We start from the raw sequence: 144,179 nt of genomic DNA, 5'->3' as shown, positions 1-144,179 counted from the left end.
ATATCTTGATTTAATCTGCAGCTTGTACAGCTGGTGAGAAGGTTTTGGATCTTTTCCCTTAGCCATTGTGCCCCTGGGTTTCAATTACGGTTTTATTTCCACCTCTACATGTGGGTCGTTCACTAGGGTTTAGCTCCAGAGGCTGTCCTAGAGGTCTTGAGTTTGTCCCTGTGAGGGCCAGATGTGGACGTGGTGCAGATGCTTGGGTCACAGGTGTTCTGGCAGCACCATGTATTCAGGGGGGTTGGCGGCTAGGGTAGTAGTAAATACAGTGCTCTAGAAGGGTATGACAACCAGTATTAGCCAATACACTCCCGTATTCTTGCCTGGAGAACTCCTTCTCTGACAGAGAAGCCTGCCTGGCCGGTCAGTTTACAGGGTTTCAAAGAGTTGGACAGGGCTGAAGCTGCCAACCCTGAGCGCATAAATACAAGACTTATTTTCTCTTTTTCGGTCTATAGCAGCTCTGCCCCAGTGAGAGTTGAGGATGAAGGTGGTGCAGCTGCTTGGCTTGTGGGGATCCAAGGGTTCGGGGACCCAGACTGCTTCCATGGCAGGAGTTATGGCCCTATCAGTCTTTTTTCTCAAGTCTCTTGTAGCTGGCGATCAGAAGGCTGCTTTGGCCAGTCTTTCTCCATAGCTCTGCTCACTCAGGCACTTAGAGAGATCCCTTGCTTGGGGTCCTTCTCTGTTGTTCAGCTCATCACGATCATCGAGGGCTTCTCTGCCTGGGGGCATAAAGGGGCACTCTGGGTGGGGTACTACTCTGTAGTTCAGAGTGGCAGGCATTTGATGGGACAGCCTCTCTATTATTCAGCTGCTGATGCTGGTGTGTGGAGAGAGAGAAGCTATGGTGATAGCTTCACCCCCTACGTGTGACTCAGCAGTATCGACTTGCTTCCATGGCTGCCTGGCTTTCCTCCACAGGCATTTCCCACTGTGTTCTCCTCCCTCACATCCCCTCAATCTGTCTCTCCGCAGACAACAGCAGCCCTTGCACTGGGATTGCTCCACAATCCCTAAACTCCAGCTCCCAGCCACTGCCCCTGTGTGGCTCCGGCAAGGACTGTCTGATTCACATTCCACTTAGACTGCCACAGATAGCTGTTTCACTCTCAGCCTTAAATGTTTCTCCTTTGACTTAGACAGTTGCCTGCTGTGGGCACTGGACCCCTGCTTCAGTTCCCCCACCCACCGAGGGCAGGTCCAGTCCTACTAACACTCCTGTTTCCCCACCTAGTTCCTTTGTCCTACCAAGTTTTGTGTGGTTCTATATACTCTTTTCCACTGGTCATGTCCTCCAGTCTGCTCTCAGCTGGTGTTCTGCAAGCACGTCTGTGTCTGAAGGGGTATTCCTGATGTATCCGTGGAGAGAGATGTACTCCACGCCCACCTACTCTTTCTGTCCTCTGAACCTTTGTGTTTTTAAGCCCTCCAGAATTCCCTATTGATGTAGGGAAATGTGTGTTCGGATACCTAGATGTGAAATATTCAATAATCAATATATCATGAGCAAAATATACAGCTAGATTTTCAAACGTGAGATGCAGATTTAATATTTCTTATAGAAAAATCTGCATCCATACTTTCACATGAGATATACAGAAAATTAAAAGATTTCATGAAGGAAAATCATTTAGGTTTACATATGCACAAAGCATGGCATCCAAAGCCAGTGCTCTTGAACAACCCAGAGAAATCTGGTGGAGAGGGATGTGAGTGGGGTTTTAGGATGTGTGGGACACATGTATACTTATGCCTCATTAATGTTGACATATGGTAAAAATACATTTATACAAATATACAAATATAATAATCATCCGCAAGTTAAAACAAATAAAAATTTTAAATTATTAACAAAATAAGGAGAAAAAAAAAGTACAAGGAACTCTGATCTGTGCTCTGTAGTGACCTAAATGGCAAGGCAATCCAAAAATGAAGGGATCTATATGCATATAATTGATTCAATTTGATGTACAGCAGAAGCTAATACAACATTGTAAAGCAACTTTACTCCAATAAAAATTGTTTTAAAAATGTTACAATTGAACTGTACCTCCAGCAATGAATAAATACATGGATCCCCCATTTGCAATATACATGTCCTTGAGGGCATTATGCTAATTAAAATATATCAGTTAGAGGATGGCAAAAGCTTTATCACCCCTTAATATTGTTAGTTAAAATACCTGAGTTATAGAAACAGAGAACAGAATGTGGTTATCAGGGTCTAGTGGAAATGGATGGTGATTGTCCAAGTTACCAACTTTTAGTCATAGGTTGAATAATATCACCAAGGAAGATCCTTCATTAGTGGCTGGATGGACATGGAGCTGCAGCCCTTAGCTCAAGAAAACATTAGTGAATTTAGAAGTGCAGCTCCATCAACAATAGGCCTCTCAGCAGAATGTAGTAAGTCTTATGGACTCTGAGGGAGAAGGTGAGGGTAAGAACAGCATTGAAACATGTATATTATCATATGTGAAACGGAACACCGTTCCATGTTCGATGCATGAGACAAATGCTCAGGGCTGGGGCAATGGGATGGCCCAGAGGGATGGGGTGGGGAGGGAGGTGGGAGGGGGGTCCAGGAAGGGGAACACATGTAAACCCATGGCTGATTCATGTCAATGTATGGCAAAAACTACTACAATATTGTAAAGTAATTAGCCCCCAACTAAAATAAATAAATTTATTTTAAAAAAAAGTTCATTGAAATATTTGCCCAGGGCCTTCCAGATTCGCTGGCCTTCAGTTGAGTGGCAAGCAGCAGAGCTTGGGGACAGGTTACAGACTGTGTCTTTAAGAGGGTCAGAGCCCTCTCTAGAGCCACTCACTGGCCTGGCCCAGGGTAGAGAGCAACAGCCAATCTCTCCCATCCCTACATATATGACCAAATGGTTGAGAATATTCATGGGTCACAGTCTCTGGGACAAGCCCCACATTTGGGTCGACTTAGGAGACTGAGGGCCAGCTCTGTGCTGTGCAACTGACTCCCTCATTTAAGATGGCTGGGCAAGGTAGGGGGACCTTGTTAAGAGGAGGGCACAGAGAACTGAGAATTACCACTTCAGCTGGGACTGGGCACCAGTGGGAGGACTAAGAATGGGTGCTGGATGAATGCTCCCAGATTGGATAATCAGGGACCCCCCTCCTCCTAACCAGGACCCTGGAGGGTGAAAGTCAACCTTGGAACTTTTTCTTTCAACCTAGGGAATAACAATTATTTTGCTAGAGGTTTACATGATCACAGCTAATTCAATGTGACCTTACTTCAAAAACTGAGGATCTGACAGCCAAAAGTTTGCAGCAGCTAATCAGACCTTCCCTTTCTTTCCTATACGTGGGCTTAGCTTAAAGCTTTTTCAAGATTTTTAAGGGCATAAGCAACCCATTTCCCTGCATGACCCTGCAATGAAACTCTACTTTAAACTCCAATGTTCTGATATTGTTTGGCCTAACTATGTTGGGTACATGAGTTTTTGTTAATAGTAGCACCTTATCTCTCAACTCTTTGGACTATCTGAGAGAATGCCTCATTCCAAAATCTCATTCAGTCATCAAAGTATGTGAAATTCATCATTCTCCTGTAGAAAGCAAATTAACAAACACTGATGGCTACCCCAAATCCCAGGTGAATTTGAGACAAAATAACTGTGACTAATGTTGTCATAATGCCCATGGGGTCAGTAATACCATTGACATATCTCATCCTCTGTCATCCCATCCTCCTCCAGCCTTTGATCTTTCCAAGCATCAGGTACTCCTCTAATGAGTCAGTTCTTCACATCAGGTGGCCAAATTATTGGAGCTTCAGCTTCACCAGCACTTCTTCTAATGAATATTCAGGACTGAATTTTCTAGGGTTGGCAGGTTTAATCTTTTTGCTGTCCAAGGGATTCTCAAGAGTCTTCTGCAACACCACAGTTCAAAAACATCAATTCTTTGGGACTCAGCTTTACTTATTTTCCACCTCTCTCATCCACACAAGACTAGTGCAAAAACCATAAATTTGACTATATGGACATTGTCAATAAAGTAAAGGATCAGCTTTTTAATATTCCATCTAGAAGTTTCATAGCTTTTGTTCCAAAGAGCAAGTATCTTTTAATTTTATAGCTGCTGTCACCATTTGCAGTGAATCTGTAGCCCAAGAAAATAAATTGTGTCATGGATTCCACTGCTTTCCCATCTATTTGCGGTGAAATAATGGGACCTAATCCAGTGATCTTAGCTTTCTGAATGTTGAGTTATAAGTCAGATTTTTCACTCTCTTCTTTCACTCTCAACTAGAGCATCATTAGTTCCTGTTCACTATCTGCCAAAGGTTGGTGTGACCTGCATATCTGAGGTTACTGATATTTCTCCCTGCAATCTTGATTGCATCTTGTGCTTCATCCAGTCCTACATTTTACAAGATGTACTCTGCATATAAGTTAAATAAGCAAGATGACTATATTCAGCCTTGAAAAACTTCATTTTCCATTTGGAACTGATCTGTTGTTCCATATCCAGTTCTAACTGTTGCTTCTTAACCTGCATACAGATTTCTCAAAAGGGAGGTAAGGTGGTCTGTATTCCCATCTCTTTAAGAATTTGCAACACTTTGTTGTGATACACATAGTCAATGGCTTTAGCCTAGTCAAGTTTGTTAGCATTCATATATAAAATATATCTTTTGTCTTTGCAAAACATTTAGTTTTCTTAACATGTGTATGAGTTTATGTTTTAATACTTATTCCATAATAGAAATGTTTTCTTTCAAAAATTATGTCTTTATCGAGAGTATTTCTAAATTGGTAAGAAAATTTGAAATTTGTTTTCATCTGTATTACTCCTGAACAACCCATTTTTCTTATGCAGCTGCTTTCTGGGTTGGGGAGACCCGGTCATTGGTAAGAACTCTGGGAGATAGGTGAATATACAGTATTGACTGGTGGAAAGAAGAAAATCAATATAACAAATAAATTGTATTCTCTCATAGTTTGTATGCTGGGGACTTAACTTTGTGCTTTCTGTGTCAAAGAAAGCACAATATGAGCAAAATATGAGCAAATTTTCATTTCTTTCTTATCTACTTTGGAAATGGGACTTCTAAATAAGTAGTTGGCTTATAACCATTTGCACTGGTTCTTTATAAGAAAAGGAGGTCAATCACACAAAACACAGAGACATTACTATGTGAAGACAAAGTCAGAAAATGGCCTATCACAATCCAGAAGAAAGCATATCTGCTGACCTTTGATTATTGACTTGATCCAGAATAGTTTGGGAAAACATTTAAGCTCCCTGGTAAGGGGCACCTGCTTAGGGGAACCCTAGCAAAGCAATACACCCACATCCTCTTGAAAAAGAGGCTTTCAATTTCAAATGAGGCCTCCTTTTCTTACCTAGGTTCTCAGGGAAAGGAAACTGGTAAAAAAAAAAAAACTCTTACCCATCAACTGATGATCCTCAGAGACTCCAAATGCTCTCTAAGAGTTTTCATTGTTTCTTCAGAAATTCAGCTCTGTTAGAACATATTGCTATTTCATGGGTAAAGTTGACCAAGGAAATGTTAGAATGAGCAGAATTTGCAAGAAGTGGTAGAAGAAAATAAGCATATCAGAAAGGCAGCCTGACCTCATAAAAAAGATAGAAAGGTTTCTTTCTAAATCCCTAGGAGGCAAACAGTAGTGAAAAAGGCATCGCTGCCTATTTCTTTAGTGATGTCACAAAGTTATGATGTCCTGGCAACTGTGCCTCCCAAAACCTCCCTCAAGGAATACAGAAGGCTTAAGTAGCCATGGGAAAGCCTTGAGGATTAGAAGTCCTTCCAAAACTTTGGAGCCACCTGGGCCTTTCCTCTAGACAGCTTGTTAGGTGTGTTGGTGTCACCTCCATGGCAGAATTTGTAGCCTATGGCCACCACTCTTATCACCAGTCCTCTGGATTTCTGAGGACACCAACAGAACAACATTCCAGCTTGCAAACTACATGTCTGGACAGGAATGAACAGGAAAATGAACAGGAATGCAATCCAGTTCAAAAAGAAGGGCTCCAACTCATGGCTATGTCCATGGTCCTCAACCCCATCAAGGGCTGTGATGAGAAGCAAAACCACAGCTCCAGGCAAGATCACCATTAACTCCTACAGCTAGGCCAGGGACATATCACAAATACTGATAAAGAATGCAGACTTTAATGCAGTCCTCTGCCAACTCAAAAAATTATGCCAAAATCATGTCTCAACTTTCAATCTTAGCCAAGCCTAAAAGACAATCTCTGGACTGCAGCACATGAGGCCAAAGTCACTCTCAACTGAGCATACTTGGAGTAAAAGTACCAGGTATAGAACACTGTGGAAAGGAAATCCACCCAGAGTGAAGTCATAAAGCCTTTTGAGAGAAGTTACTCATCTCCCAGATGACCCAGTCGATGTGATTCAAACCACTAATAATATTCAGCTTATCCACAAGGCCGTGCAGGGTCCCTCTATGGAACTTTATTATGAAGTTCCAGTTCATGCCTGTCTGCAGTCTCTTTCCACAAATGTTTTCATTCAATCAGCAGACATTTCAATTGTCCAGCAGACATGAACAATTGTCAGACACTCAGATAAGATGAAGAAGATTGCAAGGATGGAGAATCTTTCGAGGGCAAGGGGCAGAGAATGATACAGGTTGATGAGAAGAAGGTGAATTTGAAGAGGAGAATGAAACAGAGATTTCAAAACTATGATCTGGATTTTGAGGTTGTGGGAGCTGCTCTACACATGGGTGCAGGCCTTGGGGACGTATTTCAAAATATAATAAACAATATGGTCTCTGGCTTCGGTAAGCTTTTACAGTCTTAATGCTTCTGAATACTAGACTAGAACAAGCTGCAGTGCAACCACTCAGAATTCATGAGATATTATTTCAGGTGTGGGGCTTCTGAAGAAGACTTGCTCTATCAGAGTTGTTCAAACAATCATATTTAACAGAGCTGGAGCCAGCTTTCACCAATATATAGAGGTTCTCCGAAGCATATTTCAACTACAAGATCATATAAACACATATCTGGGATTTCACTTTCTTTCTCTTTGAGTATTTCTCTACTTGTACAAAAGGAAGACAGTGGTAACTTGAAATCACATTTCTGTATTAGGACTTTTCTCTCATTTTTCCAAGTGTACCAATTGTGCTGAATGACTTCATGTCACTAAATATGGCCTATTTTATAGTAACTCCCAAGATGCTGCAGTCAGGGTACAGGTTTGACCAGAATCCAGGGATACCCATGGTGATGGTATTTCTCTGGGCCAAGTGACCCTTCCTTCTCTGATGATTTTTCTGCCTCAGTTGAACATAAGCCCCATGGTATTTCTCATTTCCAGAGTTTAGTTCCAGCTCTAGGTCCGCTGGCACCTCTTGTCCCTTCAGAACGGGTTGGTTACTAGGGACCCCTGGACTTGCTTGTTCCTGGCTCTGCTCCTCTGGCTTCTCCTGCTTCTGTGAGGACACCTGCCCTGGCTCTACATGCGCCACCACCTCCACCTTCCCCATGATGTCTTCCACCAGCAGTCAAACCTCCTGCCAGATCCCCACCACCTCTCTCTCCTCCATGGCTTTGCCTTCTTCCACCGCCTTCACCCTGAAGAGGGTGGCCTCTTTGACTGGCAAGCCACCTGGTGCCTGCAACATCCACGTGGCCCCCAGCATGAGAGCAGGCTCCAGGGCCCCTGGCCCCAGAAGTCCAGGGCTCACAATTAAGAAGACCCAGTGTCCTGGGTTGCTCCTGCCTTACTCTGGCAGCGTCTCACTCTCCATGTGGCCCTGACTGTAGCTCTAAGCTGGGGAAGCCGTGAAAAGGATGGACATGCCAGCCTAGCCAGCTGCCTGCAGAGCTGGCCAACAGGCTGCCATCACATTTTGCCAAGAGCTAGCTCTTTCTAGTGTGTGCTCTGAGACTGAAGAATGTTGTTGGGAAGGCCTGGGGCACAGTGCACATGCACTGGCAGTGATCGCCTTGGCACACAAGCCCCCTAGGCTGATGGATCTGTGAGTCATGTCCAGGCTGCTGGGCCCAAATCTCTAACAATTGCAGAGATGGCAGCCTCCAGGGACATGTCCCTAGTGCAGAAGGAGTCGCCCCTGGCCTCCAGGAGCTCCAGCAATGGCAGATGGCAGCCTCTGATCCACTGTGCACATGCCTCCAGGTACCTTGCCTATCTTCCGTCTGGCACTACCTGGGTGCCCGCTGACATTGACTTGGCCTCCAGAAATTCGAACAATGGGCTCCTGCTCACATATCCATAAAGCACGACTCCCCTGCCCCACAGTACCATCAACCACTGGGTGCTCCCTCAAAGTCTCCAATGAAAGGCAGGAGGGAAATCTGGCTAGACAGTTTCTTCCAGTGGATAAAAGGATGCTGTCTAGATGACTGTGGGGTGGGTACAGCCAAACCCACCCCGGGTTTGCTACAGTTGAACTCCTTTGCTTAGGTGCTCCAGAGCCATAGAGTACAGAGTTCTCTGTGTCTCTCTGTCTCTGCTTCTGGCATGCACTGTTTCCCTGCCCATCTTTCTGTGTATGTTAGTAGGAGCTTGTGTTTGTGTGTCTCTGTCCCTCTAACTGGTGTTGTTGCCCTCTGCCACTCTCTGGACACTAGAGCTAAGAAAGGACATTTAACCTTGGCATGACTCAAAGTCCTCTCCCCTGTGTGAGTTGCACCCATGGGAGATCAGTCTTTGTCAGTCCATACATACAGAGATGCTTTCTGAAATGTGAGAGGCAAAAATGGGTGATCTCTGCTGAATCACAGAAGGGGATAGGCATCCCTCCCTTCCTCGCATGATAGACATGAACACTGCACAGGACTAAGGTGGCTTGGTCACACTTTGGGTAGATGGAAAAACAGGGCATGCTCTTGCTGGCATGAGGGAACTTCCTGAACCTTGTTTAAACATACCAGCCAGTGAAGTGTTTTAAGAGCTGTTAAAGGCCATGACTCAACCAGTGCCAGAGGCATTGAAGTATGCCTATTTACCCTATACAAGCCTTTTCAAAGTAGCTCTGTTCTTGCCCAGCCACCAAGTGAGAACATATCACAGCCTACCCTGTCTCCCCAGCCCTTTGGGGTCTGGAGCAGTGAGAAGATCAACCTAAGCTATTCTTTGCATATAATGATAATGAAACATTCTGCAAAGAGTTTAAAGAATGATGTTTAATAGCATTGAATTCAATAATTATTGAATTATTGAATTCAATAATAGCATTGAAACATGTATATTATCATATGTGAAACAGAACATCATTCCAGGTTCAATGCATGAGACAAATGCTCAGGGCTGGGGCAATGGGATGACCCAGAGGGATGGGATGGGGAGGGAGGTGGGAGGGGGGTTCAGGATGGGGAACACATGTAAACCCATGGCTGATTCATGTCAATGTATGGCGAAAACCACTACAGTATTGTAAAGTAATTAGCCCCCCCAACTAAAATAAATAAATTTATTTTTTAAAAAAATGATGTTTCAAACTGGCAAACTCTGCAGGTAGCAGCTGCGTATGCTACAGTGCCCGTCAGTCTCTGAAAGCTTACAAACAATGGCAAGGTGTGCTCATGCCTGGTCATGTTAGGGAAGAATGCTCCTACACTTGAGAAGGACAGAAAGGTCTTTGTAGCTGGGTGTCCAATGGTCTGTAGATTACCCCCCACTTTTAAGCCTGGGAATGGACCCCATTCAGTTTCTCAAATCCTTAGCATTCTCCCTGACCTCCCCCAGGTGCTTTCTTCCTGCTTCTCCTTTCTGCCAGGGATCCAGGGGACAGAAACACATTTCCTCTTACAGCTTGCTCCCTTGGTGAGATTCCTGGACTCATTTCCCTGGCATCAGTGTTCCTGCTGCCCCAAGGTCTGTATACCTTACACAAGGTTCTTTCACTTTTTCAGTGTCCATTTTTCCATCACCTGGCAAGGCCAGTGATGACAGCTAACCCCACAGGTGTGCCAAAGCATACACACAACCCTGAAAGTATCCTTGCACATATAAAGAATAGGTCTAATATGCCAGGATAACAAATTTGGTATGGACCCTTCATTTTTTGTCCTGGTCATTTTCTTTCACTCATTCATTGGTGAAGTCAATGTCCTTGGCTACCTCTATGATTTAACCTGGAAGGTTACACGATCTTGAGATTTGATGGTGAGGACTACCAGCATAGAAGTGGTCAGGGTTGTAAGTGCTCCCCATGGAGAACTGAATGATGTGCTCCTGTGTTCTGTATTCTCCCATCATGGACAAGTTCACATTGACAATCATGTTGTCATGTTTCCATTCCTGAGCTTTCCTTCCAGGAACCACTCAGAAAAGGCCAGGGACTTAGCACTGAGCTGAATTGCAGCACCTCTATCTTGGTATGCATCTCTCAAGATCATTCTTTGTCAATGCTGTGCCCTCATTGCAGTCCCAACACCCCCAGGGCTGCAACCTTCTATGTGAGGTTCCCCTGATCTTCCTAACTGTATTTTTCTGTTTGCAACTGTTTTCCTTTTCCCCAAAGTGTTATCTCCCTGTACCAGGAAAAGCAAATAAATGCCTCGTCTTCCAAGAGGTCAAAGAGAATGTTACAGGCCAAACACTCTGATACAATTTTATAAAGGAGATGCACATAGATCCCAACACTCCTACCAAAGCAAGGCACTGAATGCGAGGCTAGAATGTTAAGGGGCCTTCCTTCCCGTTGGCTCTGCTCTTTACTACTACCCACACACACGGAGCCCCCACACAGATGGCACCCTGGGAAGCCGACTCACTCTGGGCCCACAGCTCATGCCTCTCGAGGGCTTGATCACCAGCAGGCATCACTGACTTACTAAATGCCAAGTCTCTCATTCTGCAGCCCTCATTAGGTTGTGGTAGCTTTGCCTACAGCTCAGGTATCCCTGGTAGTCTACACAGCATATGCCCCATGTATCCCAGATTACGGTTGGGCTGGGTACATCCAAAACACTCATTTAGACTCCAGTTTCCCTGTGAGTCACGTGGTGTGAATCTCCTTCAGGACGCCCATTACAAAATCAGAAATTCTGCTCCAATGAGTTAGACAGAACCCTCCCTCAGGTGTAGACCCACACCGTTGTCTCTCTGCCCTCCACAGACAGGGATAAGAACACAGAGAAAGGAATGAATTCACGTCAGAACTTTTGGCACAAGCAATTGTGCATTTTTGGAAGGACTGCTATTCCCTAATTCCTGGAGCCTTAAAACAGCCGGCTCTGAACTTCTTTTCTCTTTCCTAGGGTCCATGCGTGCAAACAGCATGTCTGTCTTGCTTCATCACTGTTCCTCACTCATAGGCACACACCAGCAGAGGGACACAAACACACCTCTCACACATGTGCTTTCCTCACCTTTCTGCACTGCCAGGTAGGCTGGAAGTGCCAAGATGGATTTCAAGTTTGCACACTGTCTCTTCTAGGATGCCTTGTGTTTTACACTGAGCACCTACCTTAGCAAGTCATTTGCCTCACATGGTGCCAGTATGTGCCACACTTGAGGAAGGAGTGTGCTGGCTGACAGGCTAATAATCCTAGGCAGCACTAGCCCAGGCCCTTACACTGTCTCCTTCCCACATGTGTGGAACTAGTCTCTAGGGCAGCAGGCTCTCTGTACCTCCTCCTCCCAGTCTCTGCCCTTTTCTGAAGAACCTTGGCCTCTTCACAATCCTGGGCCCTGCCCTAGTCACGTCCACCATTTCCACATGGCAGCCAATGCCCTTACACACTGAGGGGTCCACCGACAGTGGTTTTGAAACCCGTCAGCACTTGACTTTCTCTGGTTGACAATTCAAACCCTCCACCCCCTCTCACTGATACAAACACAGACAACAACACAGCAGAAATTGTGAGCTTATTTATGTCTCCTGATGTAATTGCAGATTTGTGAACCCACTATCTGGAGTAGCCACTGGCCATCCTTTCCTCATTCCTGTCTTGCACAGGGGCACCACAGAGTTGTGTGAAACTAGTCTCCCCTGGTCTGATTGTCTCATTCTTCCTCTTCTGGTTGTTCCACATCTCATGTTCTTTCACATTCATCTCTGTGTTTGCAGTGGGCCAGACAATGCATACACACAAAAAGCAAGTGACATAATACACACGTGCAAGGCACAGGGACACAAACGTGAACAGGGAATTCATGCATCCATACCTGAAAAACCAGTGGTTTATATGAAATATAGAGATTTCTTAAATCTCCATTCTGATCTTCAAACGTGAATTACAGAGAAATCCAGCATCCATGATCCAGCATCCAGTAAACCAAGAGTTTAAGTCCCTAGAGCTTGGTATAAAAATTACAGAGAATTCCATATTTAAGGGTAGAAAATCATTGTCTTTTTATATGTATGAGAAATACAAAGAATTCCATACAGTGATGCCCATATTTTCCTTTGTGAAATAGATAATTCCAATGCCATATTCATTCTCTGTATCTTAAGTAAACCAGTGCCAATGTTTTCATGTGTGAAATATAGAGAATTCCATGTTTTATGTAAGAAAATCTCCACCCCAATTTTCATACATGAAATATAGAGAATTCCGTATTTCATGTAAGAAAATCTGCATCCAGATTTTCATGGAGTGAAAAAAAATTCAATATTTCATGAAGTAAAAATAGCATTGAGATTTGCATACATAAAATGTAGAGAATTTCCTTTTTAATTGTGTAAAAAAAAAAACCCTGATTTTCATATGTGAAATATAAAGAATTCCATATTTTCTATAGTTAAATAGGTGTGCAGATTTTGATATGTGAATTATACAGAACTGCAGATTGCTTCTGGGGAAATGGCACCCAGTTTTTCTTATGTGACATATAAGATGGTCAATACTTTCTATAGGAAAATTTGAGATTTTCATATGTGATAAATACAGTATTTCATATTTCATGTAAAAAATGGGTGGCCAGATGTCGTGTGATATATAGAGAATTCCACATTTCAAGTGGGAAAACTGGCACCCGTATATTCATATATGAAATATAGAGAGCTCAATAATTTCCTTACAAATATCTGACTTGAGATTTCTTTATAAGAAAATCTTATAGGTCATGTATGAAAATCTGTTCACAGATTTCTCTGTCTGAAATGTAGATATTTCATGGTACATGTAGGAAAATTTGTTCTCAGATTTCTATAATGTCAAATACAGAAAATTACATATTTATGTCAGAAAATCTTAATTAAGATTTTCATATATGAAATACACAGAATCCCATATATTGATATAGCAGAAAAAGCTTTTCTCCAAATATGATGTTCACACTTGAAACACAAAATTCCATATATCATATTTGAGAATCTATGCCTACAAAGCCTGTGCTAATATGCTTACTGTCAAGTATAGTGAATTTGATATTTAATGAAAGAAAACTAATGTCCATATGTTCAAATATTAAACAGAGAATTCCATATATTGTGTAGGACAATGTGCAACAGACATTCTCAAGTGTAATATGAAGACTTTAATATTTCATTCAAGATTTTCATATATGGAATATTGTGAATCCCATATTTATGCATGAAAATTTGTGCCTAGATTTTCATTTGTGAAATATAGAGAATGACGTATTTAATGTGGAACAAACAGCACATATATTTTCATATGTGAAATAGAGTATTCTATACTTAAATCAAGGAAATCTGTGCTCAGATTTTCTTTCTTATCTGAAATATAAAGTGTACCAAATTTCATGTAACATAATCTCTGTCTAGACTTTCATTTGTGAAATTTTCATATTTCATATTTCAGGAATGAAAATTTGCTCCTGGAATTTCATGTTTGAACTGTAGAGAATTAAATACTTCTCATAAAATTCAATTGAGTAGCTCATTTATGAAATATAAATTTCCGTACTTCAAGGAGGAAACTGTGTGCTCAAATTTTCCTATGTGAATAACAGAGAATTCTATATTCATGGTGGAAAATATGTATACAGATATTCACATGTGAAACATACAGTAATCCACATATCATGACCAAAAGTATACAGCTAGATAATTAAATGTGATACAGACTTCATACTTCATGTGGAAAAACCTGAACTTGTATTTTCATATGTGAAATATAGAAAATTGAATATCTTATGCAAGAAAATCATCATTCAGGTTTGCACATGAATGACACAGAGCAACCAAAGGTAGTGCTCTGGAATAACCCAAAGGAATAGGGTGGGAAGGGAGGTGTAGGAGAGCTTAAGGATCTGTAGGACACATATACGTATATACTCATTAACACTGATGTATGGTAAAAACCATCATAATGCTGCATAGTAAACATCATCTGATTAAAATAAATAAATTAGTTTAAATTATTAACAAAATGAGAAGAAAGAAATGAACAAGGACCTCTACACAGTGCTCTGTGTTGGCCTAAATGGGAAGGCAATCCAAGAGGGAAGGGATCTATGTATGTATATAGCTGATTCATTTTGATGTACAGCAGAAACTGATACAAGATTGTAAAGCAACTATACTCCAATAAAAATTGTTTAAAAATATTACAATTCAACCTAGAAAGACAAAAAGTTTATCATCACATGGTATGCTTAGTTAAAATACCTGAGTTATAGAAACAGACAGTAGAATACAGATATCAGGGCTAGTGGAAATGGGCCATAATGGTCCACATTACCAACTTTTATCATTGCTTGAATAATCACACCAAGGAAGATACTGTAATAGAGACAGGATGGATATGGAGCTGAAGCCCTTAGCTCAAGACCATTAGTGAAGTTAGAAGACCAGCCCCACCAACAGTCATATACACACACACCTTTAAAAATCCTCCTGAAATCCCCAAAAGCTTTCACCAAAGCCCACTTTCAGGAAAGGTGAGGGAGGCATGTGATTAACTGTTGCAAATTTCTTGCTGTCAGATCCTCTGTACTTGAAGTATATGCAACAGCATCTTTTGCCCAGGGCATTCCAGGCCCTCTGATCTTGGACTGGGTAGCAAGCTGTGGAATATGCAGATAAGCTAAAGGCTGTGTCTTGCAGAGGCCGAGAGCTCTTGCTAGAGCCACTCACTGGCCTGACCCAGAGTTCAGAGCAATAGCCAAACTACCTCTCCTATCCCCACCTCAGTGACCTAAAGCTTGTGGCAGTCTGCACAGGTCACTCTATGTGACCCAGATCCCACTTGGGGAGACTGAAATTACTGAGTGCCAGTTGTGTGCTGGACATCTGGCTCCCTCACTGAAGGTGGTTGTATAGGAGATGAGGACCTTGGTAAGACGAGGGCACAGAGAACTGAGAGCTGCCTCCTCAGAAGGGACTGGGTACTGGTGGGAGCACCAAGACTGGGTGCTGGATGAATGTTCCCTGACAGGAAATGAGGGACCCCTTCTTTCTAACCAGGGCCTTAGAAGGTGAAAGTCAATACTGGAACCTTTCCTTTCAGCATGGGGGATAATATATTTTTGCTAAAAGTTTACAGGAACACAGTTACATCACATGACCTTAATTCAAGTACAGAGGATCTGACAGAAGTAAATTTGCAACAGCTAATCAAATACCTCCCTCACCTTTCCTAAAAAGTGGAATTTGCTGAAAGCTTTGGGGAATTTCAGGATTTTTAAATATGTAAGCCACCCATCTCCTTGCATGGCCCTGCAATAACTCTCTCTCTCTGCTTTAAGCCCCAGTGTTCTGATATTGCCTGGCCTAACTATGCTGCGTACATGGATGCTCATTAACAGTATCACCTTATCTCTGATTTCTGTGGAGGTTAAGAGAGTATCTGTGAGAAGGTCTCTTTCCAAAACCACTTACAGTCAAAAAGTATGTAAAGCTTACCATTTTTCTGTAGAAAGCAATGAGCAAACACTGGTGGCTACTCCAATTACCAGGTTAACTTAGGACAAAATAACTACAAAAAATGTTGTGATGAGGTCTCGTTTGAGAACTATTTTTTATTTTGTAAATTTTGTAATTAACTATGCTTGCTAGGATCAGTTCAGGCTCTCAGTCATATCTGAATCTTTGCCACTCCATGGACTTCAGCACATCACACTTCCCTGTCCTTTTCAATCTCGATGAGCAAGCTCCAATCCATGTCCATTTAGTCAGTGATGCCATCCAACTATCTTGTATGCTGTAATCTCCTTCTCTTTCTGCCTTCAATCTTTCCCCACATCAGGTCTTTTGCAATGAAATGGTTCTTCACATCAGGTGGCCAAAGCATTGTAGCTTCATCTTCAGCATTAGTCCTCCCAATGAATATTAAGGACTGATTTCCTTTAGGATTGATTGGTTTGATATCCTTGCAGTCCAAAGGACTCTTAAGAACCTAGTGCAATACCACAACTGAAAAACATCAGTTCCTTGACACTCAGCTTTCTTACTGGTCCAACTCTCACACCCATCCACAACTACTACAAAAACCATAGCTTTGATTATACAGACCTTTATCAGTAAAGTAATGGGCCTGCTTGTTAAAATGCTGTTTTGGTGTGTAATAGCTTCTTCCAAAAAGCAAGCATGTTTCAATTTCATCGCTGCAGTCAAAAGCAGTGATTTTGGAGCCCCTCCAAAATAAAGTCGGTCACTTTTTCTCTGTCCTTGTCTATCTGCCATGTAGTGATAGGTGCGAATGCCATGGTCTTAGTTTTATGCACGTTGAGTTTTAAGTCAACTTTTTCACTCTCCTCCTTCACTTTCAACCAGAGGCTCTTTAGTTCCTCTTCACTCTCTGCCATAAGGATGGTGTCATCTGCATATCGAGGTTATTTATATCTCTCCCTGCAATCTTCATTCCAGTTTGTGCTTCATCCAGTCCCACATTTTTCACAATGTATTCTGCATATAAGTTAAGTAAATATGACAATATTCAATGTTGGCATAGCTACCCTTTTCCTTTTCTAATTTGGACCAGTCCATTGTTCCATACTCAGTTCAATATATTGTTTAATAATCTGCATTCAGAAGTCTCAGGAGGCAGGGCAGGTAAAGTGGTCTGGTATTCCCATCTATTTAAGAATTTTCCAGATGGTTGTGATCCACACAGCAATGTCTTCAGCACAATCAGTAATCTGCTGGATCTGGATGAAGCACAGCTGGAGTCAAGATTGCAGAGAGAAATATCAATAACCTTCAGACACGCAGATTAACACTACCCTTATAGCAAAAAGTGAAGAAGAACTAAAGAGCCTCTTGATGAAAGTGAAAGAGGAGAGTGAAAAAGTTGGCTTAAAGCTCAACATTCAGAAAACTAAGATCATGGTATCCAGTCCCATCACTTCATGGCAAATAGATGGAGAAACAGTGGAAATAGTGGCTGATTTCATTCTTTTGGGCTTCAAAATCACTGCAGATGGTGATTGCAGCCATGAAATTAAAAGACACGTACTCCTTGGAAGGAAAGTTATGGCCAACCTAGAGAGCATATTAAAAAGCAGAGACATTACTTTGCCAACAAAGGTCCGTCTAGTCAAGGCTATGGTTTTTCCAGTGGTCATGTATGGATGTGATAGTTGGATTATAAAGAAAGCCGAGCGCCGAAGAATTGATGCTTTGAACTGTGGTGTTGGAGAGGACTCTTGAGAGTCCCTTCGAAGGCAAGGAGATCCAACCAGTCCATCCTAAAGGAGATCAGTCCTGGGTGTTCATTGGAAGGACTGATGTTGAGGCTGAAACTCCAATCCTTTGGCCACCTGATGCAAAGAGCTGACTCACTGGAAAAGACCCTGATGCTGGAAAAGATTGAGGGCATGAGAAGAAGGGGGTGACAGAGGATGAGATGGTTGGATGGCATCACTGACTCAATGGATATGAGTTTGGGTAAACTATGGGAGCTGGTGATGGACAGGGAGGCCTAGCATGCTGCGGATCATGGAGTCGCGTAGAGTCAGACACGACTGACAGGCTGAATTGTACTGATGTACAAAATATATTTTTGTCTTTGCAAAGTGTTAGTAGCTTGCTTATCATGTGCATTACTTTTTTTTCCCACATAACTTCTTTCTGGGTTGAGATGAATTAGCGGGTTGAAATCTGTGACACAGATGAATATACTTCAATACCAAGCAAAAAGATGCAAATCAATATTATGAATATGCTGTATTCTCTCAAAATTTGTATGTTGAAGACTTAAATTGATTTGTATTTAGTCAAAATATGAGTAAATTGTCATTTCTTTCTGACTCCATCTGGAAATAGAACTTCTTAAGTTTAGTAGAAGGAAAGAAATCTTAAAAATTAGGGAAGAAATAAATGCAAAAGAAACAAAAGAGACCATAGCAAAACCCAACAAAGCTAAAAGCTGGTTCTTTGAGAACATAAATAAAACTGACAAACCATTAGCCAGACTCATCAAGAACAAAAGGAGAAGAATCAAATCAACAAAATTAGAAATGAAAATGGAAAAATCACAACAGACAACACAGAAATACAAAGGATCATAAGAGACTACTATCAGCAACTATATGCCAATAAAATGGACAACTTGGAAGAAATGGAAAAATACTTAGAAAACTATAACTTTCCAAAACTGAACCAGAAAGAAATAGAAAATCTTAACATACCTATCACAAGCACAGGAATCAAAAGTGTAATCAGAAATCTTCCAGCAAACAAAAGCCCTGGACCAGACAGCTTCACAGCTGAATTCTACCAAAAATTTAGAGCAGAGCTAACAATGGCAACCCATTCCAGTACTCTTGCCTGGAAAATCCCATGGACAGAGGAGCTGGTAAGGTGCAGTCCATGGGGTCGCTAGGAGTCAGACACGACTGAGCGACTTCACTTTCACTTTTCACTTTCATGCATTGGAGAAGGAAATGGCAACCCACTCCAGTATTCTTGCCTGGAGAATCCCAGGGACGGTGGAGCCTGGTGGGCTGCGGTCTATGTGGTCGCACAGGGTCGGACACGACTGAAGCGAGTTAGCAGCAGCAGCAACACCTATCCTACTCAAACTCTTCCAGAAAATTGCAGAGGAAGGTAAACTTCCAAACTCATTCTATGAGGCCACCATCACCCTAATATCAAAACCAGACAAAGATGCCACAAAAAAAAGAAAACTACAGGCCAATATCACTGACGAACATAGATTCAAAAATCCTTAACAAAACTCTAGTAACCAGAATCCAACAACATATTAAAAAGATCATACATAATGACCAAGTGGGCTTTATCCCAGGGATGCAAGGATTCTTTAATATCTGCAAATCAATCAATGTAATACACCACGTTAACAAATTGAAATATAAAAACCACATGAGTATCTCAATAGATGTAGAAAAAGCTTTTGACAAAATCCAACATCCATATGATAAAAAACCCTCCAGAAAGCAGGAATAGAAGGAACATACTTCAACATAATAAAAGCTATATATGACAAACCCACAGCAAACATTATACTCAATGGTGAAAAGTTGAAAGCATTTCCCCTAAAGTCAGGAAGAAGACAAGAGTGCCCACTCTCACCGCTACTATTCAACATAGTTTTGGAAGTTTTGGCCACAGCAATCAGAGCAGGAAAAGAAATAAAAGGAATCCAGATTGGAAAAGAAGAAGTAAAACTCTCAGTGTTTGTAGATGACATGATCCTCTACATAGAAAACCCTAAAGACTCCACCAGGAAATTACTAGAGCTAATCAATGACTATAATAAAGTTGGAGATATAAAATTAACACACAGAAATTGCTTGCATTCCTATACACTAACAATGAGAAAACACATATTCACCATTGCAACGAAAAGAATAAAATACATAGGAATATATCTACCTAAAGAAACAAAAGACCTATATATAGAAAACTATAAAACACTGATGAAACAAATCAAAGAGGACACAAACAGATTGAGAATTATGCCATGTTCATGGATTGGAAGAATCAATATAGTAAAAATGAGTATACTACCCAAAGCAATCTATAGATTCAGTGTAACCTCTATCAAGCTACCAACACTAGTTTTCAGACAAGTAGAACAAATAATTTCACAATTTGTAAGAAATACAAAAAAACCTCGAATAGCCAAAGCAATCTTGAGAAAGAAGAATGGAACTGGAGGAATCAACCTGCCTGACTTCAGGCTATACTACAAAGCTACAGTCAAGACAATATGATACTGGCACAAAGACAGAAACATAGATCGATGAAACAAAATAGAAAGCCCAGAGATAAATACAAGCACCTATGGACACCTTATCTTTGATAAAGGAGGAAAAAATATACAATAGAGAAAAGACAATCTCTTTAACAAGTGGTGCTGGGAAAACTGGTCAACCACTTGTAAAAGAATAAAACTAGAACACTTTCTAACACCATACACAAAAATAAACTCAAAATGGATTAAAGATCTAAACGTAAGACCAGAAACTATAAAACTCCTAGAGGAAAACATAGGCAAAACACTCTCCGACATAAATCTCAGTAGGATCCTCTATGATCCACCTCCCAGAGTAATGGAAATAAAAGCAAAAATAAACAAATGGGACCTAATTAAACTTAAAAGCTTTTGCACAATGAAGGAAACTAATCAAAGTGACAAGACAGCCTTCAGAATGGGAGAAAATAATAGCAAACAAAGCAACTGACAAATAATTAATCTCAAAAATATACAAGCAACTCCTGAAGCTCAATACCAGAAAAATAAGCGATCCAATTAAAAAATGGGCCAAAGAACTAAACAGACATTTCTCCAAAGAAGACATACAGATGGTTAACAAACACATGAAAAGATGTTCAACATCACTTACTATCAGAGAAATGCAAATCAAAACCACAATGAGGTACCATCTCATGCCAGTCAGGATGGTGTCTACTCAGAAATCTACAAACAATAAATGCTGGAGAGGGTTTGGGGAAAAGGAAACCCTCCTATACTGTTGGTAGGAATGCAAACTAGTACAGCCACTATGGAGAACAGTGTGGAGATTCCTTAAAAAACTGGAATCAACTGCCGTATGATACAGCAATCCCACTGCTGGTCATACACACCGAGGAAAACAGTATTTAAAGAGACACGTGTATCCCAATGTTCACTGAAGCACTATTTATAATAGCCAGGACATGGAAGCAACCTAGATGTCCATCAGCAGATGAATGGATAAGAAAGCTGTGGTACCTATACACAATGGAATATTACTCAGCCATTAAAAAGAATACATTTGAATCACTTCTAATAAGGTGGATGAAACTGGAGCCTATTATACAGAATGAAGTAAGCCTGAAAGAAAAACACCAATACAGTATACTAACACGTATATATGGAATTTAGAAAGATGGTAATGATAATCCTATATGCGAGACAGCAAAAGAGACACAGATGTGTATAACAGTCTTTTGGACTCTTCTCTTGGGACAAGGCAAGGGTGGGATGACATGAGAGAATAGCACTGAAGCATTATCATATGTGAAACAGATCACCAGTCCAGGTTCAATGCATGAGACAGGGTGCTCACTGCTGGTGCACTGGGATGACCCAGAGGGATTGGATGGGGAGGCATGTAGGAGGGGGGTTCAGGATGGGGAACACATGTACATCCAGGGGGAATTCATGTCAGTGTATGGCAAAACCACTACAATATTGTAAAGTAATTAGCCTCCAATTAAAATAAATAAATAGGTAGTTAATACAATTGCTTATCTATAAGAAAATGGGATCAGTTTCAGAAAACATAAAGACATTACTATGTGAAGAAAAAGACAGAAGATTGACAGTCACAATCCAGAAGAAAAAAAAAAAAATCTGCTGACCATTTGATTACTGACTTGATCCCCAGAAGTTTGAGGGAAAAATGTGTTTAAGTATGGTATGGTACACCTTGATATAGCAAGAGAAATACCCACAAACTCTTGAAAAGAGGCTTTCAATTTCAAATGAGACCTCCTTTTCCTACCTATGTACTCAGGGAAAGGAAACTAGTAAAGAATTCTCTTACCCATTATCCTTACAGATTTCTAATGCTCCCTAATAATTTTCAAGTTTCTTTGGAGACTCAACTGGGCTAGAATTTATTTCTATTTTATGGGTGAATTTGACCTAGGGTAAATTAGAATGGGCATAATTTACAGGAAGTGGTAGAAAAAATAAGCGTATCAGGAAGGCATTCTGATCTCGTCAGAAAGATACAGTCCACTCCGTTTATCCTTACCACAGATCTCTTTCTAAATCCCTAGGAGACAAAGGGTAGTGACCAAGGAATTGCTGCCTATTTCTTCAGTGAAGTCACAAAATTTTGATGTCATTGCAACCTTGGCTCCCTAAGCTCCCTATAAAGACATTAGGCTGCAGTGGCCATGGGGAAGTTTAGAGGATCTCAAGGCCTCCCAAACCATTGGAACCACCTGGGCCTTTCCTTCAGACAGTTTGCCAGACATGTTGGTGTCATCTTCTCTATGGCAGAACTTGTAGTCTATCACCACCGCACTTATAACCAGTCCTCTGGATTTCTGAGAATCCCAAGAGATCACTATTCCAGCTTGCAAACTACATGTCTGGGGAAAAAAAAAAAAAACAGGAATACAATCCACTCCAAACTTGACAGGCTCCAACCCATGTAGATATGTATGATCCTCAACCCCAACAAGGGCTGTGACAAGCAGAAAAACCAGTTTCATGCAACCTTACTGTTAACACCGACAGCTATGTCAGGGACATGTCACAAGTACTGATAAAGACTGAAGACTTTAAGTCCTCTACCAACTCTAGAAATTGTGCCCAAAAACATCTTTGACCTTCCATCTTAGCCAAACCTAAAAGACAGACTCTCTACTACAGCACATCAGGCAAAAGCATGCTAAACTGAGAACAGTTGGATGTAAGAGTACCAGGTACAGGATATTTTGGAGGTAAGAGTACCTCCAGATTGAAGTCATATAAAAGTGTTTTGTTCTGCTTGAGAAAGAAAATTTCCATCTTCCAGATGACCCAGGAGATAGGATTCAGATCTCTAATAACATTCAACTTAGCCCTAACATAGTGCACCGTCCCTCTATGGAATTTAATCAGGAAATTCCAGTGCAGGTCTATCTGCAGCCTCTAATTTTCATTCCTCTATTGTTTTCATTAAATCAGCAGACAGTTAAAAAAAAAAACGGCAAGTCACTTGTGGAAAACAATGAAGACTGCAACAAAAGTGAATCTTTCCAGGGTTAGTGACAGAGAATACTACAGGTTGGTGATAAGATGGGAGAAGATGGAGAAGAGAATGAAGGGGAGACTTCAAAGCTAGGATCTGGCTTTTTCAGGTGGTGGAAGCTGCTCCAGACCTGGCTGCAGGCCTTGGGGACATATTTCAAAATATAATAAACAATGTTGTCTTTGGCATCAGTAAACTTTAACAATCTTAATCCCTCAGCACACTAGATTAGGCCACCTGAAGTGATACCACTTAGAAATTCAGGATTGAGGATGGGGGCTGGTACTTGCAGTAGACTTGCTCTATCAGAATCGTTAAAACACTTGCCATATTTAATAGAGATGGAGCCAGTATTCACCTGTGCATAGATGGTTTTCTTAAGCATATTATGAGATCATATAACTACATATCTGGGGTTTCACCTTCTTTCTCTTTGAACGCTTCTCCATTTACACAGAAGGAGATAGAAGTCACATTTGAGGTCACATTTTTATATTAGGATTTTTTTTTTTTTTGAGAGTGGGAACTTATCCCCAGATAATTTTTTTTAATAAATTTATTTATTTTAGTTGGGGGCTAATTACTTTACAATATTGTAATAGTTTTTGCCATACATTGACATGAATCAGCCATGGGTTTACATGTGTTCCCCTTCCTGGACCCCCCACCCACCTCCCTCCCCATCCCATCCCTCTGGGTCATCCCATTGCCCCGGCCCTGAGCCCTTGTCTCATGCATCGAACAAGGAATGGTGTTCTGTTTCACATATGATAATATACATGTTTCAATGCTATTCCCCCAGAACGTCCCACCCTCACCTTCTCCCTCAGAGTCCATAAAATTGTTCTATGCATCTGTGTCTCTTATTCTGTCTCGCATGTAGGGTTATCATTACCATCTTTCAAATTCCATATATATGCATTAGTATACTGTATTGTTGTTTTTCTTTCTGGCTTACTTCACTCTGTATTAGGATTTTTCTCTCACTTTTCCAAATATATCAGTTGTGCTAAATGATTTCCTGCCACTAAATATGTCCCACTTTATACTAACTAGTCTTGTCATACCAGAGGCTTTCAAGAAAACGTAAGTGAGATAAAATGCAAAAGCACACACAAGCCAAGCTTCTAAGAAGTGTTGGAAAAAAAGAAACACCATGGGAAAATAGGCCATGAGTTGGCTGACTGACAAGGTAGTGCAGGGGAACTCTGATGAAATATTAGCAACCCTTGTAATTTGTTCATTTGTCATAGATATGAGTAAGTCCCTATTCCTCCCAGCTAGTTCTCATTAAGTTTCTCTCCTCACTGCATATACTGCCTACAGGTGATAATCCTGCTTGATTTCAAATCTAAATTATACATTTTAACTTCTTCCTTTGTCTCATGACAGGGTTACTGATGACTTCATTGGCCATCCCCTTTTGTTTTACTATAGTAATCTGTAGTCTAGCCTTTTGTTTCTGATACCTTCAAATATGTCACTGTTGTAGCCATCCTTTCATCCTCCTAACATCATCCCCATCTTCGGGGCATCCACATTCCTCCCTCTATACTTCTTATGTGTTCCTCATGGAGACAATTTTAACCACCCTCATGAACTTTTATTACTCTTATTAAAGTATGAAATAGGTAAACATGCTAAAAATCAGAGAAAGCTTCACTAATACCCAATAACTCCTTCAGAAAAGGGACATTCACACTTCCTGATACATTCTGCAGAAAGGACTAGTAGCTTGCTGGGAAAGAGTATAAGAGAGATTCACATTCTTTCTATGCAAACAATTGTGGAATACAATGGAATACTTAACCTCTCTGACTTGTGACAAAAATATGAACAACAGCTTGACAAAGATAGGAAGTAGAACCACATATCTTTCCGAGAGAAGTTTTTCCTTCTCTGATTTTACAACAGACCTCTTCAAATCATAAATTAGCCTGCTTCTAGAGAAGGAAGAGATATATGTGGATCTCAAGTTTGGAATTTCCTCTCAATTATAGAGAATTCCAATGTGCTCCATAGTGCTCTAGACAAGGGAAAAGTTAAGTTAGAGAATATTATTCTCAAATAGGAAAAGGAATATCCAGATGGACCAGACTCCTTAGGACAAGATAAATTAGAAATCCTTATTTCAGAAAATGGAAAGAGGTTCCAAAACACGAGTGGAGAAAAAGAAAAACAACACGTTACATAAGAAGTTTTGTTTTTTGTTTTTTGTTTTTTTTGATGGAAAAGAGAGAGCCAGTAATCTATAAAAAAGGTGCTGTGATACTTTACAAAAAGGCTTAGTCCATCAGTGAGAACCACATGAAGTCCTATCAGTAAAGAAAGAACATTTTTGTATCTGATGCTAACTTAGACGTGTTTGTGTGCTCCGTTGAGTCCAACTCTTTGCAACTGTATGGAGTGTATTCCACCAAGCTCCTCTGTCCATGGGATTTTCCAAACAAGAAAAAACTGGCATGTGTCCCCCTTTCCTATTCCATTAAGTTAGATGTATAGAGTTGAAGGGGGGAAAAAAAGAAAAATCAAAACAAAACATGTATTTTCTTGTATTTCTTTCAAGAAAAAAGCAAATCATATAAGCTCTTTGCTCCAGAAAGTCTTTCTGAAATTCCAAACCTGCATTTGTGAATGAGGCCATTTATAATACCATGGACTGGGATAAGCCAAGGCATATAAGTGACAAATTAAAACAAACAAACAAAAAACTCTAGAAATCTGGCCTTACTCACAATGCCATTAGGCCCACTTTATCTCTAAATCAGTCAGTTCAGTTGCCCAGTCGTGTCTAACTCTGTGACCCCATGAACCACAGCATGCCAGGCCTCCCTGTCCATCAACAACGCCTAGAGTTTACCCAAACTCATGTCCATTGAGTGAGTGATGCCATCCAATCATCTCATCCTCTGTCGTCCCCTTTTCCTTCTGCCCTCAATCTTTCCCAGCAACAGGGTCTTTTCAAATGAGTCAGCTCTTCCCATCAGGTGGCCAAAGGATTGGAGTTTCAGGTTCAACATCAGTCCTTCCAATGAACACCCAGGACTGATTTCCTTTAGGATGGACTGGTTGGATCTCCTTGCAGCCCAAGGGACTCTCAAGAATCTTCTCCAACACCACAGTTCAAAAGCATCAATTCTTCTGCTCTCTTTATAGTCCAACTCTCACATCCATACATGACTACTGGAAAAACCATAACCTTGACTAGATGGACCTTTGTTTACAAAGTAATGTCTCTGCTTTTTAATACGCTGTCTAGGTTGGTCATAACTTTCCTTCCAAGGAGTAAGCGTCTTTTAATTTCATGGCTGCAGTCATCATCTGCAGTGATTTTGGAGCCCCCAAAATAAAGCTTGCCACTGTTTCCCAATCTATTTCCCATGAAGTGATGGGAACGGATGCCATGATCTTAGTTTTCTGAATGTTGAGCTTTAAGCCAACTTTTTCACTCTCCTCTTTCACTTTCATCAGGAGGCTCTTTAGTTCTTCTTCACTTTCTGCCATAAGGGAGCTGTCATCTGCATATCTGAGGTTATTGCTATTTCTGCTGGCAATCTTGATTCCAACGTGTGCTTCATCCAGCCCATCATTTCTCATGATGTACTCTGCATATAAGTTAAATAAGCAGGGTGACAATAGACAGCCTTGACGTACTCCTTTTCCTATTTGGAAACAGTCTGTTGTTCCATGTCCAGTTCTAACTGTTGCTTCCTAACCTGCATATAGATTTCTCAAGAGGCAGGTCAGGTTGTCTGGTATTCCCATCTCTTTCAGAATTTTCCAGTTTGTTGTGATCTACATAGTCAAAGGCTTTGGCATAGTCAATAAAGCAGAGATAGATGTTTTTCTGGAACTCTCTTGCTTTTTCGATGATCCAGCGGGTGTTGGCAATTTGATCTCTGGTTCCCCTGCCTTTTCTAAATCCAGCTTGAACATCTGGAAGTTCACGTTCACGTACGGTTGAAGCCTGTCTTGGAGAATTTGGAGCATTTCTTTACTAGCGTGTGAGATGAGCGCAACTGTGCAGTAGTTTGAGCATTCTTTGGCATCGCCTTTCTTTGGGAATCGGTAATGGGTTCTTTTCCCCACAAATCCAGAAGAACACAACTGGGATCTGCCCTAGGTCTGGGTTGGAAGAATTAAGAAGCTCCCAGTATGGGCTGACACCTGGGACTGTCAAGAATGGATCAATACTGGGCTGGGCTCCAGTACAATTACATAACAAGAGAAACTGAGAGGCAGAGCTCTCAAGGTTTTTCCTTTTCCCTTTTGAAGGGCCCAAGTACCAGGTCAGGTGTTCTGGTCACCGTGATTGACACTGTTGGCAGCATTATAAACAAGGACTCTTTTACATTTTGTTTCCCCAGCCCTAGTGTAATCGTTTCCCATTTATCTTAAACTTGCCTCACCTATCATCATTGTGGACAGAGTCCAACTCCAGATAGATCCCTCTGACTGCCTGTTGATGGTTTGATTCCGCTGAAATATCTGGAGGGCATCTAGTCCAGCACCTCTCCAAGGTAATGTCTCACTCATCAGGGATCCTCCACAGACCCAGTAATTAGTGATAGCTAGTTCTTTGTCTACTTCCTCAGCTTGGTGAATAAGAGACTATTTTCAAGAGCAGGCGTTTCTAGTTTGTCTTTTACAGAAGCCTGGAGTTGGTCATAGAGTCCCTCCTGGCTTGGAGTCCAATCCTTTGGATCTAATTTTAGGGGTCAGAGGGTCAGCTGTGTTTGCCAAGGGAGTTAACCAGGAGTAGGTCTCTTCAGTTCAGCCTCGAGAATTTGTTGAGTCCCAGTCCCAGCATACTACTTCTCCCATGGTGCCAGAATACTACAAGTCATCTTCAGATTGTAATCGGCTGCTGCTAAGTCGAGTCAGTCGTGTCTGACTCTGTGCGACCCAATAGATGGCAGCCTACTAGCCTCCACCGTCCCTGGAATTCTCCAGGCAAGAACAAGGGAGTGGATTGCCATTTCCTTCTCCAAGGCATGAAAGTGAAAAGTAAAAGTGAAGTCGCTCAGTCATGTCCGACTCTTCAAGACCCCATGGACTGCAGCCCACCAGGCTTCTCCGTCCATGGGATTCTCCAGGCAAAAGTACTGGAGTGGGTTGCCATTGCCTTCTCTGAGGTAATCTGTCTATATGATAACAATACCAAACATGTTCCCCCTGCACCAGGAACATTTAGAAACAGATTAGTAGCATGCAAGTGACTGGTGGGCATAGTAGGTGAATGTGCAGGAAGCCTTATGCCTATACAATGTTATACATTGCAAAATTATACAATCAGAACAGTCCCCCTGATTTCTAGATGGAGTGGATATTTTACATCTGAACATAGCTACAAGGAAAATATATATATATTTTTCTTTTCTTCATATCTAATGTTTATAGTAAGAGGAGACCACACACACAAAAAAATGAGTATGAGGAAATAAACAAAGCAGAATAAGCTTTTAGATGATAATCCACTCTGGGGGAGACACAAAGTAGAGTACTATTTTGACTAAGATAAATAGAGGGAGTCCCAGTCCAATTAACAGCCAATACATCCATAGTTCACTGGTGCTGCTGGTTTCTTAAGCTTCAGCCACAGATTGACTGACCAGCTTCTGGTGTGGCCAGAGCAGGACTTTGGAATCATTGTCTCCATCTCTGCAAGGTCAGCTGAAGTTCAGGAGTGCCTCCAAATTGGTGGCTGCTTCCCAATTTCCTGAGCTATGGGTTGGGCCGCCAGGACTGACACTGAAGTGATGGATCCAAGCCTTTTCCTGTCACCTTGAGATCAGGTGGAGTGGTTAAAATTACAGAATAGGATCCTCTCCACATTGATTTCAAGGGTTCCATCTTCCAGTCTTGTACACATACTTGGTCCTCGTGTTTGTGGTGGTGTACTGTTATGCCTAACTATATGGGTATCATATCCACAACCGATTTGTGTATTTGTGTGTTGTGGGAGATGGTGTGCCCAAATTCTTGCAGCTAGTTATGTAAATTCAAGTCTCCCAATTCTCTGGTGTCCCCTCTTAAGCTGACCAATGGAAGCAGCCATTCATACATGATTTCAAATGAGGGGAACCCTATCCCTGCCCTGGATGAACATCTCACCTTCAAGAAGGCCATGGGTAATATGTATACCATTGTAAACTGGTCTCCTGACCTTGCTTGGCCAGGGTTTGTGTGAGGTTTCTGTTTACACATTCTGCTTCCCCTGAGTTTGGAGGCATTAGGCAGTATGCAATTTCCACCAGAACATCAAAGCCCTTGCCACCTGTTGTGCTGTCTCAGCTACAACTGCTGGTCTATTGTCCGACCCTATGATCAGAGACATTCCATACCTGGGGATGATGTCTCTCAGGCGTGCCTTAGTCACTTCTCTTGCTTTTCTAAGCCCCTGGCAAGCATTATTTCATAGACAATTCATACACCAGTGGGAGACAGAATAACAGAGTCCAGGGAGGTGAGCAATGAGATTGTAATGCCCTAGGCAAGGTCTCTAAGGTGTTTTGTATCTCTTCATGTGGTTTCTTACTCCATGAATGTTGGGGTCCCAACGGGGCTTTCTTTCTTTAAGGCCTCCTGTGCTTAGTCCTCCATATCTATTGGCCTCGAAGCGTTTCCGAGCCTCTGTCACAATTTGTTGGTGCTCCTTGGTGGTGAACAGGGCGAAAAGAAGCTGTTGACAGTCCACCCAAGTAGGGCAATAACTCTGGATAATGGATTCTAGGAGATCAGTCAACACTTGAGATTTTTCAGAGGGTGAGGGGGCATGATGTTCTCAGTTGAGTTGATCAGTCATGGAAAACCACTGGTAGGAGAGAACAGTTCCCCCCTCTTGTAGAGTCCTACTGGGGGCTATACACTACTGTCTGAGTCTCTTTTAGAGGCATTTGAAATGCGTGTACAGGTGCCCCTTGAGCCAACCAGAGAAGCCTTCTCATTGGCTCTTGTGTGGCTGGCTGTGTGGGCACAACAGCTTCAGAAGCATCAGGAGGAGGAGGTGAGATGGAGGCGGTAGACTGTCTGGTAAATGCAGACCTGCTGCTCTTAATGAGGGAACCACGGGATGCAAGGTGGGGGCATCAAAGGCATGTCTCCAGGCTCACCTTGGAGGATAAGTGGTTCCTTTTACTGACATGAAAAGTTCGTGGGTTTTTTTTTTTTTTTTTTTTTTTTTCTGATTGAGCCACAAGAAATTTCCATTGTCCCTGACTGGTCATGCAGATCCGAACCCAGGGAGGCCTTAGGTGGGCGATTTTTATCCATTGTTCAACACATGGAAATTGGTCAGGGTGGCCAGCGTCACCAGTCACAACTCTATATACTGCTGGGACAATGAGCACATTTAAGGCTCTGAACACCAACTAACCACAAAGGAGGGCCATTCTAGTGTGCAAAGGGTGAACAGCTTTCCAGGACTCAATTTTATGCCATAATTCCCAGTGAATCCTTTCTTAAAATTCTTAACCATACATACTAAGATAGTGGGTTTTAATGTCAAGTTCCCCATTATGAAAGAGTTCCTTCCCTGAGATGATGCCACACAAATGGAAACACTGATATTCATCCTCCTAGCTGCAGCACTTGCAGAGATTTAGGCACCTCTTAGCCTTGGCAGGTCAGTATAAACCCCTAATGTAGACCAGACTCACAGGGAGAGATTAGATCCCCCAGAGACTGCTGCTGCCCTAAGCTGTATGAGGTCGGTCACCATGGAACCACAGGTTGGGATTCACTCAGGCTTTGTCGTTTGAAGACAGTGGTGTACAGACTGTCATTCACCTCAGTCACTCTCACACACACCAGAATTGTCAGACCACCCAAAAGAACAAAACCTTTTCTGAGTGATTCTCTGGTCACTGGGAGGTGATAAGGCTCTCCTTGCATTGTGTGCCAAGTCCTGACTCAGGGGGATGTGCCCTAGGCAATCAGCTGTCTGACACTGTCCTGGAACCAACTTCTGCTCTCCTTAAGAGTCCATACAGGAAGTGGAATGGGCTGGCACAGCTCAAGCGACCGTTGGGATCCAGTAAACAGTGGAGAGGCATTTATCTGTCACCAGGCCAGCTGCTGCGACTTCCTCTGGTTCCCTGACAATGGAGGTACATGGTGCCCACACGTTTGTCAGCTTCCCAGCCAAATATGCGCCAGAATCTGGTATAGAAAGCGTAGTGACAAAAGAGACAAGTGGAACTTCGAGATGCAGAACAACAGGGTTTATTCAGCACCTGTGCGAGCTCGGTGGAGTCACTCCCAGAGACTGAGTGACAGGGAATTGTTCTTTCATACAGGACAGATTTCTGGGTCTTCAGGACTTTCCCACTTACGCAGCTCAGATCCCACCTCCTCAGGCAGCTTAGGTTTCAGCCAATGTGATGGGCAAGCAAAATCACAGAGGTGGAGGTGGTGGTGCTGCTGCTGCTAAGTCACTTCAGTTGTGTCCGACTCTGTGCAATCCCAAAGACGGCAGCCCACCAAGCTCCCCCATCCCTGAGATTCTCCAGGCAAGAACACTGGAGTGGGTTGCCATTTCTTTCTCCAATGCGTGAAAGTGAAAAGTGAAAGTGAGGTAGCTCAGTCGTGTCCAACTCTTCACTACCCCATGGACTGCAGCCTACCAGGCTCCTCCATCCACGGGATTTTCCATGCAAGAGTACTGGAGTGGGTTGCCACTGCCTTCTCCAGTGGAGGTGATGAGTGGTGAGCAAACCCTGCTTAAGGAAGATAACAGAAGCAGAAGGCAGAAAGTTGTTATTCTTGATGGGAACTGGTATTCTAGTTGCACATTTCGCCATCACTACCTATATGATATGGTGTTTTTAATATTTTCTGTCATCCCCATCCCATTTTTACTGTCCATTCTTCCATAACTGGCCAGGAAAGTTCCGAGGGCTCATACACACATTTGTGGTGACCCGAAAGGAAAGTTGAAAAATGATAGGTTTACTTGTCTAGGATAATGGATTTTGGTAAGCACTCTTCTTATAGTTTCATTATTTTATTTCATTCCCTTGTTGATCAAGCCAACCCACACTTCTACCTCTATGACTTAACCTGGAAGGTTAAAAACTCTTAGGATTTGCTCATGAAGATGAATGAACTGTTCAAGAGGTGGGCGGGGTTTGAAGTGTTTGCCCTGAGCAGATAAGTAACGTGCACATGTGTTCTGTATTCTCTTATCGTCTTAGGCAGGTTCAAAGTGACAATCACATTGGCATAATTCCATTCATTGAGCTGTCTTTCCAGGAACCACACAAAAATGGCCAGGGACTTTGTCTCAGCTGAATTGGAGCACCAGTTTCTCAGTATGCACCTCCCAAGATCATTCCTTGTCAATGTCACACGCTCATCATAGGTCCAGCATGTCCTCAGGCCTGTGATCTTCTGAGCGAGGTGCCCCTGCTCTTTCTGTGTAGCTTTATGCTTGTAACTGTTTTCCTTTCCCTCAAAGAGTTATATTCTTGTAACAAGAGAAGGCCAAATAGACACCATGTCCTCTAAAACACCAAAGAGAACATGACAGGTCTGTGTCTGATACAATGTCATGAAGAACGTGCACATGGATACCTAGGGTCTCTGTCAAAACAAGGCCTTGAACGTGAGGACAACATGGAACACAGATCCCTGAGAATGACAGCACCCTGGGAAGACAGCCTGATCTGGGCACACGGTTCATGTCTCCCTTGTGAAGAAAGCATTATTCCTCTCACAAATGCATCAAGAGAGCTTGATTCCACCCCAGGCACCACTGACTTGCTAAATGCAAGTCTCTCTTTTTGCTCCCTTAACTAAGCTGTGGTAGATCTGCCTACAACTCAGGCTCTCTTTTAGTCTATACAGCTCACAGTTGGGCTGGGAGATATCTAAGATGCTCACTTAGAATCCAGTGTCCCTGTGAGAGTTCCATGTTGCAGATCTCCTTTAGACATGACAACAGCAAAGATTCTGCTCTGGGGAGACTGTCAGAACCCCTCCCTCAGGTGCAGACCCACACCTTTGTCCCTAAGCCTTCCATAGCTTAGAACAAGACCTCAGATAAAGGAAGGAATTCATGTCAGGACCTTTGTCACAAGAAATGGGGCATCTTTGGAAGGACTGCTATGCTCTAGACTTTGGAGCCTGAAAACCAGTAGTCTCTGAACTGTCCCCAGGTCCCTGCATACAAACAGCCCATCACACTTGCTTCATACCTGTTTCCTCCTTCACATGGCAGACACTGGCAAACGGGCACACACATACTCCCCATACCTGCTCTTTCCTCAACTTTTTGCACTGCCAGGAAGGCTGAAACTACCCAGATGGATTCCACACTCATACCATGTCTCTCCTAGGAAGCCTGGTGTTTCACTGAGAGTTTACCTTGACATGTCATTTGTCTCACATGGTGCCAATATCGGTGTGGGAATGTACTGGCTGACAGGCTGATCCTAGGCAGCACTAACCCATGACCTTCTCAAGCTTGGGACCTTTCCTTTCAGCATAGGGAATAATATTTGTTTAGACAGAGTTTCACAGGAACACAGCTACCTCATTGTGACCTTACTTCAAGAACAGAGGATCTTCTACGAAGAAGTGTGCCACACCTAATCACGCTTCTCCCTCATCTTTTCTATAAGTGGGCTTTGTTGAAAGATTTTGGGGCGTTCAGGATTTTTAAAGGCATAAGTCACCCATCTCCTTGCATGACCCTGCAATAAAACTGTCTGCTTTAAATTCCAGTGTTCTGATATTGCTTGGGCTAACTATGTTGGGTACATGGGAATTTGGTAACGGTAGCAATTTATCTCTCAATTCTGTGGATGGGAACAGACTATCTGAGAGAATGTCTCATTCCAAAATGGCATTCAGTCTTAAAATTACGTTAAGTTTATCATTCTTCTGTAAAAGCAAATTAGCAAACACTGATGGCTACCCCAACTGGGGTATTTAAGGTGAATTTAAGAAAAAAAAAAAAACTGTGATAAATGTCATCATCCAATCTTATTTGAGGACTACATATTATTTTGAAAATTTTGTAATGAACAGCATTTGCTAGGATCAGTTTAGTCGCTCAGTCCTGTCTGAATATGTGACCCCACTGGCTGCACGCCTGGTTTTCCTGTCCTTCTCGATCTCCTGAAACTTGCTCAAATTCATTACCATTGACTCAGCATTGTCATCCAACTATCTCATCATCTGTTGTCGCCTTCTCCTCCTTTGATCTTTCCCACCATCAGAGACTTTTCTAATGAGTCGGCTCTTCACATCAGGTGGCCAAAGTACTAGAGCTTGAGCTTCAGCATAAGTCCTCACAAGGTATATTCAGGACTGATTTAAGATTTACTGGCTTGATCTCCCTGCTGTCCAAGGAACTCTCAAGAGTCTTCTGAAACATCACAGTTCAAAATCATTAATTCTTCCATACTCATCTTCTGTTATGGTTCAATGCTCACATCCATGCATGATTACTGCAAAACTTTAGCTTTGTCTAAACAGCCATTTGTCAGTAAGGTAATTCATCTGCTTTTTAATATGCTGTCCAGGTGTGTCATAGTTTTTCTTCAAAGAGCAGACATCTTTTAATTTCATGGCTGAAGTCACCATTTGCAATGATTTTTGAGTCCCAAGAAAATAAAGTCTGTCACTGTTTCCATTGTTTATCCATCTATTTGTCATGAGGTGATGGGAACAAATGCCATGGTTTTCATTTTTTGAAACTCTCCTCTTTCAATTTGAATCAGATGCTCTTTCAACCAGTTACTCTTCACTTTCTGCCAAAAGGTTGCTGTCATCTGCATACCTGAGGTTACTGACATTTCCCCTTGTAATCTTGATTCCAGCTTGTGATTCATCCAGCCCTGCTTTTCACATGATTTACTCTTCATGTAAGTTAAATAAGTAAGATGACCGTATTCAGCCTTGAAGTATTCCTTTTCCAATTTGGAACCAGTCTGTTGCTCCGTATCTGTTACTGTTGCTTCTAAACCTGCATATAGATTTCGCAGGATGTGGGTAAGGCATTCTGGTATTTCCATCTATTGAAGAATTGTCCACAGTTTGTTGTGATCCACAGAGTCAAAGGCTTTAGAGCAGTCAACAGTTAGTTAGGGTACATATTTAAAATATATCCCTTTGAGAGGATAACGGGAAGGGAGTTTAGGGGTCTCCAAATGGAAGAAATAGGCTTCAAGTCTCAGACATTTTTCACCTCTCTCTTAAGAGGCAGGAGGAAAGAAACTGTAAGTGTCAGATTTTTTTTCCCTTCTCTATCTGCAACTAAAAGGTTTCTTTTAAAATTCTGTGTTGCCATGATGACACCAGGTTCCACCTGAACTTAACTTTCCTCAAACCTTGGGCTAACCAATGCATTTTTCCTATGGAAATGTTTTCCTGAAGCTATGTTAATGAACTGTGTATTTATGCTAGACTGTGTTTCCTTATGTTGGTTCCCTCTAAGACTCAGAACCAATGATGCCTCAACAAAGCAGTATGTTTTACTCATACAGTTGTTCTCCTAATCTATGTTAATGAGACTATATATTTGCTGGGAAACCAGCCTTTCTTCAAGATTCATGTCAATAGATTTATGGCTCAGGGTGACTCATCATGTGCCAGTTCAATTCAGTTGCTCATCGTTTCTAACTCTTTGCAACCATGGATTGCAGCATGCAAGATTCACGTCCTTTCTATGGAAAGAACTGTGGAATACAATGGAATCTTTAACTTCTTTCACCAATGACATAAAAACTGACATGACAGCATGGTAAAGAAGGAAGAAGAGCCATGTTCCCTTGGGTGAGAAGTTTGTGGTTCTGTGATTCTATGGCAGCCTTGTTCAATGCATAAATATCCTGCTCCTAGATAAGGAATGGATATAGGTAGGTCTCAAGATTATATATAATTTCCTCTCAGTTCTACAGACTTCCAATGCACTCCTTACTGCTCGAGACGAGGGAAATGTTAAGTTAGAGGTTCCAGTCAGTTGCTCATTCATGTACAACTCTTTGCTACCCCCCGGACTGAAGCACGACAGGCTTTCCTGTCCATCACCAAAGCCCAGAGCTAAAATCATGTTAATTGAGTCAGTGTTTCCATCCAACCATTTCACCCTCTGTCATCTCCTTCTTCTCCTGCCTTCAATCTTTCCCAGCATGAAGATCTTTTCCAAAGAGTCAGTTCTTTGCATCAGGTAGCCAAAGTACTGGAGTTTTACCTCTGGAATCAGTCCTTCCAATGAAGATTCAGGGCTGATTTCCTTTAGGATTGAGTGGTTGGATCTCCTTGCTGTCCAAGTGAATCTCAAGAGTCTTCTCCAACACGTTTGGAGAAGTGATCACAATACAGTTCAAAAGCATCAATTCTTCAGTGCTCAGCTTCATAGTCCAACTGTCACATCCATCCACGACTACTAGAAAAGCCAGAGCTTTGACTAGACAGATATTTGCTTGCAAAGTAACGTCTCTGCTTTTTAGCATGCTCTCTAGGTTGGTCATAGTTTTTCTTCCAAAGAGCAAGCATCTTTTAATTTCATGGCTGCAGTCATAATCTGCAGTCATTTTTGAACAGCCCTCCCCCAACAACAACAAAAAAATAAGCCAACTGTTTCTATCATTTTCCAATCTATTTGCCATGAAGTGATGGAACCAGATGCCACGATCTTAGTTTTCTAAATGTTGAGCTTTAAGCCAACTTTTTCACTCTCTTCTTTCACTTTCATCATGAGGCTCTTTAGTTCTTCTTCACTTTCTGCCATAAGGGTGTTGTCATCTGCATATCTGAAGTTATTGATACTTCTCCTGGCAATCTTGATTTCAGCTGTGCTTCATCAATCTCAGCATTTTGCATGAAGTACTCTGCATATAAATTAAATAGTAGGGTGACATTATACAGGCTTGACGTACAGATAAGGTGGTCTGGTATACCCATCTGTTTAAAATTTTCCACAGTTTGCTGTGATCCATACAGTCAAATCATCGACTTGATGGACATGAGTTTGGGTAAACTCCGGGAACTGGTGATGGACAGGGAGGCCTGGTGTGCTGCAATTCATGGGGTCACAGTCGGACATGACTGAGCACTGAACTGAACTGAACTGATACAGTCAAAGGCTTTGGCATAGCCAATAGTGCAGAAGTAGATATTTTTCTGGAACTTTCTTGCTTTTCTGATGATCTAAAGGATGTTGACAATTTGATATCTAGTTCTTCTGCCTTTTCTAAATCCAGCTTGAAGTTCTGGAAGTTGACCATTCACGTACTGTTGGAGCCTGGCTTGGAGAATTTTGAGCATTACTTTGCTAGCATGTGAGATGAATGCGATTGTGTGGTAGTTTGGTAATCGTATTTCTTTGGGATTAGAATGAAAGCTGACCTTTTCCAGTCCTGTGGTCACTGCTTAGTTTTCTAAATTTCCTGGGATATTGAGTGCAGCACTTTTACAGTATCACCTTTTAGGATTTGAAATAGCTCTACTGGAATCCCATCACCTGCACTAGCTTTTGTTCATAGTGATGCTTCCTAAGGCCCACTTGACTTCACATTCCAGGATGTCTGGCTCTAGGTGAGTGATCACACCATCGTGGTTATCTGGGTCATGAAGATCTTTTTTGTATAGTTCTACGTATTCTTTCCACTGCTTCTTAGTATCTTCTACTGCTTCTGTTAGGTCCATACCTTATGTCCTTTATTGTGCCCATCTTTGCATAAAAATTCCCTTGTTATCTCTAATTTCTTCAAGAGATCCCTAGTCTTTCCCCTTCTATTGTTTTCCTCTATTTCTTTGCACTGATCATTGAGGAAGGCCTTCTTATGTTTTCTTGCTATTCTTTGAAACTCTGCATTCAGTTGGGTATATCTTTCCTTTTCTCCTTTGCCTTTAGTTTCTCTTCTTTTCTCAGCTATCTGTAAGCCCTCCTTAGACAAGCATTTTGCCTTTTTGCATTTATTTTTCTTGCAGATGGTCTCAAACACTGCCTCCTGTACAATGTCATGAACCTCCATCTATAGTTCAGGTACTCTGTCTATCAGATCTAATTTCTTGAATCTATTTGTCACTTGCACCACATACTTATAGGGATTTGATTTATGTCATACCTGAATAGTCTAGTAGTTTTCCCTGCTTTCTTCAATTTAAGTCTGAATTTTGCAATAAGGAGCTCATGTTCTGAGGCACAGTCATCTCTCTGTCTTGTTTTTGCTGGCTCTATAGAGCTTTTCCATCTTTGGCCATAAAGAATATAGTCAATCTGACTTCAGTATTGAGCAGAATCGATACTAACTCTATATTATTCCCAAACAGAAAAAAAAAAGAGAGAAAGACATCTCAAAGGAACAACTCCCTAAGCCTAAAATAAGATAGAAATCCTTATTTCAAAAGAGAGGAAAGAAGTTCCAAAACTTTAATGGAGTGAGGAAGAACACTTTCCCTATAGGAAGAAGCTTTTTTTCTGAAGGAAAAGAAAGAGCTAGTAGTCTTTAGGAAAGCCGTAGAGGTAATTTTGAAAAAGCCATAGCCCTTCAGGGTGAATCACATGAAGTCCTTTGAGAAAAGAGTTGGATGTGTGTCTCTGTGTGCTCGGCAGTGTTTGACTTTCAAACCCCATGGAGATTAGTCAACCAGGGTCTTTGGTCCATGGTATTTTCCAGGCAAGAAAACTGATCTGAGTTGCCATTTCCTACTCCAGTAAGTTATTTAGATTTGTAGAGTTGAAGAAAAGGTTTATCCATGTATTTTCTTGCATCTCTTTCAAGATGAAGCAAACTGTATAAGCCCTTTGCTACAGAGATCTGAAATTCCAAAGTTGCACTTGTGAATTTGGCATGTTTGTGCGGACTGGGTTGGGTCAAAGGCATAGAAACAATAAATTAAAGAAAAAGGTTAAACTCTACAAATCTGGCCTTCCTCAAAATTCAGTGATGCCCATTTTGTTTCTAAACCATATGACAACAGAAGAGCCATTCTTTAAACCCATTTGATACCTAGGACAGGAGGAATAGGTAGAAAGATGGGAGTAGGGTTAAGAAAAAAGAAACATAAATCTCTGTGTCAGACCTAGTCAACTGTCTACCTTTTCACTTTTTTCTTTCTAGATCTCATCTCCCAGAACTTTCTAGTAACTGTAATGATGCTGCACAATTTGTGTTGCCTTGGTGTTGGGAGTAGCACATGAACTGGGGCACTGATTTTCCCCAAGAAAAAGTCAACAGGTCCAGTATTTATGTTTAAGAGACTCTGGAGATCAGTATTGAAAAGTCCAAAATGGACACAGAATGCATATTCATGCAGCACCAACTGTAGATTAGCATTATGTTATCCCTCCTGGACATGGTTTCCAACAAGATCAATAAGTATTAGGCACAGTGGTAGCCTTTGTACCTACATTTAAAGAAGGAAGTATGGTTGTCGATGGGATTTAGAGAGGCTGGGTGTTTATCTAGAAGCTTCAATGACCATGAGGAAGTCATGCAGGGGTTGACTGGTGTTAAATTCAGGTTATCTACAGCTGAAGAAAATAAATATGTTTTGTAGCATGCTCCTAGAACAATGTGGAACCATGACTGCTGATGCCATTTCCAGGATGGCTATAACATGTTACCTCACATCGTCCTACTGCCTATTCCGTCTTTTATCCTATCCATACAAGAAATGCTTACAGAAGAGAAAATACCACTAATTTGCTGCCCTGATGCTAGAACCAGTGCATGCCCTGGAGTAGGAAAGAAGCTGAACATCAATCTCTTCCATTCGTCCTACTAATTCCAGGCAAGGAGAATATACAGCATTCCAAGGGCCTAAAGCAGCTAGAGACCTCAAAAGTCTGTTTATTCAACTCTTTACAGAAGAGACATCAGAACTCCTCCGCTTAAAATTTTCACCCCACATTCACTGTCCATTCTTCCATCACTGGGCCAGGAACATTCTGACAGCACACACACACACACCCCAACACACACACAGAAGCGTGTGTGCATGCACACACACCCCTGAATGGAAACCTGCAGAACTCTGGCAGCAACACACACACACACCTGAACGGAAACCCGCAGAACTCTGATAGCATGCACACACACACACACACACACACACACACACACACACATCCCTAAATGGAAACCTGCAGAACTCTGACAATATGCATACACACACACACATCTGAATGGAAACCTGCAGAACTCTGGCAGCAACACACACACACACCTGAATGGAAACCTGCAGAACTCTGATAGCAACACACACACACACACCCCTAAATGGAAACTTGCAGAACTCTGACAGCACACGCGCGTGCGCACACACACACACACACACACACCCCTGAATGGAAACCTGCAGAACTCTGACAGTACGCATACACACACACACACACAAACACACACATACACACACACCCCTGAATGGAAACCTGCAGAACTCTAAGTCCAGTAAAATGGATTTTGGTAAGTATCCCTCTTTTATTTTTAATTCTAGTTATTTTCTTCCACTCCTTTGTTGATCAAGTCAATATGCACTTCTATCCCTACGGCTTATCCTGGAAGATTACCGAGTCTTGAGGTTTCTTCGTGAATGGGACTAATCTGCAAAGAGGTGGTCAGGGTTTGAAGTGATTGCCATGGACAGCTGAATGATCCACATCTGTGTTCTGTGGTCTCCCATTCCCTTGGACAGGTTCACAGTGCAAATCACATTAGAATGATTTCCTGTCTGTGTGCTTTCCTTCCAGGAATCACACAGAAATGGCCAGGGGTTTTTGTTTCAGTCTCTTTGTCCCAACCCTTTCTCAGCCTGCACCTCCCAAGATCATTCCTTGTCAATTTTACCACCTCAGTTGCCAGCCCAGCACCTCCTCTGGCCTGTGAATATCCCAGCCAGGGGCTGCTGCTCTTTCTAACTCTGTAGCTTTTTGTTTCCAACTATTTTCCTTTTTCCCCAAGAGTTATCTCCTGTAGCAGGAAAAGGCCAAATAGATGCCAGATCCTGCAAAAGTCCAAAGACAACATGAGATGCCTGTGTCTGAAGAAGGCCTTCAGACATGTCTGAATAAGACCTTCAGACAACGTTGTGAAGAAGATGGACATGGATCCAAAGAGTCTCTGATGAAATAAGACACTGAACTTTAGGTCAGAAAGCTAAGGTGACCTCCCGTCCCACTGGCTCTACAGTTTACTACTATCCAGACACATACACAGAGGCCCCAAACAAATGGCACCCTGGGAAACCTGCCCACCCAGGTACCACAGCCCTGCCTCCCTTGTGCAGAAAGCAGCATTTCTCTCCCAAATGCACCAACTGGGCAGGATACCACTCCAGACCTCACTGATTTATACATACCAAGCCTCTTTTCTACTGCCTTGCAAGGCTGTGGTAAACCTGCTCTTCTCCAGGGGGTCTTCCCCAACCCAAGGATCGAACTCAGGTCTCCAGCTTTGCAGGTGGGTTCTTTACCATCTGAACCATGAGGGAAGCTCCACATACACACCACACCTGCACTTTCCTCATGTTTCTGCATTGCCCAGCAGGCTGGAAGTGACCAGGCAGATGCCACACATACTACATCTCTTCTCGGATGCCTGGTGTTTCATACTAAGAGACTACCTTGGCATATGATTTGTCTCACATGGTGCCAATATGTATCACTCAGGGAAGGAGTATGCTGGCTGATAGGCTGATCCAAGGCAGCACTGGCCTATGACCTTCCCTGGTCTCCCTCTCACACTTTTGGAACAAGTCTCCAGTGCAGCAGCTCTCTTTCTGTGCCTCCACCTTTCAGTCTCTGCCTTCTTCCAAAGGACTTTGGCCTTTTAACAATCTTAGGTCCTGCCCTAGCCATGTCCACCATCTTCACAGAGCAACTAGTGCCACACAGACTGAGGGGTCCACTGGTAGTGGTTTTTAAAGCCCCACACCACTTGATTTAGTCTGGGTGACTCCTGAAACCCTCCACTCCCATTATCCATACAAACACACACAAAAACACAGCAGAAACAGTGAGCTTGTTTATGTGTCTTGATGTAATTTCAGATTTGTGGACCCACTGCCTAGAGTTGTCTCTGGCCATTTTTCCCTCATCCCTATACTGAACAGGGGCACCACAAGGATACATCAATCAGTCTCCCCCAATATGTGGCTGCTGGTACCTCCTCTTCTGATTGCTCCGTGTCTCATGTTCTGTCACCTTCATCCCTGTATCGGTATTGGGCTAGACACAGGCACATCCACAGAAATACACATAAACACAGGTGACACAAGCACACCTCTGTACATACACATGTGCAAGGCAAAGGAAACAAACAGATAAAGGGAACACGGGTGTTACAGGAGCTAAAGATGCCTGTATCCAGTGATATGGGAGATGGCTTCAGAAGGCACACTGCCCTGACTTTATGGGAAACCTGTCCATTTCCTCCGCCAGCTCTTTAGTATTATCACCAGCCAGCCTTGAGCCTTATCCAGTTTTGTTGGTGTAGTGGTGGTGACAGACCAAGTGGTATATGTGGAAATTCACAGAAGCCCCCATAGACAGCACAGAAGTACAATAGGACATGGGACAGACCCGTTAGAACTGGTGGGTTTTTCCAGAAGGAGGGGCAGGAGTGAAGGGCCCATGCAATCTCAAATTCAATGAGCAGCAGGAGGTCTGGGGGTGGTAGGATCCAGGGAAGGATGATTCTGATAATGGTGCTTGATTCACCCTGGCTTTATCAGAATCACCTAGGACTCTCATGCTGTAACCACAGCTACTTGGAGTGAGACATGGACACATGACGTCCCCAAGCCTCCAGGCTCAGCCTGTCACATGCTACCTGCATGACCCTAATCCAGGCTCTGCATTCAGTCTGCAAGAAGCTGAGCTTCCCCATTTCATCATATCACTGATGAACATAGACGCAAAAATCCTCAAAAAATTCTAGCAAACAGAATCTAAGAACATATCAACAAGATCATATGTAATAACCAAGTGGATTTTATCTCAGGGATGCAAGGATACATCAGTATTTGCAAAGCATCAGTGTGATATATTTTATTAACAAATTGAAAGATTAAAAAAATGATTATCTCAATTGATGCAAAGAAAGCCTTTAATAAAATTCAGCATTCATTATGATGAAAACTCTCCAGAAACCAGGCATAGAAGGAACACACCTCAACATAAAAAGCCATATATTACAAACCCACAACAAACAGTATCCTCAAAGGTGAAAAATTGAAACCATTTCCTCTAAAATCAAGAACAAGACAAGGATGCCCACCCTCACAACTACTATTCAATATAGTGCTGGAAGTCCTAGCTAGCCACAACAATCAGAGAAGAAAAAGAAAGAAAAGGAATCCAGACTGGCAAAGAAGTAAAACTCTCACCGTCTGAAAATGGCATGATACTGTACATAGAAAACCCTAAGAAAACCAGAAGAAAATTACTAGAGCTAATCAATGAATATAGTGAAGTTGCAGGATACAAAACTAATACTCAGAAATCCCTTGCATTCCAATACACAACAATGAGAAAACAGAAAGAGAAATTAATGAAACAATCCCCTTCACCATTGCAACAAAAGAATAAAATCCTTAGGGATAAATTTACCAAAATAAATAAGTTTACCTAAAGATCTATACATAGAAAACTAGAAAACACTGATGAAACAAATCAGAGATGACACAAATAGATGGAAAAATATACCATGTTTGTGGACTGAAAGTATCAATATAGTGAAAATGAATACACTACGCAAAGTAAATTGTAGATTCAATGCAATCACTGTCAAGTTAACAATGGCGTTTTCCAAGAATTAGAACAAATGAATTTACAATTTGTATGGAAACACATACATACACATACACACACATACACACACACACACACACACACACCTCGAATAGCCAAAGCAATCTTGAGAAAGAAGAATGGAAATGGAGGAATCAATCTGCCTAACTTCAGATTATACCACAAAACTAGTCTTCCAGAGAGAATGGTACTGGCAGGAAGACAGAAATATAGATTGATGAACAAAATAGACAGCCCAGAGATAAATCCATGTACCTATGGACAACTTATCTCTCACAAAGGAGGCAAAAACATACAATGGAGAAAAGACAATCTCTTTAAAAATTGGTGCTGGGAAAACTGGTCAACAACCTGTAAAAGAATGAAACTAGAACACTTTCTAATACCACACACAAAAATAAACTCAAAATGGATTAAAGATCTAAATGTAAGACCCAAAACTATAAAACTCCTAGAGGAAAACATAGGCAAAACACTCTCCGACATAAATCACAGCAGGATTCTCTATGACCCACCTCCCAGAATATTGGAAATAAAAGCAAAAATAAGCAAATGGGACCTAATTAAATTTAAAAGCTTTTGCACAACAAAGGAAACTATAAGCAAGGTGAAAAGACAGCCTTCAGAATGGGAGAAAATAATAGTAAGTGAAGCAACAGACAAACAATTAATCTCAAAAATTTCAAGCAACTCTTGAAGCTCCATTCCAGAAAAATAAATGACCCAATCAGAAAATGGGCCCAAGAACTAAACAGACATTTCTCCAAAGAAGACATACAGATGGCTAACAAACACATGAAAAAATGCTCAACATCACTCATTATTACAGAAATGCAAATCAAAACCACAACGAGGTACCATTTCACGCCAGTCAGAGTGGCTGCTATCCAAAAGTCTACAGCAATAAATGCTCCAGAGGTTATGGAGAAAAGGGAACCCTCTTACACTGTTGGTGGGAATGCAAACTAGTATAGCCACTAGGGAGAACAGTGTGGATATTCCTTAAAAAACTGGAAATAGAACCGCCATATGATCCAGCAATCTCACTGCTGGGCATACACACTGAGGAAACCAGGATTGAAAGAGACATGTGTACCCCAATGTTCATCGCAGCACTGTTTACAATAGCCAGGACATGGAAGCAACCTAGATGTCCATCAGCAGACGAATGGATAAGGAAGCTGTGGTACATATACACGCTGGAATATTACTCAGTCATTAAAAAAAAAATACATTCGAATCAGTCCTATTGAGATGGATGAAACTGGACCCCATTATACAGAGTGAAGTAAGCCAGAAAGAAAAACACCAATACAGTATACTAACGCATATACATGGAATTTGAAAGATGGTAACGATAACCCTATATGCAAGACAGAAAAAGAGACACAGATGCATAGAACAGTCTTATGCACTCTGTGGGAGAAGGTGAGGGTGGGGCGATCTGAGAGAGTAGCATTGAAACATGTATATTATCATATGTGAAACAGAACATCAGTCCAGGTTCGATGTATGAGACAAGTGCTCAGGGCTGGTGCAATGGGATGATCTAGAGGGATGGGATGGGGAGGGAGGTGGAAGGGGGGTTCAGGATGGGGAACACATGTAAACCCATGGCTGATTCATGTCAATGTATGGTGAAAACCAATACAATATTGTAAAGTAATTAGCCTCAAACTAAAATAAAAAAAAAAGAAAGAAAGAAAACACTTTCTAACACCATACACAAAAACTCAAAAGGATTAAAGATCTAAATGTTAAAGACCAGAAACTATAAAACTGTTGAAGTAAAACATAGGCAGGACACTCTGACACAAATCACAGCAAGATCCTCTATGACCCACCTCTCACAGTAACGGATATAAAAACAAAAATAAAAACAAACGGGACCTAATTAAAATGAAATCTTTTGCACAACAAAGGAAACTGATAGCAAGGTGAAAAGGCAGTCTTCAGAAAGGGAGAATTTAATAGCAAATGAAACAAGTGACAAAGAATGAATCTCCAAAATATACAAGCAGTTCAATACCAGTAAAAATAAACAACTCAGTGGAAACAGTGGCTGACTTTATTTTTCTGGGCTCCAAAATCACAGCAGATGATGACTGTAGCCATGAAATTAAAAGACACTTACTCCTTGGAAGGAAAGTTATGACCAACCCAGACAGATATTAAAACGCAGAGACATCACTTTGCCAACAAATGTCTGTCTAGTCAAGGCTATGCTTTTTCCAGCAGTCATGTATGGATGTGACAGTTGGACTATAAAGAAAGCTGAGTGCTGAAGAATTGATACTTTTGAACTGTGGTGTTGGAGAAGACTCTTGAGAGTCCCTTGGACAGCAAGGAGATCCAACCAGTCCATCCTAAAGGAGATCAGTCCTGGGTGTTCATTAGAAGGACTGATGTTGAAACTGAAATTCCAGTCCTTTGGCCACCTGATGCAAAGAGCTGACTCATTTGAAAAGACCCTGATGCTAGGAAAGATTGAGGGCAGGAGGAGAAGGGGATGACAGAGGATGAGATGGTTGGATGGCATCGCTGACTCAAATGTGGGTTTGGGTGGACTCCAGGAGTTGGTGATGGAAAACGAGGCCTGGCATGCTGCAGTTCATGAGGTTGCAAGGAGTCGGACACAACTGAGAGACTGAACTGAACTGAATCAAAAAGTGAGCCAAAGAACTAAACAATCATTTCTTCAAAGAAGACATACCAGTGGTAAACAAACACACAAAAGATGCTCAATATCACTCATTGTCAGAGAAATACAAATCAAAATCACAATGAGGTACCATCTCACACTGGTCAGAATGGCTGGCATCCAAAAGTCTACAAACAATAAATGCTGGACAGAGTGTGGAGAAAAAGGAATCCTCTTATATAGTTGGTGGGAATGCAAACTAGTACAGCCACTATTAAGAACAGTGTGGAAATTCCTTAAAAAACTGGAAAGAGAATTCCAATACGATCCAGCAATCACACTGCTGAGCATACAAACGAGGAAATCAGAACTGAAAGATACATACTGCCCAATGTTCACTGCAGCACTGTCTACAATAGCAGGACATGGAAGCAACCTAGATGTCCACTGGCAGATGACTGGATAAGGAAGCTGTCGTGTATCTGCATAATGGAGTATTATTACCCAACTATAAAAAAGGACACATTTGAGTCAGTTCTAATGAATATGTTAACACATACATACAGAATTTAGAAAGACAGTGACAATGACCCTATATGCAAGACAAGAAAAGAGACACAGATGTGAATAACAGACTTTTGGACTGTGAGGAAAAAGGCGAGGGTGGGATGATTTGAGAGAATGTAACAGAAACATGTATATTACCATATGTCAAATAGATGGCCAGTGCAAATTCGATCCATGAAGCAGGGCACTCAAACCTGGTGGTCTGGGACAACCCAGAGGGATGCAGTGGGGAGGCAGGAGGAGGTTCCAGAACAGGGCGAAACAGGTACATCCATGGCTGATTCATGTCAATGTGTGGCAAAAATCACAATAATACTGTAAATTAACATCCAATAAAAATGAATAAATTAAAAAAAAAAGTATTGCCACAGGTTGTTGTGATCCACTGAGTCAAAGGCTTTAGCATAGTCATTAGATTGCTAGGATACATATATAAAACATATCTTTGGTCTCTGCAACTTTTTTTTTTAATTTTTGAGTTGAAGGATAATCGCTTTACAGAATTTTGTTCTTTTCTGTCAAACCTCAACATGAATCAGCCATAGGGATACATATGTCCCATGAAAGTTTGCTTATTAGGTGCATTACATTGTAGTATAATACTTACTCAATTATAGAGATATTTTCTTTCCTTATATCTTTGCAGAGAGGATTTCCAGATTGCTAAGATTTTTAGAATTCTGTTTCCATCTGTATTACTTCAGAGGAATCCATTTTTCTTACGCAGCTGCTTTCTGGGTTTGGGAGACCTGGTTAGGGGGATGAACACCAGGAGACGGATAAATATACAGCAGTAACAAGTGGAAAGAAGAAAATCAATATTCTGAATAAATTGTCTCAAAATTTGTATGTTGAAGACCTAAATCACTGTTCAGTTCAGTCGCTCAATAGTGTCTGACTCTTGGCAACCCCATGAAACGCAGCACATCAGGCCTCCCTGTCCATCATCAACTCCTGGAGTTTACCCAAACCCATGTGCATTGAGTGAGTGATGCCATCCAACCATATCATCCTCTGTCATCCCCTTCTCCTCCTGCCCTCAATCTTTCCCAGCATCAGGGTCTTTTCAAATGAGTCAGCCCTTTGCATCAGGTGGCCAAAGGATTGGGTTTTCAGCTTCAACATCAGTCCTTCTAATGAACACCCAGGACTGATCTCCTTTAGGATGGACTGGTTGGATCTCCTTGCCGTCCAAGGGACTCTCAAGAGTCTTCTCCAACACTACAGTTCAAAAGCATCAATTCTTCAGCGGTCAGCTTTCTTTATAGTCCAAGTCTCACACCCATACATGACTAATGGAAAAACCACAGCCTTGACTAGATGGACCTTTGTTGACAAAGTAATGTCTCTGCTTTTTAATATGCTGTCTAGGTTGGTCATAACATTCCTTCCAAGGAGTAACCGTCTTTTAATTTTATGGCTGCAATTACCATCTGCTGTGATTTCGGAGCTCCCCAAAATAAAGTCACCCACTGTTTCCACTGTTTCCGCATTTATTTGCCATGAAGTAATGAGACCGGATGCCATGATCTTAGTCTTCTGAATGTTGAGCTTTAAGCCAAATTTTTCACTCTCCTCTTTCACTTTCATCAAAAGGTTCTTTATTTCTTCTTCACTTTCTGTTCCTTCTGGGTGGTGTCATCTGCATATCTGAGGTTATTGATATTTCGCCTGGCAATTTTGATTCCAGCTTGTGCTTCTTCCAGCCCAGCGTTTCTCATGATGTACTCTGCATATAGGCTAAATAAGCAGGGAGACAATATACAGCCGTGACGTACTCCTTTTCCTACTTGGAACCAGTCTGTTGCTCCATGTCCAGTTCTAACTGTTGCTTCCTGACCTGCATACATACCCAAGATGGACAGGTCACGGTGGAGAGGTCTGTCAGAATGTGGTCCACTGGAGAAGGGAATGACAAACCACTTCAGTATTCTTGCCTTGAGAATCCCATGAACAGTATGAAAAAGTAAAAAGATAGGACACTGAGAAATGAAGGCCCCAGGTTGGTAGGTGTCCAATACGCTACTGGAGATCAGTGGAGAAATAACTACAGAAAGAAGGGATGGAGCCAAAGCAAAAACAACACCCAGTTGTGGATGTAACTGGTGATAGAAGCAAGGTCAAATGCTGTAAAGGGCAATATTATATAGGAACCTTGAATGTTAGGTCCATGAATCAAGGCAAATTGGAAGTGGTCAAACAGGAGATGGCAAGAGTGAACATCAATATTCTAGGAATCAGCGAACTAAAATGGGCTGGAATCGGTGAATTTAATTCAGATGACCATTATATCTACTACTGTGGGCAGGAATCCCTTAGAAGAAATGGAGTAGCCATCATAGTCAACAAAAGAGTTCAAAATGCAGTACTTTGATGCAATTTCAAAAATGACAGAATGATCTCTGTTGGTTTCCAAGACAAACCATTCAATATCATGGTAATTCAAGTCTCTTCCCCAATGAGCAATGCTAAAGAAGCTAAAGTTGAATGGTTCTATGACGACCTACAAGACCTTCTAGAACTAACACCCCCAAAAGATGTCCTTTTCATTATAGGGGACTAGACTGCAAAAGTAGGAAGTCAAGAAACACTTGGAGTAACAGGCAAATTTGTCCTTGGAGTACAGAATGAAGCAGGGCAAAGGCTAATAGAGTTTTGCCAAGAGAACGCACTGATCATAGCAAACTGCCTATTCAGAGGCTTTATTTCCAAATAAGGCCAGAAAGAAATGAAAATTGCTCCCAGTTTGACAATATAAAATACAGTTAGGTCTTCAACAAACAAATTTTGAGAGAATACAAGTTATTCATAATGTTGATTTTCTTCTTTACACATGGTATTGTTGTATAGCCATCTATCTCCAGCGTTTACCCCACTAGCCAGGTTTCCTCAATCCAGAAAGCAGCTGCAAAAGACAAATTAGTTGTTTGGGAGTAATACAGATAAAAACAAAATTGAAAATTTCTTACCAATCTAGAAATTCTCTCCACAAAGACATAAGGGGAAAAAAAAGATTTCTCTTACTGAATAAGTATTAAAAAATAATATGGTACACATGATAAGGAAACTACTAAAAGATTGCAAAGACAAAAGTTATATTTTATATATGTATCCTAGCAAACTATTGACATTTATCAATCTCCTATGGGCACATTGTACCCCCTTCATTTCCTCATGGGGATTTCACCCCCCTACTCTTGCTCCTGAGGCTCCTGCATCATCCTACTATGAGGACCCCATGTGCCCTTTTTCTCCTCCTGGTGACAACACAACTACTCCTCTTCTTCTTGGTAACCCCATGTCCCATCCTCCTCCACATGAGGCCCCTGCAACAACTTTCTACGGGGACCCCACGCCTCCTCTTCCTCCTCCTCCTGGGCACGCCACACCTCCCTCCACTGCTGTATCACTATGGAGATAGACAGGAAAAAGCCATTCCCTGGAGGTGAGGAAGCTAAACCTGGAGCGCACCCAGATTGAATGTGGACTGAATGTGGACTGAACACGGACTGAACTTGGACTGAACATGGACTCAACCTGGATGTACATAGACTGAACATGGACTGAACCATGACTGAATGTGGACTGAAGATGGATTGAACCTAGATGAACATGGACTGGGCCTGGACTGAAGATGGACTGAACCCAGGCTGAACCTGGGCTGACCCTGGAATGAACATGGACTGAAGATGGACTGAACCCCGACTGAACAAGGACTGAACATGGACAGAACATGGACTGGACCCGGACTGAATGTGGACTGAACAAAGACCTAACATTGACTGATCCCAGACTGAACCTGAACTGAATGTGGACTGAACCAAGGCTGTAAACCAAGGCTGAACCCTGACCCTAAACCAAGACTGAACCATGACTAAAGCAGGACTGAGACAGGTCAAGTCAAATCACTGGGTAACTGGATACCCCATATCTACAAACAGAGGCAAAGTGTTAAAAATATAAACAGGTGGACAACAAATTTCACCAACGAGGTGAAGCATTTGAACATACATGATGTCACTGACAGAAAATGATGAGAAGTAAATAAGCAGAAAGACACTCGCACTCATAGGTTGGGAAGCTCGACATTCTTAAGGTATCAGCAATGTGGGGTGGATCTACACACACAACGCAGCCCCAATCTGAACTTCACCTGAACTTTCCTGTAGAGGCCTATGACCTGGTTCTCAATGTTAAATGGAGATGAGAATATCAGGACAGCCTGAGGTTACAGAAGTCTGAGAATCTCAGAGCTGCTTTAAAAGAACAGGATTAGTCATACGCCACCTGCTTTCCAGACATTCATCCATAAAGTGCTGCAGAGTGAGATTTCAAGCACAGATTCACAGAGTCAGGAAACGGATACACACACACAAGGCTGACTGATTTCCAACAGTGTAATTCACATTGCAGCTCAGTGAGAAAGAAGGAGAGATTTCAAAAAAGCTGGATATCTTACACCACTCAAAAAAATTTATGAGAAATGGATCAGAATTCAACAGACAAAAGCAAAACCAGGAACCTTTTAGGAGGAAAACAGAAGACAACCCTTACAATCTGGGAGAGGTACACATTTTGTAGACCAAATGCAAGAAATAAGAACCATTAAAGAATGAAAGTGAAAGAATGAAAAAAAAAACAACCAGATTTTTGTGTTCAAAAGACATGTTAAATGACAAAATGGGACAAAAACTGAGAAGAAATATGTGAAAATACATGTCTCACAAAGGAACTGCATGCAGATTCTACATAAAGAGTCCTAATGTTTTTGTTGACTCTCTCAGTCATGTACAACTCTTTGCAACCCCTGCACTGTAGCCCATCAGGCTCCTCTATCCATGGGATTCTCCATGAACATCTTCCAGTGGTGTCCATCTGGGTGTGTCATCAAAACACATTCAGTGACAAAGTTAAGCAATTCACCATGAGGGACCTGAGAGACCCTAGTGACTAACAGCACTGGAGAGTGGGGGGATGGGGAATTGTGGGGTTGAGTGGGAGACTATTACAACTAGGTTTGACCCTCCAAGCTCTGGCCCTCTTTACATACCCAGCTCCTCAGTTTAGTGGTGTTTCAGATAGGACTTTGAGAGCCTCAGTCCCCAACCCCCAGGCCAGTGACTGGTACTGGTTTGCAGACTCTTAGCAATGTGGTCACACAGCAGGAGGTGAATGAGACAAGTCTCATACCTGTTTACAGCCACTCCCAGTACATTTAGACTTTCCAGGTGGCGCTACTGGTAAAGATCCTGACTGCCAATGCAGGAGACACTGGGTTGGGAAGACCCCTGAGAAAAGGAAATGGCAACCCACTCCAGTATTCTTGCCTGGAAAATCCCAAGGACAGAAGAGCCTGGTGGGCTATGGTCCATAGAGTCCCAAAGATTTAGACATGACTGAATTGAATTAGCATGAACCTGTGAATCTTAATCATCCCGAAACTACCACATACCCCTCAAACTTTTCTATGGAAAAACTGTCTACACAAAACCAGTCCCTGGTGCCAGAAAGGTTGCAGACCATTGTCCTCTCACTGAAGTTTTGTGGGTCAGTGGGATGATGCAGAGGGGAGACTCAGGGATGGATCCTATGTTCCTGCGGGGCCAGGTAAGCCTCCTTTGGTATGTTTCTGGACAGTCCCCCAAGCTGTCTCCAGGTCTACCTCTCACCCTCCTTGACGTTTGGTTTGTGGGAAATCTCTTGAATCCATAAGAATGTGTCAGACACCCACCAATCATGTGGAGCAAGACACGTTCCCTCTGGACTGACATCCACCCCTCACTCTGCCCTTTGTGGCTGGTTCCATGGCTGGGAAATCAGCAGACTAAGTGATGGTGCAAGTCTATTCTCCTGCTAGACATAGTGGTGTTGATGGTATGCAGGCTGTGCAGGTATGCTAAGTTGCTTCAGTTGGGTCTGAATCTTTGTGACCCCATGGACTGTAGTCCACCAGGCTCCTCTGCCCATGGAATTCTCCAGGCAAGAATAATGGAGTGAGTTGTCATTTCCTTCTTAATCTGGATCCTCCGCAAGCAGTCCCGGAGCATCATCTGGGTACTGGACTTGCTGAGCTAGCACAGGAAGAGCTCATCCACCTTCTTCTTCAGGACTGGCTACACGACATTGCCAGCATCATTTCCAGGGCTCAGGCCATCCTTCCCAAGGGACAGCCCTGTCAGGGTTCACAAGGGGCTCATAGCGTATAGTTACAAAATGGCCCACTGTGGTGACCTGACAAACAAGGGAGGAAGTCACAGTGGCCACATTGACCTGGTGGGCATCGTGTTTTTCCTTAGCAATATCCTGCTTTTCCATGCTGGTGACAGTTTCTCAAGACTACGTGACCACCCAACCATGAGACCCCTTTGACTACATGATCAGACGACCCCAGCTGCGGACTAAAGATAAACTTAAGCCCCTTCCCTTTGGGGCACAATTTCCCATTGATAGGGTCTGACAAGGGCTGGCTGTAGAGGGCAAGCACTGGTTTCTCTTTAAAGCCAGTTACTTCCTTTCTCTCTTCCTATATTAAATCTTTCTCTGCCTGAATGCCTGGCTTAATCTCTTTTTCTCCATGCTTGCCTTACATTTCTGGTGCCGAAACCCAAAACCCGGGACAGTATTCCTGCAGCTAGGAAAGCTGCTCCCCCGAGTCCACCTCTGGAGGTTCCTTCCCTTGGACCTCGCTGAGAAACTGGGATGAGCCCCCAGGACAGGATTCTCCACTTGCCTTGCTAGATTGACATACACATGCCAGCTCCAATTTCATCAGCTGCAGGGGTGAGTGAATTCCTGCTCTCTCGGATCCTCTTACTCTCACCCAGGTTTTGAAGCCCTAGCACTAGGTGGAGGATCCCCACGGCCCTTGGACCCTTTGCTTCATGCCCTAGTCTCACTCTGAAATAAGGGACTCCTGTTTCAAGGTCGATCCTTGTCACTGGCTGAGAAGGCCGTGAGCGCAGGGACACCTTTTCTCTCTTGGACCTTTGTCCTCAATTTTCATTCACCCTTGTTTGCCCTCCCTCCCTATTCAACTATAATGGGAAATTCTCAGTCCTAATCTACAAAATATATACCCCCTTAGGCTGACTCCTCCAAAAATCTAAGCTCCTTGGGTTTTCAAGGAGAAATAAGGACAAAGAGACTCCCTTATTACTCTAATATTGTATGGCCACAATATTGACTGGGTAATAGGTCCCAGAGGCCAGAAAACGGAAGTCTTGATTTTGGTACTTTATGGGACATCGATAACTTCTGTTGCAGCAACAGCAAGTGGTCAGAGATCCCTTACGTTCAGGTTTTCTTTGTTCTCTGTTCTCTATTCTCTCTCTGTAATCCCTATTCTTCTTCTCAAGTACGTTTAGCTCATTTTGGGCCACATTCCCCTAATACTATACCTCCTGATCCCTGTTCGGATTTTTTCTCCTCTTCTTTTGATCTTTCCGACCATAGTTCACCTCCAATCCTCATGTAGCAGAGCCAGTTCCACAACTTCCACCTTACATTCCGCCCCCCAACCCCCGCCCCCCGGTCCTCTTCCATCCAGGTGCAGGCCACTGCTGCTTCTGACCGTCCCCATTGCCTCTGGGCTTCAGCTCCACCTCTACTACAAGTCTCTTGTCTCTATCCTGACCTCTCTAAATCCCCTCCTTATATCCAGATACAAAAGGCTAGAAAGAAACAGAACCCTGAATCCCTCCCTTCCTTCCATCCCTTAGGAGAGGTGGCTGGTACAGAAGGCATTGTTTAGGTACACCTCCCATTCTCCCTTTGATTTATCTCAAATTGAAAAGCATCTTGGCTCCTTTTCCTCTAACTCTGACACTTCTTTAAAAGAATTTAAATACCTTACTCAGTCTTATGACTTGACCTGGCATGATATTTACATTATACTCTCCTCTACTCTTCTCCCAGAAGAAAAAGAACAAGTCTGGCAAGCCTCTCAGGCTCATGCTGAGAAAATACATCAAACTGATGACACTAAGCCTGTAAGGTCAGCTGCTGTTAAATATTCTCTCTTAGCCACTACCCTACATAGCTCCAAACTTCAATCCTCCAAAAAAGAAAAGAAATCATCTAGGCCCTGTTCAAAGTGTGGTAAAGAAGGGCACTGGGCCTCCTCATAAAGCTCAGAGCCCCTCCAGGTCCAGGTCCTAATTGTGGCATAAATGGACGTTGAAAGGTAGACTGCTCTATACCCCATCCAGGGATCTAGACATCTCCGCCCGGTCCCAGGCAGGAGCCCTCAGTTCCACCTTCATGTAGCCTCCTCATACTTCCTGCTAAAGACTAAAGTTGCCCAGGGCCCCAGGCCCCAACTCTCATCATCTCTACTGAACCCAGGGTAACTCTCATCCTGGCAGTGGCAGGTAAGCTGATCTCTTCTTATCAACACAGGGGCCACCTATACTGCCATGCCTGCTTATTCTGGAAAAAAAGTCTCTCAGATCTCTGTTGTGGGGGTTGACGATTTAGTGTCTACACATATTACTGAACCTCTGCCTTGCACACTTCAAAATACCCCATTCTCTCATTCTTTCTTCATACTCCCAAAATGTGTCACTTCAACCTTTGCAAGGTATCTGTTCTCCAAATTTATAGCTTTTACTATTCCAAACCCTTCTCCTGACTTGGCCTGGCTACTGCTTCTCGAACCTAGTTATTCCCTCACCTCCCACCATACTCCTGTTTATATTTGTCTAAAAGACCCAACAAAGTTTCCCAATCAACCTCAATACCCTATTTCCCAAATATATCAACAGAGGTTAAAACACATCACTTCTAAGCTGCTGTGTCAGCGTCTCTTGCACCCTACTCACTGTCCTTATAACACACCTATCCTACCTTTTAAAAAAAGCCAAATGGCTCCTACTGTCCGGTTCAAGACTTGAGACTTATTAATGCTTCTGTTGTCCCCATTCACCAAGTAGTCCCAAATTCCTATACTCTTTTCCCCCTTATTTCTCCTTCAACTACCTATTTCACCCCACTGGACTTCAAAGATGCATTTTTCACTATATCTTTATACCGAGGTTCTCAAGATCTTTTCACTTTTATTTGGACAGATCCAGACAGTCATCGCACCCAACAATCCACTGTCCTTCCCCAAGGATTTTGTGATAGTCCTCATTTCTCTGGCCAAGCCCTGGCCTCAGTCTCAATCTCCCTCAATCTTGCCCCAGGCTCTATCCTTCAATACATAGATCATCTTCTCCTCTGTAGCCCCTCACTCATAAGCTATCAGTGACATACAATACAATTCAACTTCCTAGCCAATCAGGGCTATCAGGTATCTCCTAATAAGGCCCAACTTTCCCTTCCTGAGTTCACCTATCTTGGCATTCTCCTGGCACCAACAGAAAGACATAACTACAGACAGAAAGTCCCTTACAGCTGCCTTATCACTCAATACACATCAAAAAGGGAAATTCTGTCCTTTCTGGCTAGGCTGTATATCTACACCTCTGGAACCCCAATTTAGCCCTCCTAGCATAACCCCTATACCAAGCTACCCAGGGGGGATCTTTTGGAGCCTCTTGAGCCTAAGTCCAATGTCTGTTCAACTTTTAATGGTCTAAAACAAGCTGTTCTCTCGGCCCCAGCTTTAACATCGCCTGATCTCTCTTACCCTTTTATACTCTATACTACTGAAAGACATAAAATTGCTCTAGGAGTCTTAGGACAGATGCAGGGTCCTTTCTTTGCCCTCACTGCCAGTCTGTCAAAACAACTGGATATCACCCACCATACAGGGATGGCCACTCGGCATGTGTGCTCTGGCCACAGCTACACTTCTCACTCAAGAAAGCAAGAGAGCCCATGGTCATTTGCTTACCACATGACCTTAAGAACTTACTCTCACACAAGGTCACAGCCCTTCTATCATTTTCTCGTATGCAACTAATTCATGTCACTCTCCTAGAATCTCCCGAGTTTCTGGTCTACTCTCACCATCGCCACTCTCATCCCTAATTCTTCTGAGCCTCCAATTCACATTAGAACACTTGATAACTCATTTATCCGATATCTCCTCAAGTCCTTTAAATAATCCTGATCTTACTTAGAATATCTCTATTGCTCCTAACAACCAAACCCTCCATACTGCACTAGTCCACAACCAAAAGAGCAATTCAATTAATTCCCTATTGATAAGGTTAGGAATAGCTGTGGGGATTGAAACAGGGAGTGCAGGACTCACAACCTCTTTAAATTACTATCAGAACCTCACGAGGATCTTACTGAGGGCCTAGTAGTAGCCACTGGCCTTATCAGTCTCCAGGGCCAACTAGAGTCCCTGGCAGCTGTGCTCCTTCAAAACAGAAGAGGGTTAGAACTTCTCAGCAGAAAAAGAAGGCCTATGTCTTTTTCTAGAGGAAGCCTGCTGTTTCTACGCCAATAAATCAAGAGTTGTAAAGAAGGCAGCAAGGAATCTGACAAATAGGGCCTCAAGGGCATCAACATGTCAGTAATTCACGGGAAAACTGGTTAAGCAATTTGGATTGGATGCCATGAGCCCTACTTTTACTGGGCCCCCATTCATATTAACCCTTATTCTGACTTTCAGCCTCTAATTCGTCTTTTTTCAAAGTTTCTCCAGGATCGCCTATGGGCCTTCACCAGACTGTTCATGAGCTACTTCTAACTCGAACTAATTATCAAAAGCTATGAGGCCACTCAGACCTCCCATAACCCACAATCCAGCCTTTTCTTATGTTATCCCACAATGACGCCCCAAACCAGTGCAAAGCACTGACCTTCGGCCCTCATCCTATATCAAAAAAGCTGGAATGTTAGGGTTCACAAGGGGTTATATTATATAGATTAAAAAAACGGCCCATCGTGATGACCTGACAAACACGGAATGATGTCACAGTGGCCACACTGCCGAGGTGGGGATCCTATTTTTCCTTTAGGCGATATCCTGATTTTTCCTGCTGGTGCCAGCTTCTCAAGACTATGAGAGCACCAGACTGTGAGACCACTCCGACTACATGAGCACAAGACCCCTGCTGCAAGCTAAACTAAGGCCCCCACCCTTTCGGGCACAATTTCCCATCTATAGCGTATACGAAGGGTTAGCTGTAAAGGGCGAGTGCTGGTTTCTCTTTAAACCCAATCTCTCTCTCTCTTCCTATATAATAAATCTTTCTCCGCCTGAATGCCAGGGCTTGCTCTCTTTCTCCCCGCTGGCCTTACAATCTTCATTCCTCCTTCTTTCCGCACAAGCTCCTGCAGTCAGGACCCAAGTCCGGCCTAAATGGATCCCACACAAAATCAGAGACAAAAGGGGTCAAGGGCCCCCGGAGAAGAAGCGGGAAGCTGGCCTGTGGAATACCGGCCGCTGGAGTCCTGGGGTCTGGGGAGGCAGAGACGTGGCGGGAGTCACGGCCCAGGGGAAGAGGCGGGGTCCCGGCCGGTAGAGTCCGGGGTGAGGGGAGAAGGCTGCCCGCCCTGGCGGGGGTCGCGGACATGGGGTTCGGGGAGGAGGCAGAGGCCCAGTAGGGGCCCCGGCGATGGAGTCCCTGGGTTTGGGGAGGAGGCAGAGGCCCACTGAGGGTCGCGGGCTTGCGGTTTGGGGAGGAGACCGCTCGGCCTGGCGGGGTTCGTGTGGCCCGGGTTCGCGGAGGGAGTGGCCCGGCCAGGTAGTGTTGCGACACTGTTTTCCTGGGATCAGGGGAGACGCGGCACCCTACCTGGCGGGGGTCGCGGGCCTGGCGTCTGGTGAGGAGGCAGAGGCCTGGCAGGTCTACGGTCAGGGGTGAGGCGGCGCCCCGCCCCGGGAGCTGCGTGAACTCGGGGACCTGCGGCCCGCTTAAGCGGACGACCCAACCCGGGGAGACCAGCTCAATTCACGGGAGCTTCAAACCTGGCTCGCCGGAGGAGCACCCAATAAAGGTAGACTCTGTCGTGCGTCACCGCGACGCGTGGCGTCATGACGGCGCCGCCCGTCGGCGCTCTTACCCGGGTTGCTCGGGGCGCATGGGTGGGCCGGAAGGAGCTCGGGAGCTGGAGTGTGAACGCGGGTTGAGTACGCTGGGCAACCGACCAAAAGCATTGGAGGCGTACAACTACTTTCAAGCTGGCGTTTTAGTGTGAGCTTAAACAACTTTGGTAGTTGGAAAAATAACCAATAAATCTATTTTATATGCAGGCGGAATTACTTACATAACTTTTGGCCCCTGGACTGTCTTATTTCACCTTATCCTTTTAACAGTGTTGATAAATCATCCAGGTGGCTCACATGAACCGCGTTTTTGTATAAAGTTTCTTTTTTTTGAAGGGGGTAGGTAGGTGCTAAGATCTTTTTTTTTTTCCCCCTCTTAACTTTAAATTTTTCATTTGCGTTTGCTCTGTTTTAGGAGGTAATTTAAAGTTCTTAAGAGTTAAAGTCTCCTGCTTCTCAGTAGTATAAATATAACTTTATTGTAGTTTAGTGGCTTAGTTGTGTCCAGCTCTTTGCCACCCCACGGACTGTAGCCCACCACGTTCTTCTTTCCATGGGAATTCTCTAGGCAAGAATACTGGAGTGGGTTACCATGCCCTCCTCCATGGGATCTTCCCAACCCAGGAATTCAACCCAAGTCTCTCGCATTACATGTGGATTATTTACTGCCCAAGCCACCAGGGAAGCCCTCTCAGTGGTATATAGGTTTATTGATGTTTGGTAGCTGAGTCCTGTCTCTTTTTGACTCCAAGGGTCAAACCCACATCTCCTAGATTGCAGGTAGATTCTTTATTTCTGAGCTACATGCTAAATAACTTGTTAAAATATGGCTTTATTTTGTGTTTATAACGATTGCGAACTTTGTGTTTTGTCTACTGGGGGAAAAAAAAAAAAACAACACCATCTCAAAGCTGAGAACTGTGTTCTAGTCCAAGGACTTGCTGAGGACTTAAGCCCGGGAAGTATCCTCTCAGATCTTTCTGAGACTTTTCTCTCAGAAGAAGTAAGGAAGGGGCCAGTATATATATAGAACTTCTTGCAACAAGAAAGAAGATTAAAATGTCAGAAGATGAGAGCGATTTAGAGAAAACCAGGCATTACAAGTTAATGAATTTAATGCTTTTCTATGTATATGAAGATGCAAGTTTCTGGGTTCATTGAAATCATTCTTTCAATTGTTCCTTCGATGTGTTCCTCAGCCATCTTGCCATCTTGGGCTTCAGTGATGGCTCAGTTCAGTTCAGACTCTCAGTTGAGTCCAACTCTTTGCGACCCCATGAACTGCAGCATGCCAGGCCTCCCTGTCCATCACCAACTCCCAGAGTCCACCCAAACTCATGTCCATTGAGTCTGTGATGCCATCCAACCATCTCATCCTCTGTCATCCCCTTCTCCTCCTGCCCTCAATCTTTCCCAGCACAGCAGGGTCTTTTCAAATGAGTCAGCTCTTTGCATCACGTGGCCAAAATATTGGAGTTTCAGCTTCAACATCAGTCCTTCCAATGAATATTCAGGACTGATTTCCTTTAGGATGGACTGGTTGGATCTCCTTGCAGTCCAAGGGACTCTCAAGAGTCTTCTCCAACACCACAGTTCAAAAACATCAATTCTTCAGTGCTCGGCTTTCTTTATAATCCAACTCTCACATCCATACATGACTACTGGAAAAACCATTGCCTTGACTAGATGGACCTTTGTTCAGAAAGTAATGTCTCTGCTTTTTAATATGCAGTCAAGACTGGCCATAACTTTCTTTCCAAGGAGCAAGCATCTTTTAATTTCATGGCTGCGATCACCATATGCAGTGATTTTGGAGCCCAGAAAAATAAAGTCAGCCACTGTTTCCACTGTTTCCCCATCTATTTGCCATGAAGTATTGGGACCGGATGCCATGATACTAGTTTTCTGAATGTTGAGCTTTAAGCTAACTTTTTCACTCCTCTTTCACTTTCATCAGAGGCTCTTTAGTTCTTCTTTGCTTTCTGCCATAAGGATGGTGTCATTTGCATATCTGAGGTTATTGATATTTCTCCTGGCAATCTCAGTGGTAGAATAACAATAAAAATAATCTGCCTACAACACAGGAGACACGAGGTACACCAATTTGATTCCTGGGTGGGGAAGATCCCCTGAAGAAGGAAATGACAACCCACTCCTCTATTCTTGACTGGAGAATTCCATGGACAGAGGAGTCTAGTGTGCTACAGTCCATGGGGTCCCAAAGAGTCAGATGCAACTGATTAACTAATATTCCATTCCATTCTACAGGAATTAATGATAGGATGAGCCTGTGTGTCCTGAAAAAGGGAAAATGTTTATAACCAGAGTGATACTGTTGCGAACCCACAGCCCTCATCCTTGATCCTTGACCGAAGCCTATCTTAGGCTCTCAGAGTGCTCCTTGTGGCTGGAACCTCACACATTTACTGGGAATGCTGTTGAGAAATTGCTGGACATGGTGGTTTAGTCGCTAAGTCATGTACGATTCTTGCAACGCTGTGAACTGTACCCACCAGGCTCCTCTGTCCGTGGGATTTTCCAGGCAGGAATACTGGAATGGATTGCCATTTCCTTCTCCAGGGGATCTTCCCAACCCAGGAATCGAACCCGGGTCTCCTGCATTGCAGGCAGATTCTTTACCGACTGAGCTATGAAGGAAAAACTCATGACATGACAACACCCTATCTTGTATACCAGAATTCTGGTTTTCTTCATCCTGAACCCCCTCAGTGCACCATTGGGGCGGCTGCAGTGGCTAAGTTTTAGTGGCCTAAACATCTTTGCTTACTGATACAGCAGATGTTTTTTTCCACGTGTCATTACTAAAGATAAAGATGTAAGTGTACTGAGTCACAAGACGGTCACAACACTGGAACTTTATGCAGTTATTTCTGTGCACTGGGAAGCCGATGCTTGTGTGTGCAGGGTGTCAGTTCTGTGAAAGTCTTAGTCCCTCTTTGCAACCCCAGGGACTGTTACACCACGGTTTTTTTTGTATATGGGATTCTGCAGGCAAGAATACTGAAATGGATTGTTATGCCCTCCTCCAGGGGATCTTCCTGCCACAGGGATTAAACCTAGGTCTCCTGTGTGGCAGGCAGATTCTTTACCATCTGAGCCATCAGAGAAACCCATGTCAGTTTTGGAGAGAGGCAAATTTTAATACAATTTTCTGTTTGCGTTTATCACACACAAACATCTTCTCAGAGAAGAAATGGGCTTTCACTCTGGATCTGTGAATGAGCTGCCACTCATCTTGTATGGATTTTGTGGGGGTTTTTGGCTAAGGGGGAGGGGGCAGGTGGTGTCCTTTCTCAATTGCTGCATGAGATTTCTTTATACCCTGGGTTGGGAAAGCCCTCTGCCTCTGCCAGAGGACCATCAACAAACTCTGGGACAGAAACAGAACCTCCTTCAATCTGTGCAGTAGGGTGGGAGCCTACTCAAGCGATAGAGAGGTGCTGTGGGCCCAGGTACAGTGGGGCATAGGCCAGAGAGGTCTGGGATGGGCACAGCTACACCTAAACTGGGGCAGAATTCTGCTAATGATAGGAATGTAAGCTCTGCTGGCTGCATCCAGCTTCCAGGGGTGGTGGGAGGTCTCAGGGAAGAGGGTGGATGTGAAGAGGAAGATTCCAGAAGCCAATTACAAATTAGCACTTGCCTTCTCGTTTTAGAAAGCTGAATGCGGAAGAATTGACGCTTTTGAACTGTGGTGTTGAAGGAGACTCTTAAGAGTCCCTTGCTCTGCAAGGAGACCAAACCACTCAATCCTAAAGGAAATCAATCCTGAATATGCATTGGAAGGACTGATGCTGAAGCTGAAGTTCCGGTACTTTGGCCATCTGATGGGAAGAACTGACTCATTAGAAAAGACCCTAATGCTGGGAAAGATTGAAGGCAGGAAGAGAAGGGAACAACAGAGAATAAGATGGTTGGATGGCATCACTGACTCAATGGACATGAGTTTGAGCAACTCCGGTAGATGGAGAAGGACAGGGAAGTCTGGCATGTGGCATACCATGGGGTTGCAAAGAGTTGGACACAACTGAGCAACTGAATAACAATAATCTTGTATTGAAAAGCAGAGACATCACTTTGCCAACAAAGGTCCATCTAAACTATGTTTTTTCCAGTAGTCAAGTACAGGTGTTAGACTTGGATCATAAAGAAAGCTGAGTGCTGAAGAATTGATGTTTTTGAACTGTGGTGCTGGAGAATTTGGTTGTGTCACTAGTGTCACACTGAGTTAATTCTCACAACCACACAGGATTATGAGAGACAGTGCAGGAAGAGCTCACGAAAGAGCAACTCCCCAAGAAATTGCTGAGTGCATATTTATTGAGAACTTATATGGAATTCAATAACAGGGCTCAGCAAAGCAATAGTAAAATTTTGAAGACAAGGAAGATTGTTCTGCTTGCAAAACAACATCTGCTGAGGCTGAAGTGTCAGCCAAGGTATCTGTCGTAAGCTCATGAGAAAGAGCACATAAAGAAAGGATAAGAACAGTCTCCAGAAATCAGGACCTTGAGAAAGTGACAACATTAATATTACTGCAATTCCCCTCTTCTGGTTTTATTAAAGAGCATATTGAGTCTATTCTTGTCAGAGAAACAGTGTCAGCATAGCTACAGTGTGAGTAAGGTGTGAAAACAAGGTGATTAATATTCAGACTAAAAATAAAACACAAAGAATAATTATGAGCAATATGCATGGGGAAAACCATGATTTCAAGTTAAGTTTAGAGAACTAGTTTTTAGGATTCAGCCAGGTAGCAGTCTCAGAGAGTGTTTGGAGAGTGGCATCAGAGGAATGTTGTTGGGGAGTCTTTATTTGTTCAGTAAGTATGTTTTGTAAATGTAAGATGAAATCATTAAGCATAGAATCTGTCCATGCCAAGTCTTATCACTTTCCTGTATCAATAAACTTTGAGGTCCCCAGTTTTCTATAGTATAGTTGTAGGGAAAAAGGAGTTGTGTAGAGAAATTATTGGAATGGCAGACATACCAACTGAAACCATCAAACATACCCATGTCCACCCAAGAATAAGCACATAAAGGAATAGGCTTATGGTAGGACATGCCCAGAGTCATGTCATTGAGAAAGCCAGCAGTAAAAACAAATTTTGTTGTTTAACAGTAACAACTAGACATTCAGATTTCGAAAACCATATTATGTTGTTCATATACCACTGTGGGCCTGTATAAGCACATATTTTTGCACCTGTGAAATTGGTAATACAGAAAGGCAGATGAGTCCCATTAATTGTCCAAGGGTCAGGTAGGATGTCGGAGAAGGCAATGGCAGCCCACTCCAGTACTCTTGCCTGGAAAATCCCATGGATGGAGGAGCCTGGTAGGCTGCAGTCCATGGGGTCGCTCAGAGTCGGACACAATTGAGTGACTTCACTTTCGCTTTTCACTTTCATGCGTTGGAGAAAGAAACGGCAACCCACTCCAGTGTTCTTGCCTGGAGAATCCCAGGGACGGGGAAGCTTGGTGGGCTACCGTCTATGGAGTCGCACAGAGTTGGACACGACTGAAGCGACTTAGCAGCAGCAGCAGCAGCATGTAGGATGTGTATAGGCATGTCAGGAGGGTGTGGGAGCCTTTCACCTTCCATGGTGGCAAAATCATTAGTGGAAATAGGAATTTCAGGATCTTCCCAAGTGACAATGGAAAATAAGAGAAGATTCAATAAATGAGCCCAATAAGTAACCTTTAAACTGGAAGGTTGAATGTTGTCAAGGAAAAGGAGAAAAAAGAAGAAAATCTTACATAGTTTTACCTTACTAGCAGAGTTTGCAGTTAGAGTAGTTAAAAGGGAAAGCAACGTATTTTCAGGTGTAATAGCAGTGCCAGTATTAACAACAGCTTTTCAACCCTTGAAGTAAAGCGTTTACTATCACCTCAAGTGTCACACAGAGTTGGACACAACTGAAGCAACTTTGCATGCATGCATGGATTGGAGAAGGAAATGGTAACCCACTCCAGTATTCATGCCTGGAGAATCCTAGGGACAGAGGAGCCTGGTGGGCTACCATCTATGGGGTCACACACGGTCGGATATGACTGAAGTCACTTAGCAGCAGCAGCAATTGAAATCAGTGACTGGTGAGGAGATCTCAGGTCTCTTCAGAGGAGGCATGCTTGGAGGTAGTACTGGATTGGTGGTCAGTAGTTGAAAGTTCAGTAGTGGTTTCTTGAGTCTGCAGTGCCAACTCTTAGTAAAGTTTAACACAATGAGCAAGTACCCGGAGAGGACCTGATGGAGATAAAACAGTGGCGTATCATCTTCCCCGTGTAATTTCACTGGACCCTGCCAGACAGGTGGTGGTTTAGTCACTAAACTGATTCTGACTTTTGTGATCCCATAGACTGTAGCCTTCCAGACTCCTCTGCCATGGTATTCTCCAGGCAAGAATACTGGAGTGGATTGCCATTTCCTTCCCCAAGAGATCGTCCCAACCCAGAAATCAAATCCCGTCTCCTGCATTGCAGGCAAATTCTTTACTGAGATAGGAGGGAATCCCAGACAGGAGATAAAGGCTTCTTATACAAAACCAGGGTTTTTATACTTTTTGCTTATGCTCGCAAAATTGTGGAAGTGCAAAATGTCAATGTGCCACGGAATGTGAAAAGTTTTGTGAAAGTATTAAATGATTAGTGGTAAATAAGGCAACATATAGCCTTTCCCTTGGGGGTACTAATTCCTTCTCTTTTTTTTTTGTTTGTTTGTTTATTTAAGAATAATTTTATTAAACCATTACCTCATTTCACAGTAGCTTGACCTGTAAGGTTATGAGGAATTCCAGTCATATGTGTGATAATCTACAAGTGTAAAAGCTATTGTAATTGGGAGGATGTATAAGTAGGGGCATTGTCAGTTTTAATTGTTTTAGGGTGGCCCTAACAGCAAAATATTTCAAAAGATGTGCTTGAATATGTTTTGCTTTTTATCCATGGTGAGTTGGGCATAAAGGAAACCAGAAAATCTGTCAGTAGTTACATATATACAAATGAGAGGTTTAAAAGGTGGATAATGAGTAACATCCATTTGCTAGATTTCATTTGAAGAGAGTCCTCTTGGGTTGACATTGGCAGCTGAAGAAAAGGGGGATAGAGGTTGACAAGTTGGACAGATGCAAATTATTTATTTAGTTTCATTATTAGAGAAAACTGTGTAAGATTCTAGCTCCTTGATGAAAGAATTGATGTGATTGAAGGGCGCTTGTAAATAAAGATCCCATAAAATAAAAATTAGAATTAGTTTGATTACCATATGCTAGAGTTCCAGGAAATTGTATATGTCCTCCAATGTGGGCTATAAAGAGAAGCATGGTGTAGATGGGTATGCCTAGCACACGGCACAGTCAATTCAAATGACCTAGAATGTTAAAGAGAATGAAGGGTGAAAGGATTGAGACGCTGAAAAGAAAATTGTGTATGTTGAATTGAAGTATGGAGCAACTGAAGTCTGAAATACTCTACAGGAGGGAAATGTTGAATTTTTTCTGGAGTTATGATTAATCATTGAGTAGTTAAATAGACGGAGAAGGCAATGGCAACCCACTCCAGTATTCTTGCCTGGAGAATCCCAGGGACGGCTGAGCCTGGTGGGCTGCCATCTATGGGGTCGCAGAGAGTCGGACACGACTGAAGTGACTTAGCAGCAGCAGTTAGACTTGTAGGGAGAAAAGAATTTCTGTTAGTTTCTTACAGCATGAATGAGAAATTAAAATATCATCCATATAATGATAAATGTTAGCAGTGGGATATTGTTACCTTAAGGACTGTAGTGTTACATCATGAAATCATTGATGTATAATCAGGCTAGTCATCATGCCTTGAGATCATTATTTCCATCAATATCTCTGTAAAGGCTGATGATTATCAAGAATTGAAACAGAAACTACAATTTTTTCTTTATCATCTGGGTGTAGAGATGATAAAGAAGCAGTCTTTTAGGTCTATAACATAATACAATGATTTTTCAGGAAGTAATATTGAGTTAGGCAGACCAGATTGTAAGGGTCCCATAGGTTGTATTCCAGCATTTGTTGTTTACAAATCATGGAGTAAGTGTCATTCAACAAGCTGTTATTGGATTAGGCCCTGTGAGTAGCAAAAGTCTTTGGACCATACCTCTCTTATTAGCCTCATGGTCTAGGAAAATATTTCCTCTTGTTGTTTCTTTTCATATATAGAGTCACATTGTTACAAGTATGGATTTTATATGAAATTGTATGTCATCATCATATCAGTAGCTCAGCCACATATTTGACAATATAAGAGACAACCTTTTTTTGAAAACAGCAACATCATAAGTAAGAAGTTAAGTCAAGAACTTCCATTAGGCATAGCCCTGTGATATCCAGATCATTTGATTCACTTTGTTAAATGAATATAGTCTGTTGTTACTCTTTTTGTTGTAGATTTTGAAGCATCATGTCTATATTTAAAGATTGGTTATTGAGATAAGCTTTAGAACTAAATTTAGAGTGTCCTTTTTAATAACTTAGTTAAACCTCTTAACAAAGTAACATAACCAAAAGGAACTATCTCGGAAGTGAGTCTTACCAAATATAGACCCTAATTAATAAAACTAGAACTCAATATTCAGTGAAACATAGTGGATGCCATAGGCTTGACATCAGTTGGGTGGATTTTTCTTTTAGAGTTCCCCAGTATACTTTAAGATTTCTGTATATATCAGGAGATTACCATTTTTACCTTGATGTGGCTGTTCAGAGCCAAAGTGACTCCAATTTCTAGAAAGACAAGGCAGAGAGAAAAGAAAAATGTTTTAATTTTATCCATTGGTGTAAAGCATTAATTAAAAAAAATCATCCATAACTTGAGAAGAGTTTCTTTATATCTGAAAACAAAGATTAGAAGTCAGTAATATGTCAGACAAAAAGCCATGAAAATTGTAGTCATGTGTGGTAGTCTGTTTAATCCTATGTAATTGATCCCTTTGTTCTGTTTTTTCTACCTTATGACCAAGGACATCAGTGAAAGCAATAGTCTCCAAGAAGCTCATGAGGATTTTTTTCTTTTTTTTTTGCCAATGTCTGTATGACCTATCCAGCAAAGTGGGTGCCCTGATCATTTGAGATTGCAGAAAACACACTTTAACCAATTTTTCCTCCATTATGATATCAACCCTGAGGCACAGAAGGCTTTACCCTATCAAATAAAATTGAGGTTTGTCAGGGAGCCAGGAAAGGCCAAGCAGCCATCTTGGATTTCCTATAGTCTCAACTGTTTGTTTTATAGCCATTGTTTATCCATTTTAAATTCCTTGATGAGTGGTTTTTCATAGAAGCAGAATGAGCTTTGTCTACGTGTGCCATAATCTGTTATTGAAAGCCACATTCCAAGAAAACTTTGTTCTTTTAACGGAGAGAAAACAAAATTTCAGTTCGGTAACAGCCTATGTTCACTGTGAAACAATACTTATTTAGTCAAAGTAGCAATAAGACCTCAAAGGCAGTTTAATGTCTTAAGAAACTTGTACCATACACAAAACCCTTTAATTTGCCTCAAAACTTTTCATTTTCTGTATTCATCACTTTATTTTCCCATTCAGAGGACATTCACCTATGAGTTCAGATTTACTTCTTTTTCCCCTAGTAAAATGCAATTCCATTCCTTGCAGTTTTTTTACTGAATGAAAACACACATCCTGCTTTCCTTAAGCAACAGTGGACTATACCTTCTATCATCATTCTGTAGATTCAGTTCAGTTCAGTTCAGTCACTCAGTCGTGTCCGACTCTGTGACCCTATGAACCACAGCACGCCAGGCCTCCCTATCCATCACCAACACCCAGAGTTTACCCAAACTCATGTCCATTGAGTCAGTGATGCCATCCAACCACCTTATCCTCTGTCGTCCCCTTCTCCTCCTGCCCTCTGTCTTTCCCAGCTTCAGGGTCTTTTCAAACGAATCAGCTCTTTGCATCAGATGGCCAAAGTATTGGAGTTTCTGTAGATTGGGAAATGTAAATCAGTCTAAGCTATGTCACTTGCAAAAGTATCTTCACAATGTCTGTGTTAATTAAATCAATAAACAAACATCAATACCAGTAATTAATTCAATAGTGAATATTTCCCAGTTCACACAAGCCTGAAATTCATTTAGTTTAATTTTCTTGAGCTTAAAATTGTTTCATTTGTAAGCACTTGCTTTTCTTTAGGCCGGTTAAATAGAGTTCATTGACCAATTAACCTTCAGCCATATTAGCCAAGGATGAAGACACAAACTGAGACACACATAAATCTGGACAGAGAGATCTCACAGTTTTCTGTTTGAAATTTAAAATGTCTCTTTTCCTCTTTTTTTCCCTAGGCTTGAAGTTCTACCAATTTGCTCATGCCTGGAGCTCCAGACAGAATGGGCTGTGTTTCTCAAGGACATGATAAGAGTTAACTTTGAATTTTTCCCCTGGTGTGTTTTTCTTCTCAGGCAGAGTTGGAGTACCCCCCTGCCCACCGCCTGCCAAAAGCATTTTATGAAGCCAGCTTTTCCCTAATAGAACGTGCAAAAAAAAAAAAAAACAGCTTTGCAATTTCAAAATTATTTCACTCTAACCAGTTTTCTGTGAAGTCTAAAGAATACCATGGCCATCCAATATCAAAAATGTTGTTTCTCCTTTTGTGGTAATGGTTTTATACTAAAGTTTAAACCAGAGAGTGTTCAAGTTGGCTCTGATGATAGGGGAAGACTGAATGACCTGATGTTATCCCAGCAGGCATTGTCTCTGGGGAGGTGAAGTCTTCTCTTAAAGCAAAGAAAGCCTTTATATAAGGCACATTTTAGGCTCTGGGGTCAAACTTATCCCAATTTTTCAAGATTCAATTCAAAGGCATGCATGTGGAACTTCTAGATCCCATCAGTGAAAGAGAAAAAGCGGCGCCCAGTGCCTTGGTTTTTTTTTTTTCTACTGGTTGTGTTCCTCCCTATTCTAGATGGGGGTGGAAACAGACATTCCACCTTAGCTTCTTTCTCCAGATGCTGTTAGCCTGTCTCTTACCAATGCAGGTATTTCATCAATATGCATTAGCCCTCCTTGTTCTACCACCAAGGAAGGGTAGAGATGCACCAGGCGTAGAGCTGATGGCATCCAGATTGATTTCCAGTTCTTCACTATTAACACCTTTGCTTGATTTCCCCTTTTCCTCTGGCTCCACCCAGGGTGGAGCAAAACCATCTTCCAGAATGCTTCCCAAGCTAAGTCACTAGGAGAAACATCCATCTCTCTGTGCCTGTGCATATTCCTGTGCATATTCCTAACTGCAGTAAAGGCAGTAAGTCATAAAGGGATGAACACAAAACCCAAGATATCCCTTCTGAGTGTCACCACACCAGTGCATGTGAAAGCAGAAGAGGTAGTAGAGGGCTGGCCAGTGAGGAAAAAAGTGATTTTTGCCCTTGAGCTATTAGGGCCAATCCTTCCAGTTCATCTTCACAGATTTTGCAAAAGGAATATCTCACTGGGGGAATACCAGTGAGCAAAAGTCACTGGAGAGCCTTTTCTGGCCCACTAAGTGCTAGCTCTACCAAAGGAAGAAGCCTATTGCACTTCCAATATGACCAGGTTCTGGGATTCCTGAACTGTGTTCTTAGAAACCTCATGCTTGCTATGAATCCCTCCATCCATATAGTTCAGAGGGCACAGCCATGATGGGGATTCATCTTTAGGATCCTGGGATCTCAGGCAAGCAGCCAGAAGGTTGATTTTGAGTCTGTGAAAAGTCCTTGGAGCTAGAGCTCCAGCTGGCACTCAGATGTTTTTTTGTCAAGAGTGTACAAGAAAACAACAAAGATGTAATTTTTGGCCTTCAGCAAGGCTAGGTGCCTCATGACTGCCAATCCAAGTTTGGTTGTAAGTATAATGTAGGGTTTATTAGTCAGCTGCCTGTTGCTCTGGCTAAGCCATGTGAAGAACACCAAGGGAAAAGAATAAAAGCGGGAAATAACAAGTATAATCTAAATAAAAAGTACATTGGGATACTTAGTTGGGGTCATCATGCCTTGCTGAGCTAAGGAGAAGCATAGTGTATACTGTTACAGCCTGATGGAGCAGAGACCAAAACCTGCCCCATGACTTGAGGGTGCGGCTAACTGCACACTTGTGATTGTCCTAGTAAGCATGCTGAACGAACATTCTTGGAGCAGGACATACTCTCTGCTCTGCTTCACCCCTTTGTCTGTCTCCATGGAAACAAAACAGGATATTCCTGATCAACAGCAGAGCCTTCACTAATCAAACTCCCCAGTATAGCTATTCCCTAATAATCTCTTGTGACTTCTGCCAATAAAAGTGTGGGCTGAAAGGAGCCATTTTGTCTCCCTGCCATGAAGAGCAGGAGGGCTCTTGACTCCCCACTTGCCAAATTATATGTGTCTGTCTTTTCATTATGTGCTTGCCCCCATTTCAGGTCTTCTTCATCTGCCATGCTGAAGTGGCAGTGAACCTTGGAATGCTGGGTCAGTGCAAGTTGAGAATGCTGCTTGCACACACACCGATTGTTCTTCCAATTTTTATGTGAGGATTGCTGCCCCCGGTTGTGTGATGCCCTTGGTACAAGGAGATAACATAAAAGTACAAAGAAGAACATTAACTCTGGGATGTGACTGGGGGCATGGGAACATTATGTTATCTAAAAACCAGATACTTTCTCCATACCAAGAGCTCAATAAAAATGATGTGGAGTCAGTCAGTGGGGCTTTTGATTCTAGAGGTCCTAAGTCCCCCAGAACCATCTTTTAAACTAATTTTGTCACTAGTTTCTTTTTTCCAAACTGTGTGTTGACCACTTTCGATCCATACCTGCTGTGCTGGTCACACCAGTAAAAGTATGGAGTAACAGCCTGGACCACAAGTCCCTTGAAGACTGAAAATATGACAGATTAGCTTTGTAGTTTCAATTCCCCAAGCAGTTATGAAATGGTCAAAGAGACCAGGAAAAGTTGACAGAAATGGAAGTTTGATCCATATACTTTGCCCATTTCTGGCTGCTTGGTGCCTCTTCACATTCACAGGTCAGTATAAATCCCTGACAGGAGTACTACCATAACTCATATGCAGATCCCCTTGGAACCGTGGAGCAGGACACAGCTCTTGCTTTGTCTGCAATTGCACATCTCTTTCACACAGCATTCAGGCAGATAGGCACATTGAGTTAGTAAAGACCTTACAGCAAAAGAGTCCCAGTTCTGAGTATTTTTACCTTGTCATGAAGATCCTGGACAAGCCCCCAAGATGATAGCTTCTGGTGTTTGGCGCTGAGTTTGTGGTCTCCAAAGAAGAAGATTTAACTCCAGGACCAAAGATACAGCCTCAGTCACTCAGAGCTTTGTGTAACACGGGTTTATTAGCACGAAAGGAATAGAGAAAGCCTCCAGCAATATGCACTGGAAGGTGGTAGGAGAGTACCCACCTCACTAGTTTAAGCAAGGCATTATATGCTTATTTGCTAGCTTCTGAGAATAGATAAAAAGAACACGCCAGAAAGAAAAACAACAATACAGTATACTAATGCATATATATGGAATTTGAAAGATGGTAATGATAACCCTATATGCGAGACAGAATAAGAGACACAGATGCATAGAACAATTTTATGGACTCTGAGGGAGAAGGTGAGGGTAGGACGTTCTGGGAGAATAGCATTGAAACATGTATATTATCATATGTGAAACAGAACACCATTCCATGTTCGATGCATGAGACAAAGGCTCAGGGCCGGGGCAATGGGATGACCCAGAGGGATGGGATGGTGAGGGAGGTGGGTGGGGGGTCCAGAAAGGGGAACACATGTAAACTCATGGCTGATTCATGTCAATGTATGGCAAAAACTATTACAATATTGTAAAGTAATTAGCCCCCAACTAAAATAAATAAATTTATTAAAAAAAAAAAAAAAAGAACACTTCAAGGCTGTGCAAGTTCCATTACACTTTCCTAAGGCATACATCCTGAGATAACCTCTGTACAAGATTAGCAATAAGGTATTCCCAAACCGTGATTCTGGGCAGGATATACTGCTGCAGAAAAACAGGTCCCCAGGCAAGATTTGTTAACAATTAGAATTATTAACATAGAGTCTGAGAAAAGTATTTCCATGAGTAAGACATTGTGTAGTCATTAGTTTTCAGACCTAAAAAAGGCCAGTTCTTTGGCAAGATACATTGTTACGTAAGGCTTCAGGAAAGCATGAGCTAGAATGTTTTCCTCCTCCTTAAAGGGCCTTGGACTGCTTGCCTAAGGTTCAACTCTTATACTGATTGGTACACAACAGATAGGATTAGACAAAAACTTCATAAGAACTTTACAAGAACATATAAACTTTTTAGCCTTACTAAGCCTATTATTTGTGTTCTGCCTATTTTGTTTTGGGTTTTTTTTTGCATTACAATATATGTGACTGGCTTTCTATTGAAAACAATGGTGACCAGGCAACTTGAAGCAGTTGATCAGCTAAACTGTGATAAATAGATCTCTGATTATATTACTTTAAACTAGATTGTGTAAAAAAGAGGGGTGGAATATTTCCTGGGTTTTATAGACCAGGAAGACAGGTAACCCAGGGAATTTTAAATTATCAACAGGGCTAGATCCAAGGCCACACCTGAGAGATCTAGCAGCAGAAACTTCTCCAGATCTAGGAATGAAACTTTCAGGTTCTGTGGGACAAAATTGGGAAGAAAACTTTCTAGATCTTTTGAAAGCAACACCCTTTAGATTTTCTTGAAAGCAGGTCAGTTGTTAAGACATCCATCCATCCCAGATGATTGATCCAATCTTACATTGGGAAAATTTGGAGAACTCTCATTATAAACACGTTTTATTCCTTCTTATTGGGAGAAAATTAAAATGCAATATATATATATACATACACAAGATATACACACATAAGTGTAAATATGTATATAAAATGTATATATACTTAGCATATATATATTCTACATATTTACATTCATATATATTCATAACAACTCATGATGACATATTATATATACCATTTTAAATACTATATAATGATTTATGTGATCATCCTAAAAAATTCCCTGTGGTTTAAAACAAACCAAAATAAACATTTTGGGAAGACTTATTTGTGATCTATGCTTTCTCTAAAGTGGTTGTAAAATGCTAATAAATACATTAGAATAATTAATGTTAAATGGATTGCTTCATAAGTGGCACTAGTGTTAAAGAACTCACCTGCCAATTCAAGAGACTTTATAGTTGTGAGTTTGATCCTTGGGTGGGGAGTATCTAGAGAAGGAAATGGCAACCCACTCCAGTGTTCTTGCCTGGAGAATACCATGGCAGAAGAGCCTAGTGGGTTACAGTCCACAGGGACTCACAGAATTAGACACTACTGAAGCAACTGAGCACAGCAAAGCATGGCATAGGTTGCTTAACAAGGCAATAAGAGCAAAAATAACAATAAAAATATAAAGAGAATGTAAGTCCACGGACTTTTACCCAAAAGCAGAACAACTTTAAAGGATCCATCTCAAAATAATAAAGAAGTCTTATGTGATTATTATACTGGGTAAATAAAATGGGCATCAATGGGATTAAAAGACAGTGCTTTGATACAAACAGACCCGCTGCTTGTCCCCAGCATTGAAGACTCCCATACAACATTGTTCTATTTATCCTGGTTTATATACTTAATTAAAAGGCTGGAAGAAAATTACAGTGAGATTGAACAACAGTTAGGATAATTCATCAAGTTACATGATTGATGAAAGGGCCTGAATCCTTTGATTCAACCCCTCACTGGGTATGTATTTGTGCTCAGTCTCTCAGTTGTGTCCAACTCTTCGGAGCACCTTGGACTGTAGACTGTCAGGATCCTCTGTTTATGGAATTTTCCAGGCAAGAATACTGTAGTGGGTAGCCATTTCCTACTGAAGCGTATCTTCCTGGACCAAGGATTGAAACTACATCCCTCCTTACCCTACCATGATAGGTGGATTGTTTATTACTTCACCACCTGGGAAGCCTCACTGGGGGTACTGAAAAATTTCATACAAAATTAACTAAAATGATTGAGAGATAAAAGGTAAGTAAACCTTCCAGAATTCCTCATTAGAGCGTGGCTTATTGATGGACTCCTAATGGAAACAAAAGTTGTTAGAATTGAGATAAAACTTTACAAAAATTGACATATTAAATGAACTTTATATTAGAGGTGTTCAACACTTTTGCCAAATGATATTGTGGTGTAAGTGTTCAAATCAGATTCGGACTTGAACCCACAGGCCAGAACTTGAATGCAGCCAAAATCCAGAGTCATATTTGAACTGATTATTTATTTTTAACTGAGATTGAACCCTGAATTCAGGACTTGCTAAAGTAGAGATTCTTAATATCTCAGTTCAAAATGAATTAACCATAGTTTTAAACTAGTAGTTACTTATTTAAGACAACAGTAAAAAAAAGGAGCTTACACAATTAACCCTTTTAAATAAGGGCTAGGTATTTTCCAATCAAAATTCAGGGAACAGAGTGGCATCTCTTGACATTTCTGGGGATGAAATGTCTGGTTTAAGGAAAAGACTACCAGATTCTCAAATACGCTTCAGTGTTCATTTGCCTCCTGCACTTCTCTGCTTTGGTTGAATTGTGTGAACAGAACCCATGTCTCAGAAAAATTAGCAGTGTTCTTAGAAAAGACAGGAGTACTTTAACAGTCATCTCAGGTAATTACAAATATTTTGATGCATCTAGAGAATTCCAAACTGGGGACTTGCTGATGTCACCTAGGGTGTGAAGGAAATAGAAAAACGGACCTGTAGAACATGATGACATTTAGAAGCTGAGTAGAGAAGTCCTGGCAAAGGACTCAGAGGAATGGAAAGGATGATGAGAAAAGAACAAGAATTTACAGCAAGGATTACTGTGTTAAATGCTTTGGAATAGTTGAGTGACAAGAAGTATACAGCCATTGAAAATTAACTAGATGTTTTTAAGTTGTGAGAAACCATTTTAGTAAATATGTGGTAGAGGCACAGTGAATGTCTCCTTAGTAGAGAACTAATTAATGAAATATTTTTAGTCACAGAAACATATAGGTCTTTATCCTACATTTGCAGTACAGACAATGTACACTTTGGAACTGAATCAAATTTTGCCTCCAATCTATGGAAAATTATTTCTAAAATGTTTATTTGTCCCTCTAGTCAACGTGAAGAGTTTCATCATACAAGGGATATATTGTTCTGTATCCCTTTATATACACACTACTTCTGGCCTTGAAATGTCTTTGTTTGTTTGTTTGTTTGTTTTCAAATATAAAAACTCAGATAAATACTAAGTTAAAAAAATATAGTCTCCAAGTAGATTGCAGAAACAAAATCTGATTTGGATTTAGATTCATAAACCCTTTCTATGTCTAAAATACTACCAGTTATATTGATTATATTAAGATATTACTTGAATGCATCTTTAACAATAAATTAAGTTCTTTGGCTATAAAAAAGAAGAGTGAAAAATGCCAGAATTTTACTACAAGTAACAGAATTTGCTGTTTTACAAAGATAAAGAAGACAGGATTTCCAACTTTGAAACTTCATAATTTATAGGAAATTCCATTTAGTTCAGTTCAGACACTCAGTCGTGTCCAACTTTTTGTGACCCCTTGAACCGCAGCATGCCAGGCTTCCCTGTCCATCACCAACTCCCAGAGCTTACCCAAACTCATGTCAATTGAGTTGGTGATGCCATCCAACCATCTCATACTCTGTCATCCCCTTCTCCTCGTGCCCTCAATCTTTCCCAGCATCAGGTTTTTTTTTTTTTTTTATTACTTTACAATATTGTGATAGTTTTTGCCATACATTGACATGAATCAGCCATGGGTTTACATGTGTTCCCCTTCCTGGACCCCCCACCCACCTCCCTCCCCATCCCATCCCTCTGGGTCATCCCATTGCACCATCCCTGAGCCTTTGTCTCATGTATCGAACATGGAATGATGTTCTGTTTCACATATGATAATATACATGTTTCAATGCTATTCTCCCAGAACGTCCCACCCTCACCTTCTCCCTCAGAGTCCATAAGTATACTGTATTGTTGTTTTTCTTTCTGGCTTACTTCACTCTGTATAAGGGGCTCCAGTTTCATCCATCTCAGTAGAACCGATTCAAATGTATTTTTTTTAATGGCTGAGTAATATTCCATTGTGTATATGTACCACAGCTTCCTTATCCATTCGTCTGCTGACGGACATCTAGGTTGCTTCCATGTCCTGGCTATTGTAAACAGTGCTGCGATGAACATTGGGGTACACGCATCTCTTTCAATTCTGGTTTCCTTCGTGTATATGCCCAGCAGTGGGATTGCTGGGTCATATGGCAGTTCTAATTCCCAGTTTTTTAAGGAATCTCCACACTGTTCTCCATAGCGGCTGTACTAGTTTGCATTCCCACCAACAGTGTAAGAGGGTTCCCTTTTCTCCACACCCTCTCCAGCATTTATTGCTTGTAGACTTTTGGATAGCAGCCATTCTGACTTTTGTGAAGGGTCTTTTCAAATGAGTCAGCTCTTTGCATCAGGTGGCCAAAGTATTGGAATTTTAGCTTCAACATCAGTCAATTAGAACAAATGAAACTTCTAGATTGTGAAGTTAGATTATTGGTTTAATATTTTTTAAATAAAGCAAATGTTTATGTCTCCCTGACACTGCTTTTGATTCCTCCCATGCCTTCTAGTATGTTGAGGCTTCGTTTTATTGTAATTATTTTATACATTCTCTTGTGACTTGTACCAAAATCTTTGACTGACTCAAGGATGTTTTTTAATACACTAATATGTGAATTTTCCAGTTTTCCTCTGTTACTGAATTTCAACTTCTATTGTGATTGAAGAAAATACTTTGTGGCTATTTATAAAAATTTATTCAGACTTAATTTGTTGCCTTATAGATGGACTATTCTGGAGAAAGTCTGCTGAATACTTGAGAAGAATATGTATGTTATTGTTGTTGGGTAGAATGTTCTATATATGTATGTTAGATCCAATTGGTTTATTGCCTATGTTCTTGTCTTCAGTTAGATGGAAATAAAAATAATTTTCACTGAAAATGAAAGTCAGGAATGGATAAAGGAGATATTAGAATCAGGAGAAAAATGAATAGCTTTCTTTCTTCTAATTCCTTTATGAAATGGAATATCAAGTATCACTTATGAAAGTTCAGATTCGGTTCAGTTCAGTTCAGTGGCTCAGTCGTATCCAACTCTTTGCAACCACATGAATCGCAGCACACCAGGCCTCCCTGTCCATCAACAACTCCCAGAGCTTGCCGAAACCAATGTCCATCGAGTCAGTGATGCCATCCAACCATCTCATCCTCTGTCGTCCCCTTCTCCTCCTGCCCCCAATCCTTCCCAGCATTAGGATCTTTTCCATGTGTCAACTGTTCACATGAGGTGACAAAAGTATTGGGGTTTCAGCTTCAACATCATCCTTCCAATGAACACACAGGACGATCTCCTTTAGGATAGACTGGTTGGATCTCCTTGCAGTCCAAGGGACTCTCAAGAGTCTTCTCCAACACCACAGTTCAAAAGCATCATTTCTTTTACATCAGCTTTCTTCGCTGTCCAACTCTCACATCCATACATGACCACTGGAAAAACCATGGCCTTGACTAGATGGAACTTTGTTGGCAAAGCAATGTCTCTGCTTTTATTTATTTATTTTTTAATAAACTTATTTATTTTAGTTGGGGGCTAATAACTACAATATTGTGGTGGTTTTTGCCATACATTGACATGAATCAGCTATGGGTTTACATGTGTTCCCCATCCTGAACTCCCCTCCCACCTTCCTCCCCATCCCATCCCTCTGGGTCATCCCATTGCTCCAGCCCTGAGCATTTGTCTCATGCATCAAACCTGGAATGATGTTCTGTTTCACCTATGATAATACACATGTTTCAATGCTATTCTCTCAGAAAGTCCCATCCTCACCTTCTCCCACAGAGGCCATGAGACTGTTCTATGCATCTGTGTCTCTTTTTCTGTCTTGCATATAGGGTTATCGTTACCATCTTTCAAATTCCATATATATATGCATTAGTATACTGTATTGGTGTTTTTCTTTCTGGCTTACTTCACTCTGTATAATGGGCTCCAGTTTCATCCATTTCAGTAGAACTGATTCAAATGTATTCTTTTTAATGGCTGAGTAATATTCCATTGTGTATATGAACCATTGCTTCCTTATCCATTCGTCTGCTGATGGACATCTAGGTTGCTTCCATGTCCTGGCTATTATAAACAGTGCTGAGATAAACATTGGGGTACACGCGTCTCTTTCAATTCTGGTTTCCTCTGTGTGTATGCCCAGCAGGGGGATTGCTAGGTCGTATGGCAATTCTTTTACCAGTTTTTTAAGGAATATCCACACTGTTCTCCCTAGCGGCTGTACTAGTTTGCATTCCCACCAACAGTATAAAAGGGTTTCCTTTTCTCAATAACCTCTCCAGCATTCATTTCTAGTAGAATTTTAAATAGCAGCCATTCTGACTGCCGGGAATTGGTACCTCATTGTGGTTTTGATTTGCATTTCTCTCATAATGAGTGATGTTGAGCATGTTTTCATGTGTTTGTTAGCCACCTGTATGTCTTCTTTGGAGATATGTCTGTTTAGATCTTTGGCCCATTTTTTTATTGGGTCCTTTATTTTTCTGGAATTCAACTGCAGGAGTTGCTTGTATATTTTTGAGATTGTTTGTCTGTTGCTTCGTTTGCTAGTATTCTCTCTCATTCTGAAGGCTGTCTTTTCACCTTGCTTACAGTTTTCTTTGTTGTGCAAAAGATTTTCATTTTAATTAGGTCCCATTTGTTTATTTTTGCTTTTATTTCCAATATTCTAGGAGGTGGGTCATCGAGGATCCTGCTGTGATTTATGTCAGAGAGTGTTTTTCCTATGTTTTCCTCTAGGAGTTTTATAGTTTCTGGTCTTACAGTTAGATCTTTAATCCATTTTGAGTTTATTTTTGTGTATGGTGTTAGAAATTGTTCTAGTTTCATTCTTTTACAAGTGGTTGACCAGTTTTCCCAGCACCACTTGTTAAAGAGATTGTCTTTTCTCCATTGCATATTCTTGTCTCCTTTGTCGAAGATAAGGTGTCCGTAGGTTCATAGATTTATCTCTGGGCTTTCTATTTTGTTCCACTGATTTGTATTTCTATCTTGGTGCCAGTACCATACTGTCTTGATGACTGTGGCTTTGTAGTAGAGCCGGAAGTCAGGCAGGTTGATTCCTCCAGTTCCATTCTTCTTTCTCAGATTGCTTTGGCTATTCAAGGTTTCTTATATTTCCATACAAATTATGAAATGATTTGTTCGATTTCTGTGAGAAAGACCATTGGTAGCTTGATAGGGATTGCATTGAATTTATAGATTACTCTGGATAGTATAATCATTTTCACTATATTAATTCTTCCAACCCATGAACACGGTATATTTCTCCATCTATTTGTGCCCTCTTTGATTTCATTCATCAGTTTTTTATACTTTTCTATATATAGGTCTCTTGTTTCTTTAGGTAGATATATTCCTAAGTTTTTAATTCTTTTTGTTGCAATGGTGAATGGTATTGTTTCATTAATTTCTCTTTCTGTTTTCTCATTATTGGTGTATAGGAATGCAAGGGATTTCTGTGTGTTAATTTTATATCCTGCAACTTTACTATATTCATTGATTAGCTCTAATAATTTTCTGGTAGAATTTTTAGGGTTTTCTATGTAGAGGATTATGTCATCTGCAAACACTGAGAGTTTTACTTCTTTTCCTATCTGGAGTCCTTTTATTTCTTTTTCAGCTCTGATTGCTGTGACCAAAACATCCAAAATTATGTTGAATAGTAGTGGTGAAATTGGGCACCCTTGCCTTGTTCCTGACTTTAGGGGACATGCTTTCAATTTTTCACCATTGAGGATAATGTTTTCTGTGGGTTTGTCATATATAGCTTTTATTATGTTCTGGTATGTTCCTTCTATTCATGCTTTCTGGAGGGTTTTTATTATAAATGGATGTTGAATTTTATTAAAGGCTTCTTTTTGCTTCTATTCAGATAATCATACGGTTTTCATCTTTCAATTTGTTAGTGTGGGGTATTACATTGGTTGATTTGCGGATATTAAAGAAACCTTGCATTCCTGATGTAAAGCCCACTTGGTCATGATGTATGATCTTTTTCATATGTTGTTGGATTCTGTTTGCTAGAATTTTATTAAGAATTTTTGCATCTATGTTCACCAGTGATCTTGGCCTGTAGTTTTCTTTTTTTGTGACATCTATGTCTAGTTTTGGAATTAGGGTGATGGTGGCCTCATAGAATGAGTTTGGAAGTTTACAATCTTCTGCAGTTTTCTGGAAGAGTTTGAGTAGGATAGGTGTTAGCTCTTCTCTAAATAGAAATTTAAATTCTGCCACAAGGTAGAATTCAGTTGTGAAGCCGTCTGGTCCTGGGCTTTTGTTTTCTGGAAGATTTCTCATTACAGTTTCAATTTCCGTGCTTGTGTTGGGTCTGTTAAGATCTTTTATTTCTTCCTGGTTCAGTTTTGGAAAGTTATACTCTTCTAAGAATTTGTCTATTTCTTCCAAGTTGTCCGTTTTATTGGCATATAGCTGTTGGTAGTAGTCTCTTATGATCCTTTGTATTTCTGTGTAATCTGTTGTGATCTCTCCATTTTCATTTCTAATTTTGTTGATCTGATTCTTCTCCCTTTGTTTCTTGATGAGTCTGGCTAATGGTTTGTCAATTTTGTTTATCTTCTCAAAAAAACAGCTTTTAGTTTTGTTGATTTTTGCTATGGTCTCTTTTGTTTGTTTTGCATTTATTTCTGCCCTAATTTTTTAAAATAAATTTATTTATTTTAGTTGGGGGCTAATTACTTTACAATATTGTAGTGGTTTTTGCCATACATTGACATGAATCAGCCATGGTTTACATGTGTTCCCCATTGTGAACCCCTCTTCTACCTCCCTCCCCATCCAGTCCCTCTGGGGCATCCCATTGCCCCAGCCCTGAGTATTTGTCTCATGCATTGAACCTGGAATGATGTTCTGTTTCACATATGATAATTCACATGTTTCAATGCTAATGTCCCAGAAAGTCCCACCCTCACCTTTTCCCTCAGAGTCCATAAGACTGTTCTATGCATCTGTGTCTCTTAACCTGTCTCGCATATAGGGTTATCGTTACCATCTTTCAAATTCCATATATATATGCATTAGTATACTGTATTAGTGTTTTTCTTTCTGGCTTACTTCACACTGTATGAAAATGCCCTAATTTTTAAGATTTCGTTCCTTCTACTAACCCTGGGGTTCTTCATTTCTTCCTTCTCTACTTGCTTTAGGTGTAGAGTTGGGTTATTTATTTGATTTTTTTCTTGTTTCTTGAGGTACACCTGTATTGCTATGAACCTTCCCCTTAGCATTGCTTTTACAGTGTCCCATAAATTTTGGGTTGTTTTGTTTTCATTTTCATTCGTTTCAATGCACATTTTGATTTCTTTTTTGATTTCTTCTGCGATTTGTTGGTTATTCAGAAGCGCTTTGATTACCTCCATATGTTGGAATTTTTAATAGTTTTTTTTTTCCTGTAATTGCGGTCTAATCTTACTGCATTGTGGTCAGAGAAGATGATTGGGATGATTTCAATTTTTTTGAATTTACCAAGGCTAGATTTATGGCCCAGGATGTGATCTATCCTGGAGAATTTCCGTGTGCACTTGAGAAAAAGGTGACATTGATTGTTTTGGGGTGGAATGTCCTGTAAATATCAATAAAATCTTACTTGTCTATTGTATCATTGAAAGTTTGTGTTTCCTTGTTAATTTTCTGTTTAGTTTATCTATCCATATGTGTGAGTGGGGTATTAAAGTCTCCCACTATTATTGTGTTATTGTTAATTTCCCCTTTCATACTTGTTAGTATTTGCCTTGCATATTGTGGTGCTCCTATGTTGGGTGCATATACATTTATAACTGTTATCTCTCTTCTTGGATTGATCCTTTGATTATTATGTAGTGTCCTGCTTTGTCTCTTTTCACAGTCTTTATTTTAAAGTCTATTTTATCTGAAATGAGTATTGTGACTCCTGCTTTCGTTTGGTCTCCATTGGCATGACATATATTTTTCCATCCCTTCACTTTCAGTCTGTATGTGTCCCTTGTTTTGAGGTGGGTCTCTTGTAGACCGCGTATATAGGGGTCTTGTTTTTGTATCCATTCAGCCAATCTTTTTCTTTTGGTTGGGGCATTCAACCCATTTACATTTAAGGTAATTATTGATAAGTACGGTCCCGTTGCCATTTACTTTGTTGTTTTGAGTTCATGTTTAAACACCCTTTCTGTGTTTCCTGTTTAGAGAAGATCCCTTAGCATTTGTTGCAGAGCTGGTCTGGTGGTGCTGAATTCTCTTAGCTTTTGCTTCTCTGTAAAGCTTATTAATTCTCCTTCATATCTAAATGAGGTCCTTGCTGAATACAGTAATCTGGGTTGTAGATTATTTTCTTTCATTACTTTAAGTATGTCCTGCCATTGCTTTCTAGCCTGAAGAGTTTCCATTGAAAGATCAGCTGTTATCCTTATGGGGATCCCCTTGTGTGTTATTTGTTGTTTTTGCCTTGCTGCGTTTAATATTTGTTCTTTGTGTTTGATCTTTGTTAATTTGATTAATATGTGTCTTGAGGTGTTTCACGTTGGGTTTATCCTGTTTTGGACTCTCTGGTTTTCTTGGACTTCTGTGACTATTTCCTTCCCCATTTTAGGGAAATTTTCAACTATTATCTCCTCGAGTATTTTTTCATAGCCTTTTCTTTTTTCTTCTTCTTCTGGGATTCCTATGATTTGAATGTTGGGGCGTTTCATATTGTCCCAGAGGTCCCTGAGGTTTTTCTCATTTCTTTTGATTCTTTTTTTCTTTTTTCCTCTCTGCTTTGTTTATTCCCACCATTCTATCTTCTACCTCACTTATTCTATCTTCTGCCTCCGTTATTCTACTGTTGGTTCCCTCCAGAGTGTCTTTTACCTCCTTTATATCATTATTCATTATATATTGACTCTTTTTTATTTCTTCTAGGTCCTTGTTAAACATTTCTTGCATCTTCTCAATCTTTGTCTCCAGGCTATTTATCTGTAAGTCCATTTTGTTTTCATGATTTTGGATCATTTTTATTACCATTGTTCTAAATTCTTTTTCAGATAGATTCCCTATCTCCTCGTCTTCTGTTTGGTTTGGTGGGCACTTATCATTTTCCTTTACTTGCTATGTATTTCTCTGCCTTTTCATCTTGTTTAGATTACAGTGTTTGGCGTGGCCTTTCTGTATTCTGGTGGTTTGAAGTTCCTCTTTATTGTGGAGGTTCCTCACTGTGGGTGGGGTTGGATGGGTGACTTGTCAAAATTTCCTGGTTGAGGAAGCTTGTGTAGGTGTTCTAGTGGGTGGAGCTGGATTTCTTCTCTCTGGAGTGCAATGGAGTGTCCAGTATTGAGTTCTGAGATGTCTGTGGGTTTTGTGTGCCTCTGGGCAGCCTGTATATTGATGTTCAGGTCTATGTTCCTGCATTGCTGGAGAATTTGCATGGTATGTCTTGCTCTGGAACTTGTTGGCTCTTGGGTGGAGCTTGGTTTCAGTGTATGTATGGAGGCTTTTGGATGATCTGTTATTAATTAATGTTTCCTTTGGTTTTCAGTCTTATACTTGCAGTAGCCTCAAGACATCTCCATCTATATAGCACTGATAATTAAACGTTTAGGTTAATGGTGAAAAGATTCTCCACAGTGAGGGATACCCAGAGAGGTTCACCGAGTTACATGGAGAGGTGAAGAGGGAGCAGGAGGTTGAGGTGACCAGGAGGAGAAGAGGGGGACTCAAACATGCAGAGAGCAGTCGAGCCGGTAATCACTTCCTTTTGTGCTCTCCACAGTCTAGAACCCTCAGAGAGGTTCACAGAGATGTATAGAGAGGGGGGAGAAAGGTAATAGAGGTGAGCATGAGTAGAAAGGAAGAAATCAATAGGGGAGAGAGAGATCTGGGCAATATTCTTTTCCCGAAGTGTTCTGTTTAGCTTCTGTTTGCATGTCTCTTCTGTGTCTAATTTCCGCCCTGACACAAAGGGTGGAGGTGGTCTCTAGGTTTGCTTGTTCAGTCGTGCTGTGGGGAGGGAGGAACACTGCCAACCAATATCACTGGCATGTGTGTGAAGAGCTCTCAGTGTCTCAGCCACACTGGGTTTGCCCCCGCTCACGGCATGTGTGCTTTCCCTGTCTGCCCTGCTCAGGCTTCAGGTTACTCTGCCGGGGAGTGGGCCCTAAGATGCGTGCACTTCCTAGGTCTAAGCTGCTCAGGTTTAGGTTCCCAGGTACTCCACAAAGGCGCAGACTCTGTTGGGCCCACGGTTTGTGCCAATCCTCAGTCAGAGCAGCTCAGGCAACCAGGAGTTTGGCGAACACACTCTCCCCTGTTGAGGCAGTGTGACTTATCACCTCCCTGGTCCCCACATCGCTTTCTGTGCATGCCCGGCTCCGATGTGCTTTGTGTCAGTTCTGGGGAGCTGGTCTCTGGCTGAGACCCTCCTGGTGGCTGTCAACCCTCCGGAATCTCAGGCAGTCTTTGCTTAGAAACTGGAAACCTGTTTGCAGTTTGGTAGGAGGTGCCTGCTCTGGGGTCAAGTTTGCCCTTTTTTGGCTCTGGCTGGCCTCTCCACTGCCTCCGGCGGGGGATGGGACGGTCTGCAGCCGGCTAGCTCTCCTCTGGTATTGCTTGGTCTTTTGTTCTGTGAGTGGGCCGGCAATGCCTTAGATTTGGGCTTTTCGTGGGATAGTTCTCTCTCTCTGGCTGTCCCACAGTTTAGGTTGCTGTCTCACGTTAGCTCCCTCAGATTGCCCTTAGGGCATTCGGCCCGGTCCTTACCCTAAGCAGTGTCTCCCGCTCCTCTCCATTCAGCCCCCACTTGCTGGTGGCGGATGTGAGCGTCTAGGGTTCTTTCCTGGGAGTTTCCTTTAGGCACATAATCTGTAGGTTTTAATTTTTCTCACGCTGATGTTGCTCTCCGAGATTCGAAATCTTCCCCCAAACCCACCGGTGAGAGGATTTCCTGGTGTTTGAAAACTTCTCTTTTACGACTCCCTACCAGGGACAGGTCTCCATCCCTAACTCTTTTGTCTCTCTTTTTATCTTTTATATTTTGTCCTATCTCCTTTCAAATATAATGGGTTGTTTTTCTGGATGCCAAATTAAAAGACGCTTACTTCTTGGAAGGAATGTTATGGCCAACCTAGATAGCATATTAAAAAGCAGAGACATTACTTTGCCAATAAAAGTCCGTCTAGTCAAGGCTATGGTTTTTCCAGTGGTCATGTATGGATGTGAGAGTTGGACGGTGAATAAAGCTGAGCGCCAAAGAATTGATGCTTTTGAACTGTGGTGTTGGAGAAGACTCTTGAGAGTCCCTTGGACTGCAAGGAGATCCAATCAATCCATCCTAAAAGATATCAATACTGGGTGTTCATTGAAAGGTCTGATGTTGAAGCTGAAATTCCAATACTTTGGCCACCTCATGCGAAGGGCCGAATCACTGGAAAAGACCGTAATGTTGGCTAGGATTGGGGGCGGGAGGAGAAGGGGACAACAGAGGATGAGATGGTTGGATGGCATCACCGACTCGATGGACATAGGTTTGGGTAGACTCCGGGAGCTGGAGATGGACAGAGAGGCCTGGGGTGCTGCAATTCATGGGGTCGCAAAGAGTCAGACACGACTGAGCGACTGAACTGAACTGAACTGATGTCCTCTGCCAACGTTCAGAAGTTGTTTTGTGAAGTTTGCTCAGCGTTCAGATGTTCTTCTGATAAATTTGTGGGGGAGAGAGTGGTCTCCCCGTCCTATCCCTCCGCCATCTTATGTCTCTGCTTTTAAATATGCTATCTAGGTTTGTCATAACCTTCCTTCCAAGGAGTAAACGTCTTTTAATTTCATGGCTGCAGTCCCATCAGCAGTGATTTTGGAGCACAAAAAAATAAAGTCTGACACTGTTTCTACTGTTTCCCCATCTATTTCCCATGAAGTGATGGCACCAGATGCCATGATCTTAGTTGTCTGCACGTTGAGCTTTAAGCCAACTTTTTCACTCTCCTCTTTCACCTTCATCAAGAGGCTCTTTAGTTCTTCTTCACTTTCTGCCATAAGGGTGGTGTCATCTGCATATCTGAGGTTGCTAATATTTCTCCCAGCAATCTTAATTCCAGCTTGTGTTTCGTCCAGCCCAGCGTTTCTCATGATGTACTCTGCATAGAAGTTAAATAAGCAGGGTGACAATATACAGCCTTGACGTACTCCTTTTCCTACTTGGAACCAGTCTGTTGTTCCAGGTCCAGTTCTAATTGTTGCTTTCTGACCTGCATACAGGTTTCTTGAGAGATAGGTCAGATGGTCTGCTATTCCCATCTCTTTCAGAATTGTCCACAGTTTATTGTGAGCCACACAGTCAAAGGCTTTGGCATAGTCAATAAGGAAGAAATAGATGTTTTTCTGGAACTCTCTTGCTTTTTCGATGATCCAGCAGATGTTGGCAATTTGATCTCTGGTTCCTCTGCCTTTTCTAAAACCAGCTTGAACATCTGGAAGTTCACGGTTCACATATTGCTGAAACCTGGCTTGGAGAATTTTGAGCATTACTTTACAAGCGTATGAGATGAGTGTAATTGTGCGGTAGTTTGAGCATTCTTTCATATTGCCTTTCTTTGGGATTGGAACGAAAACTGGCCTTTTCCATCCCTGTAGCCACTGCTGAGTCCTCCAGATTTGCTAGCATATCGAGTGCAGCACTTTCACAGCATCATCTTTGAGGATTTGAAATAGCTCAATTGGAATTCCATCACTTCCACTAGCTTTGTTCGTAGTGATGCTTTCTAAGGCTCACTTGACTTCACATTCCAGGATGTCTGGCTCTAGGTGAGTGATCACACCATCGTGATTATCTGGGTGGTGAAGATCTTTTTTGGACAGTTCTTCTGTGTATTCTTCCCATCTCTTCTTAATATCTTTTGCTTCTGTTAGGTCCGTGCCATTTCTTTCCTTTATCGAGCCCATCTTTGCATGAAATGTTCCCTTGGTATCTCTAATTTTCTTGAAGAGAACTCTAGTCTTTCCCAATCTATTGTTTTCCTCTATTTCTTTGCATTGATCACTGTGGAAAGCTTTCTTATCTCTCCTTGCTATTCTTTGGAACTCTGCATTCAGATGGGGATATCTTTCCTTTTCTCCTTTGCTTTTCACTTCTCTGCTTTTCACAGCTACTTGTAAGGCCTCCTCAGACAACCATTTTGCTTTTTAGCATTTCTTTTCCATGGGGATGGTCTTGATCCCTGTCTCCTCTACAATGTCACGAACCTCTGTCCATAGGTCATGAGGCACTGTCTATAAAATATAGTCCCTTAAATCTATTTATCACTTCCATTGTATAATCATAAGGGACTTGATTTAGGTCATACCTGAATGATCTAGTGTTTTTAACCCAAGTACAATACTGTAGATTTATAATTACAGAGGGAAAATGCCTGCCTGACCCCCAGAGGAAATCCCTCAGCTTAAGTACCTCCTATCCCCAAATGATCTTCACAACCCAGATAATCACGATGGTGTGATCACTCACCTAGAGCCAGACATCCTGGAATGTGAAGTCAAGTGGGCCTTAGAAAGCATCACTACGAACAAAGCTAGTGGAAGTGATGGAATTCCAGTTGAGCTATTTCAAATCCTCAAAGATGATGCTGTGAAAGTGCTGCACTCGATATGCTAGCAAATTTGGAAAACTCAGCAGTGGCCACAGGACTGGAAGAGGTCAGTTTTCATTCCAATCCCAAAGAAAGGCAATGCCAAAGAATGCTCAAACTACCGCACAATTGCACTCATCTCACACGCTAGTAAAGTAATGCTCAAAATTCTCCAAGCCAGGTTTCAGCAATACATGAACCACGAACTTCCAGATGTTCAAGCTGGTTTTAGAAAAGGCAGAGGAACCAGAGATCAAATTGTCAATATCCGCTGGATCATCAAAAAAGCAAGAGAGTTCCAGAAAAACATCTATTTCTTCCTTATTGACTATGCCAAAGCCTTTGACTGTGTGGATCACAATAAACTGTGGACAATTCTGAAAGAGATGGGAATACTAGACCATCTGACCTATCTCTTGAGAAACCTGTATGCAGGTCAGGAAGCAACAGTTAGAACTGGACGTGGAACAACAGACTGGTTCCAAATAGGAAAAGGAGTACGTCAAGGCTGTATATTGTCACCCTGCTTATTTAGCTTCTATGCAGAGTACATCATGAGAAATGCTGGGCTGGAAGAAACACAAGCTGGAATCAGGATTGCTGGGAGAAATATCAATAACCTCAGATATGTGGATGACACCACCCTTATGGCAGAAACTGAAGAAGAACTGAAAAGCCTCTTGATGAAGGTGAAAGAGGAGAGTGAAAAAGTTGGCTTAAAGCTCAACGTTCAGACAACTAAGATCATGGCATCTGGTGCCATCACTTCATGGGAAATAGATGGGGAAACAGTGTCAGACTTTATTTTTTTGTGCTCCAAAATCACTGCTGATGGTGATTGCAGCCATGAAATTAAAAGACGCTTACTCCTTGGAAGGAAGGTTATGGCCAACCTAGATAGCATATTGAAAAGCAGAGACATTACTTTCCAACAAAATCCGTCTAGTCAAGGCTATGGTTTTTCCAGTGGTCATGTATGGATGTGAGAGTTGGACGGTGAAGAAAGCTGAGTGCCAAAGAATAGATGCTTTTGAACTGTGGTGTTGGAGAAGACTCTTGAGAGTCCCTTGGACTGCAAAGAGATCCAATGAATCCATCCTAAAAGAGATCAATCCTGGGTGTTCATTGGAAGGTCTGATGTTGGAGCTGAAACTCCAATACTTTGGCCACCTCATGCCAAATGTTGACTCATTGGAAAAAACCCCAATCCTGGGTAGGATTGGGAGCGGCAGGAAAAGGGGACAACAGAGGATGAGATGGTTAGATTGCATAACCGACTTGATAGACATGGGTTTGTGTATACTCCAAGAGTTGGTGATGGACAGAGAGGCCTGGCGTGCCTCTCTGGGGTCGCAAAGAGTCGGACACGACTGATCCCCAAAGGAGGAAACTGCTTAGAGGATTTTTAGGGATGACTGAATTTTGCTGAAACTTGGTTCCTGGTCATAGAATATGGCCCAGCCCCTATGTGAAAAACAAAGAAGGCATGAGGTAACGCCGCTTGGCTGGTATGAGATCTACAAGTTTTCCCATAACACCGTGAAAGAGGCTACTACTTTGACTTCAAGTTTATGCCTCCTGAACTTGGAAGTCTTTCAGGCTGTATGTCTCTGAAAGTGTAGGTGTTAGGAGCATTTAACAGGACGCTTCCTATGTGCTGTTTTCCATCTTGCATAAATCCTGTGTTCCTTATTAATCCTTGAATATTCAAGGATTAAGAGGAGATGGCAAGCCACTCCCAGGAACAAGGAATGTATGCATTTGCTTTTCCATATGGTGAAAAGTAACTATTTATGACCCTCTTCTTTTCTGATATGGAAAGTGATTATTTACAGTCTCTCTTTGAGACTTATGTTTCCTTGGTGATTTGTAAGAATTTTGATCCCTATCTTTGCTGAACGAGCTATCTTGTAAGACAGTTATATATATGCCCACTATATGTTGAATAAACGCCCTTGTTTCATAAGAACTCAGGTTCCCGTGTCTTTCTTCATTTCTCTCTCTCTCTTTCTCTCTCTCTCTCTCCCCTAAAACCAATTTTCTGGAGCACAGGGATCCACTGTGTCTACTTACTTGCCCGGGCTTTCAAGACTTCGTCAAGAGGGCACTTGGAGCCTATGTAGGTGGTGCTAGCTCTTTGCCTTAGAGTTATATTGGCTTTCTGTGTAAACCAGAGACTATCAGCTTCTTTTCTTCCTTCTTTCTTTTACTTTCTTATCGTCAACTCTGTACCACCAGGTTTCGGTCCATTAAAGGACCCCAACAGGTAGGAATCTCTCTTGGGATGTTAGGACAAATAACACTACAGCCTAAGGCTTACCTCTCAAAACAACTAGACCAAGTAGTCACAGGGTGGCTCGCTTGCCTCTGGGCAGTAACAGCCACAACTCTTGTGGTTAACAAGGCCTCCAAGCTGACTCTGGGTCAGCCTACGATGATGTACACACCTCACCAGGTGCAAACAGTCTCAGAGACTAAAGTGAATAGATGGATGGCAGGTGGAAGGATCACCCAATACCATGCCCTCTTCCTTGACACTCCAGAAATAAAATAAAAAGTCTGTCATAATTTTTCCCCCTTTATATATTTTCCCCTTGGGCCACCAATGCATACAAGTCATAGAGTTGCACTCTTGATGTATCTAATGCACCCCCTTTGACCCAGAGGAAGCATGGTACATAGATAGAAGCAGTTTGTGGGGAAAGGAGAGAGGAAATTGAGACATGCTATAGTGCATCCATAAAAAAAACAGCAAAGTGGGTCTTTTCCCCCAGGCACCTCAGCCCAGAAGTTTTAAATTTTCACCCTATAAGAGCTCTGGAATTAGATGAGGGAAAAAGGATTTATATCTATTCACACTCTGAATATATTTTCCTCTTCCTGCATATTCGTGAAACAGTCTGGAAGGAAAAGGATATCATCAGTGCCCAGAGCTCTCTTGTTAAACTCATAGAATTCATTCTCAGGCTCCTGGAGGTGATCAAACTTCCTGCTAAATTAGCTGTCAACCATTGTAAGGGTCACAAAAAGAAAGAAATAAAGGAGGTCCAGGAGAATAGGAAATCTGATGAGGAGGAAAAAATAGCCACTAGGGCAGCTTTCCCTGCTGCTGCTGTCTGCCCCCTTTTCCCTCATGGATACCTTGACTCCAAATTATACTTTTAAGGTACCTTTCCAGTATGAGTGCGGCTGGGAGATTGGATCATGTGGGTGGTTACAGATGGAACAGCTTCAAATAGTACACCCTGACTCTCAAGTCTGGAAAATTATTAACTCCTTACACAAAAGTATCCATTTTGGAAGAGATGATCTGGAAACCTTGCTTAAGCCTATTCTCTACCATATGTTAGCTAAGATTATTCAGCAGATCACACATAATTGTGATAATTGTCTAAGAAACAATCCAAAAAACAGATTGTTACCACTTCCCCTAGCTAAACCTATCCAAATTTGGGGGTCATACTTTGGAGAGAACTGGCAGATGGATTTTAGAGCTATGCTGAAAAGCAACAGTTTTCTGTTAGGGAAATTAAATGGAAGTAGTCTTGTTCCTTTTCATGGGTCACAACCTTGTTCTGGTAAAGGGGCTTGCAAAACTCAATGAAGTAAGCAGCAATGCTTTGCTGATAAAAGGTGGTTCACTGGAAGAGGAAATGTAATGATTACAGTATTCTTGCCACAATAACCTTAAGAACAGTATGTAAAGGCAAAAAGATAGGACACCTGAAAATGATCCCCTGAGGTCAGAAATTTCCCAATATGCCACTGGGGAAGACCACAAGGCAATTAACAATGGAACATGAAAGAATGAAGCAGCTGGGCCAAATTGTAAGTGGTGCTTTATTGTGGATGTATCTAGTGGTGAAAGTAAAATCTGATGCTCTAAATAGCAGTATTGCACAGGAACCTGGAATGTTAGGCCCATGACTGGAGGCAAATTGGACATGATCAAGCAGGAGATAGAGTGATTATCTACATCTTAGGGATCAGTGAAGTAAAATGGAAGGGAATGGGTGAATTTAGTTCAGATGACCATTACGTGCCCTACTGCGACAAAAATCCCTCAGAAAAACCTTGAGTAACACAGTTAACGAAGTCTCTAAAATGCAGTACTTGAGTGTAAATTCAAAAACAACAGAATGATCTCAGTTTGTTACCAAAGAAAACCATTCAACATCACAGTAAACCAAATATATGTCCCAACCACTGATGCTAAAGATGTTGAAGTTGAACAGTTCTACTGAGATCTACAACATGTTTTAGAACTAACACCAGAAAAAGAAATGTCATTTTCCTTACAGGGGATTAAAATGCAAAAGTAGAAAGGAAGTCAAGAGGTAACTGGAGTAACAGGCACATTTGACCTAGGAGTAGAAAATGATACAGACAAAGGCTAACAGAACTTTGTCAAGAGAACACTCTGGTCAGAGTAAAAACTCTCTTTCCACAACACAAGAGATGATTCTACACATGGACATCATCAGGTGATTAATACCAAAATCAGATTGATTTTATTCTTTACAGCTGAAGGTGTATTGGAGGCAGGGACCAAAATCATCCCAAAGAAAAAGGCATGCAAGAAGGCAGAGTGATTGTTTGAGAAGGCAATATATATAGCTTAAATTTAAACATTCAAAAAAAAGCTAAGATCATAGTGTCCAGTCCCATCACTTCATGGCAAATAGGGTAGAGGGGAGTGGAAACAGTGACATCTTTTCTTTTGAGGGCTCCAAAATCACTGGGTACAGTAACTGTGGCCATGAAATTCAAAAGTTCTTGCTCCTTGGAAGAAAAACCAAAGCAGAGAGGGTATGTATAGTCAAGTCTATGGTTTTTATCATGTCCTGTCCAAATGTGAGAGTTGGATCCATACAATACTGAACACAGAAGAATTGATGCTTTCAAAGTTTGGTGCTGGAAGAGATTCTTGAGAATCTCTTGGACTGCAAAGTGATCAAACCAGTCAGTCCTAAAGGAAGTCAACTCTGAATATCCATTGGAAGGTCTAATGCTGAAGCTGAAGATCCAATATTTTGGCCACTTGATGTGAAGAGCTGATTCATCGAAAAAGTCCCTGATTCTGGGAAAGATTGAGAGCAGGAGGAGAAGGGGGGCAACAGAAGATGAGGTGGTTGAATAGCATCACTGATTCAATAGACATGAATTTGAGCAAACTCAGGGCTTCCCTTGTGGCTTAGATTGTAAAGAATCTGCTTGCAATGCAGGAGACCTGAGTTCAGTCTCTGGGTCAGGAAGATCACCAGGACAAGGGAATAGCTACCCATTCCAGTATTCTTACCTGGAGAATTCCATGGACAGAGGACCCTGACAGGCCACAGTTCATAGGGCCACAAACATTGGGACATCAACTGAACAAGTAGAAACTCTTTCACTTTCTGAGAGATAGTGAGGGATAAGGAAGCTTTGCACATCGAGGTCCATGAAGTCACAAAGAGTCAGACAAGACTTAGTGATTGAATGACAGCAACAAATCTTGTCCAGTCTTCAGAGACAAGAAAGCAGAACAGGCATCTGAGCTTGTTTCTGACCTGCCTGGACGTTGTCCCTGACTATGTTTCTTTTATGAGCTCCTGTTGTGACTTCAAGCTAAGCAGAACAATAGATAAGACAGGATGTGGATATCCCAATTTTTGAGCCCCTGGATATGGTCTGGCCAACCATATGCAACGCTTAACAATGTTCTAAGTCTTGCATGACAGAATAAACAGCATTTTATAAAAAAAGATTAACATAAAACTAGAGCCGCAATTTGGTTGTAAACTGATGATGGTATCTGTTCATGGCCTGGGATTATAAGCAGAAACCCCTGAATTGCAGTTTTAAGGTCTCACTCACAGAGTGGACATGCTATCTTGGAAGTTTTCCCAACTGGGACTCCAGATTGCTGTTACATGGAACTTGCCAGTTCTGTTTGAATCTGGAGGCTGGTCAGCCCAATTAGGTGATGTAGGCATTGTTACTCTCCTCACTGTTTCTATTTCTCCTTTAGCTTAATGATTGTATGATGAAAGTAAGTTAGATAATTCTTCACTAAATGTTGAAATTGTTTATAGTATATGATGAGTGGTTTATTTTGTTAATGGATTCTTCATACCTGTAATGGAAGTTAAAACTTTTGGCAAATCATTTTTTTTTTTCTAATCTTTGTTGACCCTTTCACAGGATGGATTGAAGCATTCTCTAATTGCACAGAGAGATACAGAAATCTGAAAGCTGTGTTAAAGGGGATTTACCTAATTTGGGCTGGCTTGATCACTGCAGAGTGACAGTGGGCCCTCATTTATAGTCATGATATCCCAGCACCTGGCCAGATTCTTAGGAATTAAGTACCACCTCCACTCATCCTGGTGATCTCCAGCCTCAGAGAAGACAGAAAAGACAAACCAGACTCTTAAAAGCCCCTGATTGAACTATGTCAGGGAACACATAAAAAATGGATCCAAAACACTAGCTATGTCCCACAGGACAGTATAAGAAGCCCCCACATGACTAATATTTTCAAGCCTGTTTGAAATGATATATGGATGCTTGTTCTTAATTTCTGATTTTTTTTGTTGTTGTTGTTGATGAGGACACCAAAGCACTGCTAAAACAAGTAACTGGGGGGCAGTCCTAAGATGGCAGAGGAATAGGATGGGAAGACCATTTTCTCCCATACAAATTCATCAGAAAATCATTTGAACACTGAGCAAATTCCACAAAACAACTGAATGCTGGCAGAGGACACCAGGTACCAAGAAAGGCAGCCCATTGTCTTCAAAAGAAGGTAGGACAAAATATAAAAGGTAAAAAGAGAGGCAAAAGAGTTATAGAGAGAGACCCTTCCCAGGAAGGGAGTTGTGAAAGAGAAGTTTCCAAACACCAGGAAACCCTCTCACCAGCGAGTCTGTGGGGAGTTTTGGAATCTTAGAGGGCAACATAAAAGGGAGGAAAAGTAAATAAATAAAACTCTTAGATTGTATGCCTAAGTACAACTCCCAGTGTAGAAGCAGCCCAGACGCTCGCATCTGCCACCAGCAAGCGAGGGCTGAACAGGGAGGTGCAGGCTGTATTGCTTAGGATAAGGAGTGGGCCTGAATGGGAGCTACGTGAGCTAGCAGCCCTAACTATGGGATAGTCAGAGAGAGGAGAGCGAGAGAGAGAAAGAACTTTCCTGGGAAAAGCCCTAACCTAAGGCACTATCCACCCGCTCACAGAACAAAGGACTGAGCAAACAACCAGAGAGGAGCTAGCTGGCTGTGGACCGGCCCATCCACCACCAGAGTTAGGGAGGAAGGTGAGCGACAGCCAGAGCTGGAAAGCGGCATGCTCTACCAAACTGCAAGCAGGCCCCCAGTTGTTAAGTCTTCCTGTGATCCTGACTGTCGACATCTGCCAGGAAAGTAGCAGCCAGAGATCAGCTCCCCAGAGAAGATGCACAACATACTTGAGGCAGCACTCCCGCTGAGCTCCAAGAAAACCGAGGGGCTGGGACCGGGGAGGTGATAAGACACACCACACACCTGGGGAGAATGAGCTCACCAAGCACCTGGTCACCTGAGCTGCTCGGATCTGGGAAGGGCACAAAATGCAGGCCCAACCGAGTCTGTGCATTTGCAGAGTAACTGAGAACCTGAATCTGAGAGTCATAGACCTGGGAAGTCCAAGAAACCAAGGGTCTGCTTTAGAAGTTCCCCTACAGAACAACCTAGAGCCTGAGCAGTGTAGACTGGGAAAGCACACACGCAGTGAGCAGGGGCAAACCCAATGTGGCCGAGATATTGTGAAAACTCCCCACACATGCCAGTGATATTTGTTTACAGTATTCCTCCTTCCCCACAGCACAACTGAATAAATGAGCATAAATAAGTGACCACCTACGCCTCCTTGTGCCAGGACAGAAATGAGACCCTGAAGAGACTTGTGAAGAGAAGAAGCCAAAATAAAGAGAGGGAACTGCTTTGAAAGTGACAGGCGCAACAGATTAAAACCCTGTAGTTACCGTCAACTACACTGGAAGGGACTTATAGACCTTGAGAAGTAAAAGTTGGAACAAGGAACTATCTGAAACTGCACTACCCCACACTGTCCACAACAACTCCAGAGAAATTCCTAGATATATTTTACTATTATCATTCTTTTTATTTTTTTAAAATTCTTAAATCCTTTATTATTCCTTTAATTGTCATTTTTATAACCTACTATTACCTTGTGCAAAAAAAAGACCTTATTTGTAAAGCAAATTGCATATATATTTTCAAATAATTTTTGTGATTTTGTTTTGTTTTTTTAATACTGTATTTTTGAGAATATAACCACTATTCTAGATTTTTAATATTTGCTTTTTGGCGTATGTTATCAATTTTGTACCTTTAAGAATCCAATCTTCAGCATCCATTTTTATTTAGAAGTGTGATTGCTGGCTTGATTGCCCTCTCCCTCTTTTGACTCTCCTTTTTCTCCCACAGGTCACTTCTCTCTCCTCCCTCCCCCTTTTCTTCTCAACCCAACTCTGTGAATCTCTTTGTCTGTTCCGGGCTGTGGAGAACACTTAGAAAACTGATTACTGACTAGATCTGTCTCTCTCTCTTTTTGACTCCCCCTCTTCTCCTCCTGGTCACCTCTATCTCCTTCCTCCCTCTTCTCTTCTCTATTTAGCTCCATGAAACTCTCTGGGTGTTCCAGGCTATGGAGGGCACATAGGGATTTGATTACTGGCTAGATTACTCTCTCCCCTTTCGATTCCCCTCTTCTCCTCCTGGTCACCTCTATCTCCCCCCTCCCTCTTCTCTTCCCCATGTTAACTCTTCAAACCAACCTGAGTGTTACTCACTGTGGAGAATCTTTTCTCCATTAACCTAGATTTTTAATCATCAGTGCTGTATGGATGGAGAAGTCTTGAGGCTATTGTAACAATAAGACTGAAAACCAGAGGCAGGAGGCATAAATCCAAATCCTGAGAACACCAGAAAACTCCTGACTCCGGGGAACATTAATCAATAAGAGCTCATACAAAAGCCTCCATAACTACACTGAAACCAAGCTCCATCCAAGAGCCAACAAGTTCCAGAGCAAGACATACCATGCTAATTCTCCAACAATGCAGAAACATAGCCCTGAGCTTTAATATACAGGCTGCCCAAAGTCACACCAAACCCACAGACACCTCAGAACTCACTACTGGATGCTTTATTGCATTCCAGAGAGAAGAAATCCAGCTCCACCCACCAGAATACTGACACAAGCTTCCCTAAATAGGAAACCTTGACAAGCCACTCATGGAACCCCACCCACAGGGAGGAACCTCCACAATAAAGAAGAACCACAAACTGCCAGCATACAGAAAGGGCACCCCAAATACAGCCATCTAAACAAGATGAAAAGGCAGAGAAATACACAGCAGGTCAAGGGATATGATAAATGCCCACCAAACCAAACAAAAGAGGAGGAGACAGGGAGTTTACCTGAGAAAGGAGTCAGAATAATGATAGTAAAAATGACCCAAAATCTTGAAAACAAATGGATTCACAGATAAATAGACTGGAGACAAGGATTGAGAATATGCAAGAAATGTTTGACAAGGACCTAGAAGAAATAAAAAAGAGTCAATCAATAATGAATAATGCAATAACTGAGGTCAAACACACTCTGGAAGGAACCAAGAGTTGATTAACTGAGGCAGAAGATAGGAGAAGTGAGGTGGAAGATAGAATGGTGGAAATAAGTGAAGCAGAGAGGAAAAAAGAAAAAAGAATGAAAAGAAATGAGAGCGACCTCGGAGACCTCTGGGGCAATGTGAAACATCCAAACATTCAAATCATAGGAGTCCCAGAAGAAGAAGACAAAAAGAAAGGCCATGAGAAAATACTTGAGGAGGTAATAGTTGAAAACTTCCATAAAATGGGGAAGGAAAGAGCCACCCAAGTCCAAGAAACCCAGAGAGTCCAAAATAGGATAAATGCAAGGTGAAACACGCCAAGACAAATATTAATCAAATTAACAAAGAATAAACGCAAAGAAAAATATTAAAAGCAGGAAGGGAAAAACAACAAATAACTGACAAGGGATCCCATAAGGATAACAGCTGGCCTTTCAACAGAAACTCTTCAGGCCAGAAGGGAATGTCAGGACATACTTAAAGTGATGAAAGAGAAAAACCTACAAACCAGATTACTGTACCCAGCAAGGATCTCATTCAAATATGAAGGGGAAATCAAAAGCTTTACAGACAAGCAAAAGCTGAGAGAATTCAGCACCAGCAAACCAGCTCTTCAACAAATGCTAAAGGATCTTCTCTTGACAGGAAACACAGGAAAGTTGTATAAACTCGGACCCAAAACAACAAAGTAAATGGCAACGGGATCGCACTTATCGATAATTACCTTAAATGTAAATGGATTGAATGCCCCAACCAAAAGACAAAGACTGGCTGAATGGATATAAAAATAAGACCCCTATATATGCTGTCTACAAGAGACTCACCTCCAAACAAGGGACACATACAGACTGAAAGTGAAGGGCTGGAAAAGTATATTTCATGCAAATGGAAATCAAAGAAAGCAGGAGTAGCAATACTCATATCAGATAAAATAGACTTTGAAACAAAGACTGTCAAGAGACAAAGAAGGTCACTACATAATAATCAAAGGATCAATCCAAGAAGAAGATAAAACAATTATAAATATATATGCACACAACATAGGAGCACCACAACATGTAAGGCAAATGCTAACAAGTATGAAAGGAGAAATTAACAGTAACATAATAATAGTGGGAGCCTTTAATACCTCACTCACGCCTATGGATAGATCAACTAAACAGAAAATTAGGAAGGAAACACAAACTTTAAATGATACAATGGTCCAGTCATACCTAATTTATATCTATAGGACAATTCACCCCCAAATCATGAATTTCACCTTTTTCTCAAGTGCACACGGAAACTTCTTCAGGATAGATCACAGCCTGGGCCATAAATCTAGCCTTGTTAAACTGAAAAAAAAAAAAATGAAATCATTCCACTCATCTTTTCTGGTCACAATGCAGTAAGATTAGATGTCAACTACAGTAAACAAAACAGAAAAAAAAAAAACTATTAAAAATTCCAACATACAGAGGCTAACAACAGGCTTCTGAATAAATAGAAAATCACAGAAATAATAAAAAAAAAGAAATCAAAATATGCATATAAACTAATCAAAATCAAAACATAACAAGCCAAAACCTAGGGGACTCAGTAAAAGCAGTACTAAGGGGAAGGTTCATATCAGTACAAGCTTACCTCAAGAAACAAGAGAAAAATCAAATAAATAACCTAACTGTACACCTAAAGCAACTATAAAAGGGAGAAATGAAAAACCCCAGGGTTAGTAGAAGGAAAGAAATTGTAAAAATTAGGGCAGAAATAAATGCAAAAGAAACAAACAAGACCATAGCAAAAATCAACAAAGCTAAAAGATGGTTCTTTAAGAAGATAGATTAAATAGACAAACCGTTAATCAGACTCATCAAGAAAAAAAAGGAGAAGAATCAAAGCAACAAAATTGGACATGAAAATGGAGAAATCACAACAGACAAATCAGAACTACAAATGATCATAAGAAAGTACTATCAGCAACTATATGTCAATACAATGGACAAGTTGGATGAAATGGGCAAATTCTTAGAAAAGTATAGCTTTCCAAAACTAAACCAGGAAGAAATAGAAAATCTTAACAGACCCATCACGAGCACGGAAATTGAAACTGTAATCAGAAGTCTTCCAGCAAACAAAAGCCCAGGACAAGATGGGTTTGCAGCTGAATTCTACCAAAATTTAGAGAAGAGCTAACACCTATCCTACTCAAACTCTTCCAGAAAATTGCAGAAGAAGGTAAACTTCCAAACTCATTCTATGAGGCCACCATCACTCTAATACAAATACCACAAAAAGATGCCACAAAAAAAGAAAACTACAGGCCAATATCACTGATGAACATAGATGCAAAAATCTTAACAAAATTCTAGCAACAGAATCCAACAGCATATTAAAAAGATCATACATCATGACCAAATGAGATTTATCCCAGGATGCAAGGATTCTTCAATATCCACAATGTAATACACCACATTAACAAATTGAAAGGTAAAATCCATATGATTATTTCAATAGATGCAGAGAAAGCCTTTGACAAAATTAAACATCCATTTATGATAAAAACTCTCCAGAAAGCAGGAATAGAAGGAACATACCTCAACATAGTAAAAACCATATATTACAAACCCATAGCAAACATTATCCTCAATGGTGAAAAATTGAAAGCATTTCCCCTAAAGTCAGAAATAAGAAAAGGGTGCCCACTCTCACCACTACACTTCTACACAGTTTTGGAAGTTTTAGACATAGCAATCAGAGCAGAAAAAAATAAATAAAAGATATCCAGATTGAAAAGAAGAAATAAAACCCTCATTGTTTGCAGATGACATGATCCTCTACATAGAAAACCCTAAAGACTCCATCAGAAAATTATTAGAGCTAATCAATGAATATAGTAAAGTGGCAGGATATAAAATCAACACACAGAAATCCCATGCATTTCTATACACTAACAATGAGAAAACAGAAAGAAAAATTAAGGAAACAACCATTTCTATGAAAAGAATAAAATACCTAGGAATAAAGCTATCTAAAGAAACAAAAGACCTATGTAGAGAAAACTGTAAAACACTGATGAAACAAATCAAAAAGAACACAAACAGATGGAGAAATATTCCATGTTCACTGATTGGAAGAGTCAATATAGTGAAAATGAGTATAATACCCAAAGCAATCTATAGATTCAATGCAATCACTATCAAGCTACCAACAATATTTTTCACAGAACTAGAACAAATAATTTAACAATTTGTATGGAAATAACAACAACAACAGCAACAAAACCTTGAATAGTCAAAGCAATCTTGAGAAAGAAGAATGGAACTGGAGGAACCAACCTGCCTGACTTCAGGCTATACCCAAAAGCTACAGTCATCAGAGACAGCACGATACTGGCATAAAGACATAAATATAAATCAATGGAACAAAATAGGAACCCTAGAGATAATTCCACACAGCTATGAACACCTTATCTTTGACAAAGGAGGCAAAAATATACAGTGGAGAAAAGACAATCTCTTTAACAAGTGATGCTAGGAAAACTGGACAACCACTTGTAAAAGAATGAAACTAGAACAATTTCTAACACCATATCAGGTTGTTTTAATAACTTTAAACTGCTATTAAAGTGCAGTGTCTGTCTTCCTGGTCCTACAATTCTAGAATAAAATCCTATGCCCTTTAGGAGTGGAAGACATGGACTGAGACCCCAAAGCCAAAAGACAATTCTTCCTGTGAACCTGTTGAAGACTTCAGATCCTTATTCAAGTGGAGCACTATCAAATCTCCCTCAGATAGGTAAAAATATATTCTATAATATTCCTCCTCATCCTGATTTTGTCTCCCCATACATCCCCATACATGAAACTCTCCTTAATGATTTATGTAGGTAGCAAAACACACTATAACTCAACTTAAACTTACAACCCCTTCTTAGATCTGCATTAGCACCAGAAGTTTGGGTTATGTCCAGCTTATCACATGGTATCAGTGACCCATCATTCCAGCCCAGCTATATGCTACCACAAACACACTGCATCTTGTTGTGGCATAGCACTTTTGGTAAAATTGGGGAAAACTTTATGCCCTGGTACCAACAGTAAGTTGGCTGTATTTACTCCCATGCTAACATCTTCAATCTCAACTGAGCCCTTGCTTTCTGTCTTGACTAACCTTCGCCAAGTGTTTTCCTCTATTTGCTTCAGCACAACTCTCTGATTTGGGTGTCTGCGTGAGATCTGGAGAGCTCACAGTATGGAGTAACATCAGTGCCAGAGGAATGGATAAATCTGGGATCTAGACATTGCTCTGGGTTATCATGTTTTATCCCAGAGCTTGAGAATTACTTATTGTTGTTCTTTAGTTTCCAATCATGTTCAACTTTTTGCAACCCATGGACTCCTGCACACCAGGCCTCTCTGTTTCTCACCATCTCCCAGAGTTTGCCCAAGTTCATGTCCATTGCATCAGCACCACCATCCAGCCATCTCATCCGCTGAGAAGTAGATGTTTTGGGAAAACTGACACACTGTACCTATCTTCAGGCATGAGGATCTCCTCAGTTTCCATTAATCAGTCTTAACAATCCATTGTCTGTTCAGGATGACCCCAAAACCACACCCAATCTTGGTTTCTAAACCAGATGGGTGACTTTGACTCCTGTTATTCTTTCATAGGCATCCACACCCCTGAGAACCTAGTCCCATGGTGGTGTGAATTCATAGTCACTCAGTCATGTCTAATTCTTTGTGACCTTATAGACGGTAGCCCACCAGGTTGCACTGTACATGGGATTCTCCAGATATTGATACTGGAGTGGGTTGTCATTTCCTTCTCTAAGGGATCTTCCTTACTCAAGAGTAGAACCTGCATACCCTGCATCTGCTGCATAGACAAGTAGGTTCTTTACCACTGAGCCACCTGAGAAGATACTCTTTGGTGGAAACCCAAATATAACTCTCTCCACCTCAAGGGTGGGTTCCAGGATGCTTCTCAACACTTGAATCCCTTTCTGAATTCCCTCACTGATGCAGCAAGTGGGGTGACAATCTCCTTCCAGTTGCTAAAGAGCTGCGCTTGTCCCATTATGCCATGCCCTAGATGGCAAGCAGACAGAAACCCTGTCCCACTTTGGAAAACTCATTTTGTTGCCCAGCTTGAACCCAACTATGGTGTCTACTTCTTATGTGGGAATAGAGCTTACTTACATCTGTCCACTATTGGTCAGGAACTAGCTGTCTAGGCAATGCCATGCCCTACATAGACCTGGCCTAAAGTAACGCCTTCTTTCCTCTACAGTATATACCCATGAGGAAATACATCATGTGGCAGTAATAACCCCTTTGTTTTTGGCACTGAGATTGATCACTGGTTTGGCAGAAGCTGCCACTGGGGGAACTTCTTTGCATAAATTTAAGCAGCTTTCTAGCACAACTGATGTAACCATAGAGAAACACTGTGAGGACCATCCAACGTCTGCAACCCCGGCTAGACTCCCTAGCCATCCTAAAAAATTGTTGGGCCTTAGTCTTACTGATTGCTGGGAAAGGGTCACTTGTCTTTACCAGAGGAAAGAATGCTGTTTTTATTATAACCAGTCTGGACAGGTCCAAGAAGATATCAAGGGCCCTTAGAACAGGCCACACAAAGATCAAAGATATGGTATTTGGGTACAAGAGACATGTGGAGTCCTCCTTCTTTCCCTCGTTGTATCTTACTGTTTTCTGGGTCTAATGGTGACTAAGCTGATAGGCCTCCTATTTGACTTCTGTCTTTCAAGTCCTTATAAAGTTTTATCTCCAGCAGATGTTAGGGAAATTAGATAGTCTTGTTTACACTTCAGAGACAAAGCAGAGTGGTCTCTGACCTTGCTTCTAAGCTCCCTGGAGACTGCCCTAACTATAAATGACTGTGAGTGACTACCTGCTGTGGGTGCCAGGTTGCCTCACCATTGATAAGATAGCAGAGAAATGTTGAAATTTTTGAGCCCTTCTGTGGGGTAGCCCACAAGTTTCTGGCCAACCAAGCACCCAGCTTATCAACATTCCGAGTTTTACATGACAAAACAAAGAGCATTACTTGAGCTACAGTTTGTTCACAGATTGGTGATGATATCAGCATGTGTCCTTGGATTTTAAGCAGAAACCTCCAACTGCAATCTCATCCACAGAGCAGATGTGCTGTCTGGATCTTCTCCCAATTTGGACTCCAGATGTGGTGTGATATGGTATTTCCCAGTGCTGTTTAATACTGACATTACAGAAGATATATCTCTTAGGAGCTCTTTCAGAGTCCACACCCCTAACAGTGTCCCCCACTGCCCTTATATTTTAGTTGATCAAATCTCACTTTCTAAGTCAGCTTTCCCTTGAATGGGCCTACTGTTCTAACAGTGTCCTCTGCTGCCCTTTCTCTCTCAGTTTCTTTGCCCCATTGTGATCTTACACCCAACCCACACCCCCGACCTCCTCCCACCCCCACCCCCGCCCTGCCTCCAAGTCCCTCTGTCTCCCTTTCCTTCAGCTAATCTCCTTATGATTTCTCTATCTCTCAAGGAGGAGGGGGAGTCCAGCCTCCTCCATTACTGCCCCTATTCTAGCAAGTTTCTTTACCACTTCACGTTCTCTGATCAAACAAAAACCCCACCTCCCCAGAGAGACAATACAAGTTTTTTATCAGCCCATGTGCCGCTGTTAATCACAGTCAATTTGAGCACTATTTGGTATGTTTTAACTGTTAAACTATGACTATACAAAGGAAAGATATATATATATATATACACACACACACACACATATATATATATATATTTTTTTTTATGAAGTACGGATCTGATGTTCTTTAGACTATGGAGAAAACTGGTTAATACGATGTTTTTCCTCTTGGAAACTGCAAAACCAGTTCTTTTTGCATATGCACCTAAAAACAACTAGATTGGTTAAAAGACATACCTAGGAAAAAGCCTGAAGTTAATCCTTGTCATGTCCTTGAGATAGACAGTCCACCTTGCCTTGAACCTTCAGCCTGGGGCTAATTATTAACACTAACTCAAAGAGGAAAAAAGTGGAGAGGAAGGGAAAAAAACATTTTAAATCTCAAGCAACCTATGAGACATCTGTTTGGATGTACATATATGTCTTAGTGTGTGTCTTTGTCCTTGGGTAATATTGCTGAGGTTAATTTGTAAGTGAGCTCCAATTCAGTTGGCTTAAAGAAAAGGAAGTGCTTACAAATCAAGCATTTACAAGATACATTAACCTAGATGAATTTCAGATGCATGTGAAAATTCATTTCTGAATGTTATGTAAGAGCCCTCTTTCAGGCCCTGGAGGGGTCCTTCTCCTGCAGTAAAGGTCGAGTTCTAAAATGTTGAATGAGGCTTTAAGGATTGGTCAAATTCAGACTCAATCTACAAGGACTGGGAATGTCTTTGTGTTTTTATCTCCTTTACAATTTTCTTTTAGTCTTCTTCATGTATTTGCTCCTGGCATTTAAGGAAACTCTCTAAAGCATTTGCTGATAATTTAGCAAACAGAATACAGACATCAGTGGTGACACAGCAAAATGAATACAGATTTTACAAAATCAGAAAAAAAAAAAGTAGTTTAAAAGAGTCATCAACAACAACATGCAAACTTCATCAACAACGTGCAACAGCTTAACAACAAACCCTATAAAGGTATTGTGGACTATGGAGAAAAAGATTTTCCAGTGTTACCACATTTTATAATATTCAAAATGTACATTTGTAAGTAAACTGTTGCAGAAGGAAAGTATGACTATTGACAAATAAAAAGGAAGGAAGGGAATGAGGAAAGGAAGCAAAATAATAGTAATAATAGCATAGACTCTATGAAGATGCTCTGGCAAAGTAGTTACTACACAAAGACTTGAATTCAACTCATACATATTTGCAGAACTAAGGGAAATCATAAGCAAAAGACTAAAAGAAATCAGAATAAACACATCTCAAGAAAGAGAGAAGAAAGATGATATAGAAATTCTACAGAGAAATTAACAGTTGAGTTCTGCAGCTCGAAAGTACAAAAATTGAAATGAAAAATTCACTAGAGATGTTTAATAGAAGATTTAAGTAGGCAGAACAAAGAATCAAGAAAGCTTGAGAATAAGTCAACTGGCATTTAGAGTCTGAGGAAATAGAGAGAAAAAAATGGAGACTAATATATGCAGTGTGATACATCTACGTAAAATCTTCATGTTTATCAATATATGAACACCAGAAGACCCAGAAAGTGAAGAGAGAAAGAAAAATTTTATGTTATGTAAGACACATAATACAAATGCACAAAGCTTATCTTGTAACTCTCTGTCCTGGGTAATGTATAAGTGTGTTATTTGTGTCAGCCACAATTTAAGTGGGGAAATAGAGATATCAGAGAGAAGAGTGTTACTATAGTATTAAACTGCTGCTGCTGCTAAGTCACTTCAGTCGTGTCCAACTCTGTGCGACCCCATAGACGGCAGCCCATCAGGCTCCGCCCTCCCTGGGATTCTCCAGGCAAGAATACTGGAGTAGATTGCCATTTCCTTCTCCAGTGCATGAAAGGGAAAAGTGAAAGTGAAGTCGCTCAGTCGTGTCCGACTCCTAGCGACCCCATGGACTGTAGCCTACCAGGCTTCTCCGTCCATGGGATTTTCCAGGCAAGAGTACTGGAGTGGGGTGCCATTGCCTTCTCCAGCATTAAACTAAGGTAGTATTAATTCAGGCACAACTGTTATTAAAGTGAAGATACTGATTATGATTGCCAATGTCACTACCAACGAAGAAAATAGACATGCAGAAAGATAAGAATGGCAATCAATAGTTAACTAGGAAAAGGGTAGATATACTAGAAAAAATAAGATAACATTTATGGAGGAATAGAGAAAGTTAAAAAGTGTAAGACAATAGCATTGAAACATGTATATTACCATATGTGAAATAGATTGCCAGTCCAGGCTGAGGGATGGGGTGGGGAGGAAGGTGGGAGCAAGGTTCAGGATGGGGGACACATGTATACCCATGGATGATTCATGGGCATGTATGGCAAAAACAACTACAGCATTGTAAAGTAATTAGCCTCCAATTAAAAGGAATTAATTCTCAAAGAAGTGTAAGACATACAGTAAATAGTAAACAGATGGAAGATTATTTTTCTTTATAAATAATTGTATTTACATGAACTAAACTCTCCAATGTTGACTGGGAAAAGGAAAACACAACATGATAGTTATGCAAGTCTTAGTTAAGGATAAGGTAAGAACTGTAGGCCAGGTGACAGAATTTGAGATAATAATACATCTCAGAAGCTGCTTCAGAGCAATTGAAAGGAAGACCAGTATTACCTTTGATTTTGGTGAAAGAGTACTTGCAGTCAAGTGCACATTTTGGCAGAGGCTTGCTGATAATTCCATGGAACAGATGTCACCATTAGTCATTTTAGCACTTCACTAGATTATGAGAAGATGCAAGAATTTGTGTTTATAAAAATCTTCTCCTGAAAATATCCATCTGTAACTTGTTCGGCCAGCTTTTCCCAGAGGACAGAGGGCCTCATCCCTGATCTTAACCCTGAACTTGAAAGTCAGTGACTATGGTCTCCAATGACATAATTCTTGTAGTAGAAGATAGTAAGTGACAATTTTTACTTGCCACGAATCAAAAGGCAGCTAATGGCAGAATTAGATGATTAAAGGAGGAAACATAAAGAAAACATGATTCACTGATGCACTGCTATCAAGGCACTCACTTTACATGCAAAATACAAATAGGTTGAAGATAAAAGCATAGGAGAACATATTAAGCATTATGATGCAAAGATGGAAGGCAAACGGAAAAAGGTTATCTGTAGTCCACTAATATCAGGGAAAAATGCAGTTGGATTTAAAATTCTTGCAAGAGGAAAGGATATGTGTAGGAATGGAAGAGTCAAACCACTAAGAGGAGTTAACATTGATAAATATATATGGACCTAAAACAGACTGCCAGAGTCTGTGATGCAGATAGTGACAAAAAAGGGAATGTTCTGTGATAATTGTTGAGGACTTCAAGACTCTATTTTCTTTTACATATAACTAGTTAGATCTAAAAGCAAATAAGGGACTTGAACACACAAAACAAAAACTACACCTAGGAGATAATCATGTAGACATATATTATATATAAACTCTATTATATATAAACTGACATCCTCACCCACAGACAGACACACACATCAATATGACCCTCCACCTAAGAGCAGAAGTCACATACTAATCTAGTACACATGGAACACTCAAAGGATAGATTAAGCCCCAGAAAGGACTTAATGATATTTTCAAGTTAGAAGTCATAGAAACCACATTCTATGAATACAATGCAATTAAACTAGGAATCAGTAAAAACAAGGCAATATTTAAAAATTCACAAATCTGAGGAAATCATCAACATTCTTTTTTTTATATAAATTTATTTATTTTAGTTGGGGGCTAATTACTTTACAATATTGTAGTAGTTTTTGCCATACATTGACATGAATCAGCCATGGGTTTACATGTGTTCCCCTTCCTGGACCCCCCACCCACCTCCCTCCCCATCCCATCCCTCTGGGTCATCCCATTGCCCCGGCCCTGAGCCTTTGTCTCCTGCATCGAACGTGGAATGGTGTTCTGTTTCACATATGATAATATACATGTTTCAATGCTATTCTCCCAGAACGTCCCACCCTCATCTTCTCCCTCAGAGTCCATAAAATTGTTCTATGCATCTGTGTCTCTTATTCTGTCTGGCATATAGGGTTATCGTTACCATCTTTCAAATTCCATATATATGCATTAGTATACTGTATTGTTGTTTTTCTTTCTGGCTTACTTCACTCTGTATAATGGGCTCCAGTTTCATCCATCTCAGTAGAACCAATTCAAATGTATTTTTTTTAATGGCTGAGTAATATTCCATTGTGTATATGTACCACAGCTTCCTTATCCATTCGTCTGCTGATGGACATCTAGGTTGCTTCCATGTCCTGGCTATTGTAAACAGTGCTGCGATGAACATTGGGGTACACGCGTCTCTTTCAACTTTGGTTTCTTCAGTGTGTATGCCCAGCAGTGGGATTGCTGGATCATACGGCAGTTCTATTCCCAGTTTTTTAAGGAATCTCCACACTGTTCTCCATAGTGGCTGTACTAGTTTGCATTCCCACCAACAGTGTAAGGAAATCATCAACATTCTTAAACAAAAAATCAGAAAAGAAAATCATGAGAGAATTTAGAAAATGTTTTGAAGTGAATGGAAAAAGAAAAACCATAAAGCCTACAAAAATTTATTGGGGCAGTGGTCCCAAGATGGCGGAGGACTAGGACAGGGAGACCACTTTCTCCCCCACAAATACATCAAAAGATCATCTACATGGGGAGCAATTTCCTCAAAATAAATTCTGAATGCTGGCAGAGGACTCAAGATACCCAGAAAGGCAAACTGATCTCTTCAAAATGAGGTAGGGCAAAAGCTAAAACCAGAAACAGAGACAAAAGTTTTAGGGACAGATACCTGTCCTGGGCTTCCCTAGTGGCCCAGAGGGTAAAGCGTCTGCCTGCAATGCAGGAGACCTAGGTTTGATCCTTGGGTTGGGAAGATCCCCTGGAGAAGGAAACGATAACCCACGCTATATGTCATGGAAAATCCCATGGATGGAGAAGCCTGATGGGCTACAGTCCATGGAGTCTCGAAGAGTCAGACACGACTGAGCAACTTCACTTTCTTTTCTTTCTTTTCACCTGTACTGGAGAGGTAGTTGTGAAGTAGTTTCCACATAATAGAAAACCCTTTCACAGAGAGAGTCAGAGGGGAGCTTTGAAATCTCAGAGGGCAGCATAATTGGAAGAAAAAAAGGGGAAAAAAACCCTCAGAATTTGCACTGAATGGCAATAACCAGTGGAGAAGCAGCTCACACACTTGTATCCACCTGCAGGAAATGCAGGCTGGGTGCTGAGGCTCAGGCTGCATTGTTTGTCCTTAGGATAAGGGTTGAATGAGCTGAGGACACTCTGAGGGTACTAAAGTGACGTAGCAACCCAAACCATGGGAATACCAGAGAGACAAAGAAAAACAGAGGATCTTTTCCACAGGAAGCTTCTAACACTATCACTGTGACCCCTGGACCACTCACAGAACACAGGGACACCCTAGTGAATAACAAAGGAGAAAAAGCCAGCTCTCATTCAGGGCCCTCCATGAGGCAGTAAGGCAGGTGCATGACAGCCAGAAATGGAAGAAAGCAAGGGGTTGCTGCAGTCTTGTCCCCAGAGACTGCATCTCCCACAAAAGCTATGAGCAAGCTACCTGTCACTAACCGTGTATTCCTGGGATCTTGGATGGTTCATATCAGCACAGCGGGTCACAGCCCAAGACAAGGTTGAGTAGATTTATGGCCCAACTGAGACTGTCCCCTCACAGCCCACCTGGTAATCTAAGTGGCTTGAATATGGGAGGTACATGAGATGCATTGCCCATCCAGGACTGTGCCCTTGTGGTGCACCAAGAAGCCTGAGTGGCTTGCACCTGGGAAGTGCATGAGATACATGCCCCACTTGGAACTGTGCCCTTGCAGTTCACCCAGGAACCAAAGCAGCTTGGACCTGGGAAATGCATGCCACCTTGGACTGTGATGCCTCTCTTTGATACACCCATTGTGAGTGTACCCCACACATGCCAATGGTGTTTGTTTGCAGTGTCTTTCCCTCTCCACAACACAACTGAGAGTGAGCATGAATAACTGGACACCTTTGCTCCTTCATCTCAGGGTGGAGATTAGACATTTCAATGAGACTTCACAAGAAACTTGGAAACAGAGGTGACCAACCTGAACATAGAGGAGGGAACTGCCCTGGAAGTGGCAGGTGGAAGAGAATAAAATGCTACAGTTAAGCTGACGCTGTGGATATGAGGGGCAACTGTAATATCTGAGAATGAACACAAGCCAGAAAAAAGGGATTATCTGACCCTGAACTGACCCCATTATACACACACACACACACATACATATATATGCATATATACGTATATATATGCACATATATATGCATATATGTGTACATATACATATATACACATGCATGTATACATATAACCATATATACATGTACACATATATACATATATATGTACGTATACATATATATACAAATATATATATATATTTAGTTTTTGTGTTCAATTTTATTTCTTTATATTGCACTTTTGAAGGTCTAGGGTTTTTTTGTTGTTTTTTTGCTTCTTGATGCTGCTTCTGCTGCAAGTCGCATCAGTCGTGTCTGACTCTGTGCGACCCCACAGATGGCAGCCCACCAGGCTCCCCTTCCCTGGGATTCTCCAGGCAAGAACACTGGAGTGGGTTGCCATTTCCTTCTTGATATTTGCTATTAATTTTGTACTTTTAAGTGTTCTTGCCTAGAGAATCCCATGGACAGAGGACCCTGACAGGCTAAAGTCCATGGGGTTGCAAAATCAGACATGACTTAGCGACTAAAGAGAGAGAGAAAATCTCTGTTCTATTTTTTTTTTGTTTTTTGCTTTTTGATATCAGCTATTAATTTTGTACTTTTAAGAGTTGATTTTTAGTATCCCTTGTCACTTGGGGATTTGATTATTGGCTTGATTTCTCTCTTCCCTTTTGACTCACACTTTTTCCTCCTGTCCCTATCTCACTCCTCCCTCTTCTCTCATCTACATAATTTGTGAGTCACTTTGGGTGTGGAGAGTTGTTACAACATTAACCCAGGACATTTGTCTTCTGTGCTGGGTGTAAAGAGAAGAATTGATGCTACTGTAAGAGGTCTGGACCAAAACTCAGAGGCAGGAGGCTCAGCCCCAGAATTTTGGACCATCATAGAACTCCTGACACCAAGGAATATTAATAGATGAAATCCCACCCAAAACCCTCCATTTCTACACTGCAGTGGAGCTACATCGAAGATCTAGGAAGTTTCTGTGCAAGACATGCCATGCCAATCCTTTAGCAAAGAAGAATACAACAATAAACATTAACAGACAGACTGCCCAAAGCCATACCAATGCCATGCTGCTGCTGATAAGTCGTTTCAGTCATGCCCGATTCTGTGCGACCCGATAGATGATAGCCCACCAGGCTCCCGCATTCCTGGGATTCTCCAGGCAAGAACACTGGAGTGGATTTCCATTTCCTTCTCCAATGCATGAAAGGAAAAGTGAAGACGAAGTCGCTTAGTCATCTCCAACTCTTCTCTACCCCATGGACTGCAGCCTACCAGGCTCCTCCATCCATGGGATTTTCCAGGCGAGAGTACTGGAGTGGGTTGCCTATACCAATGCCATAGACACTCTCAAACACATTACAGGACACTGCACTGCCCTCCAGGAGAGAAACAATCCAGCTCCAACTACCAGAACACAGACACACATTCCTCCGACCAGGAAACCTTCACAAGCCACTGGTCCAAACCCACCCACAGAGAGCAGATTCCACAATTGAGAGGAACAATGACCCTCCAACCTGCAGAAAACAAAACCTCAAAACAGAAAACTAAACAAAATGAAAAGGTAGAGAAATATCCAGTAGGTGAAGGAACATGATAAAAACTCACCAGTGAAAACAAAAGAGGAGGATATGGGGAGCCTACCTAAAAAATCATTCAGAATAAAGACAGTAAAGATGATCCAATATCTTGAAAAACAAATGGGGTTGCAGATAAATAGATAAGGGACATGGATTGAGACTATGCAAGAAATGTTTAACAAGGATTTAGAAGAAATAAAGAATACTTAATCAGTATGAACAATGCAATAACTAGAATTAGAAACACTCTGGAGGGATCCAACAGTAGAATAACTGAGGCAGAAGAAAGGATAAGGGCTGAGAGATAGAATGGTGGAAATAAATGAAGCAGAGTGGAGAAAGAGAATAAAAAGAAATGAGGACAACTTCAGAGATGTCTGGGATGATATTAAACACCCCAACATTTGAATCAGAGGTGTCCCAGAAGAAGACAGAAGTAGAGGGCAAGAGAAAAGATTTGAGCAGATAATGGTTGCAACATTCCTTAAAATACAAATGAAATGGTCACCCAAGTCCAAGAAGTCCAGAGAGTCCCATACAGATAAACCCCAGGGAAAACATGCCAAGCACATATTCATCTAACTACCAAAAAATTAAACATAAAGGGCAAGTTGAAAGCAACAAGGGAAAAACAACAAATAACATACAATGGGATCCCCATAATGATAACAACTGATCTTCAGCAGAAACTCTGCAAGTCAGAAGGAAATGGCAGGATATAGTTAAGTGATGAAAGGGAAAAAACCTACAACCAATATTACTCTACCCAGAAAGGATCTCTTTCAGTTCGAAGAAGAAATCAAAAGTTTTACAGACAAGCAAAGTTGAGAGAATTCAGCACCACCAAACCAGCTCTTCAACAAATGCTAAAGGATCTTCTCTAAACATAAAGCAAACAAACAAACAAAATGTATGAAATTGAACCAAAACAATGAAGCAAATGGTAATGGAATCATGCTTATCAATAATTACCTTAAATGTAAATGGATTAAATGCTGCAAAAGACAAATACTGGCTGAATCGATAAAAAAACAAGACCCCTGTATAAGCTGTCTACAAGAGATCCACCTCAAACCTAGAGACACATACAGATTGAAAATAACGGGTTGGAAAAAATAATTCATGCAATTGGCGATCAAGAGAAAGTGGGACTAGTAATACACATATTAGTTAAAGTAGACTTTAAAATAAAGACCATTTTAAGAGACAAAAAGCATACTGCATGATGATCAAGGGGGCAATCCATGAAGAAATTATGACAATTATAAATATATATACAACCAACATAGGAGCAACTCAATACATAAAACAAATACTAATAACTATGAAAAGGAAAATTGGCAGTAACATAAGAATAGTGGGAGACTTCGACACCTCACTCACACCAATGGACAGGTCATTTAGAGAGAAAGTCATCAAGGAAACACGAGCTTTAAATGATGCATAGGACTTGTTAGACCTAATTGATACTTACAGGGCATTTCACCCCAAAACAATGGAATTCACCTTTTTCTCAAGGGAACATTGAACATTCTCCAGGATAGATCACATAGTGGGTCATAAATCTAGCCTTCATAAATGTAAAACAATTGAAATCTTCACAAACATCTTTTCTGATCACAACGTAGTAAGATTAGATGTCAACTACAGGGCTTCTTTTGTGGCTCAGCTGGTAAAGAATCCGTTTGCAATGGGGGAGTCCTGGGTTCAATATCGGGGTTGAGAAGATCCCCAGGAGAAGGAAAAGGCTACCCTCTCCAGTGTTCTGCCCTGAAGAATTCCATGGGCTGTATTGCCCATGGAATTTCAAAGAGTTAGACATCACTGAACGACTTTCACTCACTCACTCACAGGAAAATATATATATATAACAATGACAAACATGTGGAGGCTAAACAACCCGCTTCTGAAAAAACAGTAGATTACTGAAGAAATCAAAAAACAAATTAAAATATACATAGAAACAAATGATGATGGAAGCATGACAAACCAAAATCTATGGGATTCAGTAAGAGCAGTGCTAAGAGGGAAGTTCATAGCAATATAAGACTATCTTAAGAAATAAGAGAAACATCCAATAAACAACCCAACTTTACATCTGAAGCAACTAGGAATAAACAGAACAAAACCCCCAAAACTTAGTAGAAGGAAATATATCATTAAAAAAAAACAAATAAATGAAAAAAAAATAAAGGGGACTACAGCAAAAACCAATAAATTGTTCTTTGAGAGGTTAAGCAAGGCAGAAAAACTGTTAGCCAGACTCATCAAGAAAGAAAGGACGAAAACTCAAATCAATAAAATGAGAAATGAAAATGAAGATATTACAGCAGACAACACAGAAATACAAATGATCACAAGAAACTATTACAAGCAACTATATGCCAATAAAGTAGACAACTTGGAAGAAATGGAGAAATTCTTAGAAAAGTACAATCTTCCCAAAATGAACCAGGAAGAAAAACAGAATTTGAACAGACATCAGTTCAGTGCAGTTCACTTCAGTCACTAAGTCGTGTCTGACTCTTCACAACCCCATGGACCACAGCACGCTAGTCCTGCCTGTAGATAACCAACTCTCAGAGTTTACCCAAACTCATATCCATTGAGTTGGTGATGCCATCCAACCATCTCATCCTCTGACGTCTCCATCTCCTCCTGCTCTCAATCTTTCCCAGTATCAGGGTCTTTTCCAATGAGTCGGCTCTTTGCATCAGGTGGCCAAAGTATTGGAGTTTAACTTCAACATGAGTCCTTCCAATGAACACTCAGGACTGATCTCCTATAGGATGGAATGGTTGTATCTCCTTGCAGTCCAAGGGACTCTCAAGAGTCTTCTCCAACACCACAGTTCAAAAACATCAATTCTTCGGCCCTCAGCTTTCTTTGTACTCCAACTCTCACATCCATACATGACTACTGGAAAAACCATAGCCTTGACTAGACGGAACTTTGTCGACAAAGTAATGTCTCTGCTTTTTAATATGGTGTCTGTTTTGGTCATACCTTTCCTTCCAAGCAGTAAGTGTGTTTTAATTTCATGGCTGCAGTCACCATCTGCAGTGATTTTGGAGCCTAGAGAAATAAAGTCAGCCATTGTTTCCAATGTTTCTCCATCCATTTCCCATGAAGTGATGGTACTGGATGCCATGATCTTAGTTTTCTGAATGTTGAGCTTTAAGACAACTTTTTCACTTTCCTCTTTCACTTTCATCAAAAGGCTCTTTAGTTCTTCTTCACTTTCTGACTTAAAGGTGGTGTCATCTGCATATCTGAGGTTATTGATATTTCTCCCAGCAATCTTGATTCCAGCTTGTGCTTCTTCCAGCCCAGCGTTTCTCATGGTGTACTCTGCATATAAGTTTAAGCAGGGTGACAATATACAGCCTTGATATACTCCTTTTCCTATTTGGAATCAGCCTGTTGTTTCATGTCCAGTTCTACCTGTTGCTTCCTGACCTGCATACAGGTTTCTCAAGAGGTGTCAGGTGATCTGATATTCCCAACTTTTTCAGAATTTCCACAGTTTATTGTAATCCATACAGTCAAAGGTTTTGGCATAGTCAATAAAGCAGAAATAGATGTTTTTCTGGAACTCTCTTGCTTTCTTGATGATCCAGTGGATGCTGGAAATTTGATCTCTCATTCCTTTACCTTTTCTAAAGCCAGCTTGAACATCTGGAAGTTCATGTTCACGTGCTGTTGAAGCCTGATTGGGAGAATTTTGAGCATTACTTTACTAGTGTGTGAGATGAGTGCAATTGTGCAGTAGTTTGAGCATTCTTTGGCATTCCCTTTCTTTGGAATTGGAATGAAAACTGTCCTTTTCCAGTCCTCTGGCCACTGCTGAGTTTTCCAAATTTGATTGCATATTGAGTTCAGCACTTTCACAGCATCATCTTTGAGGATTTGAAATAGCTCAACTGGAATTCCATCACCTCCACTGGCTTTGTTCGTAGTGATGCTTTCTAAGGCCTACTTGACTTCTCCTTCCAGGATATCTGGCTCTAGGTGAGTGATAAAACCATCGTGATTATCTGGGTCGTGAAGATCTTTTTTGTACAGCTCTTCTGTGTATTCTTGCCATCTCTTCTCAATATCTTCTGCTTCTGCTAGGTCCATATCATTCTGTCCTTTATTGAGCCCATCTTTGCAAGATATATTCCCTTTGTATCTTTAATTTTCTTGAAGAGATCTCTAGTCATTCCCATTCTATTGTTTTCCTCTATTTCTTTCATTGTTCACTTAGGAAGGCTTTCTTATCTCTCCTTGCTATTCTTTGGAACTCTGCATTCAAATGGGTATATCATTCCTTTTCTCCTTTGCTGTAGTTGCAGCATAAAAATTAGTTCATAGGGAAGCAATATTTTTCAGCTTATAAGATATGTTGTTTATGAAACAAGACCAAAACAGGGATTCATGTTATATCCATTATTACTACAGTACTGTTCTAAAGATTTAAAGATGAAAAGGATAACTATAAATATATGGTGCAAATTAAAAAAGTATCAGTTAAATGTATGTCAGCTAAAGGATCATATCTCTCATGTATAAATCACTACAGGATAAAGAAAAATCCTCAGCAGAAAACTGAGAAATATTCATAAGAACTAACCAATTATTGGGGTACTAAAAGTATTTCAAAAATTAGGAGCTGAATGAGAACATTCCTGATGTCAATTAAGTTGGAAAAATATAATGTGTACAAAGTACAATGGAGCACCTTCATGGAACATCATAAATAAATTAACAAATTTCATCAAGTAGTTTTTGGCCAAACAGCTGCTTGGTTTGAGATAGGAGACAGTGGGCCTCTGGGCCAGACACCTGGTAGTTGTCAAATGGAGTAAAACTGAAGCTTTTTTTCTCACCCAGACACTTCAAGGACAAAGCTAGTGGCAAAAGTCTGTCTAAAGCATAAAGATAAAGAACCCACTCCAGAGGTCAAGGAAGACTTTCCTATCTGCACATGCACAGGAATGTTTTTTTGGAAGTCATAAGGGAGAGGGCTCTGCCCCATAATAAGCATGGACAGGCGTCTATGGTAGGATCCATCTCAGAAAAAAAAGGTTGTGCCTGCACCTTGTGGGGGTCCATGGAGGTATAAAGAATGAAACAAGATAATTGGCCAAAGGTAAACAAAGACTTAGAGCATTGTCCTATGCAAGTGATTTACATCACATTCTTACAGCACTTCTCCTTACTCAGGACACACACACTCTGGTTGGATATCTCTGTCTAGATTCTGAAGTTCTTTGATTCTCCTTATTAGAGAGGATGTCCATACCCTCTCTCTAGATATGTGTCTCTGCCCTGTGTCTGAATTTGATATAATGTTTTCCTATACACTCTCTCATACGTTTAGCGGTGTTTCTAACAAGAAATTTTTACCTATTTTTACAGTTTCTGTCTTCTTGAAAGACTTGCTTTCAAACAGGGGGAAGAATCAAGATCACTTTACTTTTAGCCTCTAGCCACTGATGGTCTAGTGGCTAAGACTCTTGGTTTTCATCCTGGTTGCTCAAGTTTAATTCCTGACCAGGGAATTAAGATCTTTCTTCAGGAGTGCTCACTGCTCTCCCTTCAAGATCAGCTTCACTTCAGAACTGAGACAATTATGATTGACTTTCACAGAAACAGAGGAGATCATGAAACAGAGGAGAGATCAAAAGTTACCTTCATTTTAAAGAAAGGAATAAGCTAAGTCAAACAATATCTGAGCTGACTAGAGGAATTAAAAAAAGTAGCTTGTGCTTTGTGCGTCAGAAATTAAATGGCAGGAGTGAGACCACTTTTAATGTTTCAAGGTAGAAGGGAAGACTGTTTTGTAATGGGCCTTTTCTCTTTCGATATTTTAGACCTGGCTAGCAGAGATTTAACTTTTTTAATACCAACAGTTACAAATAAGCTAGAAAAATACATCAAGCTATGGTAATTTTTAGGCAATTTCTTATATTTGAACTGTCAAAATGGTAAAATTAAAAGAAAGCATTAAAGTGATGCTAGAGAAGAAAGCAAGAAGCATTATTTTTATAGTTGTAAACCAGATGTGTATTTATATATATAGCCTATATGTATTTGGTAGTTTCTTTTTCTTCTGCCCTATATTAATTAAGAAGCTCCTGGAAGGCAATAACAATTAAATCGATCATGTTTATGGGGATCAGATTGTATACGATGTATTTGACTTAAGTCTTGGAACAATAAGTTCCAATAATTGAGTTTTGATACATATCTAAAACATTAAAAGGATATTTCATTTTTTTTTTTTTTTTTTATAAATTTATTTATTTTACTTGGGGGCTAATTACTTTACAATATTGTAATAGTTTTTGCCATACATTGACAAGAATCAGCCATGGGTTTACATGTGTTCCCCTTCCCGAACCCCCCACCCACCTCCCTCCCCCTCCCATCCCTCTGGATCATCCCACTGCCCCGGCCCCGAGCCCTTGTCACATGCATCGAACATGGAATGGTGCTCTGTTTCACATATGACAATACACATGTCTCAATGCCATTCTCCCAGAACGACCCACCCTCACCTTCTCCCTCAGAGTCCATAAAATTGTTCCATGCATCTGTGTCTCTCATTCTGTCCCGCATATAAGGATATTTCATTTTAATTCATTAAGTCCAGTCCATGTTTAATTTAACAATACAGCAAGATTAAATAAAGAAACAAATGTCCTGTTTATCATTAAAATGAAAGTTAAAGTTGCTCAGTCCTGTCTGACTCTTTGTGACCCCATGGACTAGACAGTCCCATGCAGTTCTCCAGGCCAGAATACTGGAGTGAGTAGTCATTCCCTTCTTCAGGGGATCTTCACAACCCAGGGATCAAACACAGGTCTCCCGCAGTGCAGGTGGATTCTTTACAGTTGAACCACAAGGGAAGCCAAAGAATACTGGAGTAGGTAGCCTATCCCTTTTCTAGTGTATCTTCCCAAATAAGGAATTGAACTGGGACCTCCTGATTACAGGTGAATTCTTTATCAACTGAGCTAGCTATCAGGGAACGTCTACGTATCATTAGATTTAAAAAAAAAAAAACCTCAGAAACTAGGAAATAAATGGATACATAAATTGATATAGATTAGTAAACTACAAATAGGGCAAGATTTGGGGTCCTTTTATTTTAACCAAAAGCTTTCATGTTTTGGCGGGAAATGTCCTGATAGAGGACATAAATGGGAGTAAAATCTGTGCCATTATAATTGTATCTATTCCTTCATTTGAAAACGTTCTAACTATATTGCGGGGGAAGGTGAGCGGGAATGGTGAAGAGAAAAAAATATGCAAATTATTACTGTAAAATTTTGTGAGGGTTTCATGTAAACACTGTTGAACTGTGGTCCATCCACTGTAGAAAGTGGGTATTTAACCAACTAGGAGAAAGTGTATCAGTTCCATTCAGTTCAGTTGCTCAGTCATGTCTGACTCTTTGTGACCCCATGGACTGCAGCATGCCAGGCTTCCCTGTCCATTATCAATTCCTGGATCTTGCTCAAATTTATGTCCATTGAGTTGGTGATTCCATCCAACTATCTCATTCTCTGTCATCGGCTTCTCCTCCTGCCTTTAATCTTTTCCAGCATCAGAGTCTTTTCCAATGAGTCAGTTCTTTGCATCAGGTGGCAAAAATATTGGAGTTTCAGCTTTAGCACCAGCCCTTCCAGTGTATATTCATTCAGGACTGATTTCTTTTATGATTGGCTAGTTTGATCCCCTTGCAGTGCAAGGGACTCTCAAGGGTCTTCTCCACAGTTCATAAGCATCGATTCTTTGGCACTCAGCTTTCTTTATGGTCTAATTCTCACATCCATACATGACTACTGGAAAAACCATACCTTTGACAAGATGGACCTTTGTTGGCAAAGTAATGTCTCTGCTTTTTAATATGCTGTCTATGTTGGTCATAGCTTTTCTTCTAAAATGCAACCATCTTTTAGTTTCATGGCTGCAGTCATTATCTGCAGTGATTTTGCTGCTGCTGCTGCTAAGTCGCGTCAGTGATTTTAGAGCCAAGTAAATAAAATCTGTCACTATTTCCATTGTTTTCCCATCTATTTGCCATGAAATGATGGGACAGATGCCATGATCTTCGTTTTTTAATGTTGAATTTCAAGCCACATTTTTCACTCTCCTCTTTTAAGTTCATCAACAGGCTTTTAGTTCCTCTTCTCTTTCTACCATAAGAATGTTGTCATCTGCATATCTAAGGATAAAGTGTGTTCTTATAACTTAAACAAAGCTGAGCACTGAAGAATTGATGCTTTTGAACTGTGGTATTGGAGAAGACTCTTGAGAGTCCCTTGGACTGCAAGGAGATCCAACCACCCATTCTAAAGGAAACCAGTCCTGAATATTCATTGGAAGGACTGATGCTGAGACTGAAACTCCAGTACCTGAAACTCTGCCACCTGATGAGAAGAACTGACTCACTGGAAAAGATCCTGATCCTGGAAAAGATTGAAGGCCGGAGGAGAAGGATGCGACAGAGGATGAATGGTTGTATGTCATCACCGACTAGATGGATATGAATTTGAGTAAGCTCCAGGAGTTGGTGATGGACAGGGAAGCCTGGTGTGCTACAGTCCATGGGTTCACAAAAAGTCAGACATGACTTAGCAAATAAACTGAACTGATACCTAACATGCAGTTGATTCCATTGTAATAATCTAGAATACAGTGTTCAGTTCTTATTCATTTTTACTTTAATTTGAGAAGAAATAAGAATCTATAATATGAAAAATTACGTGAATCTAATATCTCTGAAGCACTTTCCTATTCTAGAATGTTAACCCCACTGAAAGAGAAAATGAGTTTGATAGTCTGGCAAACTTTGTTGTTAGTGAATCCTCTTTGGGTTTAACTTTTTTAAAACTATATCACTTCCTACCATTTTGCTTGTGGGGATGATTGAGGAAAAGCTGAGACATAGTCAATCATGAATAAGAAATGTGATAGTCATTTAACCCAATTGAGCCAGGAATGAATGTGGGAAAGGGGGGATGGTATCCTAGTCACCCTAAAGTTCAGGGTAGCATACATTTTGTCTCTGGTATGAAGGTACAATATTGTAAGAATGGCTAAATATTGTATATGGGCATAGTGACTGAGTATAAGCCAGGCTTCTGAGTTCAAAATAAGCTGAAACATTAAAAATGCACTCAAAGAAACATTAGGTAACCTACTGATTTCATATTATTGAGATGGACTATACCTCTCTTTATCCTCTTTCCTCCATTTTTGCATGAAAAATCTTTAGAGAGTCATGGAAGTCATTCCACTTTTATAAGTGGAATACCAGTTCCCTTTTCATAAGCTTGGAGCCATTTTTTACTTTACTTGTTCACTGAAGTATATTATAGTGATATTTCAAGAAATTAATACATATGCCAGGCTGTATTCTTGGAGCTGGAAGTCTAAAAGCAGTGAAATCCCTCTTTTTAATTTAAAGGTTCTTGTCCTTCCAACCCCTTCATATAATGACATTAATATTTGTGAAGTCCTCTTTTTCTTTTTTCTGCTTTGAAGTGATTAAATATACATAACATTCATTTCAATCATTTTAAGGATATAATTCAGTAGCTTAAGTACATTCAAATGTTGTGCAATCATCAATTGTATGTAGCTCCAGAATATTTCACTGACCTACAAGGAAAACCTGAACAGCTTAGCAGTTACTTCCCATGCTCTCTCCCTCTTATTCATTCCTGGGCAACCATCACTAACTTGGTTCTTTTCTCTGCATTTGCCCCTCTGGGGCCTTCATGTGAATGTAATCTTCCACTCTGTGGCCTCTTGTATACCTTTTTTTAACACAGGATGATGCTTTCAATGTTCCTCCACATTGCTGAATGTATCAGTTTTTGTCTTTTAATTTCAACTTTGAAAAGATATATATTTTTCTCATATATTAAACAATTTCCAGGTTTATAAAATCTGCTTTTGTGTATGAATGCCATTTAAACATTTGCTTACACAGTAAGATGCATGATTTAAACTGCATCAAGTAATAATATTTTCACATTTTATTTGAATCTTTAATACTTAACTGTAATGACTAGGATACAACTTACAGGATTGACACATTTGACTGAAGAAAGTTAACCTTTGAAATTTCTACTATCATTGCACCATAAAACATTGCTTAATCACATTTTTTTTGCAGATCATTTTTATGTAACACAAGCATTATTTAAGTCATATTTTCTTCGGAATTTTGACATAATTTTTATGAAATCTTGGTGAGATTTTTTATTTTTCATATGTTATGTCCAGTACAATATACAGTTGTTACTTCCATTTTTCAGATATGGTTTTAAAACTTGTATAGGGGAAGTCTCCTCCTATTTTATTACATGTGAATACTCTATGACAACTTCCAAGTTTTCCTTATTTGGAAGAGGGCTTCACTTATTTCATTTTGTAAAGTCTTACTTTTCAATGATCTCCACAGTCTGAACTAGAATATAAAAGCAATTGATGGTTACAATTTAGAAATTTAGATTTATAAAGCATTGTTCTTTTAGTTTTGTTTAGTTTTGACCATCTGTTATGTAAAAGTGCAGAAGAGACTGATGGATATTACTTCTCCACAGCCTATCCACCTAAGACACCACACACCCCCAGCCTCACACGTTGCCTACTCCCTCACCCTCAAAACAAAAAAACAAAAAAACAAAAACCCAGTCCCTTTGAAGTGTTAGATTAACACCAGGAAACTGCTTTAGTGCCAAGGTTATCTGTTTTTTCTTTTAGTGGAACAGTTTTTATATCTAATTTTAGTTGTTTTGGAGATTGCTTATTAAATATGTGTTAGTATATATTAGCATTCTGAAAGCTGTCAGCACAGATAATAGAATTACCAGTTATTAGCTACTGGAATACTTACATAGATTTTTCAGCTGTACTTAAGCTGAAGTGAAGACGTGGGGATAGTGATTAGCATGGATTCGGTATCCTGTGTATTCAAATGTGTAACAGGATTGGGCTGCTTTTCAGCTTTTTTGTTTAAGATAACACTCTCTTACATTCATAACCCTAACAATTTGTTAGTATGTCTGCTGCACCTTCATCCTTTGAAATAAGGGTGTATGAAAATAACTTCATAATGACACCGTTTGTATTTTTAAGCAGGTGTTAACGCCTTCACAAATTCTGATTAGATGTAAACAAGAAGAAAGCAGAGCGTTAATATCCTGTTAAGTAGCTTTGGTTGAGAAAGGGCAGGTTGGTGGGTTTGGGCTGACTGCCAGGTGATATTGAGGGGAGGTATTGGGGGCGGAGAAATAAATATTTCACTGCAAACATTGCACTAAGTCAGTCTCTGGTAAGAACAACTTATGAACAACAAGATAATTTTAAGAACGCTTACACCGCATATTACTTCCTCCCCTTTTCAAACGGTGCAATCGTATGCTTCTGCTATGTTCAGAGTATTGAACAACAATGTTTACAGTGCAGCGGTGGTACAGCAACGAAATACTCTCGCCTTTGGGAAAGCCTCTTCCTTGTGCACAGACAATTCCAGTGCAAATGATCTGTGTGAAACGGGTGTAAACATTAAGGAGAGTGCTGATGACCACGTCAAGCGACCCATGAACGCCTTCATTTTGTGGTCTCGTGAACGAAGACGAAAGGTGGCTCTAGAAAATCCCAAAATGCAAAACTCAGAGATCAGCAAGCAGCTGGGATATGAGTGGAAAAGGCTTACAGATATTGAAAAGCGCCCATTCTTTGAAGAGGCACAGAGACTACTAGCCATACACCGAGACAAATACCCGGGCTATAAATATCGACCTCGTCGGAAAGCCAAGAGGCCACAGAAATCGCTCCCCTCAGACTCTTCAATACTATGCAACCAGACGCATGTAGAGACATTGCACACCTTCACATACAGGGACGATTGCGCCAAGGCCACATGCTCACGAATGGACAACCACTTAAGCCCCTCACAGTCCGTGACCACCACCAATTCACTCCTGCAAAAGGAGCATCACAGCAGCTGGACAAGCCTGGGCCACAATAGGGTAACATTGGCTACACAGATTTCCGCGGACTTTCCCTTTTACCATAGTTTAGAGCCTGGACTTTCTTGCGCTTATTTTCAATATTGATTTCCTTACTCTCGCTAACAAAGGTGCTCTTTCACTCAATTTTACTACAATTACACCTGTGACAAGTTTAAAAGAAGCCTAATAAGTACGTTTAACATGTAAAGAATTAGGACTTTCCGATATAACTGGACCTCTGTTTATCAGTTCTTTCTGTAAGAGTACTTTTTTTTTGGTAAGAAACTGTCTTAACTACACCAAAACTGCTTGAGTTTGAAAGTCATCTGTTTTTCCTAGTAATGGCACAATTTTATATTTCTGATTTTAATTGTTTCAAAGATTGGCCATTAGTTAGATGGTAGTATGTATTAATAATCTGGTAATAGTCACTATAAGACAATAGAACTTTAACTTTTTATTTTAAATATTGTAACTTCAAACTATAGTACTTTCAGAAACACTCACAAATTCATGGTACAGAGGAAAAAATATCATACTTGGATGGAAAGCTCCCTACCTCCTAAAGCACTTTCTGGTACAATGTCTGTTCCTTGGTCTTTCTAGCTACTTTCCATCTCTTTGTAAATTGCAGGTAATTAGTGAATATATATATGCCTATTCTATCTTCTTTCACAGTATAACCTTTTCTTCCCACTGTGAAAAAGCCAGTTTCACTGCCTTCAGTTCCTTCAGTCATACAAAATTGTGAGCTTTAACCTGTGTTTTGAGGGGATTATAACATCTATCCAATATTGAATTAACTCCTGTGAGACTCAAGGTTTCATCTCTTTTCTGAAAATTTTCTTTTAATCACTAGCAGTGCACTTGTTTCCATTTCACTGAACTTTTGCATTCTTGGAGGGAGAAAACAAAAACATAAAGTGATATCCTGTCAAGAATATAAACTATTCAAATTATATGTCATGGGGGATGGGATGAGCAAGATCCTGTGTGGTTAATCCTGTGTGGTTAGGTGTCAGTGAAATTGTAAATCAAAGGTGTTTAAAAATTTGCAAACAAGCTAAAGTAGAAAAATTGGGCGCTTGCAAAGAAAAATATCACTTTTTTGGAATGAAAATAAGTCCATGGTAAAACTGTATGACATGATATGATGTGATATATGTTGTATATCAAAGTCAAATTTCCCATAAATATGTTCCAAACTCTTGACAAACAGTACCTGAAATAATAAAACTCAAAACCCCAAAACAATATGTAGTGAAATGTGGAGTTTTTGAAAGAAAGGTCAGGGAAAAAAAAGGAGATAACTTCACAGACTGATTTGTTTCAGGAACAATATTGTTTAATTAGAGATTCATGCACTTCAAATGATAATTATGTGCTGTGATAACCTTTTAAACAACTACTTAAAATTGTATTTTAAAGTATTTTATATTTTTCCATTTATATGTATTGGTTTAATATTTAAAGCCTCTCTTTCCACATGATCATAAATAAACTGTACTCTAACTTTTGCCAAAATAGGTATGCTTTCCTTTTCTTGAACTTCAAATAAAGGAAAATGTAAAATACTATGTTTAGTTTCTTTTGCTTCAAGTAACACCAGTGATATTGAGTTTGTTTTGGAAATTACTATGTACACTTCATCCTATATATTATAGATGTGTGACTGTGTTGCAGGGAGGAAGTCAATTCTGACTCCATGTTGGAAACTGTTTCTTTGACTTGTTTTTTATTATTATAATCATTTTCAATGCCTTGCCTGGAGGACCCTGGCCATTTGCTTGACTGTAAACTAAAATGCCTTTGTTCTGCTCAAAGAAAGATAGTTTGTCTCTGCTCACCTGTGAATAGAACAGATTAACACACCCCTTCTGAAGGCTGGACATTCCCTTCAAGAGGTTTTACAACACTGAAGACCCCTTTGCTTTATTTTCCCCCTGCCTCTCTCTCTATTCTGGCTTTTGACTAGTTCCTCATGCTTCTTTCTCTCTGATCTAAAAAGAACCTGGCATCCAAACCCCAATAAGATGGTTATTTTGAGGCGCTAGCCTGTCTCTTCTCAGTCTGCCAGCTCCATAATTAAAGCCTTCTCTTTGTGTCAACATCGTGTCTCTTGGATACATTGGCCTGTCATGAGTTGACCAGAGTGAGCTTGGACTCGGTGACAATTGGACAGTTTCTGATTTTAATTATTATGAGTAGTGATGTCCTTTGTAACTTTGTATACCTGTCCTTTGTCCTTTGTATACCTGTCTGTAGTAGAACATTTACATACATTTCTCCTGAATATATGTCTAGGAAAGAAATAAATCATTTTGTATATTTTTAGCAACCTCTTTTTTTTTTTTGCTAGTTTTGATGAGTATTCTTGTATTTTGTTGTCATATTTTAAAATGTGCCAACTTTTAAAAAATATTCAGTAATATGAACTTATAGCATGAATTCCAGATGTAATTGGATATGACTCCTTTTTCTGCCATTTATCAGTGCTGACATTGATGGATTTTCTTTGGCCCTCAATTTGTTTACCTTTAACCAGTAATAATAATATTAAATTAAAATAAAAAACCAGCAAAGCAGAAAAATAAATTCTCATTGGGATGCTATGAAGACTATGTAAGTTAAAGTGTATAATGAATCAGTGAGCAAAAATATATAAAGCATTAAAAATAAAAGTCAACATTAGTAGGAAATACACTAACTAGTATGGATGATAATAATAACAAAATAACAATGACAAAAGCTACCTACTAGGATACTGTGAAAACTAAATAAAAGAAGGTACATATTCTGGGAGTGAAAGTATACGTAGTACTTGGAACAGAGATAAACATTGGTAACTAACAACTGTTGACTAAAAAACAATGTACAACTTGAGAGTTGTGAATTAAGTTTAAGTTGCGGCAAAATGAGGACTGCAGCCCAGGAGGCAACATCTCACATAGCTCTGAGAGACTACTCCAAACTGGCAGTGGGGGAAATCAATATATAAGGTTTTGGTGAAGGGGGAGTTCAATACCATGAAGTGCTCATTATATAAAAGGTTTTTTGCTAGTCATGAGAATCTGATGTCACCTTGAGGGGATTTAGTGCTTCTCTAGATATGAGGCTATGCAAGGATTGGTATCATAAAATGTGTTCCTAAAACATCCAACTATCTAAAGACCTTTCCCACCAGATTCCCTGGAGCACAGAGTGCCTCACTCCATCCTGAACTCCCTCAGGGGTTATTGAAGGTCAACTGCTATAGCAGCATAGGGTTCAATCTCCTTAGAGGCAGATGACAAACACCTTTGTTGTTCAATTGTTGGCAATGCTCTTGGTAGGTGACAATTTGTAGTTGACACAATTAATTAAAATGATTATAACAAATAAAAGTGACAACGTACCTCAGTTGGATGCAGAGAGGACAAAATTACTTAAAGATGTATAAGAATTCAAGGATTTGTTGTATTTAAAGTACTTAGAACAGATGTAGGCACTGGTAAAGACATAAATTGTTAAAATAATTTAAAAAATAAAGAGAAAAACAAACAAAACATCTGTTCTACTTCATTGAGATGCTGTGAAGACTGAAGAAACAATGATGCATACAAATTTAATGAATATTTAATATACTCAGAGGTTAACATTTTTAAAGTGCTAACTATTGATAGCAATCATGATAATGATGGTAACAATGATAATGATATTACAACAATAAAGCCACCTCACTGGAATATTATGAGGCTAAATAGCTAAAGGTATGTAAGGTTCACGGAATAAATATACAAAGTTCTTACAGTAAAAGATAACATTAATAAAGAAGTAATTAATAATAATTACAAATATTAATCATGATAATAAATAACAACAAAATCTACTTCAGTGGGACTCTGTGAAGACTAAATATCTTAAAGTATTCAGGATTCAAAGAGTAAATGTATATAATGTACTAAAAATGGAGGTTTGGTTTATTGAAGTGCTAGCTAATAGTAATAATTGAAAGCAACGACAATGACATCATTGATATGCTGTGAAGACTGAGTAATTCTGGTGGGCAGAGTTCAAGGAGCACAATGTACTGAAAATTGAGGTCAGCATTAGTAGAGAACAAATCAATAATAATAATAATACCAATAGTAATAATAGTACAAATACAGTAATGATGGATGTTTAACTGGGATGTCATGAACGCTAAAGAAATTAAGACTTATAGAATTCGATGAGAAAATGTATCTAAGTACTAGGAAGAGAAGTCAACATGAGTAAAATCTAAGTTTTAATAACAGTAGTTATGAAGATGATGATGACAAGCAGAAAAAAACCTACTTCAGGGATGCTGTGAAGACTAAGTGTAGGTATAGGATACAAGGAATAAGTGTTTGAAATACTTGGAATACACGCAGGCATTAGTAAAACACTAACTAATAATACCACCACCAACATGAATGATAATAAATAATAAAAATAATGAAAAGTATCATTGGGATACTATGGAGGGTTTTTTTAACTAGTTGTGGTATATAGGGGCTGAATGAGTAAATGTGTAAAAAGTACTTAGAAAAGAGGACTGGAGACAAGGTGGCAGAACACTTGTCTGAACAGTGAAAGAACACTGAAGGAACACTGAAAGGTGAACTCCCCAAGTTGGTAGGTGATCAATATGCTACTGGACAAGAGAGGAGAAAGAGCTCCAAAATGAATGAAGAGGCTGAGTCAAAGCAAACCAACTCCAATGGTGTAAAGAAAAATATTTCATAAGGACCTGGAATGTTAGGTCCATGAATTAAGATGTTGGGGCAGCTGGGAGGAGGGCAAGAGGGATTCCATCTTGAAGACTGTCAGTCATCTTAAGGCAGGAAGAGAACTGGGCCTGAACCCTGTTAACCATCGTCAAAGAAAAGTCAGGAAACCCCATCCTCACAGATGGCAAACAAATATTGGAAGTAAAGGTCAGGTTGTGTTAGTTAGATTAATGATAGCACTTGCATGTTGTAGTTGTTGATTCTTCCACACCTGCATATTGTAAAACTAATTACTAATATGTAACCAGTCATGTAGTGGAGGGTATAAAACTGAGTCCTCCAAAATCATCAGAGTTCTTGTCGGGAACCGATTCCCCTTGGGCCTGCTAGTGTAATAAACTGTACTCTACTGTACTGCATGTCCTCCAAGGATTGTTTTGCAACTATGGATTCTACAAAATTTCTGATGTGCTGGTTGGGAAACCGTCAGAGACACAGGCCCATTGAACCTCCACCTGAGATGAGAGCCTCTGGGAGGGGAATGTGTCTCCTCTCCTGGATCGGCTCTTGTTTTATTGACTCATCTTTCTAGGCGAACTTCACAAGACTGTGGATACAGAGGGAAGCACACAGGAAGGCCCCGCTGTAATAGTTAAAGAAGAGGTCTGATCAACTCATTGGGGCTGGATGAACCTCTGGTGACTGTGTCCTTGTAGACTCAGTGGGGAATTGTTTACTGAAATAAGTAAAACTCTGTTAACTGAATCTGTGCCAATTGTTTGTCAATGTACTTACTGGTTTCCAAGGGACTGTTCCATTTGTCCAACACCCTCCCATTCTCCTTAGGCATTCAGGGACCTCCTAAATGTTGTTTAGGACCAGACTGGGAACTGAGGCTCTGGGTGCACCTTTGTCTGCACCAACCTGTGATAAGACAGACTGGGATCTCGCCAAGATCAGACTTATGCAAGGAGGAGTACATGAAAGCCTTAACTGATTGGATTTGGATGACTGTTGACAAAAAACCATAATAGGTATTACCATGGAAAGACTTGGTAGGTAAGACCCTTTTCATTCTGGTCATAGCTGATGTAAATTGGCAGTTATGTTCTTCGAGTGGAGACATCAGCCATGGCTGGGGTACAAGACCCTAGCAAAGGAGCAATGAAATAGAAGTTGGACTTACTGTAAATGATAGAAGGAAAGTGAAAAGTAGCAAGGGTAGCAGAGAATCCAAGCCAAACTTTCCTGAATGGATGTTTAAAAAATTCAAAAGGACTTTGGAGGAGACTACAGTATAAATTTAACCCCGGACAAGCTTAGAACATTTTGGCCATCCTTTGGGGTAGGATGGCCCCCAGAAGGAACCCTAGAATTGGACAAAGTTCGGACTGTGTACTCTGTGGTAACTGAACAGTCAGGACACCCAGACCAGTTCCTGTACTCATGGCTATTAATTACACAAAATCCACCTCCCTGGGCCTAGGTATGTTATTTTGGAAAAGGAGAGAGCAAGATTTTGCTGGTGAAGGCAAAATCCAAGGGAGAAAAATTAAAGGAAATATATTATGATCCAGAGGAGGAGGAACTCCCACCACCCCCTCCATACTGGAGAACACGAAGGGGATCCCCAGAACAAGAGGAAGGTTTATGAGAAGAAGAAGACTTTCCTCCTCTGCCTCTCCCAGTGGAGGAGGTTTCTCTCCCTCCGATTGTACTACAAAGTGTGACAGCAGCTACTGCAACAACATACCCAACCCTCCCCAATTTAGAAGATGGAGAAAGGGAGAGTCAAGTGTTCAGAGGCATCTGAGGCCTACAAAGGAACCTTAAGAGAGAGAGATTTTGCAAATATCTCTTGGGGAGGTCAAAGCAGTATAACAGGTGGGGCCAGATGGACATATCCATCCTGGCCACACTGCTCTTTTCTATCAGCCATTCTCTACCACAGATGTCTTAAACTGGCAAAGGTATATCCCTCCCTATTCTAAGAAGCCACAGGGTATGATTCATCTAACAGAAACTATTTTCAGGACACACCGACCAGTGTGGGATGACATAGCCCAGCTTCTCTTCACCCTCTTCAGTATTGAAGACAGATGTCAAGTCCTCACAAAAGCATGTAAGTGGCTTCACTGCTAAAACTGCAGGTGGGAACAGAGATTTTTTTTGTGTCTGTGGTGATACCAAGGGAAGATGAATGGAAGCTCTATCAGTCATCTGGAGGGCCGCAGACCCTGGAGCCTCTAATAAAGCTGTTTCCTGAAGTATGGGCTGAAAGTAACCCCCTGGACTTGTAGAAAACCACCCTCTGGTGATAATAGAGCTAAAGGTGGGAGCCTAGCCCAAAAGGAAAAAACAATATCCTATACCACTGGCTGCCAGGAAGGGAATCAAGCTCCACATTGATAGGCTGAAGGGCACAGATATACTGGTGAAATGCCAATCACCATGGAACAACCCTTTCCTCCCAGTGAAGAAGGACAGGAAAAAAAGGTTATTGGCCAGCTCAGGACTTGAGACCCTGGGATGGATCAGAAGACCCAGCTGACTTGGACTCAGCTACCACAAGGATTCAAATTTTCCTTACAATATTTGGGGAGGCCCTGGCAACAGATCTCCTCTACTTCCCATCAGATCCTACTAAGTGTCAGATCCTACAATATGTGGACGATCTACTCCTGATGGCAGAGACTTGTTCTCAACGCTGGAAAGTGTCAGGACCAGCCCAACAATGAACCGACCTGAGAGAGTGGTGTCACAGAAGAATAAAGAAAAAGGTGACTCAGAAATACAGTGGAGATCAGGGGGCTGATGCCATTTGCAGGCAAAAGCCCAGATCCTAATTCTTGCATGCCTTTTATTGTTAACTTCTACTACTTTATTTGTGCTCTAGAGATATCTGTTCTTTACAATCTCAGATCAGGGATAAAGATATACAATACACAGTCCTGTCTGATCAACTGAGGGGCAAAGCAAGCAGCCCCGCAGGACAATACAGCATTCAAACTTATGGTGACACCGGTGGTGTCTAGCCTACTAACCACCCCAGTGACCCCAGTCTTTGACAAGGAAGAAATTATCTGGGAATAAACTGAGTGAGGAACACTGTGGGAGGATGGATGGTGAAAACTCTCAGATGGGAGACTTTTCATCCTCTCTAGGCTGGCATTTCCACTGGTTATAATTTCCATCAATCCACCCATTTAGGTAAAATAAGACTTGCGAACATGTCTAACATCTTTGTGTGCAGATGCAAGCTGCCGATTGAGAACCTGTGCTAAAAATAACCTGGTTCCCAAGGAGACAACACCTCTTGGAATACAATTAAAGAGGATCACTCTATTCGAACATCTAGAGGTGGACTTCAATGATGTTAAGCCGTGCTAAGGATACAAATATTTGCTGCTGATGGCATGTACTTTTCCAAGATGGATGGAAGCTTACCTTACCAAGACTGAGAAAACAAAGGAAGTGGCCTGATGTATGCTGAGAGACATTATTCCTATGTTTGAGTTCCCTCTGCATATAGGATCAGATAATGGGCCCACATTTGTGGTTGAGTTACTTCAACTGATTTGTAAAACAGTAAATATTAAATGGAAATTACATAAAACGTATAGGCCACAAAGCTCAGGAATGGTTGAGAAAATGAACTGGGCTATCAAGGTGACTATGGCAAAATGGGTGCAAGAAATTTGCAACCTTCTGGATGGACATGCTGCCATTAGCTGCTGTTAGTGTTAATGAGGATCAGAATGACACCACCTCCAGCCCTGCCAACGGTCTCATGGGTATTCCCCATATGAGATAATGTTTGGGAGGCCTCCCCCACTTATTCAGAAATAAAGGAAAAATTATCATAAAGAGGAAGGATGGAGGTGTTGTGGCAATTGAAACAGTTAGAGAAGGTGATCTATGACATCAACCCCTATGTTCAGGAGGGAATTCCATTTTCTCTAGGCACTACTGTACACCCACACTTGCCAGGAGATTTAGTATGGGTGAAGAATTGGAAGCAGCAGCCATTGTCCCCAACCTGGAAAGGGCCATACACAATTGTACTAACCACTCCCACTGCAGTTAAAGTTGCAGGTATCAATCTCTGGATTCACCACATTCAGCTCAAGACAGCAGTGGAAGAAAAGGGACAAAAGACCACACTAACCAGGAGGAATCACTGAAGACTGGACTCATCTTCCATTCACAACCACAGATCCAGGATTGAGCCACTACCAATGATTCTGCTATTCCTAATCAGCCTTACCACCCTACTGGGACTATAAACCCAGGATAATGTATACCTGTCCTGGGCCCACTTGTATGTAAACTTAACTGTTGGGTTTGTGGGGCCATACTTTTGTTGATGATGATGGACTTCCTTGGTGGGTGTCTACCTTGCACAGAGGGGACTTTAGACCCCTCTGCTAATTCTTGAGACAACAACGAGAAATATTTCTTTCTTTGGTAAGTCACAATTTGTTAATTCTTTCTTGGTGTAATCTAGACTTTAACCAAGTTGATCAAGGCCATGGGGTGACATTTGAGGTAAAAGGTATGTCTAATGACAATCCTCATTTTTGGTCATAGGTGTTTTCTTGAATCAAAGATGATTAGTGGAAAAACCTTTTTGAGACTATTTTGTTAATCATTCTATTATTAAATTTTAGGTCTTGTATTCTCTAATGTAATTGTAATTGTAATTGTAATCTCTAATCTAATTCTCCAATAAACTGGAAAATTTTGAAAGAGATGGGAATACCAGACCATCTGACCTGTCTCTTGAGAAACCTGTATGCAGGTCAGGAAGCAACAGTTAGAACTGGACGTGGCACAACAGACTGGTTCCAAATAGGAAAAGGAGTATGTCAAGGCTGTATATTGTCACCCTGCTTATTTAACTTATATGCAGAGTACATCATGAGAAACGCTGGGCTGGAAGAAACACAGGCTGGAATCAAGATTGCCGGGAGAAATATCAATAACCTCAGATATGCGGATGACACCACCCTTATGGCAGAAAGTGAAGAAGAACTAAAGAGCCTCTTGATGAAGGTGAAGGAGGAGAGTGAAAAAGTTGGCTTAAAGCTCAACGTTCAGAAAACTAAGATCATGGCATCTGGTCCCATCACTCCATGGGAAATAGATGGGGAAACAGTGGAAACAGTGTCAGACTTTACTTTTTTGGGCTCCAGAATCACTGCTGATGGTGACTGCAGCCATGAAATTAAAAGACACTTACTCCTTGGAAGGAAGGTTATGGCCAACCTATATAGCATGTTTAAAAGCAGAGACACTACTTTGCCAACAAAAGTCCGTCTAGTCAAGGCTATGGTTTTTCCATTGGTCATGTATGGATGTGAGAGTTGGACGGTGAAGAAAGCTGAGTGCCAAAGAATTGATGCTTTTGAACTGTGGTGTTGGAGAAGACTCTTGAGAGTCCCTTGGACTGCAAGGAGATCCAATCAATCCATCCTAAAAGAGATCAATCCTGGGTGTTCATTGGAAGGTCTGATGTTGAAGCTGAAGCTTCAATACTTTGTCCACATCATGCGAAGAGTTTACTCATTGGAAAAGACCCTAATGCTGAGTAGGATTGGGAGCGGGAGGAGAAGGGGACAACAGTGGATGAGATGGTTGGATGGCATCATCGACTTGATGAACATGGGTTTGGGTAGACTCCGGGAGTTGGTGATGGACAGAGAGGCCTGGCGTGCTGCAATTCATGGGGTCACAGAGAGTCATACACGACTGAGCGACTGAACTGAACTGATTCTCTAAGGTATAACTCAGTGTAACCTCTAGACTGACAGCCTTGCTACAGCTATATAGTCCCCTTGTACAATACTTATCCATGACTAATGCACATTATTAGTTAAAGATAAGAAGAGCATCAAGGTGTGTGTGTGGGGGGGAATGTTGGGGCCACTTGGAGGAGGACAAGAGGGATTTCATGTTGAAGAATGTCAGCCATCTTAAGGCAGGATGTGACTGGGCCTGAGCCAAGTTAACCATCACTAAAGAAAAACCAGGAAACCCACTCCTTACAGATGGCAAACAAAGATTGGGAGTAAAGGTCAGGTTGTTTCAGTTAGATTAACAATAGTGCATGCACTTGCATGTTGTATTTGTTAATTCTGCCACACCTGCATGTTGTAAAGCTAATTACTAATGTGTAACCAGTCATTTAGAAGAGGGTATAAAACCGAGTCCTCCAAAATCATTGGACTCCTTGTTGGGAATCAATTCTCCTTGGGCCCATTATTGTAACAAATTGTACTTCACTGTTTTGAGTGTCCTCTGAGGAGTATTTTGAGACTCTGGATTCTAAAACAAAGATAAATTGGAAGTGGTCAAACAGGAGATGTCAAGGGTGAACACTGACATTTTAGGAATCAGTGAACTAAAATGGACAGGAACAGGCAAATTTAATTCAGATGACCATCATAGATGGAGAGGCTCTACACAGTCAGCAAAAACAAGACAAGAAGCTGACTGTGGCTCAGATCATGAACTTTTAATTTCAAAATTCAGATTTCAATTGAAGAAAGTAGGGAAAAACCACTAGACCATTCAGGTATGACTTAAATAAAATCCCTTACTATATACAGTGGAAGTGGCAAATAGATTCAAGGGACTAGATCTGATAGATAGAGTACCTGAAGAACTATGGATGGAGGTCATAACATTGTACAGGAGGCAGTGACCAAAAACATCCCTAAGAAGAAGAAAGGCAAAATGATTGTCTGAGAAGGCCTTACAAATAGCTGAGAAAAGAAGAGATGCTAAAAGCAAAGGAGAAATGAAAGCCATATCCATCTGAATGCAGAGTTCCAAAGAATTGCAAGGAGAGGTAAGAAAGCTTTCCTAAGTGATCAGTGCAAAGAAATGAAGAACAGCAATAGAATGGGAAAGACTAGAGATCTCTTCAAGAAAATTATAGATGAAAAGGGAACAGTTCATGAAAAATGGGCACAATAAAGGACAGAAAAGATATGGACCTAACAGAAGCAAAAGATATTAAGAAAATGTGGGAGGCAGGGCTAAGATGGAAGAGGAATAGGACGGGGACACCACTCTCTCCTCCACAAATTTATCGAAAGAACATCTGAATGCTTAACAAACTTCACAAAACAACTTCTGAACGCTGGCAGAGGACATCAGGCATCCAGAAAAACAGCCCATTATCATCGAAAGGAAGTAGGACAAAATATAAAAGATAAAAAGAGAGACAAAAGAGTTAGGGATGGAGAACTGTCCCAGGGAGGGAGTCGTAAAAGAGGAGAAGTTTCCAAACACCAGGAAACCCTCTCACCGGCGGGGTTGGGGGAAGATTTTGAATCTTGGAGGGCAACATAACTGGGAGAAAAAATAAATAAAACCCACAGATTACTTGCCTAAAGGCAACTTCCAGCAAAGAACCCCAGACGCTCGCATCCACCACCAGCAAGTGAGGGCTGAACGGAGAGGAGCTGGCAGCACTGCTTAGGGTAAGGACTGGGCGGAACTCCCTGAGGGCAATCTAAGGGAGCTAACGTGAGATAGCAACCTAAACTTTGGGACAGCCAGAGAGCGAGAACTAACCTGTGAAAAGCCCAAATCTAAGGCACTGCCGGCCCGCTCACAGAACAAAGGACTGAGAAATACCAGAGGAGAGCTAGCGGGCTGCAGACCTCCCCATCCCCCGCTGGACACAGCAGAAAGGCGGGGCCAGCCAGAGACGGAAAGGGGCAAACTCGGCCCCAGAGAGGGCACCCCCTACCAAACTGCAAACAGGCTCCCAATTTCTAAGCAAAGACTGCCTGAGATCCCGGAGAGTTGACAGCCGCCGGGAGGGTCGCAGCCAGAGACCAGCTCCCCAGAACTAACACAAAGCACACCGGAGCCGGGCTCGCCTGTAAACTGAGGTGGGGACCAGAGAGGTGATAAGCCGCACTGCTCCAACAGGGGAGAGTGTGCTCGCCAAAGTCCTGGCTGCCTGAGCTGCTCCGACAGGGGATCGGCACAAACCACGGGCCCAACTGAGTCTGTGCCTTTGTGGAGTACCCGGGAACCTGAACCTGAGCAGCTTAGACCTAGGAAGTGCACGCATCTCAGGGCCCACTCTCCCCAGCAGAGTAACCTGAAGCCTAAGCAGGGTAGACTGGTAAAGCACACACGCCGTAAGCGGGGGCGAACCCAGTGCGGCCGAGACACTGCGAGCTCTCCACACACACGCCAGTGATATTGGTTTGCAGTGTTCCTCCCTCCCCACAGCACGACTGAACAAGCGAACCTAAAGAGGCCACCTCTGCCCCTTTGTGGCAGGGCGGAAATTAGACACAGAAGAGACCTGCAAACAGAAGCCAAATAAACAGTGGGAAGCACTTTGGATGTGACAGGCCAACAGATTAAAATCACTGTAGTTAACATCGACTACATTGAAAGGGGTCTATAGATCTTGAAAAGAATAAGCAGGAACAAGAATCTATCTGAAACTGAACAGACCCCACACTGCTCACAACAGCTCCAGAGAAAGTCCAGGATATATTTTTACTATTATCTTTTTTTTTTAATTTTGAAAAAAAATTTTTCTTTTTTCTTTAAGTCCTCTATTACACCTTTAATTTTCATTTTTATAACCCACTATTACCTTGCAAAAAAAGAAAACGCCTATTTTTAAAGCAAACTGCATACATATATCTTATACTTTTTGTGATTTTGTTTTCTTTTTTTATATTGTATTTTCTTGAGTCTAACCTCTACTCTAGATTTTTAATCTTTGTTTTACATATTTGATATCAATTTTGTACATTTAAGAACCCAAGCTTTAGTACCCGTTTTTACTCAGGAGTGTGATTACTGGCTTGATTACTCTCTCCTCCTATAGACGCTCTTTCTTCTCCCCCGGGGAACCTCTATCTCTCACCCTCCTCCTTCTCTTCTCAACCCAATTCTGTGAATCTCTGAGGGTGTTCTGGGCACCGGAGAACACATTGGGAAGAGAATACTGCCCAGATCTCTCTCTCCCCTCTTGATTCACCCCTTTCTACTCATTCTAACCTCTATTACCTTCCTCGCCCCTCTCTATGTATCTCCGTGAACCTCTCTGAGGGTTCCAGACTGTGGAGAGCACAGAGGGAAGTGCTTACTGGCCAGACTGCTCTCTCCACGTTTGAGTCCCCCTCTTCTCCTCCTTCTGCCATAAGGGTGGTGTCATCTGCATATCTAAGGTTATTGATATTTCTCCCGGCAATCTTGATTCCAGCTTGTGTTTCTTCCAGCCCAGCGTTTCTCATAATGTACTCTGCATAGAAGTTAAATAAGCAGGGTGACAATATACAGCCTTGATGTACTCCTTTTCCTATTTGGAACCAGTCTGTTGTTCCATGTCCAGTTCTAACTGTTGCTTCCTGACCTGCATACAGGTTTCTCAAGAGACAGGTCAGATGGCCTGGTATTCACATCTCTTTCAGAATTTTCCACAGTTTATTGCGATCCACACAGTCAAAGACTTTGGCATAGTCAATAAAGCAGAAATAGATGTTTTTCTGGAACTCTCTTGCTTTTTCAATGATGCAGCAGATATTGGCAATTTGATCTCTGGTTCCTCTGCCTTTTCTAAAACCAGCTTGAACATCTGGAAGTTCACGGTTCACGTATTGCTGAAGCCTGGCTTGGAGAATTTTAAGCATTAATTTACTAGCATGTGAGATGAGTGCAATTGTGCGGTAGTTTGAGCATTCTTTGGCATTGTCTTTCTTTGTGATTGGAACGAAGACTGACTTCTTCCAGTCCTGTGGCCACTGCTGAGTTTTCCAAATTTGCTGGCATATCGAGTGCAGCACTTTCACAGCAACATCTTTGAGGATTTGAAATAGTACAACTGGAATTCCATCACCTCCACTAGCTTTGTTCATAGGCCTTTCTAAGGTCTTTCATGGGCTTTCTAAGGCCCACTTGACTTCACATTCCAGGATGTCTGGTTCTAGGTGAGTGATCACACCATCGTGACTATCTGGGTCATGAAGATCTTTTTTGTACAGTTCTGTGTATTCTTGCCACCTCTTCTTAATATCTTCTGCTTCTGTTAGGTCCATACCATTTCTGTCCTTTATCGAGCCCATCTTTGCATGAAATGTTCCTTTGGTATCTCTAATTTTCTTGAAGAGATCTCTAGTCTTTCCCAATCTGTTGTTTTCCTCTATTTCTTTGCACTGATCACTAAGGAAGGCTTTCTTATCTCTCTTTGCTATTCTCTGGAACTCTGCATTCAGATGGGAATATCTTCCCTTTTCTCCTTTGCTTTTTGCTGCTCTTCCCTTCCAAGCTATCTGTAAGGCCTCCTCACTAAGATCATGGCATCTGGTCCCATCACTCCATGGGAAATAGATGGGGAAACAGTGGAAACAGTGTCAGACTTTATTTTTGGGGGGCTGCAAAATCACTGCTGATGGTGATTGCAGCCATGAAATTAAAAGACACTTACTCCTTGGAAGGAAGGTTATGGCCAACCTAGATAGCATACTTAAAAGCAGAGCCATTACTTTGCCAACAGAAGTCCGTCTAGTCAAGGCTATGTTTTTTCCAGTGGTCATGTATGGATGTGAGAGTTGGACGGTGAAAAAATCTGAGCGCTGAAGAATTGATGCTCTTGAACTGTGGTATTGGAGAAGACTCTTGAGAGTCCCTTGGACTGCAAGGAGATCCAATCAATCCATCCTAAAAGAGATCAATCCTGGGTGTTCATTGGAAGGTTTGATGTTGAAGCTGAAACTCCAATACTTTGGGGACCTCATGCGAACGGTTGACTCATTGGAAAGACCCTAATGCTGCATAGGATTGGGGGCGGGAGGATAAGGGGATGACAGAGGATGAGATGGTTGGATGGCATCACCGACTCGATGGACATGGGTTTGGGTAGACTCCAGGAGTTGGTGATGGACAGAGAGGCCTGGCATGCTGTAATTCATGGGGTCACAAAGAGTTGGACATGACTGTGCGACTGAACTGAACTGAACTTCTCCTCCTGGTCACCTCAACCTCCCCCTTCCCTTCTCCATGCAACTCGGTGAATCTCTCTGGGTATCCCTCACTGTGGAGAATCTTTTCACCATTAACCTAAAAGTTTTATTATCGATACTGTATGGATGCAGAAGTCTTGAAGCTACTGCAAGAATAAGACTGAAAGCCAGTGGAAACATTAATTAATAACAGATCATCCAAAAGCATCCACATATACACTGAAACCAAGCTCCACCCAAGAGCCAATAAGTTCCAGAGCAAGACATACCACACAAATTCTCCAGCAACACAGGAACATAGCCCTGAGCATCAATATACAGGCTGCCCAGAGGCACACCAAATCTATAGACGTCTCAAAACTCAATAGTGGACACTCCACTGCACTCTAGAGAGAAGAAATCCAGCTTCACCCACCAGAACACCGACACAAGTTCCCCTAACCAGGAAACCTTGACAAGCCACCCCTCCAACCCCACCCACAGTGAGGAACTTCCACAATAAAGAGGAACTTCAAACTACCAGAGTACAGAAATACCATACCAAACACAGCAATCTAAACAAGATGAAAAGGCAGCGAAATACTCTCCAAGTAAAGGAAAATGAGAAATGCCCACCAAACCTAACAAAATAGAAGGAGATAGGTAATCTATCTGAAAAAGAATTTAGAATAACGATAATAAAAATGATGCAAAATCTTGAAAACAAAATGGAGTTACAGATAAATAGCCTGGAGACAAGGATTGAGAAGATGCAAGAAATGTTTATCAAGGACCTAGAAGAAATAAAAAGGAGTCAATATAGAATGAATAATGAAATAAAGGAGATAAAAGACACTCTGGATGGAACCAACAGTAGAATAACAGAGGCAGAAGATAGGGTAAGTGAGGTAGAAGGTGGAATGATGGAAATAAATGAAGCAGAGAGGAAAAGAGAAAAAAGAATCAAAAGAAATGAGGAAAACCTCAGGGACCTCTGGGACAATATGAAACGCCCCAACATTCGAATCATAGGAGTCCCAGAAGAAGCAGATACACGGAAAGGCTATGAAAAAATACTCGAGGAGATAATAGTTGAAAATTTCCCTAAAACGGGGCAGGAAATATTCACAGAAGTCCAAGAAACCCAGAGAGTCTCAAACAGGATAAACCCAAGGAAAACACCCGAAGACACATATTAATCAAATTAACAAATATCAAACACAAAGAACAAATATTAAATGCAGCAAGGGAAAAACAACAAATAACACAGAAGGGGATCCCCATAAGGATAACAGCTGATCTTTCAATAGAAACTCTTCAGGCTAGAAGGTAACGGCAGGACATACTTAAAGTAATGAAAGAGAATAATCTACAATCCAGATTATTGTACCCAGCAAGGATCTCATTCAGATATGAAGGAGAATTCAAAAGCTTTACAGACAAGCAAGAGCTGAGGGAATTCAGCACCACCAAACCAGCTCTCCAACAAATGCTAAGGGATCTTCTCTAAACAGGAAACACAGAAAGGATGTTTAAACATGAACTCAAAACAACAAAGTAAATGGCAATGGGACCATACTTATCAATAATTACCTTAAATGTAAATGGGTTGAATGCCCCAACCAAAAGACAAAGACTGGCTGAATGGATACAAAAACAAGGCCCCTATCTATGCTGTCTACAAGAGACCCACCTCAAAACAGGGACACATACAGACTGAAAGTCAAGGGATGTAAAACTATATTTCATGCAAACAGAGACCAAAAGAAAGCAGGAGTCGTAATACTCATTTCAGATAAAATAGACTTTAAACTAAAGACTGTGAAAAGAGACAAAGCGGAACACTACATAATGGTCAAAGGATCAATCCAAGAAGAAGAGATAACAATTATACATATATATGCAACAAACATAGGAGCACCATAATATGTAAGGCAAATACTAACAAGTATGAAAGGGGAAATTAACAATAACATAATAATAGTGGAATACTTAAATACTCCACTCACACATACGGATAGATCAACTAAACAGAAAATAAACAAGGAAACACAAACTTTATTTTTTTTTTAATAAATTTATTTATTTTAGTTGGGGGCTAATTACTTTACAATATTGTAATAGTTTTTGCCATACATTGACATGAATCAGCCATGGGTTTACATGTGTTCCCCTTCCTGGACCCCTCACCCACCTCCCTCCCTATCCCATCCTTCTGGATCATCCCATTGCCCCGGCCCTGGGCCCTTGTCACATGCATCGAACATGGAATGGTGTTCTGTTTCACATATGATAATATAAATGCTTCTATGCTATTCTCCCAGAACGTCCCACCCTCACCTTCTCCCACATAGTCCATAAAACTGTTCCATGCATCTGTGTCTCTTATTCTGTTTCGCATATAGGGTTATCGTTACCATCTTTCAAATTCCATATATATGCATTAGTATACTGTATTGTTGTTTTTCTTTCTGGCTTACTTCACTCTGTATAATGGGCTCCAGTTTCATCCATCTCAGTAGAACCGATTCAAATGTATTTTTTTTAATGGCTGAGTAATATTCCATTGTCTATATGTACCACAGCTTCCTTATCCATTAGTCTGCTGATGGACATCTAGGTTGCTTCCATGTCCTGGCTATTGTAAACAGTGCTGCGATGAACATTGGGGTACACGCGTCTCTTTCAATTCTGGTTTCCTCGGTGTATATGCCCAGCAGTGGGATTGCTGGGTCATATGGCAGTTCTATTCCCAGTTTTTTAAGGAATCTCCACACTGTTCTCCATAGTGGCTGTACTAGTTTGCATTCCCACCAACAGTGTAAGAGGGTTCCCTTTTCTCCACACCCTCTTCAGCATTTATTGCTTGTACACTTTTGGATAGCAGCCATTCTGACTGGTGTGAAATGATACCTCATTGTGGTTTTGATTTGCATTTCTCTAATAATGAGTGATGTTGAGCATCTTTTCATGTGTTTGTTAGCCATCTGTATGTCTTCTTTGGAGAAATGCCTGTTTAGTTCTTTGGCCCATTTTTTGATTGGGTCGTTTATTTTTCGGGAATTCAGCTGCAGAAGTTGCTTGTATATTTTTGAGATTAATTGTTTGTCTGTTGCTTCATTTGCTATTATTTTCTCCCATTCTGAAGGCTGTCTTTTCACCTTGTTTATAGTTTCCTTTGTTGTGCAAAAGCTTTTAATTTTAATTAGGTCCCATTTGTTTATTTTTGCTTTTATTTCCAATATTCTGGGAGGTGGGTCATGGAGGATCCTGCTGTGATTTATGTCGGAGAGTGTTTTGCCTATGTTATCCTCTACGAGTTGTGTTGTTTCTGGTCTTACGTTTAGATCTTTAATTCATTTTGAGTTTATTTTTGTGTACGGT

At 41.1% G+C, this 144,179-nt stretch overlaps 1 protein-coding gene across 1 annotated transcript; it reads left to right on the top strand.

Moving 5' to 3' along the window:
- Positions 1-124,474: 124,474 nt before the first annotated feature.
- SRY (sex determining region Y) lies at positions 124,475-125,185 on the top strand. Its single transcript, XM_081568509.1, has one exon. It carries the CDS (start codon positions 124,496-124,498, stop codon positions 125,183-125,185), a length of 690 nt encoding a protein of 229 aa, XP_081424635.1. The 5' UTR covers positions 124,475-124,495.
- Positions 125,186-144,179: the final 18,994 nt, after the last annotated feature.

This window comes from Giraffa tippelskirchi, chromosome Y (assembly GCF_054371585.1).
Source record: "Giraffa tippelskirchi isolate mGirTip1 chromosome Y, T2T-mGirTip1v1.2.pri, whole genome shotgun sequence".
Lineage (NCBI taxonomy): Eukaryota > Metazoa > Chordata > Mammalia > Artiodactyla > Giraffidae > Giraffa > Giraffa tippelskirchi.
The sequence above is the reverse complement of the archived record's forward strand: the minus strand, read 5'-3'. Positions and strand labels throughout refer to the sequence as shown.

Coding starts and splice junctions, on each gene's coding strand:
- SRY (XM_081568509.1), top strand. CDS start 124,496: ATGTTCAGAGTATTGAACAACAATGTTTACAGTGCAGCGGTGGTACAG.